The sequence below is a fragment of the Phacochoerus africanus genome, chromosome 3 (assembly GCF_016906955.1).
Source record: "Phacochoerus africanus isolate WHEZ1 chromosome 3, ROS_Pafr_v1, whole genome shotgun sequence".
NCBI classification, from domain to species: Eukaryota; Metazoa; Chordata; class Mammalia; order Artiodactyla; family Suidae; genus Phacochoerus; species Phacochoerus africanus.
Genome location: NC_062546.1, coordinates 110,912,276 through 111,032,896, shown reverse-complemented (window position 1 = coordinate 111,032,896; position 120,621 = coordinate 110,912,276). Strand labels below are relative to the sequence as shown.

At 45.2% G+C, this 120,621-nt stretch overlaps 2 protein-coding genes across 3 annotated transcripts; both read left to right on the top strand.

The window, feature by feature from the left end:
• Positions 1–16,694: 16,694 nt before the first annotated feature.
• On the top strand, positions 16,695–105,407 carry IRF2 (interferon regulatory factor 2). 2 transcript variants are annotated; one of them, XM_047772332.1, is made up of 10 exons: positions 16,695–16,878; positions 36,596–36,755; positions 60,609–60,701; positions 69,281–69,380; positions 70,411–70,587; positions 70,883–70,929; positions 81,940–82,057; positions 94,680–94,844; positions 102,486–102,532; positions 104,072–105,407. In XM_047772332.1, exons 2-10 carry the CDS (start codon positions 36,651–36,653, stop codon positions 104,378–104,380), a joined length of 1,161 nt encoding a protein of 386 aa, XP_047628288.1. In that variant the 5' UTR covers positions 16,695–16,878; positions 36,596–36,650; the 3' UTR covers positions 104,381–105,407. The 2 variants fall into 2 exon arrangements, with proteins under 2 accessions (XP_047628288.1, XP_047628289.1); XM_047772333.1 differs by lacking the exon at positions 36,596–36,755.
• LOC125123111 (collagen alpha-1(I) chain-like) lies at positions 17,275–20,922 on the top strand. The gene has a single exon (XM_047772334.1). It carries the CDS (start codon positions 17,767–17,769, stop codon positions 18,376–18,378), a length of 612 nt encoding a protein of 203 aa, XP_047628290.1. The 5' UTR covers positions 17,275–17,766; the 3' UTR covers positions 18,379–20,922.
• Positions 105,408–120,621: the final 15,214 nt, after the last annotated feature.

Below are 120,621 nucleotides of genomic sequence, written 5' to 3'. Positions count from 1 at the left end.
ATATTTTTTGGTCATTATTTCCTCAAAGATGTTTTTCTGCCTCCCCCCCTTCTCTATTACTTGGATTTCAGTTATAGATACATGTCACATTGCTTTGCATTGTCCCAAATGGTCACTCGTTCTCTATTTTTTCTTTCAGACTTTTTTATTTAATCTTTTTTTTTCTTAGGGTCGCACCCCCAGCATATGGAGGTTCCTAGGCTAGGGGTCGAATCAGAGCTTTAGCTACTAGCCTATGCCACAGCCACAAGGACACCAGATCCAAGCCTCGTCTTCAATCTACACCACATAAACCACAGTTCATGGCAACGCCGGATCCTTAACCCACTGAGTTCGTGGCCAGGGATTGAACCTGCATCCTCATGAATACTAGTCATATTCGTTTCTGCTGAGCCACAACGGGAACTCCTCAGTTGTTTTTTTTGGTTTTGTTTTTTTTTTTTGCTATTTCTTGGGCTGCTCCTGCGGCATATGGAGGTTCCCAGGCTAGGGGTCTAATCGGAGCTGTAGCTGCCGGCCTACGCCAGAGCCACAGCAACGCAGGATCCGAGCCGCGTCTGCAACCTACACCACAGCTCACGGCAATACCAGATCCTTAACCCACTGAGCGAGGCCAGGGATTGAACCCTCAACCTCATGGTTCCTAGTCGGATTCATTAATCACTGAGCCACGATGGGAACACCAATAAACTTTTATTTTAGAAGAGTCTTAGATTGACAGAAAAATTGCAAAGATCATACAGGGAGTTCCTGTAAATTTCTCACCCAGTTTTCCCTCTTGCTCACGTTTACATTGCCATGGTACATTTTTTACTACTAATGAACCAACACTGATAGGTTACCTATTAACTAAAGTCCATACTTCATTCAGACTTTCTCAGTTTTTACCTAATGTCCTTTTTCACATCTAGGGTGTCACATTGCTTATAGTTATCGTGTCTCCTTAGGCTTCTTCCCCAGGTCGTGACAGTTTTTCCTACTTCTTTGTCTTGGATGGTTTTGAGAGTTTTGAGAAGGTATTTTGTGGAATGTCCCTCAGTTTGGGTTGGTCTGATATTTTCCACATGGTGAGAGTGAAAGTATTAGTTTCTTTATTGCTGTGCTAACAAATTACTACAAACTTGGTGGCTTAAATTACAAAACATAAATGCATTACCATTTTCTTGGTCAGAAATCTGACGTGAGTCTCCCTAGGCCAATATCAAAGTGGCAGCAGGGCTGTGTTCCTTTTTGGAAGTTCTGGGAGATTCTGTGTCCTTGCCTTTTGATTCTAGAGGCCATCTACAGTTCCTTGGCTGGTGGCCCTTCATCTAGGAACTGAGCGACTCTCCCTGACCCTTCATTCTCTGACCCTAATTCCATCGTCACATCTCTCTGTCTCTGGGGACAGAGCAGTAAAAGCTCTCCACTTCTAAGGACTCATGTGATTAGATTGGGTTCACCCAGATAATCCAGGACAATCCTCCGCATCGCAAGTCTGTATCCTTTTTTTTTTTTTTTTTAATTGTCTTTTTATAGCTGCACCCACGGCGTATGGAAGTTCTCAGGCTAGAGGGTCTAATTGGAGCTATAGCCTTCAGCCTATACCACAGCCACAACAACATGGGATTCGAACCATGTCTGCAACCTACACCACAGCTCATGGCAATGCTGGATCCTTAACCCACTGAGCGAGGGCCAGGGATCGAACCCGCAACCTCATGGTTCCTAGTTGGATTCCTTTCACCTGCGCCAAGACGGGAACTCCACAAGTCTATATCCTTAATCTTGCCTGCCAAGTCCTTTTCCCATAAGGTAATACATTCTGAGATTTAGAATATGGACATTTTTGAGGCCATTACTCTGTCTTGTACATTGGAGTTAGGGGTTTTTCAGAGGAAGGCCACAGAGTTATTCTCATTACATCATATTAGGGGTTTATGCTCTCAACATGATCATCACTGATGATGTTCACTTTGATTACTCGGCTGAGGGAGAGTTTTGTCAAGTTTCTCCACTTTAAAATTTCCTTAGCCCCCTATTTCCACAGTGTGCTTTTTGGAAAGAATTCACTATGTGCATCTCACCCTTAAGGGATGGGAATTATGCTCTATCTCCTCGAGGGAGTGGAACCTAGATAAAATGATCTGAAATTCTTCTATATGAGTATTTGCATTTATTTGTTTGTTATCGATTTATATATGTGGATTCATAGATATTTGTTTTATAAATATAAATTGGGTTATAATCCAATACTCTTTCTTTTTCTTTTCTTCTTCTTCTTTTTCTTTTTTTGGTTGTTGTTCAAATTGTTTCAGTATAGACCTTTCAGTTGGTTCCCGTGTCCCTTTGACATCCCTCTATTCCCCCCCCCCCCCCCCCCCCCCCCCCCCCCCGCCCCCACCAGCCGAGGATCATCTTTGTGTATTCCTTGCATCAGCCCTAGAGTCTCATATCTCTAAGAAGCTCTGGGTTTTTTTTTTTTTGGAGACTGGACTTGGAAACCAAGATCTGGTTCTGGGTTCATCCAGTTACACTCTCAGATGGTGTACTTTTAGAATTTTCATTGGTTCTTTTTATCTTCCATTTTTTTCTCATTAAGTTCATATTTTCCTTTAAATACATTGTTCACAATGATAAGAGCTTTGAAAAAATTTGTCTGTTAGTTTCATCAGCTCTGGCTTTTTTTTTTTTTTAAACCTCTTCATATTGCTTTTCCCCCCCTTGATTGTGGGTCATATTTTCTTACGTCTTGGCATGTTTAGTAATTTTTTATTAGATTTTAGACATTGTGTATTTTGTGTAGCTGAATGTCTGAACTGTTGTTTGGTTTTTTGTCTTTAATGAGTTTTCGGCTTTGTTCTAAGCAAGACATTTTACTTGCATTTCAGCTTTATCCCTTCGGAATCTGTTTTTAATTTTTATAAGACATATAGAAAGTGGCCTTCACTCCAGGATTTGTTCAGCCCTAACAGAGAGGCATAAATACCTTGGATGATCAGTAAGGCCTCTCCCTTCTGCCTGTTGGGAATTTGATCCATTCCAAGGTCTGTGTAAGCTCTGGGAATATTTTGTTTACCATGCTCCATCATTCTTTATCCAGCCTTTTGGAGTACTTGTTTCCACATTCCTAGTCAGTAGTCAGCAAACACTAGTGGGGACCATCCAAATTTCTGAAGCTTCCTTCATTCTACTCTTCCTTCCTTCCTCCCTTCTTCTTTTTTTTTTTTTTTTAGCTTTTTAGGGCCACAATCACTGCATATGGAAGTTCCCAGGTGAGGAGGCTAATCCGAGCTATAGCTGTCAGCTTACACCACAGCCACGGCAATGCCAGATCTGAGCCTTTGACCTATACCTCGGGTCACGGCAATGCCAGATACTTAACCCACTGAGCATGGCCAGGGATCGAACTCTTGTCTTCATGGGTACTAGTTGGATCTTAACCCACTAAGCCATGATGGGAACTCCTGAAGCTCTTTTTCTATATTACCACCTCTTTTTGAGAACTCTGCCTCCAGCTTCCAGCTGCCTAAGCCTCTCTGATGTCTGATCTTTGTTTCCTCAATTTCTTCCCCGGTTCTATTTGGGTCCCCCTATCCCTGCAACAGCAGTATAGAAATTGTCTCCAACAGAAAGTGCAGGGCTCCTTTTATTTGGTTCCCTTTTCTCGAGGATCATTGAACCATGCTGCCTATTGCTCAATGCCTGAAAAACAGTTGTTTCATTTGTTTTATCCAGTTTTCTAGTTGTTTACTGCAGGTTGTCTAGTCCTTATTACTCTTTTACTTCCAAACTGTCTCTTCATTTCTTAATTGTGAGATGTCTTGATTTAGATCTTCATATCACAGGTGTTCCTGTCATGGCTCCACAGTAATGAATCCATGAGGACAAGGGTTTGATCCCTGGCCTCGCTCAGAGCATTAAGAATCCAGCGTTGCCATGAGCTGTGGTGTAGGTCACAGACATAGCTCGGCCCTGGTGTTACTGTGGCTGTGGCACAAGCCAACAACTGCAGCTCTGTCTCAACCCCTAGCCTGGGAGCTTCCATATGCTGTGGGTTCAGCACTTTAAAAAAAAAAGTATTCACATCATGTCATCATATCTTCATTTACATATTGTGCTAGACATTGTAGTGCCTTTTAAATTTGGAAAATCATGTTTCTCAAAATTTTCTGAGTAATTTTCTTATGCCTCTGCTAATTTCCTGTCTATTATTGTCTCAATTCTTATTTTGTAGAATTTCTTTTTTGTTTTGTTTTGTTTTTTCTAGGGCCCCATCCATGCCATATGGACAGTCCCAGGCTAGGGGTCTAATCAGAGCTGTAGCCGCCAGCCTACACCAGAGCTCACAGCAATGCCAGATCCTTAACCCACTTAGCGAGGCCAGGGATCGAACCTGCAACCTCATGGTTCCTAGTCGGATTCGTTAACCACTGAGCCATGATGGGAACTCCATCAATTCTTATTTTGTAGAATTTCTACTATATATTGGATCTCTTGCATTGAGTATCCATTTTTTCTTATTTTTCCTTTTGTCCATTTCTTTACCATTTTATTATACTTTATATTGAGATTTACTTCACTTTATCTTCCAATTATTCTACAGACTTTTAAAAATTTCTGTCATATTTTTAATTTCTAGAAACTTTTTCTTATTCTCTAATTGTTCCTTTTTATATCATTTTGCTCTTATTTTGTTGATGCACTATCTTCTCCCATATCTTTAATGATATTAAAGTTTTTTGATATTTTCTTTCCTACATCATCTTTGTTTCCTCTGAGTTCTTTATTCTGTTTGTTTTCATCATGGTTATATTGGAGTGTCTCTTAGCCCTTCAGTGTTCTCCGTTAACAGTAAATCACCAAAAAGCTGAGCTGACCAGAAGCTCTGTATACATGTGTTGGTCTTATTCACTGGAGGTCTTCACTGAGGCAAACGGAGGGGGTTGGGGGTGGGGGTGGCAGTTGATGTCTTTACTGAGGCTCTGAAAATATCACTGCAAGTATTTTCTCTGGGGTAGCACCCTCCAATCTCCTCTCTTGGAATTTTACTCTGGGTGATCTGGGTCTGAGCAGTAGAAAGGAAATGGAGAATTCACTCTTCCATACACAGACTCCCTGAATTCTTTTATTTCAGATGGAACTCCACCTCTGCTCACTTCAGTGTCTGGAGGAGAAGAGAAGTCAACATACAGCTTGGGAACTGGATGGGGGTGGAGAACTAGGGGGGTCAATTTAATCTTGCTGCCCCCTGCCCAGTTTCCCCCATTCCTGTGCTGTTCTGGGTTCTGTATGGAAAATTAGCTCATAGATATTCCTCCAACTTTCTTTGCAGACACTAAGGTTTGACTTTCCTTCTCTCTGCTCCGTCTTTGATTTCCTCTTTCCAAATTCTGTCTCCATATATTGTGGGTACAGACATTTGTTAGTTTCCTAATGATGCATATGCATTTTTTTAACCTATTCTCTTTGATGTTTCTTGGTGTATTTTGAGAGAAGATGGTTGAGTGGCTATGTCTTTACTCTTGTCAGTCTGAAACCAGTCCCCCCAAGTTTTAGTAGCAGAAAACATGACTTGCCATGTTATGAATTCTTATAGTTCTTTTTATTTTTGTTTCATTAAAGCCTGAACTTGGAGATGAATTAAATTTTAAACTCATTTGAGCTTTATATTGGCAAATAGGAAGAAATAAACTGTATAGAAAAAGAGTTGTAGGTCATTATCTGGTTTAGGGCCCAGGTGTTTTGCCTACATGACCACAAGCTGAACATCTGGACATTAGATATTTTCTTTAGCTTTCACTGGCTGATTGGTATCATGGAAGAGTCACAGCCATGTAATTAAAGTAACCTGTGAGTGGAATGCTGAGTTAACAAATAACTTGAGGCTACTCTTATTTACATCATGAATGTGGCCATGAGCAGGTCCACTAGATTACATCGGCCTGTCCACTGACATACGCCCTAACCTAAGTGCATCCAAGGACTTGACAGCTGCAGGCACTGGTCTGGTGTCTATAACTTCTCTCTTACATTCCTGTGGAATCAGTTAAAGTATCTCAAGGAAAGAGTTCTCAGCATGTAGTTTTAGTGACTGAAGAGCTGCCTTAGAGATCTTATTAAATGCACATATTTCTTCCACATGTTGGATGTAGGAGTCTTTCTACCACCCCCACCCCTCCATATCCAATTTTTAATTGAAAAAACTAGTTTTGTAACTATACCAATATAATTAATGTGTAATTCAACAAAATCCCTTTGACCTCAACACAGAACTGGCCTGGACTACAGGCCAGATGGGTTTATTAGATGGGTGTTTGTGTGGGACGAGAGGACATTTCAAAGTCCAAAACCTTCTGTGAAGGATGTTATAAAGCCGGTTATTAAGTACACACACACACACACACACACACACACACACACACGAATCTGTTTTTAATTACTCCTTTATTTGTAACCTGTTCTTTCAGGTACAGGTCAAATTCCCTTACCTCCGGGAAGCCTTTCCTTTGGTAAGGAAAGCACGGTCCTTGCTGTGCTCTGTCATGTATTATGCAGATTTGCTTGCTTTTGTGCATGGCTGATGAATGTGTCATGTTGATGTAATGGACACCTATCTTCAGGAGAGGAACAGAGAAAACTACGGTCCTGCTTTTCCTCAGGCCATGAAACTGATGTCACGGATGTCCAAGTAACTTTGAGCCCAAGGACATGCAGCACTTTTTTTTTTTTTTTGGTCTTTTTTAGATCGGCACACCTTGTCAGGTGGAAGGTTCCCAGGCCAGAGGCCAAATCAGAGCTGCACCACAGCCACAGCCATGCCAGATGCAAGCTACACTGCAGCTTACAACAACACCAGATCCTTAACCAAGGATTGAACCCCATCCTCATGGATACTATGTTGGGTTCGTTTCCGCTGAGCCACGACGGGAACTCCATACACAGCATTTCTTGACGTGTCCCCTGGGGCCAGACTCTACCAGCTGCCGGGTGCCCTCCTGTGAGTGCATCCAGCCTGCTGGAGGGCAGCTGAGCGGTTCTTTCAGCTGATGTAGGAGAATTCACCGGGGTGAGACAGAGGACCCCTAACAAGAACAGGGCTCAAGCTGGCATGAGAACAGCAGCCTTTATTCCCACGGTTTTACACTTTAGGAAACTCCTCCTTAACATGTAGGTAGCAGAAAATACACAGAAGTCTACTCAGGGCCTTTCCCACAGGGAGAGCAGGCAGGTCCCACAGGGAAGTGAAACACCAGCCGGTTTAAAAGTGTTTCCATTGTGGGTCTGTGTGGCTGTGGGCTAAAATCCTCTTGCCAGAAGGGCCCCGAAGTGACATAAAAATAGTGGACTGTCAAGAAAAGTTTATTTATAATGAATTATCAAGGGCAGCTCTCTCTCACACACACGTAATACCTAACAAAACAGAAATTAAAAATCAAAGTGGTTTCAATTTTTCTCTTTAATCTGGTCTGTGTTTCCAAATTTTCATTTGGTTTTAAAATTAGCATTCCCCCCATACAAAAATAAAGAAAAAAATTAGCAACCCACCTGTTCTTAAGGTGAACAATATTAACAGCTTTGTATCCATACCTTTATCCTTTTCACCTTTATCCTTTCAAATTCAAAAATTTTGTGGGGGGCAGGGAGGGGTTCACTGTTGTCTTTGCAAAAAGGCGATCAAAATGTGAACATTTCTTAGGAGTTCCCATCGTGGTGCAATGGTTAACGAATCTGACTAGGAACCATGGGGTTGCGAGTTTGATCCCTGGCCTTGCTCAGTGGCTTAAGGATCCGGCATTGCCGTGAGCTGTGGTGTAGTTTGCAGACGAGGCTCGGATCCCACGTTGCTGTGGCTCTGGTGTAGGCCGGTGGCTACAGCTCTGATTAGACCCCTAGCCTGGGAACCCCCATATGCCGCAGGAGTGGCCTTAGAAAAGGCAAAAAAAAAAGTGAACATTTCTTTGCATCTTGATTTCATTATTTATAATATGTCCTGGTCCCCTGTCCAGAACAGCAGACATTCTTAATTTGTTTTTTTTTATTGGTGCATAACATCCCACAGAATGGATCAACCCCAGTTTATTCCATCATTCAGTTAATGACAGACGTTCACATTCTTTCTGATTTTGTCATGACAGATAAGTCGTCCAATCACTGAGGACGGTCTTGCGGAGGTGGGTGGACAGCCCCAGCCCCACACAACCCACTGTGCCCTCATGGTGTCATTTGAAAAACAGCTGTCTAGATTTCCCAATGCAAGTTTCGCACATGTACGAGGTTAGAAAACAGCATATCCAAGGGTCAGCTCACGAGCTCTTATTTTAACCCATAATGAAGGAAAACTGTACACTCGTACATCATAGTTTCTTACTATTTCTGTGGGAAAAGTCTTCTGAATTTCTGAATTGAGTTTCTGCACGCAGAAAACCCTCTTCTGCTCTGTGGGGTGTGTGTGTGTGTGTGTGTGAGAGAGAGAGAGAGGGTGGGGGGGGACCCATCCTTCCCTTCGCTGCCCTCAAATAAGTTGTTTTCTGTCCCTTTTGCTAATCTTGTAGTATGTGGAAGTTGAGCAAGCAAAATAGGAAATACAATGACTAAATGTGAAAGTGCCAGAAAGAAGAAAGGCAATAAAGAAAATAATTTTAAAGTTTGATATTTTTCTTAGAGTCCTTATTCAGGTTTGAGATCTATGAATTTGGATTTGATTGCTAAGAATATAGTAATATTCTTGCATACAAATGAAATGAAACTTTACAAGTAGTAAAGATTCTTTGGTTGTTATAGATTTCTCTTAATTCTTAGTCTTTTTTCAAATAGCATATTTAAAACATGATGTGAATCAAAGCAAAATCTTATTTAAATATTAATAACAGTCATGGGATGTATCACATATTAATAGCCATTGATCTGCGCACATTAATTTATGTTTGTTTTTATACATTCCTTTGGAGAGTCATTAAAAATGAATAGTTTGATAAAATAAAAGACTGGGAGAAACCATATAGCTTTTGTAGAGAAAAATATCTTTTAGATAAAGATTTTAAAATTCTGGAGCTCCCGTTGTGGCACAGTGGAAATGAATCCAACTAGTATCCATGAGGATGTGGGTTCTATGCCTGGCCTCAATCAGTCAGTCAGAGATCTGACACTGCCATGAGCTGTGGTGTAGTTGCAGACACAGCTCGGATCCCACGTTGCTGTGGCTGTGGTGTAGGCCAGCAGCTGTAGTTCCAATTCAACCCGCAGCCTGGGAACATCCATATGCCACAGGTGCAGCCGTAAAAAAACAAAACAAACAAAAAAAGATTTAAAAATTCTTATGAGAATGTAGTGTAAGATATAAGATATATTAACCAGTGCTTTCTTTCTTTTTTTTTTTGTCTTTTTTTGCTATTTCTTGGGCCGCTCCTGCGGCATATGGAGGTTCCCAGGCTAGGGGTCTAATCGGAGCTGTGGAGCTGTAGCTGCCGGCCTACGCCAGAGCCACAGCAACGCGGGATCCGAGCCGCGTCTGCAACCTACACCACAGCTCACGGCAATGCCGGATCATTAACCCACTGAGCAAGGGCAGGGACCGAACCCGCAACCTCATGGTTCCTAGTCGGATTCGTTAACCACTGCGCCACGACGGGAACTCCTTAACCAGTGCTTTCTTTTTTGAAGTCCAGTGGAAGAAACTATCTTAAATTTATGTCATTTATATAAAAATCATAAGCATATCAAGAAATAATTTTCTGAAATCACCAATAAAAATGTACTTAAAATTTTACATTAATTAAAGGAAAAGCTATTCTTAAAATGTTAATTTTTCAATAGGAAAACAAATCACCCATGATTTTATCACTTAAAGACAATCACTATTACTGTTTTGGTGTAGTTCCTTTTCACCATATGTCAACCTTTTTGGGGTCATCTTACTGTACATATAAAACTTTCTTTTCCTTTTACCCTCAATGGCATATACATTTCCTACTATCATACTTAAGTTCATCACAAGCAAAAGTACCAATAAGAGTGCAGATATGGTAAAATATTTGTAAGCCTTGTGACAGATGACAGGGGTTAGGGTAATGTTCCTCCAGTATCTCGATAAGGGGAAAAGCTTGTCCAAAGTGTCATGAAAGCATAATATGAACCACATACTTAGTGAAACAAGTGGTCATGATTCTGTCAGTTCTGCATCCCTGAAAAGATGAAATTTTCTCATCAAGATAGACCATAAAGATGGGAGTTCCCGTTGTGGCTCAGTGGTAATGAAGCTGACTAGTGTCCATGAGGACTCGGGTTCAATCCCTGGCCTTCCTCAGTGGGTTAAGGATCCAGCATTGCTGTGGCTGTGGTGCAGGCCAGCAGCTGTAGCTCTAATTTGACCCCTACCCTGGGAACGTCCATATGTCGCAAATGTGGCCCTAAAAAGCAAAAAAAAAAAAAAAAAAAAGAGAGAGAGAGAGAAAGAAAGAAAAAGAAAAAAAAGGGAAAAAAAAGAAAATCAGAAAGTTAAAGGGAAAGAAACACTTTAACTTAGGAATGCAAAAAGAAATGACAAAAAAGATTAAACTGTTTCAAAACATCTTTCATGTGTTGTGTTTCCTTAACAAATTCATCATGTAATGAATGAACTAAGACGGCAGTGATAGAACAATTACAAGTTCTTCTCAGAAATCCACAAATTAAGAAATCCTTGCCTTTCATTGGTGTTAAGGAGACAATTGGGAAATTTATATCATGGCTTTTTTGGGTTTTTTGGGGGGGTCTTTTTAGGGCCGCACCCACGGCATATGGAAATTCCCAGGCTAGGGGTCAAATCAGAGCTGCAGCTGCTGGCCTACGCCACAACCACAGCAACACCACATCCAAGCCACATCTGCAACCTACACCACGGCTCATGGCAACACCAGATGCTTAACCCACTGATCAAGGCCAGGGATCAAACCCGAATCCTCCTACATACCGGTCGGGTTTGTTAAGTGATGAGCCTCAATGGGAACACCCGCCTGCCTTTTAAAAACCACAGAATCCTTCAAAATCTTCCCATTGATCTTTGAATAAAACCCAAACTCCTTGATTTGGCCTCTGCCCACCTGACCTCTGCCTGTGCCTTCTTCCGCATTCACAACTCTTACATCGTATTCACCTTCTTTTGGTTTCCAGAATGTGCCAGACCCTTTTGCTTCTCGGGGCCTCTGACCCTGCTCTTTCCCCTGCCTGGGGCTTCATCACACAATTTACATCTGTTACGGGTTGAAGTGTGTCCCTCTCAAAATTGATATGTTGAAATTCTAAGCCACAGCACCTCAGATCGTCTTCGCAGGTGTGGTGGATTAATGTGAGATCCTATTAGAGTACGATCGGCTCCTAATCTAATAAGACTAGTGTCCCAATAAAAAGGGGAAATTTGGATCCAGATGCACATCCAGGGAGAACACTACATGAAGATGAAGGCAGAGATGGGGTGATGCTTCTTCAGGCTGAGAAATGCCACAGGTGTGGCCAAAAAAAAAAAAAAAAAAGCACTACTTAATAGTTTGTCACCTTAGAGAAATAAGGAATATTTCAGAGCCATTTGGGATGAAACAGAAATTATAGCCAAAAACAATTTATGAAGTTTTCAAAGTTGAAAGCCTTCCTTTGGACAAAAAAACTCTATTTCTGCCTTATCACCTACCGTGCGCCCGCGTGCACGCGCGCGCGCGCACACATGCACACACACACACACACACACACACATCCTGGTACTTTTAGAGAATATTTCTTCCCTCATTTCCTCAGAAGAACAGGACAAAATTAATATTTATTACTAAGGATTGGGCAATATATTACTTAATTTAAATCCATGATTTTCAGAGAATTGCAACAAAATGAACTTCATTTTGGAGTTTCTAGTAAAATGGAAGAAACCATTACACGAGGTAATAGTCAAAATTTTTCCAACTTGATGCCTACGGTCCTTGAACTTTGATTGATGGCTTTTTCAACATCTTCGTGGTTCTACTGTTTCAACAAAATTCTAATGTGGCTGTATGCGTAGTCAACATGGACTTCACAATCCTATTCTTTGCCAAGCAAAACTATAATCTATGGCTTTGTATTGACCAGCTGCTCTGGCAAGTATGGAACAGTCATTTTGCCTGATTTTATAACCTCTGCTGAATTATAGAAACATAGAAGACATCCTTGGTGGCCAGGAGAGAAGTGGTACCAGTAATACTGTGGAAAAAATTAGGGCATCACCTGATTTAATCACAGGTATAAATACTTTATGCTTTAGTTAGTATGCCGTCACGGTCCACACTCTTAACTTTGATGTACAGTTCTAAAGACTGTGATTATAGATGGAGGTGATGTCCACACATTACTAGGATGATACAGTGGAAATTAACATTACAGTTCTCTAGACTGTATGTCACAGCCACTCCAACTTTCAGCAATCACCTCCCTGATCACCAAGGCAAGACTATTCATCTGCAAAAAAAATTGAGACTCTTTTGAAGGCTCAAATGATGGTTAATATTTTTTAGCAATAAAATATTTTAAATTAAAAAAACCACTTTATTAGACTGTAAGAAGACTTCTTGGAAGGCAGAGATTTTCATTGGTTTTATTCACAAGAAAAATTCTTGGAGAGTTCCCATTGTGGCTTAGCATTTAACGAACCTGACTTGCATCCATGAGGACATGGGTTCTATTCCTGGCCTCGCTCAGTGGATTAAGGATCCAACGTTGCTATGAGCTGTGGTGTAGGTTGCAGAGGCGGCTCAGGTCCCGAGTTGCTGAGGCTGTCTTGCGTAGGCCAGCCACTACAGCTCCGATTAGACCCCTAGCCTGGGAACCTCCATATGCTGCAGGTGCAGCCCTAAAAAAAAAAAAGAAAAAAAATTCTTGGGCATTCAATAAATGCTTCTTGAATGATGATTTTATCAAACTATTCTTATTTATTAGAAAAGTAAATTAAAAAACAATTCAAAAGGGGTTAACCTTGATTGTATCTTTAAATTTCATTTATGGAGAGATCAGTTGCTACATGGACAAATAATCATTGTTCTTTCTTGATTCCCTTGAAAAATGAGTCCTAAAGCATCCAGGTTGATCATCTTTTGGGCTGTTCCATTCCACAGGTGAAACATAAACACACCTCACTCACTCTAGTTTCATTCTACAAGACTGCTAAAACAACGTTTTTTTGCTTTAGACCAAGGTGTTTGGTCAGGTTTTTTATTTTCAGAGACTTTCAAAAAAAGCTTCTATTTTGCTATATGATCCATTTTCCACAGGGATTTATGACTACATGCATCTCGTCAAAAGGCTTAAAAATTTTTCTTGACTGTGTATGACAATGCCATGTGGATTTTTGTGTCATATTTACATCTTTAGTCTGCACTGACATCCAAGGGCATAAGAACAGAGTGAAATTCAGTCTATACTTTATGAGTTTAAGGACCTGGAAATCGGAAACGATAACCCATGCCTCAGGGAGCTGTAAGAGCTCAGGAAAGGTGGGGAGTTGGTGCCCAGTTTCCTGGCTTGCTAGTGAAGTGACAAATACAAGATGACGGGGGGAGTTCCCATTGTGGCTCAGTGGTTAACGAACCCAACTAAGATTCATGAGGATGTGGGTTCGATCCCTGGCCTCACTTGGTGGGTTAAGGATCCGGTGTTGCCGTGAGCTCTGATGTAGGTTGCAGATGTGGCTTGGATCTGATGTTGCTGTGACTGTGGTGTAGGCTGGCGGCTATAGCTCCTATTCAATCCCTAGCCTGGGAACGCCATATGCCACAGGTTATGGCATTAAAAAAAAAAGGAAGAAAAGAAAAAGATGGTAGGGCAAGATGTTAAGAGTTTAGTTTTGGACATAAATAATGTGTCGCACCTGAGGAACATCTAGGTGGTCAGTGCATCCAGAGCTCAGAAGTTACAGATTTTGGAATTATCACTAAATGGTAGTATCTGAAGTTTGGGGTGTGGATGAGAGCACTAAAGAGAAAGGATGCAGAGTGAGAAAATAGGAGGGTTGAGGATAGAATGTCTAGAAACACCATAATTTAGGGGGCTGGCAACAGAAGAGGAGCTAACAAAGAAATAAGAAATAAAACAGAGCAGAAGGATGTCACATAGGCATCAGGCAGCATGACGGGAGTTATTAAATGATACAGAGATGCTGAGCAGAAGAGGACTGGAAATGGCCCTTTAGAAAAATTATTAGAAGGAAATACATAAAAATATCACTAGGTCTATGCCTTAGGTTAGATTGAAGGCGCCATATTTCCTTCTTTCAACTTTTCTGTACATTCTGCATTTTGTACAGTAAATATCGGTTACCTTCATACTGAAAAAAAAGCTCTGATAAAGTCTAAAACATTCTTTGAGAACCAAGGATAAGTTACTCTTAAATCACAAGTAGCTGAGTGCCTCTGTGCTGGGCACCAGTGCCAGGGATAAAACAAAGAACTAGAGGATGGCTCTTTTTGTTTTACAAAAAGGAATAACAGCTGGTTTGACAAGTGGGGGGTGTAGGGCTTGTGGGGCACAGTAACAGGAGAGGAGGCTGGAAAAGAAGGTTAACTTGGAGGATTCCATGTCAAAAGCCTAGTTCTGAAGCCACTGCACTGAATGAAGGCCATGCAAAGGGGATAGGGAAGGGGGGCCAGGTCCAGAGATACTTGAGATTAGCATCAACAAACAGATCAATAGGATATTACTGATTGCATGTGTGGTGGGGACAAGGAAAACATTAAGGATGACCGGGTTTTGAACTTGGCTCCATGGGGGAGGGTGGAGTGACAACTGTCCTACAGAGTTTGGATTTCATTACTCTAATCACCTATAGTGGTCATTGCTTTGTGAAATAAGAAATCGAGTGGCTGTGTCACGTGGTATTCTTTGAGAGGGAATAAGAAATAATGATGTATGGGAGAGCTCTTTCTGAGATCACAGCCACAGAGCAGGTTCCTGAACCCTCAGTGGTCTCCTTACCACATGTGCATATTTAGATAGTTTTCTTTTTCCTGTCCATAGAACTCAATACTTCTGTGACAAAGAGGGGTGTTGGAGTTATTTTTTTATTTTTATTTTTTTGGCCGAGCCTGTGGCCTGTAGAAATTGCTGGGCCAGAGATCCAACCTGCCCCACAGTGGTGATCCAAGCCAGTATAGTAACAATGACAGATCCTTAACCTGCTGCACTATAAAAGAACTCTTGGATGCAAACTATTGCCTTTGGAACGGATAAGCAGTGAGATCCTGCTGTATAGCACTGAGAACTATATTTAGTCACTTGTGATGGAGAGTGAGGGAGGATAATGTGAGAAAAAGAATGTATATATGTATGTGTGACTGGGTCACTTTACAGTAGAAAATTGACAGAACACTGTAAACCAACTATAATGGAAAAATAAACAATTAATTTTAAAAAAAGAACTCTTGGAGTTATGTTTTTAGAACAGTGTTTACATATATGTAGCTGTGACCTCCCAGGAAGGGACTTTATGTGTTGGGGAGAGAAGTGTGGGAGAGAGCCAAGGAAACTGCATGGCAGGAAAGAACCCATACTTTAAAGCAAAGGACCCCAAAGTGGCAGGTCCCCAGTGAATTGTCTTAGTTTGAGCTAACTTACCCTGAAAGTGACAAGTGCTGTGCCTGGATTCTTGCATTCTCTCACTCATCATCATGCCAAGGCACTGAATACTAAGGCCTCGGGTTCAGCCGCTTGATGGAGGATGCCCAGCTAGTAAGTTAAAGAGGCCAAGTTTGAACCTGGCTGCAAGTACTACAGTGTAAAACTTCAATCCTGGACCAGCCACATGAAGACTCTTTCAGGAAAATTAGCTATCACCCTTGCCCATCTCATCCTGCAGTAGGGTCACTTCTATTGCACACTCAGGCTGGGAGTGTGCTGCTGTTGACTTACTAGGGGAAGGCCTTTCTTGTCGCCCCCCAAAAGAGCTCCAGGCGGTGTCCCAGATGACCGGCAGCCGCTCAAAGGGTTACACCGTCAACTACCGATAAGGGTTCAAATAAAGTGCAGGACGTCGCGACACTTGGCCCCTTGGCCCAGTCATTGCACTAATATCTAAGTAATGCTATCTTGTCGGTTAATTGCTCCTTTTGTTCCTTTGAAGTGGGAAGTGTTACAAAGTGAGTTTTTATTCACTCAGAAAACAGGCTCTAGATGTCTCTTACACCTGCCCCACCAACTGGATGGCAAGAGCTTTGCTTCCCCGGCACGCCCTCCTCCTCCTTCCTTCCCACCCTCAGGTTACGTTTAGGATGGAGAGTCAGGTAGGTAGGTACCTGCCTTTCCCTCCAGCCGTTAACAGCTTCTGGCCGGAACCCAAGCTCGCAGCCCGTAACCCCCCGGGTCCCCGCTCGAGTGTGAGCGCGGGAGTGTGAGCGCCAGGAGGTGCGAGCAACAGACTCGCGAGCAGCCGCTTGTTGCTCCTGCTGCCGCGTCGTGGGGAAGTGAAAATGAAATTGACTTTTCCGAGAAATGATGAAAGCCGCGCGGCCGGCCAATGAACGGCGGCGGCGAACTTCCGCACCTCACGGCCGGGCTGCTCGAGCCCTCCCTCCGCCTCCACCTCCCGGTTGCACAAGCTTGAAACAAACACTGGGGAGGAAGGGCGGAGGGAGGAGGGAGGAGGGCGGAGGGGGGAGCGAGGGAGGGAGGGAGGGAGCGAGGCTGGCAGGAGGGCGGGGGGTGGGGGGATTTCCAGCCTCAGCGCTTCGCAGTTTCCTCTCCTTGTTTTGCTTTCGATCTGGACTGTTCTCAGGCAAGCCGGGGAGTAACTTTTAGTTTTGCTCCTGCGATTATTCAACTGACGGGCTTTCATTTCCATTTCACACACCCTAGCAACACTTAAGCCTTGCGGAATTGTATTGGTAGCGTGAAAAAGCACACTGAGAGGTAACATTTTTCAAATAATAGTTGTGACTGTGCGTGTGTGTTTTTCTCGAGGGCATGTTTATGAGGACTGGAGGGGATCTGTGTGTGCGCGCGTCCTGATGGTTTGACACGATGTTTGGCAGACGGAAAATGCTGAGGTTCATAAATATTAATACTGATTTTTGGAGGAACAGTCGGCGCTATTATGGATCATCTGATTTTAGGGAAAGCAGGTTTCTGCTGCTGTTGCTGCTGCTACTGGGGCTTCTGAGGCTGCAAGGAGGAGGAGGAGGTAAAGAGGGAGGAGGAGGAGGAGGAGGTTAGTGGAGGTTTAATTTCACTTTTGGATTTGCAGATGCGGAGAGGTGGCTCCATGGACACAGACCTGCTCTGTGTGATTCTGCACCCCAGGTGTTGGGGGGGTGCAGGACTGCTGGAGTCGGGCCTCCTTTTAAAACAAAATTATCGGGTGCATGTGGGTGCGTGTGTATGTTTACAGACGCCGTAGCCACCAGATCCTAAGGAGAGAAGCGGGTCCTTCTCGGTGCCCGGCGGCAGTGGCTCTCTCCCGGCAGCTTCTGGCATAAATAGACAGGAACCCGCCGACCGCCCGCAGCCTGCGCCCCGCGTCTGGCCGGGAGAGGCACCTCCCGCCGCGGCCAAAGGAAACTTGATGCGGAGCCCGGCGGCGGTCCCAGGGCTCGCCCGCCTGCCGGGCTCGGGGAAGGGTCGCGGGCGTCGGGTGCCAGCGGCCGGGGCCGGCGGGCGGGCTCGGAACCCGGCTGGGCGCCGGGCCTGGCCGGCGCGCCCGGCTTCCTGGGGGCTGGGCCGCTGCCGCCACCGCCCGGGAGGGACGCCGCGTCCTCCTTCCCGCCGGCCAGCGCCCGGGCTGGCCCTGGGGCCTTGTCGATGCACTTGTCCCGGCGCGCCGGGGGCTCAGGCGGCGCGTCCTGGGAGGGCGCCGCGCCCAGGGGTCAGCGGCCCCGGCCGCGGCCTAGCGCCGGGCGCCTCCGGGTCCCCGCGGGCGCCCCCGGGCCGGCCTCGCGCGCTGGGCCTGACCCGCCTCGGCTACGGAGCGGGCGAGGTGGGGGCGGGGAGCCTCCGGGGACCGAGCGGCGCCCTGCTGGCAAGCCCGGGTGCCGGCTCCCCTGGGGGTCCCGGGGCGCGGGCGGCGGCGGGGTGGGGACGCGTGTGCCCGCCCCGCGCCCTCCGATCCCGCTCGGGGCGCCGAGTGGCATTCGCCCGCCGGCCAAACGTGGTTGGTGCAAAGCCGCGGCCGCCACTTCCTTTCCGCCTCGCGGGCCGGGCTCGCCCACCAAGCGATGCCCGCTGTGGCCGATCGTGGCGCCCGCCCGCTCGCGGGGCTACGGCCTGGGACCCGGCCCCGAGAGGGCTCGGGCAGCCTTTCCAAGTTCCAGGGGCTTCAGGATGCAACTCATCCCCTTCCGAGGACGCGCTGGCGTCTGGGTTTGGGCCGCACGTGTGGCTGCGTTGGCCGCCCTCACCCCCTTGCCCCTTTAGAGGGGAAGAAGGGGGCAGGAGGCTGGCAGCCGGAGCCGGGCTCAGAAACGGTCTTCCCAGCGCCGGACGAGGTGCCCGAGTCAGTCGGTGTAGGCAGGACCCCTGGTCATCGGCTGTGAACGTGACCCCTGGGACTGGCAGTCGAGGTTGCCCCATACTTGCGGCTTGGCTTTTAGTAGTTTTCACCCCCTCTGTATAGTGTTTGTAACTTAGGGATATTTTACCCGCTCCCTTCCCCCAGTGTGGGCTACGGGTAGTGCTCCCAGCCCTGGGTTAAGAAAATTCGGAGGTTTCCTAGTTGAGGAAAAGTGCCAGCATTTACCTTCTGCCACTGGCCTCCCTGTTGCTGTGACTAGGTCTGCTTTTGATGAATGGCAAGGGAGGGTGGAGGATAGTTACATTTCCTGTTGTGGATTTTCAGGAATCACCGAGGTTGCTGTCAAGCTTGCATTCACTTATTAGTTTTCAAACCGACTGCAGATAACATTGGAACTTAGCAGCCTGAGCTTTTTTTGGTGTTTAAGGCAGGTGCAGACAGGGGGCTGGTGACAGACTGGAACCAGGTCGATGGTCTTGAAGTTAGGCAGGCGCATGCTCCGCTCCCTTACCAAGACCTGGAGGGTGACCTCTGTTTAATCCCATGCACACACATTCAGGACTTTCTAGTTTTCTCACCCCACCCCCATCATTCCTTTTTTAGAGGGGGGGAAAGGGTAGAAATAGAAACCTAAGAAATCCTGGAAAAACTTGTGTTTTCTAAGGAAACTTCAACAGATGGACGGTTTAGGACTCAACCAGGCATTTTGAAGCGGTAAAGTTGGAAGGAACATCTATCGATTGATGGGGCAGAGTCCAGAATTTCACTGTAATTAGTGAATGATTATAATTTATAACTCAGCTTGTTGTGTAAGAAGTTAGATTTTGGTTTCCTAGATCCAAGAGTTCTTTGCTGTTACAATTTGTAACTGCTTCTTAATATTAAACGTTTACATATTTCATTCTCAATGAGTTGAGTTTTTTTCTTTTGACCTTCAAAAGTTAGAGATAATTCTGCATATTTCAGACCGACTTACCAGTAAAAATGTCATCATAACCAAAAGTAAGGGTTTGTAGTTTAATTGGAAGCCAGTTATGGCAAACAAAAAGTCCTGACAGCTCAGTGAACCATGACCCCACTTTTCTCTTTCTCTGCTTTCCCGAGGACTTTATTAGGCAAATATTCAGTATACCAAAGCTAGCTAAAGATGTTTAAACATAGTAGTGGAAAATTTGAAACTCTGGATGTTTAACATTTGACGTGGGTCGATTTTCTTGTGTTTTCAAGGACACTGTACTTTTATTCTTAGTATTACGGCATATAAGCTTCGTTGTTTTTAGAGCATTTTCACACAATTTCCTTTTGATAGAGAACAGACCACTGAGCTCTAAATGGGGTATCTGGGACATGGTTCCGTTATGTGCTTTATACCAAAAAAAGGCTTAAAGCAAATAAGGGACTTTATTCATTTAATAACTATTCCTAGAACATTCACGGTGCCCCAGACACAGTGCTTGTTCTGTGGATTCAACTGGGAACAGGAAGACAATTTCTTTACCTTCTGGGGAGATTGCATTCTAGCTGATGAGCTGACAATTCCTAACTAAAAATAAATACAATAATTACCTTTTCCAGTGAGTTCTGTGGAAGGTGATAATACTTAACTGTATATCTGATAGGGTTGCAAAGGGAACAAGTGAGATACTGTTATGAAAGAAGGTTGCATAAGTTACAGCAACCTACAAATGTATAAGGTGTTCACTTTCAGAATTCTGTCAGATTATTCTTCATTTTAAAAGCCAGGGAGGGAGTTCCCTTCATGGCTCAGTGGTTAACAAACCCAACTAGGATCCATGAAGACACGGGTTCGATCCCTGGCCTCGCTCAGTGGGTTAAGGATCTGGCGTTGCCGTGAGCTGTGGTGTAGGGGGCAGATGCAGCTCAGATGTGGCACTGCTGTGGCTGTGGTGTAGGCCGGCAGCTAGCTCCAATTGGACCCCTAGCCTGGAAACTTCCATATGCTGCAGCTGTGGCCCTAAAAAAAAAAAAAAAAAAAAAAAAAAGCCAGGAAATCATCACTGTGGCTTAAACATTGACTTTTCAGCAAGAAGGGATTTTACTTGTTCTGGAAGTGTATAGATAATGGTAAGGAATTTAACACAGAATAATTATTTTATGTGAAGCATTAAAGTATTTAACAAATGAAATATGTTATTGCCAGTGAGTTATTTATTTATTTTTTTTTCCTGTCAGGAAAGAAGTTAGATGGTGTCCATGGAGACCAGATGATATGGAAATAAAAATGATTGAACTAATGTATTTTCCCTCTTTATATCAGGAGGAAATCTTCCCAAGCTCACTGTACTTTAGTCTGAATTTTCTTCATCAGTACTGAAAACCCTTCAGTTCATTACATGTTATTACAGAGTATGCCCTTAACTGATTTTAGTTTTTGCTATAATATCTTTAAAGGGAGTCTGTTAACTTGCATTTATTTTTTGAAAGCTCAGTACATAGCCAGCACTATTATATGTGAAAATATATGATGACACATGTGAAAAGGAACATATTGTGTGTGTGTGTGTGTGTGTATATAGATGCGTATATATATGTGTGTATATATATATATACACTTAATAACATAAAATAGTATACAAAAATGACAAATTGTTATGAACTGTCAGTTATTGTTAACAATAAAATCAGTTCTTCTTTTGGTCTTTATGGGACACCTTTCCCACAGGGAGGTAGGAAGTTAGGGCTTTCTGTCCCCATTGGCCCATTTATGCCCTTCTTTTGGTCTGAGTCTGATGAATATTTGGCTGTCATGTCTATCCCCAGGCAGGATCAAACAGTGGTCCTCGTAGTAGGGGTAGCTGGTGGGAATGGGAGTGAAGAGACTTTATTAAATCTTGATTTTTTTTTAAATTTTTCAGCGAAGAATGATGTTATCTATATGATCCAGATTTAAACCCGAAGCCAATATATTATATAGAATACCAAGGGAAATACACAGGCAGAAAATCAAGGCCACCTAAGGCTGGTCTATGACCTGTCCAGAGAACCCACAGTCACCAGTGTTTGACCTTGAAATATCCTTTTGAAATGATTTCCCTTCTCACAAGTTCCATCTTTTGACAGACTGTCTCTGAAACAAATTGTGTTTAGTTAGGAAGACTTCACATGCCCATTTTTATTACTCGGCAACACACCGGACTTGTAGTCAGAGCTCCCGATGGACTTGAGAGAACTAGCGGCATCAAATCCAGCTGGTCTGATTCCAACCTCAAGTAAAGAAACTTGACGTTGTGGACAGCCTGAGCAGCAGTTTCTTGGATAAACTGACAGTCCGCTTAGGCTTTCTGAGGTTCTGAAATTGGCTACCGTCTCCCCACTCCCATCAGTAACTCTTAAGTTCTGCTGGGGATCCAGGAACCCTAGGTTATCAATCATTGCTGTAACCCAGACAATTATTTTGTTAAATGAATGCACACTTTGGGTCCTTATTTCATTTAGCTATTAGATATATGCTGACAGCCAGGCATGTACAAGGCTCTGGGTAGTGGAAGGTACATGAATTCAAGAGTCCAGAGGCCTGGAGTTGACTTTCAGCTCTTTTATTAACTCTCCAGTCATTTCCTCTTTCTGGACCTTAGTTTTCACAGTTGTAAAATGGGGCTGCATCGCTCTGTCATTTCTGAAGGATGGCACTCAGGTGTGTATCAGAATCATGGAGGGCAAGGGGCTTTCAGAAGCCACACAGAACATTCAGATTTGAGGCTGTCTGCAGCTCCATCCTCTCCTTTCTCTCCTGCCCTAAGAACCCCATCCTCACCCCCACCTCCACCCCAAGAGTAAGCCTCTGATGTTCACCAGTGTGTCCTCAGGTGCTGGGCCAGAGCAAAGGTGGAGAACCACCGAATCGAGGATCTCTGTCTAGGGCCAGATCGTTTCATCTCCTCATTGGCTCAGAGGCAACACTGGGCAGGAAAGCAAGCAGATGGAACTTATCATCCACCTTTTAGGCGGTGCTTTGAGTAGGGAATCTGTGGTCCTTCTCTGTTGGCTCTGCTCATGTTGACCTTGCTTGTCATATAAAAATGGGATGAGTGTTTTGGTTGTGATACTTTGAATTTTCCATTCTGAAGAGGCAAGAAGGACTTTGTTTTATGACGATGTCTCTGTCTAGCAAGGCCATAAAGAGTCATGGGTTGTTTTTTTTGTTTGTTTGTTTGTTTTCTGTTTTAGCTTGTATTCCCCTTTATCAATTTAGTATTAAAGTGTCGATATACAAGAAAGAACAAGAGTCAAGCAAAAAAATGTCCCCTTATGTCCTGTGCCCTGTGTGTATGCCTTGTAGTCCCATGATTATGAGAAGGGAGTCTGTGCCCTTTTTTCTGGTGATGAATCCTAAGCATTTTTATCTCAAAGGCAAGACCAGTTTAGTTCAACAGAGTATCTTAATGTAGAGTTTTGTATGATAAAAGCCTGTCCAGTTTTCATTAACCATTTTTTCGAGTTAACTGCTTGCTCTGTCATTGTCATAAATAATTTCTTCTCCGGTGTCCTTAGCAATCTGTTGCTCCTGTGTGAGAGCATTTGATACTCACACACCCTAATGTGATCAAAGGAAAGATGAGCTTCCAATTTAATTTGTTCTTATTGAGCATAAAGATGTCAAGTTTTTGTAGGCACCAAAGAAATACTTTATAGATGAAATGCACTGTCCTGGCCCCATAAGCTTAGAATCCTACAGACTTTTCCATCTCAGGAAGTTGACATTTTGAGTGAGAAGGAACTTCAGACAGTCCACCCCTCCCCACCCCCAGTGGCCGCTCCTGTGGCATATGGAAGTTCCTGGGCCAGGGGTTAATCTGAGTCTCAGCTGCCACCTTTGCTGCTGGTACGGCAATGCCAGATCCTTAACCCTCTGTGCCACAGCTCCACAGACTGTATTGTTTCAAGTGATATCCAACGTGTTATTTTTGAAGAGAGCTTTTTTTGGTTCACCTTACTGGAGAATTATTGAAGACAATGAAAAAATTGCAGTGGTGGACAAGAGCCTCCTGGCCCCTGGAGAGGGTGTCAGTGGGTGTGTGGAGTGTTGGAATAGGAGAGGCGAGGGCATTGGGAGGTGACAATTGGAGGATGAGAAAAGAGACTAAGGTGGAGAGCAGGATAGTGCCTCCTGAATTCTAGTAGGAGAGAGAGAAGAGGGAATCAGGCAGGTAGACTTTTGCCTGCCACCAATGGCATTGAAAACATTTTGGAAATAGAGGGGACAAGTTGGTAGTTAATTGATGGTAACTGCAGGATAAATGGAGGACCTTCCATTTCTGACTTTAAAGTTTGGCTTTTTTTTATCGTGGGGGGGAGGAAACTGCTGGGCATTGGCCAACTTCAGACAAGGAAATAGGAAACTGTGAAGGGTCACAACCAGGATGCCACATTAGTGTTGGAGCTGAAGAGGATGAGGAATCCGTGCCCCCCACTCGAGACTCAGTCTGAATTGCCTTGGCAGCCGTGGGTTCCCTTGAGGAAGAGGCATGTTGATGAAATGGATCAGCAATACTCTGCTAGCTCCTAGGCGCTCCTCCATTCCTTGTGCTGGATTTCCTTGCTGCTGTTTTATTTTTGCCAGATTAAAGGAGGTAACTAGGGAAATAGAGGTAAAGGAGGTAAGGTCAGGAAAACAGAATCGGCTTATACTGTGTTGCCCTAAAGGGCAGGAGGTACAGGTTAAGACTGAGCTATGGATGCCGTCAGTGGTACTGCTTGTCACACTGGGCTTGAAACTAAGTACTTCGTGTAATAGTTGAAGGATTGTACTCTTTTTTTTTTTGCTTTTTTTGCTTTTTAGGGCTGCACCTGTGGCATATGGACGTTTCCAGGCTAGGTGTTGAATTGGAGCTGCATTAGCTGGCCTACACCACAGCCACAGCCACAGGGGATCCAAGCTGTACCTTCGTATCCTGAGCCATACAGCTCATGGCAACACTGGATCCTTAATCCACTAATCGATGCCAGGGATCATACCCACATCCTCATGGATACTAGTTGGGTTCATTACCACTGAGCCACAGTAGGAACTCCCAAGGGATTGTACTTTGAAGTAAACTTTCTGGAATTCAGTTTGGTGGTGTATACTTATGTTGAACTCTCTGTTCCAGTAATTCCACTCCTAGGAACTTACTCATGTGAAGTAACCAGAGATGGGGCAAAGATTTATGTGTAAGGATGTTTGCTGTTAGCTTTTGTTACAGTGAAAACCCGGAAACACTCGAAATACCCAACAATAGGAGCACACTTAAATGAATTACGGCACCTCCACACACTGAGTATAGATAGCTGATAAAATCCATGTTTTTGCATTTAATAATGGGAAGATGTTGGCAGTGTATGTTGAATGGAGAAAAGAGGGTATTCAGTTGTGACTCTAATTTTATTTTTAAAATGTATGTGTTTATTTGTATATGCATCATTTAAAAAAAAAACTGGAAGGAAACATTTGGGTGGTGAGATTATGGATGTTTGCCCCCCCCCCCAACACTTGTATTTTCCAAATTTAATATAACAGCCCAATTACTTTGATAACCAGAAAAATATTCTCGAGACAACTTTAAAGTGATTCTCCTCTGACCTCACCTCTGGTAAATGTAGAATGAGGACCAGGAAATTGGATGTTGCTGAGGAGGATGTTTGTGAACTTGGCCACTCCCGGGCCCTTTCTGCTTTGATGTATGGAGCTCTAGAGTCAGGGCTTTCCCAGCCATTGCTAAGAAGTGCCATTGTCCTGATTCAGCTCTTGCTGCTTGAAGACACTGAGATGGATGGTTCCCTGGTAAGGTTGGGATACACTGTTTTGCCAAGAACTTTGGAGGATCTGAGATGTTACACATTTCACAGATACGTCCATTATGTAAGTGAATCCCATAGAAACACCAGACACCTGTGGTGGCGGGCAAGGGAAGGAAAGAGTTCTTGATTGACCTTTATAACCAGGTCCCAGCCAGAGAGATGTTGCAGTGTTGGTCCTGCATACCTAGACCCTCAGGTGATGCTGTGAAAACTAATGGAATGTGAGTGTGCATTACATTCTAGCTTGTATCAGAGCAGGTACCCCCTCTGCCAAAGGAGAAAGAGGTGGGGGAGGAGGGAAAGGGAAAACAGACACCTTTGCTCCTTTGAGTTGGGATGGAAAGGATCCAAGGTTTTCATCCGAACTTTTGGGAACATAAGGCTTTTACACTTCTAGGGGTCCCTAAGATCTGGGCTTCATGCCTTTTGAAATGACCATGTTTAGAAAGAGAGATCTTCCTAGCATCCTATGAACTTAACCTAGGGACCTGGTCCAAGCTGTAACCATTTGGCTCTCTTGAGGAGATAAGAGAAGTTTGGTTATCCTTCTGGATCAGAGCAGTTTATTTAGATAAATGGCTACAGATGCAATTCTCGTGGTAGGTAAAATATAAAATGTTTCTAGGGGAGGCGAATTCAAACATTGCCTATCCTTGTATCCATGTCATGTGCATTCCTGTAAGTTGGGTGGCCAAGCACAGGAGCACCAAGGAATCTGGGCAAGTGTTATTTTCCCCACACACCAATCTTTACAAGTCCCTGTTGGAGAATGACTTCATGTGACTCAGAATGTGACTTCTGACTTTCCACAACTGCAGAAGCCTCCAAATCCCTAATTTGTGTCTGAAAAAAATGTTTAGAATAGCTTTAATCCCTGTGTAGATTTAGGAGACAGTTTTGGATGTGTTATGAAACTAGGATTGGGCGTAACCATTAGGACTTGAGCGGCAGAATGCCAAAGCTCGGCCAAAAAAAATGTATTGATTAGGACAACACTGTCCAACCCAAGTATAATGTGAGCCACATGTATGGTTTTTAATTTTCCGGTATCTACGTTAGAAAAGTAAAAAGAAGTAGGTGAAGTTAATTTTAACACTTTTAGTTAGCACGGTGTGTCCAAAAGGTTATCAATTCAACATGTAATGAATATAGAAATACTGAGATCATTTATGTTCTTTTTAGCCTTCGGTGTGTCTTTTACACCTACAACACATCTTAATTCAGTCTGGGGATGTTTCAAGTGTGCAGTGGCTGTGTGTGCCTGGTGGTTACTGTTGGATGGTGCAGGATTTGGAAATGAAGCAGGGTGTGAAGAGAAATGCAGTGAAACATTGTATCACAGGGACCAAACCTGAAAGGACCAGAGGAAAGCAGAGTGAGAGTGGTCATTTGGTTATAACTGCACCTCCCTGGGCCTCCTCCCCACAAACCTCATCTGATCTCACCGGACAAAAACACTAAGATGCTCTGAATCTCTTCAGAAGCAACACACTGGATATGCCATTCATTACAAGCCTCTTGAACCTTTTCCATCCTCTTAAACTGTTAAAATCATCGATTCCTTGGTTTTTCCTTGGTTTTTCCCATTTACAGCACCTCGCCCGGGCAAGTCATCTGAGAGCTGGGATCGTGTCGTATTTCCTTGCATTCTCACCAGTGCTTGATACACAGGAAGCACTAGACAAATATTTGTTGATTTGATTTTCAGCCCTAAAGCAAAGGTTAGCTCCAAAGGCTGAATTCCAGCTCGGGACGGGTGGCCCAGATCTCCTTTGTGTTAGAAACGAATGGTATATGTATTGAGCACGTAAACATTGGGATTTGTCACTTTGCATTAGGATTTGTCACTCTATATTAGGAGTTCAACATCCAGAAGGTGAAAAAATTGTTTGGTTTTCTTCTTGGTACCGAGGCTTAACAAAAATCTTATCAGTCTATTCCGTTGACATTTATGTTCCAGTGCTGATAGTAATACCTTCCTGTACATGTAAATAAGCTCTATTTGCTGATAAACCGGAGGTGTACATTCAGGAGCTGCTACTTTCTGAGTGGGTTCGTTATGAACAAAAACTTTGTTATTAACAAACATTCAACCCATAACCTGTGTGCAGGGAAGTTCTTTTGACATCAAGCCCGGTTATCTTCCAGTTGCCTTCATTTGTTCTCTTTGACTGTAATTGTTGGGTAGAAGCAACAGACTTATCCACAGAACCCAGGCAATTTATTTTTCCTGAAGCCTACCTAAGAACTGCTTAGGTAGCTTTTCTCTGCAAGATTAAATACGACCTTCACTGAATCATGTTAGCAGGGCCAGCAGCTAGAAAAATAAAGACTAAACCAAACCTTCAGCAAAGAAATTCCCAGCTGCTCAGTGGGTCAGAGCTTTCCTGATTGCTTTCTTCCAATGAAAACACTGTAGATTAGTTTTAAGTGAATTCGAGTAGGTTTGGGGATTTGCAACTGACAGAAGAACAGGAAAGTATAATCTCACTTTAAAATCGTAATCCTGGAGGTAAATCTTTATTGACGCTTTGGGGGGTGTTGGGATTTGATTCCTATGGGAAACTTAACTCATGGGCATTGTTGGGTTGACCTGGAAAGTTAAGATCCTGAAGGATGAGTGGAGACCCAGAGGCTGGTGCCCCCCAGAGGGTGACTTGGGTGAGTTGGGGGGTTCTAGGTGCAGGTGCTACTGCTCCCCTTTCTTCTCTCCGTTATAGACATAAAGTCCAAAGGCCCCAGGAGGCAATGTGGATGAACTGCTATTTCCACTTTTGGGTGTGGTGTGGTTCTACTGGTGATTCTGGAAGTCAGGGTGAGTTTAAAATATTACAGGAGAGGATATATTTATTTGCCTCTCATATAGGTGCTTTGAATGCATCAAACCTTTTTTTTTTTTTGCTTTTCCTCAAAGTCAGCTTGCCATTTGGGCTGCAGTTTGGGAGATGGGGTAGATATGGGCCCAGAACTGAAACAGTGGACTATTTCAGTCATTCATCCAGTCAGTCGTTTACTTAATAGGTGTGTACTCCGTGCTAACTACCTATCTGGGGAGTACGGAGAAAAAAGGTAGGAAAGTGGTCAGCTTGGGCTTAAGTGAATTCAGTCGAGGGTCTGCCTACCCTATAGTGAGGAGCCGTAGTCTGGGCAACAAGACCTCAGTTCCAGACATGGCCTTAGGTGTCTGTGCATCCCTTTTTAAAATTAATTAATTAATTAATTAATTTTGTCTTTTGTCTCTTAGGGCCACACCCTGCGGCATATGGAGGTTCCCAGGCTAGGGGTCTAATCGGAGCTATAGCTGCCAGCCTACGCTACAGCCACAGGAATAACAGATTCAAACTGCGTCTGCGACCTACAGCACAGCTCACAGAAACACCAGATCCTGAACCCACTGAACGAGGCCAGGGATCGAAACCGAAACCTCATGGTTCCTAGTCAGATTCATTTCCGCTGCACCATGACGGGAACTCCTGTGCATCCCTTTTAGAGTTCTTTCAGGCATCAGTGGGCCACCTGGGGTGGCCCCCAACTCTAGGGGAAGCAGCAGTGCTAACCTGGCACATTTTTTTGGCTAACTGTACACACTTTATTTGAGATTGATTTTTAGTAAATCATATAATGATGAACTAAACCAAACATACTGTTTGTTGTTCTGTCTGTTTGCCAACTCTTGCCCCGCGCAGTGTGGCCTGTAGAATTCCGCCATCCTCTAGCATCAACCGAGTCCAGATAGTTTGATAGTTATCTCCACCCTCTACTTCCCTCTCCCAGGGGGTCGACTCTGGAACTGGCTGCACTGCTGGTAACACAGCTGCCCCTGATCCCTCGAGGGAAGTTGTTCCGGGAGAACCGAGCTCTTCTCATAGGATCCAGGAGAGGCTTTTTCCTCACCTCCTTTTGAGATGATGTCGCCATGGAGGGGAAATTGATCCTTCTTTAATTTTGAAAACCCATCCTTTTCTCTCTGTGCGTGTGCATGGGGGTAGGGGGGAAGGTCAGTAAATACTTCAGGTACCTGGAGGTAAAGAATGACTATTGTTCAAGTAGGCCTGGAGGAAGCAGTGGCCACAGTAGTGAATTAATAAATGCATGTGTAGCCGTTCTTTTTTTTTTTTATTGTGGTAAACATAATGCAGAATTTGCCATTATAATCATCTTTAAGTATATCCAATAGCATTAAGTACCTTACAGTGTTGTGCAACTATCACCCCTATCCCAGTCCAGAACTTTTTTTTTTTTTTTGTCTTTTTGCCTTTTTCTAGGGCCGCTTTCCATGGCATATGGAGGTTCCCAGGCTAGGGGTCGAATCGGAGCTGTAGCCACCGGCCTACGCCAGAGCCACAGCAACAAGGGATCCGAGCGGCGTCTGCGACCTACACCACAGCTCATGGCAATGCCAGATCCTTAACCCACTGAGCAAGGCCAGGGATTGAACCCTCAACCTCACAGCTCCTAGTCGGATTCCCCAACCACTGAGCCACGACGGGAACTCCAGAACTTTTTTTTTAATCACCTCAGACGACAGACTTTGTACCCATTAAACAAGAGCCCTGCCTCCCTCCCCCTGACCTACCACCATTCTACCTTCTGTCTCTGGGTAACTGACTTCTCTAGGAACCTCACCTAAGTGGCATCAGACAATATTTGTCCTTTTGAGCCTGGCTTATTTCACTTAGAATGTTTTCCAGGTTCATCCATGTTGTCACGTGTGTCAGAATGTCCTTCCTGTTTAAGACCAAATAACATTCCCACATTTTGTTTATCCATTCATCTGTCGATGGGCGCTTGGGCTGTCATTACCATTTGGCTATTGTGAATAATGCTGCTGGGAACACTGCTGTAAAATATCTGTTCGAGTCCCTGCTTGCAGGTCTTTCAGTCCAGTGGATCATACAGTAATTCTAGGTTTAACCTTTTGAGGAACCGTTTTCCACAAAGGCTGCACCATTTTATATTCCCATCAGTAATGCGCAAGGGTTGGTTCCAGTTTGTCCATATCCTTGCCAGAATTTCTTTTCTTTTCTTTTCTTTCTTTCTTTCTTTCTTTTTTTTTTGTGAATAATTGTGTGTGGGGTGTGAGGTGGTCTCTCATTGTGGTTTTGACGTGCATTTCTCTAATGGCTGGTAATGTTGAACATCTTTGCATGTGCTTCTTGGCCATGTGTATGTCTTCTTTGGAGAAACGTTTGTTCCAGTATTTTGCCCCATTTCTGAATTGGTTATTTGGATTCTTTGTTGTTGAGTTGGAGGACTGAGTCATTCTTTGTGTGGGTTCCAGAGCAATAGGCTAGTATGGTGTGAAAATGCAGAAGATCCTCTCTCATTGTAGTGTGTGTAGCATGTGGCACAAAACCATTTTTCAAGTTTTGAGATGTCGTAGAGCTGATAACAGTTCCTCTTGCGGAATTAAATTATACTGAATCAAGTATATCAGAGTGGATTGGGAAATGGAGAATCAGATAAAAGAACTTAACCTTCTCATAGAAGGAAACTAGAATGGGATGTTTCCCTAGAGGATATAGTCTGCTCCTTCCTTTTTACAGCCAGAAAAATCAAGTGACCTGCTCAAGATCTTGTGGCTGGATAAGTACTTAGAAAATTTTGTTGAACTCCATAGTAAAGAATTAATTTTTTTCTGTTATATTTTGAACTTTAACGTCTCTGGAGAGAGGAAAAACATAGCAGTGATTGAATATGGTAGTGAATTAATTGTAGCAGCTGCTCATATGGGACCTTTAATAAAAAAGACCCTACGGTTCATCACTTTGGTGGTATTTCAGAATCAAAGTGAATAGCAGCAGCCTCAGAATAACATTTGAGGGCATAAGAATTTAGACATAATACATTCAGTAATAGTTCAATACTACTGCTTGAGTGAATGAAAAAAAATATGGCTCTAGTAACAGATCTGTTAGGGAAAATGAATAAAAGCAATTGTTTATTATGAATTATTGACAGGAGAAACCTTTCGTCTGTCCTTATAAGAGCTGTAGTAGATGAAAAAATTCTGTGAAATATCAACTTTACAGTAGCAAATTTATTGCAGGTTTATGTTTACTGTTTTCAAAGTTTTCACTTCACTCAATTCTTTTGAGAAGTTGGTTTTTATCGGATAATATAGCCTGGCAAGATAATGTATAGATTATAACTAAGAATCAGTTGTAAATAATTGGGAAGAAGATAGATAATGTCTGTGGTTGGACATAAGGCAGAGTGGTAAGAGGAGTTGCAAAAATGTGTATTCCTTTCAGCCTTGGAGCCCAGGCTTTTTAAAAGTCCTTAAAATTAGCCTCAAGAATGATAACAAATCTGACAATGAAGTTAAGTTGAAGACTTATCTGTTTTGCAAGCAAATATTTTAAACACAACTCTCAAAAAGAGTTAATTCCTCTGACAGACATTTCTGGACTGCTGGTGTGACGCCCTGTGTTGTGGAGATGTGAAGTTGACAATTTCATGTTCTCACAGACCTTATCATTTAGTTAGAGAGACAGGCAGGGAAATAACCATCTGTAGGCACAAAAAGAATGAAATATGAGCTTACTAGAAGCTATGGAGAGAAGAGGAAGGGGCTCTTTTTTTTTTTTTGGCCACACCTGTGGCATTTGGAAGCTCCTGGGCCAGGGATCGAATCTGAGCTCCAGCTGTGACCTATGCCACAGCTGTGGCAGCGCCAGATCCTTTTTTTCTTTTCTTTTCTTTTTAGGGCCGCACCTGCAGCATATGGAAGTTCCCAGGCTAGGGGTCGAATCGGAGCTGCAGCTGCTGGCCTACGTCACAGCCACAGCAATGCCACATCGGAGCTGCATCTGCAACCTACATCTGCAGCTTGCGGCAACTTCGGACCCTTAACCCACTGAGCAGTCCAGGGATTGAACCCTAATCCTCATGGAGACTGTGTGGGGTTCTTAACTCGCCACAGCGGGAGCTTCAAGGAGCTCTGTCTTGGACCAGAGCAGCGAGGGTGTGCCTCACCAGAATTTCCCAGCCAGGGGAGGAGGTAGGCAGGGTCGGCGGGTGGCCAATGGGTGAGCAGGGCATCTTTGGTGGAAAGAGCAGCAAGAGCAAAATCATGAAGGATCGGAAATTCCTGACACTCTTGGGTCATTGGAGAGCTCTCTGGTCTGATGGGAGCAGACAGGTCAAGGGAGTGTCAGGGACAGTTCCTGGTGGCCCTGAATGCTTCCTTCAGTGTGCGGGTTCTTGTGTTTACTAGCCAGGAAGGGCTTTCTTCTGAGCATAGAGCAAGCTTTGGTGGGACGTTTATGGAGGATTTGGACCCCCCACACACCCCGCACCGCCCTGGCTTACATTCTAAAATATGCTAGATAATGGCTCTTAGCAGTCGAATGTGGCAGAGCGGTGGCCCTGCCATGCCTAAGAGGAGATAAAAGGTGTAAGAATATGCCTACATTTTAGTCATAGACACATGGGCGTTGCAGGAAGGACCAAACTGCTTTTGATAATAACCAGGCCTGTCTTTGGGCTGCTTTCATATGTTTCTAAGAGGAAGTGATGCACAGATACCAAAATATTTTTTTACACCCTCTTTTGTTTGTTTTGATTTGGTTTATAAAGAGAGAGAAATTACTATGAATAGGGTAAGAGAGGAGGTGATCGAGACGGCTGTCGTTAATATGGCTGAGAAACCTGAGTTGGAGAATCAAGATGATGGCAAGGTGCCCCCAAACAATGCCTTAGCACAGTGGAAATGTTTAGGACCAGGTGTCCCAGCAGCTCCCAGAATGACTGGATGTGGCTGTCATCTCAGCAGTGAGACTGGCCATCCAGGTAGGACACGGGGTATGCTTGGCCATATTATCCGAGTGACACGGTGGAAGACCATGAAGGGCTGACTCATGGAGCCTGAGGCTGAACAATGGGGACTCAGGAAGTTGGGGATGTCGGCTGAACAGTGGGGGCTTCTTCCCATCTGTGTTTCCATAGCATGACCTCGGTGAATATAGTACCACTACCAGTGCTGAGGCCATAACTTGGCTGGCCACTGCCTTATAGCATTTATTGGATATCTCCTAGGCTCTTCACTTAAGTTTGAAGGTCTAGTTCAAAGGCCCTAGATATTTCAATGTGTCATGCTCTGCATTCATTGTTAATGATGACCTTTTTGACCTGATTATAATTTTGGAGTGCTCTTATATGAGGGCTCAGCAAAACGATTCACATATTTTCTGTACCCAGTAGGCAATACATGTTGGATGAATTCCTTTGCGAGGGTTGTCCCAGATCTCCATTTGTTCCTTCCTGTCCAGACACAGACCCCTCTATAAGGACCTTAGAAGAGGTGGGGCTCATGTGCTGTGTTTTCTGGTGGGGAACAAGGACCAGGCAGCGGCCACGTGTGCCTGTGCCCTGGGGTGTGTCAGGGTGTTTCCCAATCAACAGGGCCCTTATTAAGGTGCAAGGACAAAGTCTGTTAACTCACCAGACTTATGTGAGCTTTCCAGCCATTTCTTTACCATATCCGCCCCTGTTTCCTGGGGCACAGCTTCTCTGATTACTCACAGTTCAAATGTGCCATCCCTTCCTCTCTCTTGCCTTTGTTGTTATTCTTCCTTTTGTTTGGAATGTTTTTCCTTCCTTTCTGCCAGAGAATTCCCTGCCTTTCCAGGCCCGCTTCACATGCCCCTTCTTCTTTGAAGCCCCCCAGTGTTTTCTCTCTTCCAGGCTTTGACATAATAAACTCCCCACAAATATGTTCCAAAACCCCTGCCTATATAATAAGCAGGGCCCTGTGATTGTGAAGGTGGAATGACCAGGGTGAGTTTGATGCAGAGAATGAACCAAGAACCAGTTGTGTTGTGTTGAATGAGCTGGTTGAGTTCAGTGATCGTGGGATGTGTTGTAAGGGGAGGTGCCTCCTGGCAAGTTTTATCATCTTTGGTTTGTTTCTCTAGTATCACCTTCAGGACCCTCTGCCTTGTTTTAGAGTTAGTTGCTTATGTTCCTGTCCCCATCACTACAGCGTGGCTTTTTTTTTTTTTTTTTCTTTTTACGGGCATATGGAAGTTCTCAGGCTAGGGATCGAATTAGAGCTGCAGCTGCAGCCACAGCAATAGTGACCCACACTGCAGCTTGTGGCAACACTAATCCCTTAACCTACTGGGGCAAGGCCAGGGATTGAACCCAAATCCTCATGGATACTATGTTGGATGCTTAACATGCTGAGCCACAGTGGGAATTCCAAAAATGGAGCCCTTTTGAGAAGAGAGATCACGTCCTCATCATCTTTTTATCTCCCAAAGAGCTTTTCACAGAACTTGCTTGGCTCCATAAGATTTTTTGAATGAAATGTTAAATAAATGTAACTCAAAGGTTTGTGAACATGCTTAACTTGGTTCACCTGGGAAAGGTCACAAAAAGAGTAAAATTATTCTTTTTTAGGTTGCATGCTTTTTTGTCATCATCCCCCACCCTCCCACTTGTTTATCACTTGTTCATCTTAAGTTTTATCCATCACAACACATGGTTCATAACATCTGCCTTTTCCAGCCTACCCCCTGCTCCCAGAGGGTTCTCCAGGAAGGATTCATCTATTTCCTCATCAATACATAATTATTACATAGTGTCACGTGCAAGGTACTGTACTTGATATCTGGGGAAGTCTAAAGAGCAGTCAGAAGCCATTCTTGCTCACAAGGACTGTTCACAGGTTAGGGTTAGGAAAGCTGTGAGCTTTGCTTGAGTTTAGAAGGTGAAAGGCGTCTGAGGGATAAGAACTCAAAAAGTGAGACATGGGCTGAGTTAACGATGGCTAAGAGTCCAGATTTTATTCAGTGGACCCGTGAAGCCACTGCAGCGTTTTGAGCCTGGTGCTAAGACATTTGGGAAGGTTGATCTGGCCAGCCCCGTGTAAGCTGGAGATAACGCTCATATTCCAGAACTCGGACCCTGGGTGCCCGCCTGCTCCTTGTGAAGAATCTGGCTGTGTCCACCCTGCTCTCAGGTGGGGCACTGGCTCTGCTCTCCAGAATTTCTTTGGGGAAATCTCAGGGGATGCCCAAGCAATCATGCCCCATACTTTTCCTCTTAAGAGAAGCTGCCCTTTATCTATTTCTTCCTCACAGTAGCTCTGCCAAGTTGCTTAAGATCTCTGTTTATAGATGAAGAGACTAAGACTTGGAGAAGTTACAGGTTGTGAGTGGTGACAGTCTAGTCAGGTGTGCTTGACGCGAGACCTCAGCTCTCTCCAGCACCTTCGGCTTCAGCAAAGGGGGATGGAAACCAGTGTGGTCCAGGAAGGGGTTGGCAGAGAGGAGGAAATGGTGACAATGGAGTGGAACAAACCCAATTTCCAGGTGCCATTTGGAACTTGTTTAATGGCAGTGAGTATCTTTTAAAATTATTTGAAGACATTTATGCACCCTGTAGAGGAGAGATGTGTTCTTGATTCAGAGGTCGTGTTGTCTTTAGAGTGAGTAGCGGTTTTGGCTCTTGTTTCCAGTTGGAATTCATTGGTAATCAGGATGGCGTCTTGTAGGAATAGAATCACGAGTGCCTACGGTTATAGTTTGTGTGTTGGATCTCAACTCAATTTGAACATCAAGAGCTGAACGGAATGGCTCTATAATGACGTATATGATAATAAGTAGTATAATAAGTATATAAGAAGAAGAAGAAAGGGGAAGAAGAAGAGGAGGAGGAGAATCTTTACAGAGAGTTTAGTGGCTGAGGGGACAGCTCAAAGGAAATCCCCTCAGGAAAAGCAGCAGCAAGAAGGAAGCTGTCAGGGACCCTGTGGATGTGGAATGAGGGAGGGAGTCGATCATTCTCATGGGGGGGACGGGCAGTTGGGGGGGGGGAGCCAGGCCACGCCCTTCAATGCCAGCCATTTTCAGAGCGAACCATTTTTAGGCTTCTATCTTTGGGGAAGTCATTGGTTTTCAACATCGTTGGCCCCGAATGGAGCTGAAATCAGATGGCAGTAAATAACTTTGTCATTTTATGTAAATAGTTTTTCTTAGAAGGTTCCAGTATGCCGGCCCTTCTAAGAATCCCTGTTACTTGACTTTTCAAACGTAAGTACTGAAGCATGGCCATCTTCTTTCTCCTCACGTCCTCTTGTCTTTCCTGTGGTCCCGGTGGGACAGACATAGCCATGGTCGGTCATAGAGAATCACAAGGCCGTGGCAGGTACACAGTGATTTGGGGGCTGAAAACAACTGAGATAATTCGGATCCTGCCCACCTCCTGCCGTGTTCCTCGTCCCCAGGCTTCCCTGTGTAGTATCTCAGTGATCCACTTTGCTGTCCGCAGTTTTCACAGGCACCATCTTATTTGCCTTTTTCTGTACTTTCTCAGTGTACCTGAGGCCTGAGATGTCTTTTCTGGGCTTTCGTACTGCCGACTTAGCTGAATGGCTCCAGGGATACCCACCTCTTCATGCAAAGATGGACAGTCTGAAATGAACTTCCCACTTAACTCCCCAAAGAAGTCATGTCTTTCAGACTTTACTGCAAAGGCAAGTGCTCAGAGGACACGCTGATTCAGGGAAAAATAGGGTCGCTTCTTTTTCCCATTTTCCATATGGAAAGAAGGTTTGAACGTGCGGTATGAGCCTGAGTCCATATGCTTTGAAATCTGTCCATGGTTCTTGCTTTGCTGAATTGCAGAATCTGATGCTACCTAGGTACCTGGGTCTGGGGCCAAACACACCCAGCGGACCCAGTGTGATTTCACATTTATGAAATGTTTTCTTAAAAGTCAGTCTACCCTTTTTGGTCCTTACTGCCTTCTATGAATTCTTCTAGAAAAAACTGTTTTAAAAAGTGATGGATTTTTAAAAAATGCTTTTAGGTTTTTCATAGTTTAGATGTATCTGGAAAGTAATTTATTTGTGCAACTTCACACAGCGTTCTTATCTTCTTAATTGGTTTTTTACTAGAATATTACATTTATATATGTAACAGATTGAGATCACTGTAGTGTCTTTCAATTTTTAAAAAAGTTTATTTATTTTTGTTAGAAAATATGTTTCATACATGGTTAAATTGCTTAGGAAACATCTGACCCATGGTGGGGGTCAAAAGATATCCTTTAAAAATTTTTGATACCTATGGTTTGGAAAATTTGTGCTTATGACCCAAAGTACATGTGAGATGTACTGTTCTAGACTATGCTAGACATTTTACATGGTTACTTATCTAATCCTTGCAAAGCCTTATAGGAACAGATCGGCTTCATAACTTACCCAAGGCCACACAGCTAATAAGTGATAGAGGTGGGATTTAGAACCAGGCTGTAGAGTTCACGCTGTTGCCTTTTCTGCCCTGTTACTCCCTTGGCAGCCTGCTGGGGGGGGGGGTGCCTCAGGGGTCGCTGACCAGAAGGCATGTCAAATAGAGGTATGATGTTTTGCAAAGTTTTGCTCAGGCATTTCAGGCGCGCGCACACACACACACACACACACACACACACACACACACAGTTTTCATCATTGCAGCCCTGGGGTCATACAGGGTCAAAAGACTTCCTCTTTTAGGAAAAGCCCCAGACAGCTCACTGTCTTTTTGTCCCATCCTTGCTTGGGGGTGGCTTGTATTCTTAGTTGCTCCTCCCTCAGAACAGAGACTGAACAAAACAGAAAGTGTTGGGAAATGCAACCACAGCCTGGCTCTAGGTTTTCTTTCTGTACCTATAGGCCTGGGGGACTTAAAGTCCCTGGACTGTTCCTGACCCGAGGAAGCAACTGTCAGAACTAGCGTGGTGTCTGAGAACAGCTTGGGAAGCACGCCCGTTTCCTATCGGGTCTGTTGGAGGGCCCAAAGGGCACGTGTGGATGGATCCTGTCCACTGGAGCTTGAGGCCTGTTTTGGATGCTGGGGTCAGGGACTAAGCCCCAGCTTCCTCTTCTGAAAATCAGAATAATAATAGTACCTACCTCCTAGGGTTCTTGTGAGGGTTAAAGGAGCTGATGTAGGAAGAGCTTCAGGTTTAATGCCAGGTGCATATCCTAGTCATTGTCATCATCGTCCCACCACCATCTTTTTCCTGGTGAGGAATCAGGAGAGCGGTTTTTTGGAGGCACATTTGACTTTGTGTGTGTGTGTGTGTGTGTGTGTGTGTCTTTTTTATTTTTTAGGGCCACACCTGAGGCATATGGAGGTTCCCAGGCTAGGGATCTAATAGGAGCTACAGCTGCTGGCCTATGCCATAGTCACAGCAATGCCAGATCTGAGCTGCATCTGCAACCTACACCACAGCTCATGGCAGCGCTGTCTCCTTAACCCACTGAGCGAGGCCAGGGATCGAACCTGCATCCTTCTGGATACTAGTCAGATTTGCTTCCCCTGAGCCACGATGAGAACTCCACGTTTGACTTTTGAATGCATGTATTTATAAGCAGTCCAGTTCAATGCATGTAAAGGTAACCGCTGGTGTGAGTGCCTTGGTCCTTTGGGTAGGAAAGTCTCTGGGGCTCCTTCACCTTGACCATCATTAGCCTCACTGTGTTTTCTTTCTTCTCAATGTCAGGAGGAAGTGTGTGTGTGTGCAAGGATCTCTGAGCAGAACCTCTACCCAAGTCCCGTAGAACCAGAACAGTTCAGTGTATATGGTATTATCACACTGCAGCGATGTGTCTCACAGCCCTCTCATTCAGAATTATTTTCAGTGTAAGGGGTGTGCTTTCCAGATAATTCCTTGAGTAAATTTGCACTTGTGCCCCATTGAGGATTAAGTCTTTTTCTTTCATACCATGGTTTCCACAGAGCAGTAGGGCTTGTGTTAGATGGGAGACTAGTTCATGTAACTATCTCAGCAGATGATGCTGTTCTCACTCCCACCGCATAGACTGTATGAACAGACAGCAAATAAATGTGATGTAACTTGATGCTCATTCAAGTATTCTTTGTAATAGATTTATTTATTTTTCTAATTTTTTTGGCCATGCCCATGGCATTCAGAAGTTCCTGGGCCAGGGATTGAACCTGTGCCACAGCTGTAACCAGAGCCACAGCAGTGACAACAGTGGATCCTTAACCTGCTGTGCCAGCAAGGAATTCCTGTGTAATAAATTTACTTTTGAAATCAAATATCTAAAATGTTGGAGGAGAAGGAACGATGTCATTACAAATGTCATTATAAAGGAACTCTATGGAGGGGATGTTTTTAAAGTAACTTTGAATCTTAATTGAAAGCTCTTCTTAATTTATAAATAAATACTTAGATTGGTAAAGTAAAATGTGTATATCCATTGCTAGGTAGGCCTAATGTAAAGGCAATACTAATTTTTAAGCGGCTACTTCAGATATCAAATTTTTAAAAATATTCAACTGGAGTTCCCGTTGTGGCGCAGCGGAAGTGAATCCGACTGGGAAACATGAGGTTTCGGGTTCGATCCCTGGCCTTGTTCAGTGGGTTAGGGATCCAGTGTTGCTGTGAGCTGTGGTGTAGGTCACTAATGCGGCTCAGATCTGCCATTGCTGTGGCCGTGGCGTAGGCTGGTGGCTACAGCTCTGATTGGACCCCTAGCCTGGGAACCTCCATATGCTGCAGATGCTGCCCTAAAAAGACAAAAAAAAAAAAATTCAACAAAGGTATTTCCTCACTTAGTATTTGCATTAAATTTTTCCATTTCAGGACTTAAAATGTGCATGTTATTCACGAACTTACGAAGAGTGCCTGCCAGACTAATTTATGTTAAGTGCAATATAAGGAAGAAGACGCTGATCTTTTTGTATAATATGGGAATAATAATATACTCTAAGGATAGAAATAACTTGAAATTAATTACAGATCCCAAATCCCTTCTTTGCCATCCAAATAGCTCTGAAATCTGAAAGTTTTTATCATGACTCATTTGTCAGTATAGTCTTCCCTGAATTGGCATAAAGCTATTTATAGCTTTTACTAATCCCAACTAGTGTGAATGTTCACGTTTTACTGCAGAAATATTACTTGTTGGATTAAGGGGCTCTGCTCTAGAGATTGCTGGGAGTGTGATACCATATTATCTCTAAAATCCCCAAACTGAATTCTGAAACAGATCTGGTCCAAGGATTTTGAATGAAAGAGCAGTTGTCTCCCATGACCCGAACAGCTCCCTGCCCCCGCCAATCCTGGTTTTTCCAGGGACAGTCTCTCTTCACATCCGTTTAGAGGCAAGATAGACTTATTAATAGGGCCCCAGTCACACTCAAAAGCGTTCCATTTTGGACAGTAATGATGTAGTGACCATAGTGACCATCTCTGCACTCTCGGTAATAGCAGATGCAGTGCTGCTGGGCATCAGTAATTTCCTTGTGAATTTCCATACATACAGCTTTGAAGTTAATAAGATTCCAGATTATATCTTGAAACCCTAAAATAATGCAAAGCAGAGTTTATAAGAATTAATTTTTAAAAATGTATATGCCACCGCTTTCTTAGACGACTTCACCATAGCATTAATATGTAAGCCTTTTTTTTTAAGGGCAAATCATCATTTTTCTCATTGTAATTGTGTACCTGCTTTCTTTTACTAAGCTGCAAGCCCCTCTATGTTCCCCTTTTCTTTATCTTTGATACCTGGCATCCACAGTCAGCTCATCGTTTGTTTACTCAACTTCAGCTTTTACCATACTCTTAGGCCCCAGTAATAAATAGAGTGGTGAGCAGATAGAATTGGTCTTGGTACTCATGGAAATTCTTGTCCAATGAAGCAGACAGATTTGGGGCCTGGCCTGGCCTGGGGAGACTAAGAAGGCTTGCTAAGGACGTGACTTTGAAGCTAAGACCTGAAGATTGTGAGTCAGCCAGTGAGAGGGGGCGCCCTAGAGGCTGAGGGACAGTAGGTACTGAGGCCTTGGGCTGAAGTGCTGGGCCGCAGTGCCAGAGAGCAAGGCCAGCAGAGGAGGGGGTCAGAGGGAAGCTGGAGCCTGTGCATGTGACAGCGGTAGGCTTTAAGTAGATCATGTACATGCTTTTATGAGAGTATTCGGGCTGCAGGGCTGAGGTTGGGAGGTGAGGGGTGGAGGTGGGGACAGCCATTGGAATGGCTGCTTGGTGCAGGCTTTGCTGAAGGAAGGAATTGTTCTTGCCCCACTGGTTTCACTTTCTGTTCTTACAGTGTTATTCTCTTGGGGAACAGTAAATATGTGCTCTGTTTGGTACTTGGAGGCCAAAGCAGTTACTGGAATGACCAGCCAAGTGAGAGCAAGTTAGAACTTAAGGTTATTCAGGCTTCCGTTTTCCCCAAGTTGAGGCAAAGTTGTAAATAAGAAACAAAAAGCAAAACCTTTACTCATGGTGGGCCTTTTTTTGAGCCAAGTGCTGGGAAGGCTAGGGGGTGGATGGGAACTATTGTCATGAAAGAAAATGAAACTATGCTGGGAATGCCAGCTTTGGGGGCTCTGGTGACAACTTGGACTGGCCTGAAATGCCCTGCAGAGCACCCTGCAGCATGGGGTCCCTGAAGGTGGAATATCTAAAACCTGCCATCCTTCGTCCAGGCCAGTGCTTCTGACCTCTTTCCTCCACCACTGACTTAGCCTGTGCGGTGAATCAATGTCACTTGCAAACCACTCTCACGTTTTCAAATCTGAATAACTTGAATTAAATAGTAATTCAGATGTTTGTTGAAATCAGAGCACCTTCTCCAAAATATGCAGGCAGGGTCTTTGGCCATCTCACTTTTATTTTTCTAGACAACCTGCATTTTAAAATGACTTAAAGACCATCTTGCCCCAGAAAAGAAGCTTTGAGTTTCCTTGTTCAGATCATTGTTGCTTGATCGCACAGCCCCTTATGGATAAAGTGATTGATGCGTGTACTTAGTACAGTCGTGGTGCCTGGATTAAGAAAAAACTGCCAGCAATTTAATTTAAGCACCACAGGGGGAATTTGCTAGAGTTTGTTGTATTTGCAGAAATGCTGTCGTTTCCCCCTCTGGACTGTAAATTACTTTCGACCTTGGCTGTTGTCTTGCTTGCCAGCTCTTTTTCTTTGCAACATAATTTCAGACATACAGGAATGTTTCACAAATATTTGCAAAGATTTTTTTTCCTGAACCTCTGGAGAGAAGGTTGCCAGCCTCAAGTCAAACTACTCCTGAATCCTGGAGTGCGTCTGTCCTGCAAACGAGAGGACTGTCCAACATGACTGTTAGAATCAGGCAGGTGACACGAGGACCATCTCACCCACAGACCCTGTTAAGGTTTACTAGTTGTCTCGATAATGTGCTGGTAGCAAAAGACGGCTCAAGCGTCACACCTTTGTCATCTTTCCTTAACTTCCACAAACTTGACCTTTTTGATAGTAACAGATCAGTTATCTTACAGAATGTCCATCAGTTTGACTTTGTTGGCAGTTTCCTCGTGATTCGATTCAGGTTACTCATTTTCTGCAAGAAAATATATTTTCTGCAATGGTCATTTGATCGTTTGAGGAAGGAGGTATCAGTCAGGCTTTTCCATGGTAACGTTACTCTTTTTCTCTTTGTAATAAAAAATGTTTTGTGGGAGGTACTCTGAGGCTGTGTAAGTATCCTTTTCTTCATCAGCCTTTTTGCCCACTGGTTTTAGCATCGTGATATTTCTTGACTGAATAATTGCTACTTGGATAGCTGCCAAATGGAGATCTCCTGGTCCTGTCTCTTTGCACAGTTATTAGTGGGCATGGTACTTTGTGGAAAAGCTTTCTCCTTTCTCTGTTTAGTTCTTTATAGATCCCTATTTTGTTCAGTGGGCTACAACACGATTTTATCATTTCGATGTTCAGATTGTCTCAGATTTGGCCAGTGGGAGCCCCTTTAGGTTGGCTGCTATGTTCTCTCAGTGTGTTTCTAGCGTTCTTTGACCATTTTCTTACTTTCTGGCCCCCTGGATGGTTCAGGCTCATCTTTTCCTTTTCCTGTTCTAGCCCTGGAATCAGCTTGGAATCAGCCATTTCCCCAAGAAGCCCTGGTTCCTTTCAGTAGAGAACAATATTTAGAAACTAAGCTTTGGGCATTACGTGTGCTTATCACCACTGGCCTCTTGCTGCCCCCATCTACCCTCTTGGTGGACAGGGTTAGGGAGTATCTGTACTATTTTTATATATATATACTTTCATGTACTATTTTATATCTATGTTTATTTCTGTATTTATCAAAATAGATGAGAAAACACAAATTCAATCCTATTCTAATCTAATACCCAGGGTTATTCTAGTTTTCTTTCTTGCTGAACTAACTTCCCCAACAGCCAGAAACCTGGCTCCCATTATCCTTAATGCATTAGTTAGTTTACTCCATTGCTTGAACACTTCTGATCTCACGTTCCCGTGGTCGGCCCACCTCACTTTGTGCTGTTGATCTCTGCCCTCTGGACTGGATGGCCGACCTCCTGAAGGAGCCTGTTCTCTCTGCGTGGCTGCTGTCCCCTTCCTGTGTCCATCCTCACTGCCCCCTGTGGGCATCAGTGCTCCACACAGCAGGGCTGCTGGCTCCTCCCACCCTGGTGGGTGGAGGCACCCTCTTTATGCCAGTACCCAGGCTGGAGTGCTTCTGTCCTCACGTCTGCCACATTACATCTGTCAAGGCAGCCCTAAGTACTAACAAGCTGGGTGGCTTAAACAGCACACGATTACTGTTCCACGGTTCTGGAGGCCAGAAGCCCTAAGTCAAGGTGTCAGCAGGATTGGTTCCTCTGGATTTAAGGGAGCATATGCTCCACAGAGAGGGGTCTTGCCTCTTCAGGTGGTTGCTGCCAATCCTTGGCTTTCCTTGACTTGTTCCTTTCAGTGGAGAACAGTATTTAGAAACTAAGCTTTGGGCTAATGTACCAAATGGGTTGGCCTCACCCCAGTCTCTAACCACCCCAGTCTCTGTCTCTGCTCCTGCGACCTCCTCTGTGTATGTGCCTGTGTCCACATTTTCTCTTTTTTTTTTTTTGCTTTTTAGGGCCTTTTTTAGGACATATGGAAGTTCCCAGGCTAAGGGTGCAATCGGAGCTGTAGCTGCTGCCCTCGCCACAGCCACAGCCATGCCAGATCTCAGCAGCATCTGTGACCTACACCACAGCTCATGGCACCACCAGATCCTTAACCCACTGGGTGAGGCCAGGGATCGGACCTGCATCCTCATGGATACTATTCGAATTCTTTACCGCTGAGCCACAAAGGAAACTCCCACATTTCCCTCTTGTCAGCACACCGATCGTGGTGGCTTTAGGGCCTGTGCTTATCCATTGCGACTGCACTGTAACCTGATTACATCTGCAAAGACCCTATTTCCAAACAAGGTCACCTTCACAGCTGCCGGGTGGACATAGATTTGGGGGGGAACACTGTTCGATCCACTGCTCTGCTTTGCTCAGTTTCGCTGAGTGGGTTTGGGGACTAAACCGTTGTTCATAAAGGGAGGGAGGGAGGGAGGAAGGGTAGAAGGAACTCTCTTCATTGTTTTGAGAAGAGTGTTGTCTGGTGCCATTTTCTGATTTTCTTCTTCTTCTTTTTTTTTTTTTTTTTTTTTGCTCTTTGCCTTTTCTAGGGCCGCTTCCACAGCATATGGAGGTTCCCAGGCTAGAGGTCCAATCGGAGCTGTAGCTGCCGGCCTACACCACAGCCACAGCAATGCCAGATCCAAGCCACATCTGCAGCCTCCACCACAGCTCACAGCAACGCCGGATCCTCAACCCACTGAGTGAGGCCAGGGATCAAAGCCGCAACCTCATGGTTCCTAGTTGGATTTGTTAGCCACTGAGCCACGACGGGAACTCCTGATTTTCTAATCTCAAATGAGGGCACCCTGCTGACCTCAGGACTCTTGGAAAACTCAGGACTTGTCGAGGGCACAGGAGGGCACTCATTGTGGTGTTGTGGGACTTTACACGTCCCCATGGGGACTGCACCCCTCGAGACACCCCCTGCTGTAAAGCACTGCAGCCCGCTACCCTAAGTGTTCAGGAACCTTGATACAGTGCTTCCTAGGGTGCTGCCTGGTGTTGGGGTGCCCCCTGCCCCGGTCCCCTAGCTGCCCAGTTCCGAGCACCTGGGAGAAGTGATTGTTGACTGCCATCAGCGCTGTCCAGGAAGGGAGCACTGTCAGCGTTGGGACCCAACTCGGCGAAGCCACCATGGCCCAGCCTTTACTGCCCTGATGGATGAAAAGCACCCTCGCTCCCTGCTTCTTTTCACATGTTGTCTCGTATTATATTCTGAGCTGTCTTAATTTATGTGTGACTTATATAGAATATATAAAAATACATCCCTAGAATATAAAGTTATGTTTATTAACTATATTAACATATATATATTCTGAGCATTTTCCCATGCAAATGAAATGTTCTTCTCTAGTCACAATATTCCGTTATTTGAGTCTACCACATTTTATTTAACCATCTTCTCACTGCCTAGTATTTGGATCAGTTTAAAATTTTCTGCTGTTATAAATAATGCTCCATCAGATGTTCTAGACCATAAATGTGTGCCTGCAGAAATAATATTATATACATATAATGTATATATTATATATATAAAACAATGTATTATTAAATATCCACCATTGATCAGATAATAGGCTGGGCACTAGGCATGTCTGGTTTAATCCTTACTACAAACCCTAAGGAAATAATCCCCATTTTACAGCTGAGAAAACTGGGGCATATGGATCTTGGGTTCTCTTACACTCTGCCTGTGGTTCCTGAAGCTTTGCTCTGGGGAGTGGCCTCAGTTAGGAGCTACTCCCAGATACGGTCGGTCGTGGAGGTGGTGGCAGAGACTAAGGAATTTCCGAGTTTTTAGAGAAATGGCATATTGATATCTCATTTAAGGTCACACCTACCCAATCCTTGTCTCACGTAAGGCGTCGTGATACAGAAGTGGCACCAGCCACAGATTCACCCTTTGCCCAGTTGTGCTGGACACATGAGCCACTGAGACCTTCCCCGGTGCCCACCTTGTCCATGGATGGCTGTGCTGTCCCAGAGTCACGTGCAGCCAGACCTCCAGCAATGGCCTGCATCTTGGCCACCATTCTTCTCGATAAATAAGGACAGTGCTAGGTCTTGTGGAGACCATCAGCACTTATTCAGAAGTTCCAGGTCAATTTAATTATTTGAGGCAATTGTTAATATCTAGGTTTTTTTTTTTTCTTTTTACCTGTGGCACGTGGAAGTTCCCAGGCTAGGGGTCAAATCAGAACTGCAGCTGCCAGCCTACACCACAGCCACAGCAATGCCACATCCTCATGGATACTAGTCGGGTTCTTAACCAGCTGAGACTCAATTGGAACTCCACTATCCAAATATTTCTGAGGCTGTCACACCAGTATGAACCAAATGATACTTGTGGTTACAGTTGAATCTGCATTGGTCAGAGGAAGCTTCTTGGGAAGGGTAGATTTAAAAGGGCCCCTTATTTCCAAGAAGAAATAGGCTAGTGCAGAGTGTGTGGGACAGACAGGTGGCTGAGAGATTGAAGCTGGTTTGAGTGGAATTTGTGGGCCCGGGGTTTTTAGGTCCTGAAACAAAATATGAGGGAGAAGCAAAGGGCCTCAAAGGCAAGGGTTGCTCTTCATCAACACTGGAGGGTGTGCAAATTGACAAATACCCAGAATGCCCGGTAGTTGTCAGTACCTTACAAAGTGTTCATGTGACATTGACACGAAGAGGTTGGAGCACCTCTTCTATGGGGTTTGTTTGCGTTCCTGAAATAGTCCTCCAGGTTAATCAGTAATAAGCAAGGCAGGCAGCACTTTCCTCCTTGCCTGCTTTCCTAAGATCCCTCCAGGACCCAGGTGACCCTGCTCTATGGCAGAGGCAGAAACAAAAATGAAACAACTGGAAAATACACCCAGTGACTCAAGGGGGGGGTGAGGGGGAAAGCCCTTTGCTTCTTTCCTGTTGCTTCTTCAAGCAAGGATGGAGGTGAATGGGTGGAGAGTGGAAAAATATTTTATTTTGGCATATGGGAGTGGGGAAATGCTGTTTTCCTAGTACAAATTGCAAAAATAAAGCTCTGGCTGCACAGGATATGCAGTCCAGCTTGCTGATTTCCACCAGCCAGGAAGGTACTGAAGGGGCAGGAAGTGTGAATTAAAGGGGGTTGGGCTGGGTAACGGGGGTGGGGGGAGGTGAGGGAGTCATGGTGCGGGGGTGGGGGGTGTTGGGGAAGCTGCTTTCTGTTCATCAGACCCAACAAGTGGACCCTGAGCAGTGCTCCGTGGCCAGCACAGGCTCCCAGGGGTGGGTGGGTGGGGTCCTGGATCAGACTCGAGGCACTGGGCCCTCGAGGTCTCTTTATGTGGATCCCAGTTTGGTCTGAGGGTCCACAGGCTAATTGAGAGCCTAAGACTCCTGTCTAATTTCTGAGCTCTAAATGTTCTGTGAGCTTGGGCAAGTCTCTTAACCCGGTGTGCCTCAGTTTCTTCATCTATTAAATGGGGATTTTAGTGGCACCTCCCGTATAGGGTTGTTGTGAATCAAGGGAGCATCTGAGAACTTGCCTGACACTGCTCGTTAGCTGTTGTTAGTGTCACTGTGGTGTGGCGTGGCACACTCTGGGCAGGCCCTGTTTCCCAGCGCTTGCAGGGCTAGACGGGGTATGGATTACTCACACAGAAGGAAGCTCCCCCGCTTACCAGCCGGCCGCTTTCCCAAAGGTGATTGAGCTTGCAGAGTATGAGTCAGGCCTTTCCAAACCCGCCTGATGGAAAACTCAGAATAGAACAGTTTCAGCGTCAGGTGGGTAACCTGCCTTTCCAGGAGCCCCACAGGGGCATCCTATGCATGTTCTTTGTTTTTACCTGACCACTCACTATGATTTAGACAGATCAGAACTGGCCTTGAAACTATGTGTCTGTTGTTGGGGACCAATGGTTCCTCGTTCACACCAGCCACATTTCAGGTGTTCAGCAGCTGTCTGGATGTACGTGTCCAGTATCACTGGATGGGGCTGGTCTGCATTTATTGGCTGCCTGCTGGGTGCAAAGTGCAAGGCTAGGTGGTTTTACATGTTAACATAGGTAGCAACGTTAACAGAGGTTTGTCTCAGTGAAGTAAGGTGCATAAAATGCAACGAAGACTATACATGTTAGAGGCAGTGTGTTTTATGAATTCAAGGGCACTTTTGAAATGGCCAGAGTGAGCTTTGGGAAAGAGGTGCCATTTGAAGAGTCTATAAAGGGGTGCCTGACTATTGCCAGGTAAGACCCTTCTGAGTGCTGGCCTCACGTAGCTAATTGCTCATCCAACATCTCTTGGTATATTCCAAAGATCTCGCAAATTCAGTAGAGTCGAAAGCAATCTCAGTATTCTCCTCTTTTTTTAAAAAAAACTAAAATATAGTTTGATGTACAGTGTTGTGTTAGTTTCAGGTGTACGGCAAAGTGAGTCACCTACACACACACACACATATATTCTTTTAATTGTTTTCCTTTTTAAAAAGTTTTATTGAGTATAGTTGACATATATTCTTTTAAAATTATTTCCCATTATAGGTTATCACAAGATACTGGGAGTTCCCTTTATGGTGCAGCAGAAACGAATCGGATTGGAAACCATGAGGTTGTGGGTTTGACCCCTGGCCTTCCTCAGTGGGTTAAAGATCCGGCGTTGCTTTGAGCTGTGGTGTAGGTTGCAGATGTGGCTCGGATCTGACATTGCTGTGCCTGTGGCGTAGGCCGGCAGCTGTGGCTCCGATTAGACCTCTAGCCTGGAAACCTTCACATGCCTCATGTGCAGCCCTTAAAAAAAAAAAAAAAAAAAAGATATTGAATAGAGTTCCCTGTGCTATAGAGTAAATCCTTGTTTTTGTTTTATATATGGTAGTGTGCCTCTGTTAATCCTATACTTGCAATTTATCTCTCCCCCACTTTCCCTTTGATAACCATATGTTTGTTTTCTCTATGAGCTCATTTCTGTTTTGTAAATAAGTCCATTCATATTACCTTTTTTTTTAGAGATGCACCCACAGCATATGGAGGTGCCCAGGCTAGGGGTGCAATCAGAGCTGTAGCGTCTTCGACCTACACCACTTCTCATGGCAACGCCCAATCCTTAACCCACTGCGCAAGGCCAGGGATCGAACCTCTGTCTCATGGATCCTAGTCAGATTCATTTCCACCAAGCCACGAGGAGAATTCCCTCTTTAGTATTATTTTTTATATTCCACATATAAGTGATGTCATATAATATTTGTCTGTAAACCGTTGCAGCAACGGGAATGGACCTAGAGATCATCATACTGGGTATTTCTTCTCTGAAACTTTTCTATATTCCCTGTGGCAGAGAGTGACATCACCACACCCCTGGTCTGAAGAAGGAAAAAAGGAAGTCACTGATAAGTCTGAAGAGGGAAGGGAGTCAGGCATTCAGAAGGGAGAGTAGTGGTCTCTGTTTTTCTCTCTGCAGTTGGAGGCAAGATCATTTGCCTGGATTGATGTGTGTGGAAGTGACTTGGGGAGTGTGAGGTTGGAAAAATCCAAAAGCGCTCCCGTGGGAAAGGGAATAGGAACTGATGAGGGAGAAGCAAAACCAAACAACAAACGAACAAAACCCATCGCCGCAACAAAAAACCTGCAGAGACTTTTAGAAAGCTCTGGTAATGGTATTTTTGTTATGACTGGGTATTATTCAGCCTAGTCCTGAATTTCTGCCACAGGAACAAAGAAGAAGAGGGAGGAAGTGAGACCCATTTGTGGTGAGGTAGCTGGGCATCTCTTTTTGGGAAAAGAGTGGGGCCAGAGAATAGACATTCTTGGGGTGGGATGGGGGAGCAGGGAAGCAGAGCCTATAGGGTGGGGATGGACCCTTTCTTGGAAGAGTGCACATCTGCATAGATGTGACATGTTGCATATATTTTCAAGTCTTACTCGGCAGATAGAGAACTTCTGTTCTCTTTAGAGAACTGCATTAAGAACTGTTTTCTAGAATGACCGTTGGCTCACCTGCAGTACTGAAAAACAGATATTTTGGTGTCTTTCGAGCACATGGGTCATGGTCATAAGTCAGTTTCTCTGTCAGCTTATGGTTGTGATTCAGAGGCTAAATCACACCGTTTCAGGTACTAGGGTAGTTTGTGGTCAGAGACAGGGAAATTTTTGCAGAGTACCTTCAATAATGTCTTCTAAAAGGGTGTAGAAAACATGCCTAATAAGAAAATTGTGGGTAGATGGTGAATATGCAAAACTATCATTTGGATGATTCTCAGTATGGGAAACTTGTTCTGTGGTATTTAGAATTTTAATTTCCTACGCATTAATATTCCATTCATGATGAAATCTATTCACCATTGGCCTCCCCATTCTCTCATGACACTATTGGAGGTTAGGTCTGGAAGGCCATTGGCTAGTGGTACTAATGGCAATGATACCTACACTTATTTTCATATGAGAGTTTTTCTAGGATAACAGAAAAATACCTGATCCTTTTTTTTTTTTTTTTTTGGTAGTGGCATACAGTGTTTTGATGTGGCATCTCAGTTCCAAAACTAGAGTTTGAACCCAAGCTGCAGGGGTGAAAGCACTGAGTTGTAACCGCTGGACCACCAGGGAACTCCACCAAAAGTTCCTCATTCTTAAGCCCTGGAGGTTTTTTTTTTTCAGCAAGGAAGCAAAGTCTTTATTAAAGGAAAGCGAAGAGCTCCCAGGGTCACTGGGAAGGGGGAGAAGAGCCCCTGCTCTCTATTGTCCTGTAGGGTTTTTATCCCTTAAAGATGGGGGGGGCACCAATATGGGGTCCAGAAAGATGTGGTTTTCTTCCATTGGCCTTGCTCAATTACCTATATCAGCCCTTATCCAATAGGGGTTTTAGGGGTGGAAATGTCCTGTAGCTCTCATGGTTTCTTTGCCCTTTTCTTCCCATAAACTGAGTCACAGCGGATTAGGGATTAATGTCCATCTGGGCGTAGGTACACTCCCCATAGTAAACAAGGCCTGTGGGGATGTTACTCCCTGGAGCCCTTAAGTCACAAATGTTAATAGCCATGTCGAAGGATGCATCGAAGCCCATGTTCCTGCACTGACTACCTGAGTTATTATTCTGCCTCAATCCCCCCTTCTAGAGTTGGAGAAAAGGGGTGGCGAACACTCTGACTTTTTCCCACTGCAAAGGGGCGTCTTTGGGGGAAAGCAGTTAGGTCTCTACTCATGGGATGTTCAGGTGGGCTTTGATACATCACCTTGGGTACCCCTGCTATCACCATTTGAAGGTTGATAGCTTTTAATCGGGATGTAATGATGCAAGAAATACAATTAATTAATTATACGGGGTCCGAATAAAAGGATCAAGATCTCAATGATGACTATGGTGAGGAAATACTTTCACCAAGCGGAGGTCAACCAGTTCCAGAGGGCAGCTCCAAAAGCTGAAGCTGGATCTGACCTCTTATGAATCTGCTGCCGGCGATCTTTAGTTTCTCTCTTTAGTAACTGATGGCTCAGTATCTCATTTGACTTCTAGTAAACCTTGTGAGCGCTGGTGTATTGGATCGGATCCCGGACGAGCCCCCAAAAGATGATGCTGGAAAGATGTTATCGGAATCTGAGTTCTTGTTCATGCAGTCAAAGAATGAACTCTGTGAACACACAGGCAGCAAGCAAGCAAAGTCTTTATTAAAGGAAAGCAAATAGCTCCCAGGGCTGCTGGGAGGCGGGAGAAGAGTGCCCAAGCCCTGGAGATTCTTATCCAGTAGGTCTTGGTTGGGGGTCAGAGTTTTGTTTTTGTTTTTTTTTTTCATTTCCCGGGTAATAACGCATTGCCCAGATAGTTTGGGGATGCTGGTATAGGTAAAAAGAAAGTATAGCAGAGTATAACTATGGGTTATGATATATTGAGCCATTTATAGCAATCCTGCCGCATCATCCAAGGTTGGGTTCTTGAAAAATCCACTTAGTAGGAGAATTCATGGTTGAATTGCTTAAAAGCAGAGAAACACTGGTCTTGAGACTAAAATACTTAATGGATCTATGACATGTATCTTTTTGGTGGTTTGGGGGGTTTTTTGTCTTTTTTTTTTTTAGGGCCAAACCCTTGGCATATATATGGAGGTTCCCAGGCTAGGGATCAAATCAGAGCTGAGCTGCCAGCCTATGCCACAGCCATAGCAATGCCAGATCTGAGCCATGTCTTCCACATATGCTACAGCTCACGGCAACGCTGGATCCTTAACCCACTGAGTGAAGCCAGGAATGGAACCTGCATCCTCATAGATGCTAGTCAGATTCGTTTTTGCTGAGCCACAATGGGAGTATGACATGTATCTTTTTAACATACAGTAAAGTGAAACAGTACATGACATCAGTGATACAGTGGGTAGCATGCAATTGATGTCCGTTGCTTACTAACTCTCCCAAATCTTAGCAAACCTTTAAAATTGGTTTTGCCTTGGGGCAGGTAATATGTATACTGGGAGGCGAACTTTTTTTCTGGGTCAGCCCCTACATCCAAATGTTGAATATCTTCCTGATTTCCTGACTGGTAATTGTTGAGTTCATCCTAGGGTCCCGCCAGAGGAGGTGGAGTGATTTGAATATTGTAGGCAGGAAAGTATGAAGCATAGCCAAATGGGTAGGTCTCAGACCCTCTCCATCATGTTCAGAGTCATGTCATCTTAGCTCTGAACATATTTCCATGCCAAGCACGTGCTGGTAAACTTCTGTCACACATTTGACTTCCGTCTCCCAGGAATCAGTACCATTCTAAGGGTTTGCTGCTTCTTACTCTTCCTGGATCCTTCTCTTCCCTTCTCTACTTTCCATCATTACCTCCACTCCCCCACCACCCACATGCTCACACGCATCTGTATACGCAACTGGGAAGCAGTTCGGCGCAGTGCCAGGCCGTTTATACTTTTTTTGGGCCACTGTACCCATGTAAGATAATATAGAATCATAATAAAAGTTTTGTAAAACAATGCTTCCTCTTACATGGGGAACTCTCATAATTTCTATTCTGTATTCTCATACATTAAAATTAAAGTGCTCGTCTTCATCCTGTAAGGCTGATCTTCATCCAGTAAATTGATTTCCTGACCCTCTAATGGGTTGCTGCCAGATGTTTGAAAAAAAACAACTGGTATAGAGCTTTCTGGCATAGTCTTTGGAGTCAAGAAGATCTGGATTTGAATCCTGGTGTAATCAATTTGAATCCTCGCCTGACTGGACTTGCAGCCTCCTCTCTGCCTAAGTGACTCCTCCCCATTCTCTAAGCTCTTCCTTTACCTTAGAGCTTTCATTTACGAACCCATCTAATAATGATTTATGAAGGAGTTCACCTAGTTGGCAATTAATCATATACTGCCTTCTGATCTCTATTGCAGCCTTTTATGATTATAATTACAGTATTATTAGATAGCTTTGTATGATTTATGCCTCATGCTCCCAGTTAACTTACTAATTCCTTGAGGGTAGTGATCATGTCTTACACATCTTTGAATCCTCCACAGCACTTAGCACTGTTCCTTATAATAATATGTGTTTAATAAATGCTTCTTGGTCACTGGATGCTGGATGGTGCAGACAATGCCTCCATGGGAGAAGAAGGTCCCATTGGTTAGAGCTGAGAGCAGGTTTAATGGATGGAAATAGATTTGAACTGCCTTGTGTTGGACCATTCTGTAGGTTGATCAGAGGGGTGGCACATGGCTCTGTGGGGAGAGCTCTTAGGTGGGGAGGGCTCTTAGGTGACGAGACCCCTCACAGGCACATTTAAAACAAACGACGAAGCTACAGAAGAGGTGGGGCCAAGCACTGCTGCGCTCACCCTCTGCCTCAAAGTTAACCCTGTGCTTAGGAGCTTAGTTCCCATACTTTTGGCCTCCCTTTGCCCCATTATGACCTATCTCCTGTGATGCTATAACTAGGAACTGATGCACTGTTGGGCTACTGGTAGAAATTCTCTATGGTTTCTCTCTGGGTGAAGGTGCCTTTATTTTTCATTTCGTCTTCATTCTTTTTTTTTTTTTTGCCCGTGGCATACAGCAGTGTGATGAGGGATCTCAATTCCCAGACCAGGGATGAACCCGGGCGGCAGCGGTGAAAGCTCTAAGTTCTAACCCCTAGATCACCAGGGACCTCCCTCCTCTTCACTCTTGAAGGAAATTTTCACTGTATATAACGTTTTAAAATAGCAGTTATTTTCTTGGGGTACTTTCAAGGCATCTTTCCGTTGTCTTCTCTTTTCCTGCTTCTGTTGAGTAGTCATTGGAAAATTTGTTTTGTGTTTTTTGAAGGTAATGAGCCTGCTTTTCCCCTGGATGTTTTTAAGGTTTTTCTCTATGTTTTTGGTTTCCCTCCAGTGTACGATACAGTTCGTTTAGGTGTGATTTTATTTATGGTTGTCAGTTTGGGGTCTGTAGTGAATGTTAAATCTGTGTGTTGGTGCCCATGGGAAACCTGCCTTATAGAAAGAAGGCCAGCCTGTCACCTTGAATTTCACTGATGGAGGTTAGAAAACACATGCCATGTAGGCCTGAGTTTGTGGTACAAGGCTCAAGGTAGAATTCCACCTTTCCTTTCTGTCACAGAAGGCTGCACACTCACCCTCTGAGAGTCATGAGAAATCTGTGTCAAACAGCAACCTTTTCCTTCTGGGTCATGTGGCAGGACCTCTGGAGATTCATTACCTGTTCCGTGTGTGGGAGGTGGGGCTGGGCTATGAAATCAAGTAAGAAAGAGGAAGTGCCTGCATGGAAAAGGGTTATTTAGTTTTCATTGTGTTATCGTCGAAGATGTCCTTGTCAAAGAGCCTGAAATAAGTGAAGGCCCCTGTCCTTTTTTGTCTTTTTAGGGCTGTACCTGCGGCATATGGAGGTTCCCAGGCTAGGGGTCTAATCGGAGCTATAGCTGCTGGCCTACGCCACAGCCACAGCAATGCAGGATCTGAGCCGCATCTGCAACCTACACCACAGCTCACGGCAATGCCAGATCCTTGACCCACTGAGTGAGGCCAGGGATTGAACCCAAGTCCTCATGGATACTAGTTCGGTTTGTTAACCACTGAGTCATGACAGGAACTCCAGTGAAGCCCTTTATAATGGAACTTCCCTTGCTCTGATCAGATGCTTGCTATATTTGCTTTTCCTAAGAATCTGCTTATTTTTAATCAGTCCCAATTAAAGATTTAGAACAGTTTTTACGTGGGTGATTTCTATAGTATTTTGGCTTGGTGAGCGATAAACACTGAGGTTTAGCTGAGCCACATCCTTGTTAGGAAGACATAGTGTGTAAATAAGGGATGGACCAACAGGTAGATGATGTAGCAGGGCCTGGCACTCTGAAACTGATGGAGGAGGTCCGGTGCCAGGATGACCAGACTTTGCAGCAAGTCACAGAAGAGCCAGGGGAGTCAGAACTGAAAAATGAAAGGTAGTCTGGAGCCTTGCTCCTCCTCAGAGTGTGGTCCAGGGACCCAAGAGCTTATTAGAAATAGAGAGTCTTGGAGTTTCCATTGTGGCTAAGTGGGTTAAGAACCTGACTAGTGTTCGTGAGGATGAAAGTTTGATCCCTGGCCTTGCTCAGTGGGTTAAGGATCCGGCGTTGCTGTGAGCTGTGGTGTAAGTTGCAGACGCAGCTGGTTTTATGTGTGTTTCTGCTTAAAGATTCCCATGTTTAATCTGTATTGTGATCCAGTAACATTGAACTCACAACCTGATACTTAACTCGGGTCTGAAGGAAGTTATCTCACACACGTTTTTCTCCACAAGGTACATCACAGCCTCCTTGTGCTGAGAAATCTAGATGGTGCTTCAGACAGACCGCTCTTGGGGTCTTTTTAGACGGCAAAACCACCACCCAAAAGCAGGAAAAAGCGAAAAATGTTGCGCAAAATAGACTGTGAAAAGGACGTATCGTATTTATAGAAAGAGCTGAAATAAGAAGGCAGAATATCACCTGTTTGGCCTTTATTTGGGAATGTGTGCATTGTATGACTGAAAGTTTTCACCTCTTTGAGTATGTCTGTGAAGGGCCAGAAACACAGCCTGAGGATTGATTTGGGCATCATAAATGTATTTCCGTGAGTAGGTGAATTTGCAAACATGGAATCTTCAAATAATGAGGGTTGGAGTTGTGCCCGCAGTGGCACAATATTTGCTATATTTGCTCTTCCTAAAAATCTGCTTATCAGTGGCATCTTGGGAGTGCCAGGTCACAGGTTTGATCCCTGGCCCAGCACAATGCGTTAAGGATCCAGCTGTGCCACAGCTGTGGTTTGGGTCACAGCTGTGGCTGGGATCTGACCCCTGGCCTGGGAACTCCATATGCTGAGGGTAAAGCCCTAAAAAAAAGAGACATAAATAAAATAAATCCAGAAACCTTTTTGAAATATTTCAGCTAACCATTTTTTCTCCAGATCAGTTGCTTGTGAAAAACTAGAAGAGGAAATATATTATTATGATGAGGGATCAGAAACAGAGCTGTTTAAATGATCCTCTCTTGTGTCTGTGTTGCTAAGTTTCAGCAAGAGCCAACCGGCTCCTGAGCCACAGCAGTTCTACTTGTCCCCTCATCCCCTCAGAAGAGCTCATCACTTTTTTTTTTTTTGTCTTTTTGCTATTTATTGGGCCGCTCCTGCGGCATATGGAGGTTCCCAGGCTAGGGGTCGAATCGGAGCTGTAGCCACCGGCCTACGCCAGAGCCACAGCAACACAGGATCCGAGCCGCGTCTGCGACCTACACCACAGCTCATGGCAACGCCGGATCGTTAACCCACTGAGCAAGGGCAGGGACCAAACCCGCAACCTCATGGTTCCTAGTCGGATTCGTTAACCGACTGCGCCACGACGGGAACTCCTCATCACTTTGAATTTAGCCCTCCTTCTGCTCCCCACTCTCCTCTCCTTGTTGCCCCCTCCCTGTGTCCTGAGCTCTTCTTAAGAGAGAGGTTGTGACCACATTGGCTGGGCAGAACCCTCCCAGAGGCTGCACACCCAGTGGGAACTAATGTGGACAGCTTTTCTCTATGCTTCCGGAGCTCTCCAGAAGTGCTTTATTTATTTTTTTTTTTTTTTTGCTTTTTAGGGATGCACCCATGGCAGATGGAGGTTCCCAGGCTAGGGGGTCCAATCAGAACTACAGCTGCAGGCCTACTCCACAGCCATAGCAACACCAGATCCAAGCCCCGTCTGTGACCTACACCACAGCTCATGGCAATGCTGGATCCTTAACCCATTGAGCGAGGCCAGGGATCGAACCCGATCCTCATGGATACGAGTCAAGTTCGTTACTTCTGAGCCACAACGGGAACTCCATCTCCAGAGCTCCTTATCATCCTGTGCCCAGGACAATGTGTGGGGTGTGGGAATTGCCATCTTCCATGTCTCCCACCAGATCGGGATTGCCTAGATGGCAGGAACTGTCTTCTCTCTTCCTATTCCTGGAGCATCACTCACTCTCCGTAGATGATCTTTGTTTTTTTTGTTTTGTTTTGTTTTTTTGTCTTTTTGCCATTTCTTGGGCCACTCCCGCAGCATATGGAGGTTCCCAGGCTAGGGGTCTAATCGGAGCTGTAGCTGCCAGCCTACGCCACAACTCGGGATCCGAGCCGCGTCTGCGACCTACACCACAGCTCACGGCAACACCGGATCCTTAACCCACTGAGCAAGGGCAGGGATCAAACCCACAACCTCATGGTTCCTAGTCAGATTTGTTAACCACTGCGCCACGACGGGAACTCCCATAGATGATCTTTGAATGAGTGAATGAAAGAGTGAGTGGAACAGCTGGAGACCCACTAAAAGCACCTATGTTGGGGGCCTCCCTGTGGCTATACTGAAACTGACAGTATTAACGGCCTGAACCTAGCCAGAACACAGATTGGAACTTGAACCCACGTTCCGGGACTTGAACCCAGCCTAAATCCAGATTGGGACTTGAACCCAAGGTTTTAAATGATAATCACTCACCCTGTATCTGGACTCACTGAGGTTCAGGTTCTTCATGTCTCTGTGCAGAAGGAATTCAGCGAGAGACAAGGAGATAGGCAAAAAAATATATTTATTAAGATAGAATGTTTGTGAGAGATGCAAGCGGGCAGGCACGGAAGCTCCACCCAGAGGATCCAGTGGGCTACTGGTTTTGTTATCCAAGGGGAGTGGGGGTTGGAAAAACCCACCTCTTCCTTTCTGGGAGTACCAGCTCCTCCTTGGTATCAGGCGAGGTGTGTATTCAAATCCTCAGATGGGTGGTCCTGAAACCCTTGCCCTTGGTCTGAATATGAATGCAGGGCTAATCCCATCTGCCACCCAAAGATCTGAGGCAATTCTCAAGGCTCCACTTAATGATGCAAACCTGCCTTGTTCTGATGGCTTTTTTGAGCAATTTATTTACTTACAGAGATCTCCCAATGTCCCCCAAGTTTCCCTCTTTAAATATGGTCTTTATTGGGACTTCTACAACTACCTGTGTCTACTCCACCCCCATCAGTACCGTGCCGTTTTGGGGGTCTCTGCGGTTCCTTTCACTCCTAAAGCCACCAGATGAGTGGACTGGGCCAAGCTGCCATGGTAACCCCACCTTGGCTGATCTTCAAAGCTGGCCTGGTTCTTGTCCTGCTCATTTCTGGGGCATGGCGTGTGTAGGTTTTCTGGGTGTATCAAAAGACTTACAAGAGGTGGAGTTTCTACCCTCAGCGAAGTTGCAGTTTGTTTAGGCAGAGAGGGTGGGTGTAGCCGAAAAGTCTACATTTAAGGTAAGACATAGCTAAGAATAAAGACAACATGGGGGTAGGGTATGGGGGAGAAGGGAAGTCCTTTGTGAGCTGGAAGAGAGGGTTACTGAGATGTCGATCATCTGAACACAAAGTCATCTAGATGGAATTTTCAGATCTCATTTTTGGAGGAGAAAACGAGTATAGGAAAGATGAGGCAGCTAAGGGTTGAAAAGAGGATCGGGTCACACTGTCCACGAAGTCCTGCAGAGTGGGGGCTTGAATCGGCATTGTCTTTGCTTTGGAATCCTGCATTGAATTCGATCCTGCATTGAATCCTGCTTGTCCCAGTCCACTCATCTGGTGGCTTTAGGAGTGCAGTAGGCTGAAGAGGAGTGATGGGCAACACCGTGTCAGTGATCCCACTCTGGGTGTATTTAGGTGGTCGAGGGAAAAACTGTCTAGAAATACATCTGGACGGAGTGGAGAAAGGCATGTGGGCTGGGAGAGGAAAGGTGGATAGACCATGAAATGATTTTCAGAGCAGAACTAAGTTAAAGAAAAGGGGAAGATGACCCCAGGTCCGAGGGGGTGGCTAGCAGTGAAGGAAGACCCTTGAGGGAGGACACGGAGTAAGAGATGCCTTCTCGTAAAATCGAAGCTGAGTAATATTCCATTGTGTATATGTACCACATCTTCTTGATCCACTGCTCTGTCGATGGACATTTATGTACGAAATACCAGCATTTTTAGCAACATGGATGGACCTAGAAATTATCATGCTAAGTGAAGTCAGCCGTACAATGAGACACCAACATCAAATGCTTTCACTGACATGTGGAATCTGAAAAAAGGACAGACTGAACTTCTTTGCCGAACAGATGCTGACTCACAGACTTTGAAAAACTTATGGTCTCCAGAGGAGACAGTTTGGGGGGTGGGGGATGTGCTTGGGTTGTGGGATGGAAATCCTGTCAAATTGGATTGTGATGATCATTATACAACTACAGATGTGATAAATTCATTGAGTAATTAAAATGAGTAAATTTGCATTTCCCTAAAAAAATAAAATAAAATAAAATACACACAAACTGGGAAAAAAAAAATCGAAGCTGAAGCCAGAATAAGAGGCTGGTGTGTTCAGCCTCAGGAGAGGATGGCTGGTTGCTGAAAGGCCTCGGAATCAAGTGAATGGCTTCCTTAAGAGCTTTAAAGTGCCAGTGTGGGGGCTTCAAAGCATTTCTATAACCCACGTACCCCAAAGGAATGCGTTGGTTATAATAAGTCTTTTTCCACAACCATCATTTACTCTGTCCACCCTTGGCTCCTGGAAGGATAATAAACAAAGGTATTTGTAAGACACTGGTCCTCTGAGCGCCTGCAACACTGACGTTATCTGCTATAAACACATCGGGTTAGGAGGGGAAAGGCCTAGTGTAGGCAGGGCCACTCAGAGGCATCCAGGCCCACCAGCTGGCTGTGTTCCTGTGTCATGGAACCACCTTGCTGACAGCAGACATGGCCCACACTGTTGCCCCACCGAGGTGGGCCCTGGGGAATGAGTGGCACTCAAGCAGGGGGCTCTATGGCAAAGCCCCTAATACGCTCCTCCAGCCCCCCACCCCCCCCAGCCCCTGTGTACACGTAAATCGTGTAGTTTTGAGGAAGAGAGGAATGGAAGAAGGTCAGGCAGGGGTGTCAGACTTCGCAGTGCAGACGTGAGTCAGTAGCAGAAATGCAGAAATGCCTAATGTTGTTTCTCTTCTGCAAAGGGCACCATGCCGGTGGAAAGGATGCGGATGCGCCCATGGCTGGAGGAACAGATCAACTCAAATACGATACCAGGGCTAAAGTGGCTTAACAAGGTGAGTGCATGTGTGTGTGTGTGAGAGAGAGAGAGAGAAAGAAACCCTTACTAAAGGCAGGTGCGTGTGGATCACTGCACATATAATTGTTGTGTTTGAAATATTATGCTAATTAATTACAAAGCCCAACCAAGCAGAACTAATCATCAAAACATCAAGTTATCATATAAAGAAGACTTATCATCTCAGACTCTAGCCTTGACCCCAAGTTAAGGCTTGGTTATCGTCCATGACTGTTGATGGGAAGCTTCTTGCTGTATTTCTGCTCAGTGATTCTTACCCTCTTCCTTCTCTAAATTCCTTTCTTCATCTAGTTTTATAGGATTTTCTAGATGGCATGGAAACACTAGGGCTTTCCATTGGAAATGAAGCATGCTGATTTTTCCGTGTTCTCTGTGTAAAGAAAACTTTTAAAAGAAACTTTTTGTTTTTTGGTTTTGGGGTTTTTTTGTCTTTCTGCCTTTTCTAGGGCCGCTCCCATGGCACTTGGAGGTTCCCAGGCTAGGGGTCTAATCGGAGTTGTAGCCACTGGCCTACGCCACAGCCACAGCAACGTGGGATCCAAGCCGTGTCTGCGACCTACACCATAGCTCACGGCAACACCTGATCCTTAACCCACTGAGCAAGGCCAGGGATCAAACCCACAACCTCATGGTTCCTAGTCGGATTCGTTAATCATTGCACCATGACAGGAACTCTGAAACTGTTTTTTGTTTTTTTTTTTTCTTGGGCCGCTCCTGCGGCATATGGAGGTTCCCAGGCTAGGGGTCGAATCGCAGCTATAGCCACTGGCCTACACCAGAGCCACAGCAGCGCAGGATCCGAGCCGCGTCTGCGACCTACACCACAGCTCACGGCAACGCCGGATCGTTAACCCACTGAGCAAGGGCAGGGATCGAACCTGCAACCTCATGGTTCCCAGTCAGATTCGTTAACCACTGAGCCACCACAGGAACTCCCTGTTTTTGTTTTTAAAAAGTGTGTTTATTTTTATCATGAAATCCTGTTTGTGTGCTTATGTATCCTGAAAAAGAAGTATTCTGTCATTTATACCCTGCCCCCCGCATATATACATACATCCTTCCTTCCTTTCACTAACCTCAAAACTCTCAATTTAGTTGATCCTGCCTCTTTGTCATGAATCAGGAAGACACTGGATGTGAAAATAAAGAACACCTGGAATTTCCTGCTATGGTGCAGCAGAAATGAACCCGACTAGTGTCCATGAGGATATGGGTTCCATTCCTGGCCTCGCTCAGCGGGTTAAGGATCCGGCATTGCTGTGAGCTGTGGTGTATGTAGGTCGCAGACATAGCTCAGATCCCATGTTGCTGTGGCTGTGGCGTAGGCTGGCAGCTGCAGCTCTGATTCCACCCCTAGACTGGGAACTTCCATATGTCTCGGGTGCAGCCCAAGGAAAAAAAAAAAAAACAACAAAAAAGAACACCTGAACACATTTAGTTATAACCTAGAAAAGTAACACATACATCGTGCTTTCTTTAAGATGGTCTGAGAGGGTTTTCTTTCCCACTACCGGGAATATTGCAGTTCTTCTGAGCAAAGGTCTTTTTCTTCTTCTGTCTCCCCCTCATTTTTAATCTTAAGGACACGATGAATAATTTAGCAGGTCAGCCTTTACTTTTGTATCACATGCCGAGAGCTTAGAGCCAGATTGTGGCTGCTTCTAACAAGTGTACAAAATATTGCAGTGAAATTTTCTTTTTACAAATATCACTCCATTGTTTCATTTTATTTTTCCAGATTCCGCTCAAATCTTATTTCTTTTTTGTTCTTTCCTCCTTCATTTACCTAGTTTTTTTCCATTTATTTCGGATGTAACGGTGTATATGTGAATATATCTATTGTAGGAGTCTGTTTCCAAACACAGTGGGGTAGAAGTAGAGAAAAATACCTTAGGTGATCTCTCATACATCTGAAGGTCTGATGGCAAACAATGTATTTCTCTAGGCTTGCTACATCTGCAGGGTTTCAGGTTTGCATGCTGGGGGGGCTTTGTAATTAGCCTCTTCCAAAGAAGCAAACAAGAAATCAGGCTGCCGCTTGGCAGGTAGGGTTTGAACAGCCATACATGGAGGTGGAAGGAAGGGGCAACACTGAAGAGACACAGGGTCCCCAATAACAAGAAGAGTGATGTTGATAAAGATGGTAATAAACTACCATTTATTTGGTGTCAGATGCTGCTCCACGTGAGATTATGCCCTCACTCCCAGAATACCCAATGTGGGGTAGAGGCTGGTTTAGTTTTTCCAATTGGCAGACAAAGAAACTTGAGTCGCAGATTAAGTAGGATTCTACATTGAAGGACAAGATGACATTGCCTGTATTGATTTGGAGCAGGAAATGAAAGATGTTCCTGATTTCTGAAGAAATGTTAAGTTGCTTTTACTTTTTAAAAAAACGAACACACCCATCCAGGCTGCCTTAAGGCAGTGGTGCACTAACAGTGTCACCATGGCTTCTGCACCAAGTGGGCGCTTGATATGCTGCAGTTCCTTGTTCTCTGCAGTAGGTTGAATTGTGGCCCCTTCAAAAGATACTTCCCCATCCTGACCCCCAGAACCTGTGAGGGTGACCTCATGTGGGAAGAGGGTCTCGGCTGATGTCATTAGCCTAAGGATCTCAAGATGAGAACATCCTGGATTATTCAGCTGGGCAGGTCCAAGGGCAAGGGTCCTTGTAAGACACATAGGAGGAGAAGGCACGCCCACAGAGGAGGACACCGTGGGAAGAAGGAGGCAGAGACTGGAGTGGTACAGCTACCAGCCAAGAACACCTGTAGCCACCAGAAGCTGGAGGAGGCAAGGAGGGATTCTCCTTAGAGCCTTCGAAGGGAGCATAGCCCTGCTGACATCTTGATTTTGGGTTTCTGGCCTCCAGAACTATGCCAGAATCCATTTCTGGGGTGGTCAGCCGCCCGGTGTGTGGCAGTTTGTCATGATGGCTGTAAGACACTTACGTGCTCCCTCAGGGTAGCTTCCTTCCCAGCTGGGCTCTCCATGGAGACACCTTCCCCTCCATCCTTTTGGTTGGAGGGCTAGAAAGTAAATGGATTCCTCTTGGTGCAGTTGAACACTTGGCCCCTCTCAGGTGGCCCTTCCTGCTGAGCTTACTCCCCCGGCCCTTGGCTCTTCTGCCCTCTGCCCTGGGATAAGGGACAGGGACCCCTCCCCTCCTTGTCCTCTGCTGGTGCTGGGCCTGGGTCAGGGTGAGGGAAGGCAAGAGCGCAGTGGCTGCAGTAGATGGCGCCTCTCAGGACGGCGCTGTCACCGGAGTTGGTGGGCTGCCTGAAGGCCCAACGCAGGCGGTGCAGGCAGTGGTCTCCCCCACTGTTGACCTCCCTTGGCCTCAGCACAGTTCCTCTCAGCACCCACAGCTCCCCGGGGTATTTTTTATAGGTTTCTGCTAACTTGGGCTTGTTGGCATTGGTCTCTGTCCACATCACTAGTTAACTTAGTCCCTGCTGTTATTTCCTGCCTGTTCGTAAGCCTGAGTCCCTGCTTCTATTGTGAGTAGTTTGAGGCCGTTCCAAATTCTCTTCTCCCACTGACGCCTGTTGTGACTCCTAGAAAACGGGTGCTGTCCATGGGGCCTTGTCAATGCCTTGTGCCTTAGCTGTGTTCCCAGTGTTAGTCCTTAAGGCGGGTGAGGTGCTCCAGGCTGCACGTCCCCGAGGCGGGCGCCCTGGCTGTCTTGATTGTTGCTGCAAGCTCCGAGCCAGTCCTGCTGCCCAGCCCTCGGGAGGCACTGGGCAATACCATTTTGTGAAGGAATGGATGAATGGTGGGTACCTGCAGGGGAGGAACCTTGGCGACTCTGCTTTTGTCCTGCTAAGATAATTACAATTAAGAAAACTGGCTTGGCAGCTGTCACGTCTCTCTCAAGTGGGCATGCCATCCTACCCAGTGCATTCTTAGTAAGCGACAAATAGGTGTTTAATTAATGCCTTACATTTGTTTCCATCTTCTACTTTTGATACATGAGGAGGTAGGGAGGTAATGAAATGAGGGTCTTCTGGGTTCCTCTGGAGTAACAGTGAGGACATTTGGCGAAGTGGTTTTATAACTAGTTCCTGAAAGGGGCTATGGCTTGGGCCGGTTACTTTTTTTTCCTTTTTATAGGGCCGCACCTGCGGCATATGGAAGTTCCCAGGCTAGGGGCGAATCAGAACTACAGCTGCCGGCCTACGTCACAGCTCACGGCAATGCTGGATCCTTAATCCACAGAGTGGGGCCAGGGATTGAACCCCCATCCTCATGGATACTAGTTAGGTTCTTAACCCGCTGAGCCACAACGGGAACTCCTCTTTATTATGACTGCTTGCAAATATAATTTGCAAATATAATAGTATGCTTCAACAATCTAATGACTAGAAAGAATAGTCTAGCAAATTCCCATCTAGATTTAAAGCTCACATCTAGATCGAACAGTTAATTAACATTAAAAAAAAATCTGTGTGAGCGTGTGTGTGGTAAATCAACTCCCTGACCAGGTACATCTGTAAGACCCAAGGATATTTTCTATTTGTGATACCATTATCAATTGGATAATCCTAAATTAATCATAATTAATCGTAATTTAGAATGTCATTACGGCCCTGTTCAAATGCTGAATGCCGGAGTTCCCATCGTGGCGCAGTGGTTAACGAATCCGACTAGGAACCATGAGGTTGCGGGTTCGGTCCCTGCCCTTGCTCAGTGGGTTAACGATCCGGCGTTGCCGTGAGCTGTGGTGTGGGTTGCAGACGTGGCTCGGATCGCGCGTTGCTGTGGCTCTGGCTTAGGCTGGCGGCTACAGCTCCTATTCGACCCCTAGCCTGGGGACCTCCATATGCTGCAGAAGCGGCCCAAAGAAATAGCAAAAAAAAAAAAAAAAAAAGACAAATGCCGAATGCCTTGACTATTCCCCAGATAATCTTTTGATGGTTGATTTGCTCAATCAGAATCTAAAGAAGCCCCACAGGTTGTGCTTGGTTCCTGGCTGTGAGCAGTACCCTCTCCCTTTTCTCCTCGCCATTGGTTTATGGCAAAGCCCAGTCAGTTCTGGATTTGTCCTGCTGGCTATGGTTTCCCTGGGCCGTTTCTTGAGGAAGGGGGGAGGCAACCACATGCAGCTTCACCGTTTTTCCTGTAGCATCGCTTCCCACCCTGGTTTGTTTCTCACTGGAGGTCAGCCCGGCTCTGGGCACTGAGGCCCCTCCCCAAGCCCAGGAGATCGTCAGGTGGTTCCGACCTTTTCCTTCTCTGCACTTGGAAAGCAGGCTTGTGCTTGTGTAAATATCAGGCCATCTCGGAACAAAGTAAGAAGTCCAAACAAAAACAGCAAATGAAATTGGAACATCTTATAAATAGTGGGGGGAGGGCAAGGGCAGGAGGAGATAAGGGGACCAGTTTCCTGCTTTGGGGGCCACAGTGTGTGTTATCTCAGATGTTCTTCTCAATTCAGGCCATGCTCATCTCTCCTGCCTGCAGGTGGGCAGAAATCTCTGCAAATGTAAACACTAGTGGACGCCACCGCTCTGGGGGGCATTCTGATGGCACATACTGATGTCACAGTCTCCATGGACACAGACAATGCCCTCCTGGTCCCATAGAACCAGAATGTTTACTGGTTACACTCTCTTTCAGGTTTGCTTTTTTTCCTGGCTGTACCCATGGCATATGGAAGTTCCCAGGCCAGGGATCGAATCCAAGCCACAGATGCTGCAACACTGGATCCTTAACCAGTGTGCCACAGCGGGAATTCCCCAGTTTTGCCTCCTTTATTGTTCAACATAGTCTTTTAAAAGAAAAGACATGTTTGTCATATTTATTAGTAGTTTCTTTTTTTTTTCCTGCAATATGAAAAACTAGTTAAAAGTTACCTGTAGTTTTTTTTAATCTACAATTTTAACCATTTAAAAATGTGCAATTTGGTGGCATTAAGTACATTCACACTATTATGCAGCCATCACTACCATCGAATTCTAGAACGTTTTCATCACCCCAAAAGGAAACTTGGTACTGTTATTAAGGAGTCACTCCCCAATTCTCCTTTCCCTAGTTCATGGCAACCAGTGATATGCTTTCTGTCTCTTCGGATTTGCCTTTTCCGGATATTTCATATAAATAGAATGATTCCCTTTATGGCCTTTTGTGGACAGTGTCTTTCGCTTGGCACAGTGTTTTCAAGGTTCATCCCTACTGTAGCCAGTTTCAATACCGTGTTTTTTTTGTAGCTGAATAATATTTCGTTTTATGCATATACAACACGTTCTTATCTCTTCTGTTGGTTGATGGACCTTTTGCCTATTGTGAGTAGTGCTGCTATGAACATTCATGTGTCAATATTTGCATGGAAAGCTGGTTGGAATTCTTTGAATGAAATTACTGGATCATGTGGTAATTTGTGTTAATTTTTTTGAGAAACAGCCAAAGTGATTTCCAGAGTGGTTGTGGTGTTTTACACTCACACTAGCAGTGTGAGGGTTCTAGTTTCTCCACATCCTTGCCAACACTGATTTTTTTCTGTTTTTGTTTTGTTTTGTTTTTAATTCTAGCCATCCTAATGGGTTTAAAATGCTCTCCCATTGCTATTTTGATTTCCATTTGCCTAATGACTAGTGATGAGCACTTTTCATGTGCTTCTTGGCCATTTCTTTATCTTCTTTGGAAAAATATCTGTTCAGGTCCTTTGGCCATTTCAAGAGGATCCTTGGAGGATAATTGCTAGGTTCAGTCATTACTTTGGATTCATGATTTGAGTGTGGTTCCTGGGCGACTAGGTTTGAGGATGTGTGTGTGTGCGCGCGTGTGTGCGAGTGCACATGTGTGCCTCTGAACACGCAAATACTTGAAAAGATTTACTCATCACAATGAATTTTGTATCTTAGGGGATAGATTTCAGATTATGTCACCCCAGATTTCCTTTGACCTAGAAAAAAAGTACAACAGCAAATTCTTTAAGGGTCTCTATCTTTAAGGCATAAACCTTTAGATTCTGATTGTGCACTTCAGGAAAAATTCATTCGCTGAGATAAATTCATTTTCAAAAAGTTTTTCCTTCTTATGTGCATGTCCAAAACTGCACTGAGTGATTTTCCTCTCTGACTTTCATCTATATTAAAAAAAAAAATTCATGCAGCCTTCTTCTGATTAACTGCCCTTTGAAAAATGGTGAACCTGAAACCCTCCTCTTTCTGTGGACGATACAGCCTGAACATGCAGAGATTTATGAAAAACCTCTCGCTTTCAGTTCTTCTTTGTTGACGAAGTTTTAAATACATAAATTTTCCCCTTTAACAGTTCTGGGGAGTCCTCAAATGTTCTGGCATATTTTTAGTTCAGGCTTTATAACTGGCTCTGAGGAGAGGAGCTGAGCCCCTTTTGGGTTGGTGGGGACCCCTTTTCTTTCATTGTGTGACACTAAAGTGGTGGAAAATCCCTACTAAGATTTTCTTTCCTGCTCCAGGGTATTGTGCAGAGATCTCCAGACCTAGAAATGATCAGACCTACCTTGAGAGCTTAAAAAAATTAGTTTCCCTAGGCTTTAATCTCCAGGGAATCCAAGTGAGCAGATTTATTGTAAGACAGGGCATCTTCTAAATCCATTCCCTGAGAGACATTGGGTGGCGTAAGTGACTTGAGTCTGGGATCACATGACCTTGGTTTTGAACTTAGACACTTGGCTAGATAATTTATTTCTGAGAGTGCCTCTGTTTCCTCAACTGGAAAGCGGAAATGATAATATAATCACAGTAGTTTGTTAGGGTGTTGCAGAAACCAAAACCGAGATCATGTAAATGTGCAAAGTGAACCAGGTTTCACATAATTAGTTTTACTACAAGTGTCACTTTGTTCCCAAAGTACTAGTTTCTAGACCTATGTTTGCCAGGGTCAATTTAAGCAATTCTGAGTCCCCTCTTGGGATGTAAGAGGGAGGAGGTTCTTCTATAAGAAGAATTGAATTAAGGGACTTTGCTCCAGAAAAGGAGTATCTTCTTCATGTAATTGGCACATCTTTCTTCGCATGTGTTGCTGTTTCGTGCGGAGTGGTAGACACAGGGGGGTTAGAACAAAATCTATTTCTGTTGGCTGCTTGAGCAGATATTAAGTCTTGACAATGGCCTTGGACACCCCGACTTCCCATTAACAGCAAAATGGTATTATTTTGGAGAGTTGCCTAATTTTTAATTTACCTAAGGCAGCTGGAGTTCCTCTTTATCAAGTGATGGAAATAAGTCTTAAGAGTAATTAAGCATTGGAAGTTTTAGTAAGTGCTCAGTTTCCTGTGGTCCTCTACGGGAAAGGAGGCCCAAGTAACAGAACACATGGGCATATCCCAGATCATCACTGATGACCTTGGTATACATTCCTATTCTACCAGACTCCACATGCCTCTCAGTCTCACCTGGTGGACTGTCAAGGGTTGGGGTCCAGGGGGAAAGTGGGTTTACAGTAGATATTCAGCAAACCCCAGTGGTACTTACTTACTGGAGAATCTTGTTAGCTAGGACCCAAGAACCTTCTGCAGTGGTGGCCTGAAACCCTTGTCTACGTTTCTTAATTACTTTTATTTTTCAGGAAAAGAAGATTTTTCAGATCCCCTGGATGCATGCAGCTAGACATGGGTGGGATGTGGAAAAAGATGCACCACTCTTTAGAAACTGGGCCATCCATACAGGTATCAACCCCGTGTTGTTTGTAGAGGCTGGCACTGTTGCTTTTGCTGTTGTGGTTTTCGTGCCTTTTTAAAAATTGAGCTGTGGGTATTCCCTCATGGTGGGGCAGGTTAAGAATCTGGCGTCGTCACTGCTGTGGCTCTGGTTACAGCTGTGGTGTGGATTCGATTCCTGGCACGGGAACGTCCACGTGCTGTGGGCATGTCCAAAAAAATAAATAAATAAAAATTGACGTATAAATTGTAAGGTATTTAAAGTATATATATTCATGTATGTGTGAGAACATTTAAGTTCTACTGTCTTGGCAAACTTCAATTATACAGTAAGACTGTTAGCATTGTTTATGTTTATTTTTACTACCTATGTAAAATCTCCTGGCTTTTAGAGTCAAGATGTGGCTCCGAAAAACCTGTGACTTGTCCCCAGGCGCATCTGGCACATGTCGCAGGGGTGCAGATCTCATCACTCAGAAGCGATGCTCCTATTCCCTAGACACTTAGTCCTGAGATTTCCCCTTAAATGTGCTATTCAGAAGTTATCCATGTGTGTCCCGGGGAATAGAGAACGACTTGTTCTGGAGCTGGGTTGAATTTATCTCCTCCAGAGGTAGCCGAGATTATATGTACTTACAACAAAATTTAACTAGGAAACTATTTATAGAATGGATTTTACTTCATGATAAAGAGGCCTTCCACTTACCTGTGCTTGTTGGCCTCCTGACCTTTTTGCTGTCTTTTCTCCTTACTTGGATTTTCCCTTTCTCTACCATCATTCTTTTCTCTTAACCGTGTTTGTAGAACCAGGGTGACCAGTGTGTCCCAGTTTGTTCAGAACTGTTGGGTTTTAAAACACAAATTCCCTCATCCCCAGAACCCTCTCGGCCCTAAACAACCCGGGGCAGTTGGTCACTGTAGGTGTGACCTAGAATTGAAAGCGTTCTCTGTACCACCTGCCCAGCTCTCCTATTTCCAGAAATTTTGAGTCTCGATCTAATTCCCCCCACAACCTTAATTCTTTCAATTATTTTATTAGGAAAGCATCAACCGGGAGTAGATAAACCTGATCCAAAAACATGGAAGGCGAATTTTCGATGTGCCATGAACTCCTTGCCTGACATTGAAGAAGTCAAGGATAAAAGCATAAAGAAAGGAAACAATGCCTTCAGGGTATACCGGATGCTGCCCTTATCTGAGCGACCTTCTAAGAAAGGTAGATAAAGATCTTTACTGAGTAAAACAGTGATGGCTTAATATACCTTGTAGTGCTTTTGTGATTCCTTTATTTCCACACCTGTTGCCATTGTGGGTGATAATGCTGTCTTTACCCGGCTGGGGAAAATGACTCTCAGGGCCCCCAAGGGCCATGAAAGAAACATTTGGGATTTTGGACATATGCATATTAAAGCAATGCCTTCATTGAGAGCTTCAGGAAGAACGTAACTTAGGGGAGATGTCTGTGTGTTTGTTCTTCATGAATTAATCCAGAACTATTTTTGTTGTCACAGGAAAGAAACCAAAGACAGAAAAGGAAGACAGAGTGAAGCACATCAAGGTAATGTTTGGTTGTTTAGAGAGGAGGCCAAAGTTGTGATTGTATTAATGATTCATATCCTCTCTCGTAGAAAAGAGCAGTGTGATCTCTGTGAAGTATTTAATCTTCCTTCTTTTGCTGTTGTGTTTTATGGGCTCTACATGCTCCTCTTTGGCATGTACCCACCTGTGGACCCAAGTACACACATCCCCTGCTTCATCTAATTTTCCTGAGAAATTTATGAATGAACCCACAAGTCCACATTGAGCGTAATGACTGAGCAAGCTCCATCTGGTCCCCGTACCGTTGCCAGCTGGTCCCTTAGTTTCAGCTAAGCTTCAGCAGCCAGCTACTACCTGATAATGTTAGGTATATTTTCAGGCCATTAAATATATTTTAAAGTGTATTAAATATTATATATTTATATTACAATGTATTATCATATTATGTACATTATATAATGTCATATATATATATATATATTTTTTTTTGGTCCTTTTGCCTTTTCTAGGGCCGCTCCCGTGGCATATGGAGGTTTCCAGGCTAGGGGTCTAATCGGAGCTGTAGCTGCTGGCCTATGCCGGAGCCACAGCAACACGGGATCCGAGCTGCGTCTGCACCCTACAACACAGCTCACGGCAATGTCAGATCTTTAACCCACTGAGCAAGGCCGGGGACCGAACCCGCAACCTCATGGTTCCTAGTCGGATTCGTTAACCACTGCGCCACGACAGGAACTCCCATATATTATTTTTTTTTTCAGTGAAGGACAATAGCACGTGCCTTTATTTATAATGGCAGGGGGAAAACATGAAAAAAGTTTCACATTAGTATTATTTTTACTAATATATATGCTAATATATATTATATATGTTAACATATATAATATATGCATTATTATAATATGTTCTATATAAATTATATTAGTATATATTAGCATTATACTAGTATATTTTGCAAATATATATAATACATACTAGTATATATACTAATGTATGTTATATATGCTAATATTAATATATATATAACATTAAGGTCTTGAGAACATAGAAAAGAATTAGATAACAATCACTGTGTGGGAGTTCCTGTTGTGGCTCAGTGGTTAACGAATCCAACTAGGAACCATGAGGTTGCGGGTTCCATCCCTGGCCTTGCTCAGTGGGTTAAAGGATCCGGCATTGCCGTGAGCTGTGGTGTAGGCTGCAGACGCAGCTCGGATGCAGCCATGCTGTTGCTGTGGCTGTGGCGTAGGCCGGCAGCTACAGCTCCAATTAGACCCCTAGCCTGGGAACCTCCATATGCTTCGGGAGCGGCCCTAGAAAAGGCAAAAAAAAGACAAAAAAAAAAGAAATCACTGTGTGATCCATGGGTACGTCTTTATTAGAAAAGAAATTAGCCATTCACACTGGAGACTGGAGAAGGAAATTAATCTTGCAATTCTAGAATAAACTTCATAATAAGGATTCTTAAGTTTTCATAGAGTGGGGGAAGAAAAGGAGAGAGAAAATCATTTAGAACATCGTTTCCCTAATTTGCTACTTTCACAGACGTATTCTTGGGGGAGGGGGTTACAATTTATATATTATATATGATAATTCTGTATAACATAGGTGATACATTTCCATGATGGGCCATTAGGTTGGAGAACCAGAGGTCTGTTCAAACCTTTTTTACATGTGGATCTCAGTTTTTTTTTTCTGCTCTGCTGTACAGTCAACTTTCTTAACTTCCAAAGGTTTTCCATAGGAATGTGTTTGTGTGTGTGTGTCCTTGCTAGTGTAGACTCTATCATCTGAAATCTGCTACAGTGTGAAGATCTTTGTGTGTAGTTTGGGTGGGCCCTTGTTCAATAGCCAGAAAACAGTCAAATGTGCAAACTTGAGGATGAGCTTCAGTTGCTAAGCAAAGAGCAAATACTATAGTCCAGAGCCCTTGACCGTCAGAGAGAAGATTGTCTGTTTCTCTGTGCTTATTGATGAAGAAACAGAGGCTCAAGAGTTGAGTGACATGGACCCAAGCGCAGTGGGACCTGTGGCCAAGGTCACAGGATTATTTAGAACTGAACTTAAAGAGATGCCAAGTATTCTGATTTCTACTCTAGAATAACTGTTGGAGGAAAAAACAGATTGTCTAGACAGCACAATATTTAAAAGCAAACCAGTTAGTCAAAATAGCTAAAAAAAAAAGAAAAAAAGAAAAAAAATATCCCCTACAGTGTACTTCAGTATAAAGTGTGACTTGTGAAGGTAGTTAAAGGGAAAACTTAGGTCAATTATTTCAGACCCTTTTACCTCTACAATGGAAAATAAATATTTTAGGTAGAGTGATTTTAACACTGAGACCTCCAGTTTCCATGTTTCATATTTTTAGCTGCTGATTTCTTTTAAATATAGCACAGTATAGGCCTCATTTTGTTTTAACCTTTTATTATGGAAAAATTATATATACACAGGACGGAGGCAAGTGAGTCAAATGTATTTCATAGGCCGTCACCGCGATTTCAGCATTAGTTACCTCACGGCCATTTTGTGTCTTTAGTACCTCCATCCACATCTTTACATCCAATATGAAACTGCCATATTCAGCCTTTTTTTTTTGGCCATGCTCTAGAGGTCAGGGGCCGAATCTGCACCACAGCTGTAACCAGAACTACTGCACTGACAATGCTGGATCCTTAACCCACGAGCCATGAAGGAACTCCAATATTCAACCATTTTTGACTTAGAAACAAATTCATGTGGTTCAGCTCAGTATTTTGAAGCAGATTTCAAACATCCTGTCATTTCTTTCATGACTATTTCAATATATATATCTTTAAAAGATAGACACTCTTTAGAAATAACACAGTGTCATTACTGCATCTGAAAAAATTAACAGTAAATTCCTCCATATCATGAAATATCCAGTCAGTGTTTCAAATTTCCAATTGTCTCATAAGAGTCATACTTTTTATGCCGTCTGGCTACTTGAACTAAGATCCATATAAGAGCTACATGTTTTGATTTTTGGCTGTGTCTCAAGTTTTTTAACCTATAAGTTCCTCTGTATTACTATAGAAATTTTTTTTTCTTTCAATTGGAAAAAACCTACTTATTAGTTGTATCAAGTTTCCCACAGTTTAGAATTTTTTAAGGCCTGTGTTTTGATTATTGTTGTTTAGACGGAAAAGTTTAACTTTTCACAAATGTGTGATTTTTGAAGAAGCTGTTATAAACTTCACCATGACTATCTCATATCTGTTTTCACAGCATCTAGCTCAGTGCCTGGCACAGAACAGATAAAACACATTTGATCACAGAATAGATGATTGAGTATTTATTGACTAAATAGATGCAGAAATAAATATGATATTTCTTTATATTATAGGGGTCAGAATGGGGGATTTAGGATGCAGATTTAGTTTCACAATTCCATTCATGGAGAAATAAATATGGAGTAACAGATGTTCACTTTTCAACCAGCTTTGCTCAAACATATCCGTCCTCAAATAATCAGATGCCAGTGATTACAAGGTGCACCCTTATTTTATGTGTCTATAAGCAGGAAACACTGCTTGCAATGAAATCATGACAGAATTGACGAGAAGGCACATCGCATTTCCGGGGGTGTGGAAATGGGAGGAAATGTGCACCTTAGAATTGTTCTCGTAGGTAAAGGACACGTGTAGTCACATCCCCGTTGGCAGTGTCGGCCAAGTGGTCAGGCTCCACACTGACCCGGAAGGGGGCAAGAGAGATTCCTCTTAGGTGCCACCACGTGGGTCAAGTTCCACCCCAGCAGAGAGCACACTGAGAAATCCTCCTGTGACGAAGATAAAGCAAACACCTGGAACTTGTCCCTCCGAGAGACATTGTTCCTCCAGCAGAAGGCAGGGAATTCATCGGAAATAAGCACCGCCTTATTTTGCTTGTGTCTTTCCTGCAATGAAGCAGCAGTTCATGGATAAGGCCAGCAGTCCCCCCAAGTTCTGTGGCTCATGATGCCAACCAACACCAGAGTGTTCACAGTGTTTTTGTAGAGTAGTTCAAAGTTAATTCTCCAGGAGTTCCCGTCATGGTGCAGTGGAAATGAATCCGACTAGGAACCATGAGGTTGCGGGTTTGATCCCTGGACCTCTCTCAGTGAATTAAGGATCCAGCGTTGCTGTGAGCTGTGGTGTAGGTCACAGATGTGGCTTATATCTGGCATTGCTGTGGCTCTGGTGTAGGCTGGCAACAGTAGCTCCAATTAGATCCCTAGCCTGCGAACCTCCACATGCCGCAGGTGCGGCCCTGAAAAAACAAAAGACCAAAAAAAAGGAAAAGAAGTTAATTCTCCAGATTATCTGGAATTGTGTAAAGGACTTTATACTTCATGAGCTATTAATACATTACTTTTTAAAAAGAATTTTATTGGGAGTTCTTGCTGTGGTGCAACGGGATCAGTAGCATCTGTGGAGTACTGGGACCCATGTTTGATCCCCAGCCTGGTACAGTGGGTTAGGGATACAGCATTATCGCAGCTGTGGTATAGTTGCAGCTGTGGCTCAGATTTGATCTGTGGCCTGGTAACTCCACATGCCGTGGGGTGACCCAAAAAGAAAAAGAAAAAAAAATTTATTGGAGTATTGTTGATTTATAAAATTGTGTGTATTTCGGGTATATAGTGAAGTGATTCAGTTATATATCTACATATCCAGTATTTTTCCAGATTCCATTCCCATATAGGTTATTACAGAATATTGAGTAGCATTCTCTGCGCTATATAGTAGGTCCTTGTGGGTTATCTATTTTATATATAGGAGTGTGTTTAGATTAATCCCAGACCCTTAATTACATTACTTCTTTCTTGGATCTCAACACACCTAAGCTCTGAGTTCACGTGTCCTGTGCATGTATGCAACTAGATAGACTAGGTGGGTTTCTTCCACAGAGAAAATTCCTCTTGTATGTAGTATCTAGGTATGAAACCTTGCTGTTAAATCAAGCTCTTCCCACTGTTCCTTCAGTTCAAGTTGAAGTTTTAACTAGCAAAGGAAGTTTGGAACATGTAGGCCAACTGTCATTCAGGGACTTCATCTCCGTGTTCTTTGTTCCCTCAGCACATAGCTTCCCTGAGTCTGGGAGGCCCAAGGCTCGCTGGCCATGGAGGAGGTGCAGAAATGCTGCCTCCTTACCCCTGATGTTCTCTTTGGGAGTCTATGCTTTGTACTCAGTGAGCCATGTTTTACTTGCGCTGAGCGCCACCAGTGTGGAGGTAACTGGTATGTAAGAAAATGAGAATAAGAAACACAGCGAGATGCAGTACCAGATTCTACATCATCAGAGCATGTTGTGTGTTTCAAAAAAAAAAAGTGTCACAAGGCCAAGGTCAGTGAGGATGGAAGTGGATTAAACAGAGAGGGTGGTAGCTGACTTTTTGGAACACCTACCAAGTTCTCAGCTTGAATTATTATCTCATTCAGTTGTTAAACCTTAATGAAATGAAAACACATGCCTGCAACCCACCTGAAATGTCAACAGATGAAATTAGAGCTGCTCTGGAGGGAGCTGGAGAGGGTCCTTTCCCCACCTGCTTTGGTGCCTTTCTCCACCTCGTGGAGGTCTTGAGGGGACTTCTCAGAGCATAGTCAGAAAACTGATTGGGAGTTCCCGTTGTGACTTGGTGGTAAAGAACCTGAGTAGTATCCATGAGGACTCAGGTTCGATCCCTGGCCTTCCTCAGTGGGTCAAGGATGCAGTGTTGCCATGAGCTGTGGTGTAGGTTGCAGATTTGGCTCAGATCTGGCATTGCTGTGACTGTAGCATAGGTTGGCAGTTGCAGCTCTGATTCGACCCCTAGCCTGGGAACTTCCATCTGCCATAGGTGTGGCCCTAAAAAGCAGAAAGGAAAAAGAAAAACTGGTTGGCTGAATAAGCTCTGAGGATGCTTTTGTGAAAGAAGGCACAGTTGAACTCCTTGGGGAGGATGTGGAGTGTGATGGAATTGATTTTAAGGGAGGTCTTTCTCACGGGTATTGGAAACAATGGGAGAATCTGCAGTAGCAGGTTTAGATGCAGGTGGTGGCACTTGGAATGGAGACGAGGAGACATTTCTCTGGCGAATGCAGGAGGATGCAGAGGACAAAGACAGGAGTGGATCAAAGGGGGGTTTCACTCCTCATGGAGGGGATGTTGGGAGTGGAGCGCGTTTTGTGGAGAAGAGGTGAGCTTAACGTTGAACATAGCAAGTTAGAAAGGACCAAGGGCCCTCTACAGGAAATTCGGGCTAGAAAGTTTGTGCTAGAGCAGGTGCGGAGCTTGGGTGAATGTCAGAGGCCAGGTGTGAGGTTGCTCACTTGAGAATGATGTTGGACGCCACGAGCCCAGGTGCCTTCTCCAAGAGGGAAGCGATACGCGATAAAGACAGCGATTCAGAAGCTGAAGAGAAAATCGGTGGGGGGGAGTCTAAGGGGAAGTCGCAGTGGGAGCAGGGCGGAAGAGGATGCAGATGGTCTAGTTCTAAGGAAGGATGCTGTTTCTAGGACGAGGCAGGAGGCTTCAGCTGGTTTCAGTAGCTCTCCTGTTCTTAGTGGCTTCCTGGCCTTCGTGGTGTGGAGTGTGAAATTCCCTGGGCCACTTTCATGAAGCCCAGCCGTCAGCCTGAGATTTTTGTTGGTAGAGAGACCTAGAGATGCCCTTAAATTTGGCTTTGAGGAGTTCCCGTCGTGGCGCAGTGGTTAACGAATCCGACTAGGAACCATGAGGTTGCGGGTTTGGTCCCTGCCCTTGCTCAGTGGGTTAACGATCCGGCGTTGCCGAGAGCTGTGGTGTAGGTTGCAGACGCGGCTCGGATCCCGAGTTGCTGTGGCTCTGGCGTAGGCCGGTGGCTACAGCTCCGTTTCGACCCCTAGCCTGGGAACCTCCATAAGCCGAGGGAGCGGCCCAAGAAATAGCAACAACAACAACAACAAAAACAACAAAAAAAGACAAAAGACAAAAAAAAAATTGGCTTTGAGGAGATTGCCTTTGCACAGATGAATTAAGGCATTTCTGGGGGTGAGGGATTGGGTTGGGAATGGGAAATGGTCTTATGGCCATTATATTTGGCTTCAAAGGAGGAGACATCCAGATAAGGGACTGTGACGCAGGGATGAGACAGAATGGGTTTGGAGAATAGGGGTAAGTGGCCTTCGATGTCCTCTTACTCAGACCCACCCCCTAGCCCCTCCAGCAAGCACAGCTTTGAGACCAGCCAGATGAATATTATGTGAGAGGCCTAAGGAAGGCTGGCCCTGCCCCTAAACTCTGCCTTCTGCTGATTTGCTTTTGCCTAAAATCCCTTATGCTGTGGAACAAACCTTGGATTTTATAATGAGAAAAAGATTCCTGGGCATAAATATTTGGCAGAGTTAATGCACCACAGAGAGGTCTGAACCCAACCAAGCACAATCTTTTTTGGGGGGTTTCTTTGGGGCGAGGTGATTTACAAGAGAGCCTGTATCTAAAGGAAGAAAGGGAACAGAAAGAGGAGGCTGGTTCAGGGTTAACCAAAGGACGGGTTATGGTATGGCCAGGAAAGGGGGCAGGGCAGGCATGGTCATCCTAGAGAACCAGAAGATGCTGTAGGCAGAGGCCGTTCATGACCTGCGGGGTCTCTTTATTCAGGTTCCATAGAAGAGCGCCCACCCCTTTCTTAATTTAGGTCCCTTGCTTTTTAAAATACGTAATTTAGGGGAGTTTCCTTTGTGGTTCAGAAGAAACAAACCCAACTAGTATGCATAAGGATATGGATTCGATCCTTGGCCTCGCTCAGTGGGTTAAGGAGCTGACATTGCTGTGAGCTGTGGCGTAGGTCACAGACATGGCTCAGGTTTGGCATTGCTGTGACTGTGGTGTAAGCCAGCAGCTGCAGCTCTGATTCAACCCCTAGCCTGGGAACTTCCATGTGCTGCACTTGTGGCCCTAAAAAAGTAAATGAATAAATAAATAAGCAATTCTTTAAAAAAATTTAAAAAATAATAAAATACATAATTTAGGTTTAGCTATTCCTCGTCTAATCCCTTCCAAAATTTTGACCAAGTCTAATGAAGATCCCTGTTGTTCTCTTCCCTGAAGAAAAACATTTCAGGGGGATGCTGGCCACCTTGCACCATACGGTCTGCTCTATTGTCCTTCCAAAGTCATAGTGCCAATGAGAAGGTTTGCACCAAAGACTTTGAAATCAAAACAGGTTGTTTTGTAAGTAGGGATGGGAGAAGGTGAAACAATGTTCAGAGTCTCCATCGGTAGAGTATGCTGGTCCATTACAGAAGTAGTGCAGGACGCAAGGTAGAGGTGTTGGAAATGGTTCTGTCTCAGTCTCCGTTGGAATTAGTACAGGATCCAAAGGTTTATTGAGACAGAAACTCCTGGTACCATGTTGCCTGACCAAAGACTGAATTCAGTGTCTATATGTCCACAGAGTAAAAGTAGTGTGATCTTTGGAAAATTAATTTAGTCTCTGAGCCATAGTTTTCTCAAGTGTAAAGTGATAAAAGTATCACTTGGCACTAATTAAACTGTAGATAATGTGAAACACTTCAGGGTCTCCAATTGAGATATTGGAATAATCGAGGTTTTTAAAGATATATAAGTCTGACTGCCTCATTACTTTTATAAGACACATAGAAGCAGAACGAGTGGAAAATAACCTAACAACAAAAGAGACCCATTAAAATGAGCAGTTCTTTCCATAATTCCTTAAGATGTTCTTAGTACCTTTGGGGGAATTGAGATGAACGTGGAATAAGATGACTGGGATATGCATGGGGAGGGGAGATGGAGAAGAGGCCACTGAGGAAGCCAGGAAGGTGCCATCAGAGAGGTAGAGAATCACATAGATTTTGTGGTCGAGAAGGGAGAGTACGGGAGTTCCTGTTGTGGTTCAGCAGATTAGGAACCTGACTAGTATTTGTGAGGATTCAGGTCCCATCCTTGGCCCCAGTCAGTGAGCCAAGCGTGAGCTGTGGTGTAGGTTGCAGATGAGGCTCGGATCTGGCGTTGCAGTGACTGTGGCGTATGTAGGCCGGCAGCTGCCATCCGATTGGACCTCTAATTTAGGAACTTCCATATGCCGCAGATGCAGCCCTGAAAAAAAAAGAGGTTAAAGTGCGGTAGCTAGTAAAAGGCTTGGACGCCAGGCTCATGTGACTCCAAAGCTAGGCCTGTTCACCACTCCCCCTCCAGGGCTGAGAGTTTGATTCCACAAGTGGAGTGGCAGCCGCCTACAGGCTTCACCACAACACAGCGAGGGGGCAAGGGGGCCACTGGAGGTGTGTGGTCAGGAGCTTGGCTCTAGAGGAGGAGAAAAGGGGTGATTCACAGGCAAGGGAGTTTTTTCCCAGATAGGACTGACTGTTTAGAATTTGTAAAAGAGATGCTATAGGTAAAAGAAGTAGATTTCTGCCCAGTGGGCAGCATCCTGGGCCTTTCCTATGTTCAGCCTTTGGTACATCTGGTCAACCCTGCTATATGTTTTTTTGTTTGTTTGTTTGTTTTTAAGAATTGAACTATACATTGAGTTCATGTGTTTGAAATAATGGTTATCATGATAGGAGTTTGCCAGGTGGGATAGTGGGGGAGGAGGTGAATTCCTCCTCTTTCCCTAGGTGGCTTCACCAAGATTTTAGGGGATTCATCATCAATTCCAAGCACCACCTAAGATGATAAAAACAACCTTCATGCCTTGGAGATGTCTACCTCTCTAGATTTTTTTTTTTTTTCTTTTTACGGCTACACCTGTGGCATATGAAGTTCCCAGGCTAGGGGTCAAGTCAGAGCTGCAGCTGTAGGCCACAGCCACAGCCATGCCAGATCCGAGCCACATCTGCTACCTACACTGCAGCTTTGCAGCAACTCCAGATCCTTCACCCACTGAATGAGGCCAGGGATCTAACCTGCATCCTCACGGACACTGTGTCGGGCTCTTAATCTGCTGAGCCACAGTAGGAATTGAAGACTTTTTTTCCAATGGGCATACCCATGGCATATGAAAGTTCCCTGGCCGGAGATCGAATCTGACCTCTGCAGTCAGATTCTTAACACACCTCGCCATGGCGGGAACTCCCACCACTCTCGATTTTTCAAAGCACAGATATATCTGTCTCACTTGATCTTCTGCTCCCATCTTGCATTCGTCCCACCCTTCCACCCTCCTCTCCAGTTTGGTCTCCCTAGGAGTTGTCCCATGCAGCTTTTTTTGTCTGCTTCTGCTGCTATCATAGTTGCCAGTATGATCTCCTCTTGAGGTGAAGCTCTTATCAAAATGCTGACAGTCAGCAGCATGTATCCCAGCACCGGCTGTCCCCAAGCTGCCAGCAGTCTGAGGTTGGAGGGCTCAGGTGTGCTTGAATGAGGCAGAACCGAGAGCTATGCTTAGGCAGAGGAATTTGTTCTCCCAGTTTCATTAGCATGAAGGTGTAGCCTCTCGGGCTGCCTGGGCCGTCCAGGCACTGGGAAGGCATTCATGGGGAGCTGTGGGTGTGGGTTGCTGCGCCGGACTCCATGGGGTAGAGGAGGCTTTGGCTGTGATTCTAGCCCATATACTTGTACCCCCACCCAGTTAGGATGCTCTTCAGGCCAATGATTGAACAGAGCTTTTTTTCTCTGAAGCTGTAAAAGGAGTGGCAGGATTCCTCTCTTTAGAGAGAAGTCCAGGAACAGCTCATAAGCACGCACACTCCTTCCCTCAGAGAAGGGAGAGCCGGGATCTGGCAGCAAGGTGCTTTTACCTAGACAGTGATGCAACTCCACTCAACTCCACGCTATCGTCTGCAGGTGTAAGCATTTCGGGAGGGCAAGCCGGATGGTCTGGTACCATCTCCTGGAAGGAAAATGAAAGCGAGAGACCCCACAGTGTGACACTCTCTGTGAAACGTGCTTCTCAAGCTCCAGGCTGATTTAAAGCATGTCGGGAATGCCTTCAGGAGATGAACGTGACCTTAGCATGAAAGAAAGTAGACAGAGAGTAGAATTTAAGTTAAGAGAGGGAAAAGAAAGTATTCTCAATTCTTTTTTCTTTTCTTCTTCCTAGCAAGAACCAGTTGAGTCATCTTTGGGGCTTAGTAATGGAGTAAGTGATCTTTCTCCTGAGTACGCGGTCCTGACTTCAGCTATAAAAAATGAAGTGGATAGTACGGTGAACATCATAGGTAAACTGTTTTCACATCTCTTTTTATATATATACATGAGTAGCCTTCTGGGGCTGAGAATTTGTCAAACGGGATCTGAAATAACATAGTTAGCGGGAGGAGGTCCTGGAACCATCTCAAAATGCAAGTTCAGGCCCCAGATTTAAGGGCCTTTGAGGATCAGATAATGGAACTGACAGGGATCCATCTCAAGAAAGTAGGTAGATGGAGTTCCCATCATGGCGCAGTGGTTAACGAATCCGACTAGGAACCACGAGGTTGCGGGTTTGACCCCTGGCCTTGCTCAGTGGGTTAAGGATCCCGCGTTGCTGTAGCTGTGGTGTAGGTCAGCAGCTGGAGCTCCAATTGGACCCCTAGCCTGGGAACCTCCATATGCTGCCGGTGTGGCCTTAGAAAAGGCAAAAAGACAAAAAAAAAAAAAGAAAGTAGGTAGATGACATGGGTTTTCTTCCCCCTCAGTGGCTAATGATTGGCAGTTCCCAATCATTCAAAAATTGGTCTTGTGGGCAAAAGTGTTATTTATTTTACTTGGGAACAAGGCGGGGGGGCCCGGGGGAGGGGGGATTGTCCCTGTGAGTCCCCTTCAGCATCTGCTGGACAAAAGACCTGCCACAGAGGCGGTGCTCATCTTGCAGATGAAGAAGCTGAGGCACAGAGACTCTTGGCTCCCACCCAGAGTTTTGGGTACCTTCTGTATATACCAAACTCAGCACTATGAGCAGGAGATAGATTAGGGGGATGGGCATGGAAGACCCAATTCCTAGCTACATGGAAGGAGACCAACAGTAAACAAGTAAAGCCATAGCTAGTGACAGCATCCCCGTTTGTGGTAACTGCAAAGGAAAAGAATGGAGCGATGAGAGAGAAAAACGGCACCAGGTTTAGATCAGAGGCTTCTGGGAGGAGCCCCGTTTCCCCTGGAGCCAGTGGGTGAGAAACTTCGGGGTGGGCCAGGCAGTAGAACTCCCCACGTGGACCCCAAGACAGGGAAACACTTGGAGGAGTAGAGGGGTGGCCCGTGTGTCTGGGGAGGTGCCTCAGGAGGAAGGAAGGACAGCTCCTGGGGGCCTTTGCAGACCCCTGAGAAGGAGATTGGGTTTTTATCCCCCAACTGCTGGGGGGTATGTTTAAAACAATTTTTTTTTTTAATGGAAGTATAGCAGATAGGAAGGTACACAAATGTTTTACATAAACGTACAAAGTAAACACCACCCCTGGAGGCTTTTAGGCTGGAGGGTGAAGTGCATCTCCGTAAAGTCCCTCTGGGATAGGGCGTGCATGGACGATGGGGACCCTCTGCAAGAGGGGGACCTTGAACGGAACTTGTATTCTCGCTCCAGCGCTGGAATCCAGAACCTCAGGGGTTTTTTGCCCTTTTTTTGTCCTCAGTACCTGTTGGTCCTTTACATTTTGCTCTGTTTTGTAAACAGTTAGGGCTTCTGATGCTGGCAGAACCGGAAGGATCAGTCAGCGAGCGCTCCAAGAGCAAGCCTCACGTCTGAGCACCTTCATCTGTGGGTTCGCAGTTGAGTAACAGACAGATGACAGCCGCCCCTCGTTCCTGGGGTTTGGAATCTGGGAAGTAGAATCGCGTAAGCAGGGTCTCCCTCACACCTTGAGCTCTCTCGCAGAGCTCGGCCTAAAGGAGGGGCAGAGCCTGGTTGATATGCAGCATCTGCTGGACCTCAGGAAGGGGCAGCTTTGCCCTCCTCCAGGGCTCACGGCTGGATGGGGCACTTGGCATAGAGACAGATGGTCCCACAGTCACTTGGGGCTAAGCGAGGTCTTGGAGAGTGAGCATTCTCACTTCCCCTCTGAAGTGAGGCCACTCGTCTGCCTGGGAGCCCAGCTTCAAGGCCAAGAGCTGCTTCACCAGCACCTGGGTTTTTACCATCCCTTTCTCAGCAGGCTGTCCCTGCAAGCCTGCCCACTGAGCCCTTTTAAAAAGGGAAGATATATGCCCATCCTCCAGGCATGCTTTCTTAAGATTCAGCTTATTTGGAGGGAGCTGGTTGGCTTTTGGAGCACCCCTTCATTAAAGAGGTGAATTCAGCCTCAGATAAAATGTGCCACATAAATGTCAGAATTGGACCTTTTTCTTTACCTTTTCTTTTCTTTTCTTTTTCTTTTTTCTTTCTTTCTTTCTTTCTTTCTTTCTTTCTTTCTTTCTTTCTTTCTTTCTTTCTTTCTTTCTTTCTTTCTTTCTTTCTCTCTCTCTCTCTCTCTCTTTCTTTCTTTCTTTCTTTCTTTCTTTCTTTCTTTCTTTCTTTCTTTTTTTAACATTTTGGTCTGGTCTTCAGTATGCAAATATTCTCTCAGGTTGCTGGTTCTTTGCCCTTTGGTATGATTATGTGCTACATAGGGTTGGTGCTAATTTAATGAGTCATTACTCCCCAGGCAAAGAGAGAGGCCAGGTTTGGTGAGAGAATCACCTACTGGATAAAATGAGTCCCTCCTAATAACAAAGTAATAGTGGATGGCAGTAAAATGAGTCTGAATATCTCTTTCAAATTCATGACCCTTATGAAGCTATGTAATGATATGCAAAGTGGATCCTTGCAAGTATTTTAAAGAAATGAGTGTCACTGCAAACAGCACCACCTCAGATTCTAAAGCCTTCCCAAATCTTTTGTCTACACTCTCCCGTGTGACCAATAATTAGCCATCCTAGCCTTTACTAGTCTTGCTTTACCTTTTAAAAAATGTTTTATTTAAAAACGACACTGTTTCCTGCTTTCCATTCATTTGTTTCTAAACTCGGAGTTCCTTCAGGTTTTGAATCCAGGAACAGGGATGAAAGCCTCAAGATGTTTTCATTCTGCTCTCATAAGGATGTGTTTATAAGATTTAAAAATGGGAGCTTGAAATAAGTCCTTCACATGAGACGTTTTTCCTGTTGTTGGTAGGCTCTGTCGCTAGGGAAATAGATTGAAAATCAATACCTTAATCCATTGGAGACCAGCCACTAGTACATTTTTAATTCTGGAGAAGGTGACTATTTGGTAAATGTGTAAAACACAAAATGTACTGTTACCCTGACAGATGAACTCTTGCAGGATTGCTGCTATGTGGTTTTATTCTGGTGGCAAATCATAGCAGAAAAACACATGCGTGTAAACACACACATGCGTGTGCACAGGCAGGCACACACTCACGGCCAGTGGGCAGTATCCAGGTCTTGCCTTCTTGTCCGTGACAGCTGAATGGTCCAGATTCAGTTGGCTGTGCACTCAGTCTGAGTGCGGTGTCTCAAACCAGATCTTTTACTGTTTTCTCTCTCCCGTGTGTTTAAATGCACAGGAGAGCCACCCCTAAAGACCTTTCCTCCTAGCCCTTTAAGGGGAGGGAGAAAAAAAACTCCTGATTTTTATTTTTACTTTTCTTTCACATTGAATTATTTCGTGTGTGTGGCAACTTCTGTTTTTAGGAAGCGGAAGAAGCCAGCAAACATGTTGAATTGTTCTGACAATACCCTGCTGGCATGTTGCCCGGGTCAGCAGTGCTTCTGCTGAGCCGTATTGAAATCACCTCCAGGCCAGTGTGAAAAGTTTGCAGGTGCAGACATTCTGTCTCACTGGCCCAGGCAGGGCCTCATAACCCCATTGTGTTTCTTGATAAAAGGTAACCCCACCCTTCAAGACAGCAAAGATAGCTGTGAAATAAGGGAGGCTGTTCATTGCTTTGAAGTCAATCGAACGGGCCTTAGGCACAGGCACAGGCAGTTAGGAAATAATGTCATTTGGATTTTGTCTTGATTGGGGCTGCCCCCAATGCACCTTCTAGGACATCCTTTTTTATGGTGATTGCTTCCGAATATGACTAACTTTATCTAAAGTAAACCTTGAGTAGCATTTTTTTTTTCTTTTAGCCAGACTTAGAAACTTGAGTATCAACAGGAGCAGAACAACAGCAGCAAAATAAAGGGAAAAGGAGCAGAACAGATTCACAACTTAGAGACCAAACTGAGGGTCCCCCCTCCCTGGGACCTCACAGTTCTAACTCAAGACTGGCAGTCTCTGGCACGTGAATTCATAAGGACTTGAGTGTGGTCACAGGGGACGCTGGACTGTGAAATTGTCTTCATCTTTTCCAGCTCCCGGCTTCCCCTTTCTTTTTGCCATTTCCCCTGGTGCTGAAGATATGAAAAATCTCATCTGCAAAATAAACAGTAGCTTTGGGGTGGCCGTTACACAGAAGGCCCCCTTCTTGAGAAGGATCCAGGAAAGGCTTTCCAAGCTGGTGCTCTGTAGGCTTTGTGCTGTCCCCTTCTCCCCGGGGCTCAGTTGCTCACCTCACAGTAGTAAAGGCCAGCGTCAAAGCATCCAGATCTATCAGGATGCCTAGAAAACGCTCAGCAGTAGGAAAGTCCGTGCGAGATGTGAACCGAGTTATCACAGGAAGTTCCTGTGGTGGCTTAGCGGGTTATCAACCCAGCTAGCATCTATGAGGATGCGGATCCCTGGCCCCACTCAGCGGGTTCAGAATCTGGCATTGCCGGGAGCTGTGATATAGGTTGCAGATGTGACTTGGGTTGCTGTGACTGTGGTGTAGGTTGGCGGCTGCAGTTCCAATTTGACCCCTAGCTCAGGTGCATCCCTCAAAAGCCAAAAAAAAAAAAAGGTAGCATGAGACATCCAGACACAGAGCTGACATCTTGTTTTTCTTCAGTGACCTGGACCTTGAAACAGCCACGGTCACAAAGGTGAGACTGTGTGGGGTGTGCCCTCTGTTCCCACGTGCACTAGGAGCCCTGGGCAGTGGGGTTGAGCTGTTGTTTTTTTCAAACTTAAGGAGTTTTTTATTTACTCAAGAAAGCTGCCAACTTTTTCCCGAGGCTATGTATGTTTTTCTCCTTCCCCCCTCTCTAGCCACCTCCACCTCATTTATAATTAACTATCAAACCCTGTTTTCCCTCTTCGTAGTTCGCAAGTCCATCCCCTTCTTTCTATTTTTGATACAACACACAGTCACCTTCGCTCTTGCCTGAGCTCTTCTTCCACGTTGCCCCTTCTCCCCACAGAGTAATTTCTTTAAAAATGCCGCTCTCACCATGTCCCCATTGCCCCCCAGGACAAAGGCCTCAGTGTCCCCCAGGGTCCTGATTTTGCCTCTTTTATACTTGTTTTTGAACTTGATGACTTTGAACGATTTGACTTCCATGTGCCTATCCAGAGGGGGAAAGCCAGGTTTCGGCTGTGGGTTTTGTTATTGTGGAGTGGATGCTAAGGTTTTATCAGCACAGCCCGGCAAGAAGTGGGTGTTTGGTGGTTCCGTGGGGAAGAGAGGTCTGCCCCAGATGTCTGCTCCCTTGAGACATTGTGATTAACTCCACTGAGTTTTTACTGGGACACATTGTTTCTGCCCTCTATAGCAGCATGGGGATGCTGTTTTCTCCCAGAGTGAAGAGATACACTGCCCCCCTCACATTGGCTCCACCCTGTACCCTGGCGGCCTGTCACCATTGGGGCAGTCTGGCTGTGCAAGGACAGAGCTTTTTCCCTGCCGTTACTACCCCAGAAAGACCATCTCTCCCACCATTGCTCCTGGATGCCTAAACTGTGGCGGATTTTATGTAAAAAAAAAAAAACAAACACAGAAGAGCAGCAGATTAAAAGTTTAAAGACCTGGTTCTGCAGGTTTTTGACTTGCCACGTGATCCTAGGCAAACGTCCTAACCTCTCTGAGATTCAGTTTCCTCATGTTTAAAATGGAAATGATGGAGTTCCCGTTGTGGCTCAGTGGAAGCAAATCTGACTAGCATCCATGAGGATGCAGGTTCGATCCCTGGCCTCGCTCAGTGGGTTAAAGATCTGGCATTGCTGTGAGCTGTGGCATGGGTCACAGATGCTGCTCGAATCTGGTGTTGCTGTGGCTTTGGCAGTGGTGTAGGCCAGCAGCTGTAGCTCTGATTCGACCCCCAGCCTGGGAACCTCCATATACCCCAGATGCCGCCCTAAAAAAAAAGGAAATGATAAAGCTGATCCTGTCCTACCTCCCAGGGTTGTCGTGAGGATCAAATGAGTGTAATGGAAAAATCACTGTGTGGTTATCAGGTGGTACGATAATGTTATGATTATGATATTATCAAAATCATATTAAAATATATTTGAGGAAAAGAAGTAGCCGCCATCTGTGCTACGTCATCAGGGCTGGTATGAACAGCTTAAATTCTCCAACTTTCAGATGAGGTCAAGAAGACATTTCTCTCCAAGGTAGTGTGCGTACGGCCTGCTTTTTTTTTTTTTTTTGTCTTTTTGCCTTTTCTAGGGCCACTTCCGTGGCATATGGAGATTCCCAGGCTAGGGGTCTAATTGGAACTGTAGCCACCGGCCTACACCCAGAGCCACAGCAACACAGGATCTGAGCCTCGTCCACAACCTACACCACAGCTCACGGCAATGCCGGATCCTCAACCCACTGAGCAAGGCCAGGGATCGAACCCGCAACCTCATTCCTAGTCGGATTCATTAACCACTGCGCCATGACGGATACTCTAGGAAGGCCTGCTTTTACATGTCCTGCCAAAAGGCTTTAAACTTGACCCTGCAGCTGCCTGAGTGACCTTGGCAGTTCACTTGACCTCCCCATGTTTCAGCTTTTTCGAGCTGTGAAGTGGTAGCACCAACCCACCTTCAAAGAACTTTCTGGTTCCCCGTAGTCTGCCTTTAAGGGCTTTCCTTCTCTGAGGCATGGAAGCAACTGCCTTCTCACGTGGAGGCCGGCATTAAGTCAACACTTGTTCATAAAGTATGAATGACCTTTTAAGGAATCAAACCGGTTCATCCATAACCAGCCATGAATAATATTGTTGTAAGTCTCAGCAACGAAGTCCAGATAAAATTACATTCCTGCGGGTGACTCTTTTCCTGATGTGCTGACCTTGGTAAGCTGGGGAGGCTTAGTGGATTTCTAGCCCCTCTAACCGTTCGAGAATTTCCTTGGCACCCCGTACAGAACTGTTGAAAGGCAATTTCAGTGTTGGTTATGAGCCCAGTGTCTTATTAAGGTGAGATTTGGAAGTTTTTATCCTAAGAGGTGCTTAGAAAGCCCAGGGTAGCTTAGTTTGAACTTCCCTTTTAGGGAGATGGTACCGGAGACCACTAGGGAGGGAACGCTGAATTTGAATCTCGATTCTGACATTTGCTGGTTGTCTGACCTTGACTTTGTCATTGAACTCTTTGTTAGTTATTTAACTCTCCATGGTCCTTTCCCTCCTGTCTGAAATGGGGGTGATAATTTTAAGGTCCGGCAGGTGACGAGGTCAGCGTAGGAAAGACAAAGTTCAGTGTTCAAGAAAAGTTATGTTTTGCTATGATTGGTCAGTCAGTCTTCTCTACCACTTAGGGGGCTCCCACTTCCAACCTTACTTGCCCTCGCAGATTGCTAAGTCTGCTATTCTTGTAACCTGTCCATCATCAGGAATAAGCGGCACTGTCTGTGTTGTCCCTTGGAGCAAAGTTTGATGCTTTCTGGGAAATCAGTTCACATCGGTCTCTACAGATGGAGGGAGAGGAGAGAGAAGAGAGGGATTGACTGAGTAGGGTTGGTGCATAAAGCACATCCAGAGAGCATCTCTGATATTGGGATTTTCCTGATTTTCTCTTGGTCTTGAGACTTGTGACTTGGGGAGTTTCTGGAGTGCTCTCAATCACATTCATATGGAGAGCAGTGGTCGTCCGTGTCCCAGGCATGAAGCCACCCACTCCTTGGGTGATGTCTGGCCTTAGCGGCAATGTAATTATATTAACCCGTATCCAGATGTGGTCCAGAAAACAAATCCTTGTTTTTCTATCCTGGTCACTGGCATTCAGGACACACTTAAAATTTGAATACAGGTGCTTATCTACTTTTTTGCCTTAAGGGATATATATGAAGTGAAGTACAGTGAAATGAACCCCCTTCCGGCATTCAGGCTGATGAACTTTGACAGACATCCTCAGTGTGTAACCACCACTATATTTAAGACATAGGATGTTTTCCTCACCCCAAACATTTTCTCTCCCTCCCTGCAGCCCCTGGCATCTATGGCCTGCTATGTCTTTAGCATTTCATCTAGGTTTTAAAAAACCCACTTGCCAGGAGTCTTGAAATTTTCTAGGAAACATTCGTCATTACATGGGGTATTTGCAAGTGGGCCTGAACACCTGAAGGCCTCAGGCTCCAGTCTGGGAAACTTGCTCTGTTTATTCATCTCTTTATTCATCAGCTATTCAATGAGCTACTCTATGGCACGAGCCATGAGCAAGAGCTGGGATTCAAGACAAAAAGCTCTAACACAGGTTCTTCTTCTTCTTCTTTTTTTTTTTTCTATTCTAGGGCCGTACCCATGGCATATGGAGGTTCCCAGGCTAGGGGTCTAATCGGAGCTACAGCCACAGCCACAGCAATGCCAGATCTGAGTCGTGTCTGCGACCTACACCACAGCTCAAGGCAACGCCGGGATCCTCAACCCACTGAACGAGGCCAGGGATCGAACCTGCAACCTCATGGTTCCTAGCCGGATTTGTTAACCACTGCGCCACGACGGGAACTCCGAACGCAGGTTCTGAACTCTCATGGGAGCCATACTGTGGCTGGGAAATGACATGTCCAAATACAAAGTTAAATAAGGATACCTAGAATTAACTGGCCATGTGAGGTGGAAAGTCAAGGTCGTGTCTCATTGTCATTTCAGCTGAGCCATGGGGACAGCAAGTGAGACACCTGAAGGAAGGAGGAGGCAGTCTGTTCTGGGGTTCTGGGGTGGTCAGAAAAAGGCTCTCCCAAAGCAGAGACGATCTGACTCCTGCCTGCCAGTCATGCTCCCCTTCCACCCCCTGTGTTATGGCCTCATTGAAGCCTTTGACTTCCTCGAAGTGGAAAGAAATACTCCACTTCCTCAACTTTCATCGTGTGCCCTCCCCCCTACCCCTTCTTTTCCTTTGCACTACTGTCCTCAACTTTTTCTCTCCATTGTTAATGCTGCATCCAGCTACTGGCCTTCTCACAAACCAGATGCTGGACTAGACAATGCTTTCTGTGCTCCACCTAGTACCAGCAATGCCTTATACAAAGAAGATGCTCAAGAAACCTCTGTTGGTGTTCCCGCTGTGGCTCCGTGGTGTCCATAAGGATGCGGGTTCAGTCCCTGGCCTCGCTCAGTGGATTAAGGATCCACAGTTGCTGTGAGCTATCATATATATATAGGTCACAGATGTGGCTCAGATCTGGCGTTGCTGTGGCTGTGGTATAGGCTGGCAGCTGCAGCTCCAATTCCACCCCTAGCGTTTGGAAACTTCCATATACTGCAGGGGTAGCTGTAAAAAGCAAAACAAAAATAACAGGAAGAAAACAAAACAGAAGAAAAAGAGGCAAAAAAAAATCAAACCCTCTGATAATTGAATGACTGAGGTGGGCCTCATGGAGGAGGACACTGAGGGAGAGAATTCCTGGTCAGAACAAAGAGATATAATTAGAGAAATGCTTGAACGGCTGCCATTGTTTATCCTTCCACTTAGCTCACTGCCCCTCCACTTGGAAAGACAGTGCAAGAGAGGAGTGAATTTTGGAGTAGTAGAAGTTAAAGTGGTTTTGATTTCAGTCAGATTGATGTAAGTTCTTACTTGCCTTAGTGTTCAAGGTATTGATGGTACCCACCCCCTTGTCAAACACGTGGGCTGAGCCAGGTATGTGGTTTCTGTCCCCACCCACCAACTGCTTCTTAGGACTTGGGAAAGGATGGGACATAGCTCGTTTTCCTGCCATTTTATTTAACTTGAGAGAAGAGGCAGAAGGAACGGGAGAGAGGTCATTGTCACGCTCAGACCTTGGCCAGGGAACTTCATAATTGATGCTCTCAGGCTTCAGGAACAGAGTCCAAAGGATAAAATAAGAATTTGGGAGTCTGCCTGCCATATTTAGCCTGCCTTCCTTTTCTTTAATTTTAATCCCCTCCTAAATGGCGTCCAGTTATATTGCGTACTGTGGTCTGTGGATTCTTTTGATCACGTCCTCAAATCTGCTTGCCTTTCTATTTCTTTGTTAGAAAAGCCATGAATTCTCACTCCCTTCTAAATCCTTCCCTGAGTAGAAGTCAGGTAACATAGGAGTTCCCTGGTGGCCTTGTGGTTAAGGGTACGGCCTTGTCACTGCTGTGGCTCAGGTTGCTGCTGTAGTGTGGGTTCAAGCTCTGGCCCAGGACCTTGTGCATGCATGCCACGGGTGCAGCCAAAAAAAAAGAAAAATGAAGTAATAGTCTCCCTAAGTTCTGCTAGTCATTTCATCACACTGCCTCACAGCAATGAAAACAGAAACCCGTGTATAAACAGAAATTCTTGAGCAATCAAAATATCTCGAACAGTGAAAACAGGAACTCGCCCAAGGTGCTAAATAACTTCTTGAGGAGACTGGAATGTGGCCTCCTTCCTGCCGAACCAGAACATTTTACAGGTGGCTGAGAGAGTGGCAGGGACTCAGAGCACTGCCTGTATTCCAGGCTGTGTGTCTCTGGATATGGCACCCCACTTCTCTGTGTCAGGTTGTCTTCATTTATAGCAGGATAATGGTGTGTTCATGGGTTGAAATGTTACAATATGGAGTTCCCTTCCTGGCTCGGTGCTTCACAAACCCAACTAGGAACCATGAGGTTGCCGGTTCGATCCCTGGCCTTGCTCAATGGGTTAAGGATCAAGCATTGCCGTGAGGTGTGGTGTAGGTCGCAGATGCGGCTTGGGTCCCACATTGCTGTGGCTGTGGTGTAGGCCGGCAGCTGTAGCTCCAGTTCAACCCCTAGCCTGGGAACTTCCACATGCTGTGGGTGCGGCCCTAAAAAGCGGGGAAAAAAAAGAGAAAAAGAAAAAGAAACATTGCAGTAACTTACACAGGCAAGAGTAAGTTTGACTACTTAACATAGTAACATTGACTATGAAGGCAGAGTGCTTTGACAGAGGCCCTTGGGAAAACATCACTGTTCCCCTATGTTCATTGGTGCCAGTTTTCAGGGATATTCTATCTAGTCAATTGCCAATAGAAGTAGAAAGTTAGCTCCGTTTGAAAGTAGGGCAGGGCATGGGGTCATTCAAAGTAAAACCACAGTGAGGTAGCATTCCACATCGATTAGAATGCCTAAAGTCAAAAAATAGTAACGACACCAAAAGCTGGCGAAAATGTGCATAAATTAGATCATCCATACATGGGTGGTGGGACCATAAAATGGTATAGCCACTCTGGACACGAGTTTGGCAATTTCTTGTAAAACTAAATATATAATAACCATGTGATCTAGCCTTTGCACTCTTGGGCATTTGCCCCAGAGAAATGGAAATATATGTTCATATAAAACCTGTTCACAAATGTTCATAGCAGCCTTATTTGTAATAGCCAGAGAATGGAAACAACCCAGAAGTAGTTGATTCAAAACAGGCTGTGGTACATCCATGCCACGGAATATTTACTCAACAGTGTAAAGGGGTCGACCATTGATTGATGCACACAACAACTTGGATGAATCTCTAGGGAGTAAGGCTCAGTGAATACAGCCCGTCTCCGAATGTGAATCCATTTATGAAGCATCCTTGAAATGACAAAAATTATACAAATGGGAAGCAGATGAGTGGATGTCAGGAGTTCAAGACAAGGGGAGGAGACCGAGGGAAGGTGGGTACGGTTTATAGGAGATGCTTGTGATGATGGGACTGTTGAGTGTCTTGGCTGTGGTGGTGGGAACATGAAACCACATATGTGATAAAATTGTGAAGAAGTAGGTACACACACACACACACACACACACACACGAGTATAAGTGAAATGGAGTGAATCTGAACAAGCTGGGTAGATTATCAGTGTCCCTATCCTGATGTTTACCATAGTTTGGCCAGATGTTACCGATGGAGGGCGAATGGGTAGAGGGCACGCCGGATCCCTGTATTACTTCTTACAACTGCATGTGAATCTACAATGATTTCAAACTGAAGAATTTCGTTTTTTAAAAAGTTGGGGTTAGAGTTCAGAGCCAGGGTGTTCGGAATTCATCTTATCAGTGTTTTAAAGAGTTGATGTTACTAAGGTGTGTTAGAATTGGGAAACCATTCTTTTCCGCTGTTCTGATATTGCATCCGTGCCTGTAGAGTAGGAAGGGTGCTTAGGGGTATGCATAGAGCACCCCACAGCTAGAAATGACACAATGGGGTGGATTTGGGAGGTCCTAATCAAAGTTCGATGATGTCTCTTTCAACCCCAAGACCCAGAAAATAGCACAGTACCTTTATTTAGAACAAGAAGAGAGACTAGAAGGGAACAGGTTCAAAGCACTTTTATCTCGCTGGCCCTGGAGCTAAGTCTGCATACAGCCTCTGGTCCTGCATTCTTGGCTGTGGCCAGGTTAAGTTTGGGACGTGGCCACATGTAAGCACCATTGCCAGGCACACTGGAAATAGCCCTGAGGCTATTGGCAAGCTGCTTCTCTGGGGACATTAAACCAAAGCGAAGGCTTGTTCTTCTTTCATGGCAGACGATGTTTGGTGATCAGAACTCTGACTCCTTGTTCTTGGTCTCTTTCTGGGGGAAGGTTGTCTTCCTTGAGAGTGTGTGCTGGGCTGGTGAGGACAGGTGACACTGGTGCATGATCACTGTCTTTTCTTTGAAGTTGTAGGACAGTCACATCTGGACAGCACCATTGAGGATCAAGAGATTGTCACTAACCCACCAGACATCTGCCAAGTCGTGGAGGTGACCACCGAGAGCGATGAGCAGCCGGTCAGCATGAGTGAGCTCTACCCCCTGCAGATCTCCCCCGTGTCTTCCTACGCAGGTAAGGGGGTGGGACGGGAGCTCTGGGACCCAGGAAGATGCAAGGGAGGGCGGGCCCTTTAGTCTAAAGTCACCCATTTCCCCAGCACACCAGAGAACCTCTCCTCTGTCCTAAGGCTTATTCTGGCTGGAATTTTTCTTTTGTGCGTGTGTGTCTTTGGGGGGCCACACCCACAGCACATGGAAGATCCAGGCTAGGGGTCGAATCGGAGCTGCAGCTGCTGGCCTACCTCACAGTCACAGCAATGCCAGATCCTTAACCCACTGAGCGAAGCCAGGGATCCAACCTTCCTCCTCATGGATACTAGTTGGGTTTGTTACTGCTGAGCCACAACGGGAACTCCTGGCTAGAATTGTTCTTGCTATAATGTTCTCAATCAACATCTTCCTGGGTTTTTACTCTCAGATGGAAGACATGGTCACCCGTAACATGTTCATGCATAACTAACAGTAAGATTTCTTTGGGGAAGTAGTTCGTCTGAGTCTTATTTTATTTGCAGAAGTTATCAGAAATTCCAGAGGGTGTTGTTCATGGAATCTGAGTTTGACCAAGCTGGATAGGGCCTTAGGGACCACCTCTTCCGAGTCCTTCATCAGAAGTGAAGAGACTTGCTCCCAGCCACACAGCCAGTAAGTGTTTGGGTCAGGACTCGAACTACACCTTCAGACCCCAAGTTCCATTCTGTTGTTCGGCCAAGTTTACTGGGCATTTCCACATGTTTCCTGCTTCTTTTTCGATATAATGATTTAGTACCACTTCTAATGGGGCCAGACGACTGAGCCCATTTCTGTTCCCCCAGGGAATTCAACTCTGTAGAATTGCAGACTTGGCCCCAGCGGTCACAGGATTAGGGCCAGATTCAATTGGCTCTTCCATCCTTACAGGCTAAAGTGATGGCTTCTTTTTCCCACCAGCATCATATCTTCTTCTCCAAGCTTTCTGATGATCTCCACTGAACTTTGTGGGACTCAATTGTAATTATGAAATACACATTCTGAGTCAGCGCTGTTGCTTGCAGATATTAAAAATAAAAAGCAGAGGCCCTCTCCTGAGTAACTACAGTCAGTTCTAATAGGCGGTTTGGGAGTTCTTTCCAGCGTCCTTTCTGTGCTGCCAAATAGCGCGTCCTTCAGTTGGGCAGCCACCCCGGTGACAGGCACAGAGTCAGCATTAGAATTAGGTTGAGTCAAGTGACGAGTTTTTTTTGAGTTATCAGCCCCTAAGTTAACCTCCTATTTCCTGAACTCTTTCTTTAAAAAAAAAAAAAAAATTTACTTTTTAAAATTGTGTTAAAATGCCGATAACCTACCATTTACCATTTTAGCCATTTTTAAGGGTACCTTTTTGCGGCATTACGGGCCTTAACCTAGTCTCGAAACCATCACCACCATCCACTTCCAGCAAGCTGTCATCTTGCAAAACTTAAAAGCAAAACTGAAACTCTGTGTCTGTTAAATAATAACTCCGCCTCCGCCTCCCCCCAGCCCCTCGGCAACCACCCTTGTACTTTCTGTCCCTATGAACCTGGCTGCTCTAAGTACCTCATAGGAGCCGATTCATCCAGTGTGTGTTCGTTGGTGACTGGCACTTTTCTCTTCACAGAGGTCCTCAAGGTCCTAGCCTTCCTTTGTGTTGGGAACTTAAAAGCAAAACGTGAGCCAGCCTTGGCCATGAGAAGCCCATAATCTGTCAGACAGGATAAGCTTGTCATCAGTCGTGGATTCGTCAGGCATATTTTGAACTCCTGCATGTGCCCGTTCCTCTTTGGTCTCTGCCAGTCCCCGTAATAATAACTGCTATTTGCCGTGTGTTTGCTGTGCCCTGTGAGCTGTGCTGAGTGCTTGGAATCGATTGGCTTATTGAACTAGCATGAGAATAACCCTGTCTGCTTGGGTCCTGTCATTATTCTCTCTTTAAAAATTAGGAATTCAGAGCTTCTGTTGTGGCTCAGTGAGTTAAGAAGCCGACTAATATCCATGAGGATGCGGGTTCGACCCCTGGCCTCGCTCAGTGGGTTAAGGATCGGGCGTTGCTGTGGCTGTGATGTAGGCTGGCAGCTGCAGCTCCAATTCGACCCCTAGCCTGGGAACTTCCATATGTGGAGAGTGTGGCCCGAAAAAAATTAGGAATCCAAGGCCGGTGGGGTGAAGCCGAGTGTCCAGGACGGGACCACCTACAGCACAGTTAGACCCTCACAGAGCTGATGCCGAGTTCTTAGCTTCCCAGTGTGGGGCTGCCCTACAAAGCCATGTGGGGCCCGGCCATTCACAGCTGCCCGACCCAGAATCTCAAGGGCCAACCGAAGGAGGCAGAGCAGAATGTTTATGCCCTAATTTTACCGTGGAGATAACTGAAACTTGAAACGTGAAGCTCCTTTGCTTATGTTTCCCTGACTGTGGCTGAAAATGTATGACTTTGTTCTATATTATGCTACGGCAGGCATTTATTACCTCCCATGTGTTTTGGGCTTTTTTTTTTTTTTTTTTTTTTTTTAAGGGGTTGGAGCTTTAGCTTTTCTGTTTATCTGTTGAGTAAGACTTTTCTGATGTCTTCTTGGGGACTCTGGAAAAGCCTCTACTTGCTCTTCTGCCAGTAGTGGCATTTTGCTCTAGCAGAAGAATCCCCAGAACAGCTGATTCATGCAGAGAGAAACGAAAATTTCATTACCCTTTTCAGGACATTTGCAAGATTTGAAAGGCAGGATTTTAGTGCCAGGCTGGCGGGGTTGTGGGGAGACAGCAGGGGTGCGGTGGTATTGGTTGGAGCCTGGTGTTTCAGCCTGGCCTTTAGTTCTTTCTGTTGTTTTCATTGTCTGAATTCTCCAGAACCCTTTGGAGGGGGGCTTATTGGATGGAGCCCAGATAAGCCATCACTGTTACTTTTCTGGAACCTACAGGCACAAAAGAGATGTGTCTTAGAGCTCCCATCATGGCTCAGCGGTAACCAGTCCAGCTAGTATCCATGAGGATGAGGGTTCGATCCCTGGCCTCGCTCAGTGGGTTAAGGATCCGGCCTTGCTGTGACCTGTGGTGTAAGCCTCAGATGTGGCTCAGATCTAGTGTTGCTGTGGCTATGGCCAGGAGCTACAGCTCCAATTTGACCCCTAGCCCGGGAACTTCCATATACCACAGGTGTGGCCCGAAAAAAGCTAAGCGAATAAGAAACATATCTGTTACTGACCATGGGCAACTAAAATTTTCCAGTCGGGGATCTCACAGCTTGCTACTAGGAAAGGCAGCTTTTTGGGTCATATTCTCTTTCAAGTTTGATGTTCCCCAAGAGAATAGGCTGTATGCCTGTCTTTCATGACAGGGTTCCTTTGTTTGGACTATTCAACTGAATTTCAGCCTCCTCCAACCACTTTCATTCCCTTGTTTAGGAAACTGGAGGCGTTGTTGGCTATTTTTTTCTCCCTACTGAGCATTGAAATATAATCCCAGTAGTGTTACAAAAACCACACTCATTGTTGCCGGTCTGTCTTCTCCATGGTCTAAATATTACAGCGAGCAAGAAAAGGGACAGCTTCTTTTAGTGAATGGACTTGCATTGGATTATTTTTAAGACAATATCGAATTCTAATTGGATTCATAAACTTTTATCCTGGGGAGGGATGTCCCAAAGCCCAACCATGGGACACTCTAGAGAGAGTCATTTTACCGTTAAAGATCTTCCACAAAGTGGCCTCTTGCCCCATGTTTGGCACCAGGATTTTATTAGGTTGTTGGTGGTTTTATAAAAAGAAAGCCATGGTCGTCTTTTGGGGAAGGTCGGATGAGAGGATGGAGAAGAAAGCCTAAGACAGAGGACTGATTGGTGATAGCCAAGAAAAGGGACATTTCCTACCGACCAGCAAGCAGCAGAAAGATTTTGGGTCCTTCCAGAAACCATAGCAAGGTTGCGTTTTGTCAAGTGGGGCAAAAATAAAAGTGCTTTAAGATTAAGAGGATTCTTGCTGGAGTTCCCGTCGTGGCTCAGCAGTTAGCGAACCCAACTAACATCCATGAGGACTCAGGTTCAATCCCTGGCCTCACTCAGTGGGTTAACGATCCAGCATTGCTGTGAGCTGTGGTGTAGGTCGCAGACGCAGCTCGGATCCCACTTTGCTGTGGCTCTGGCGTAGGCCAGTGGCTTCAGCTCTGATTGGACCCCTAACCTACTCGAACCTCCATATGCTCCAGGTGCAGCCCTAAAAAGACAAAAAGATAAATAAATAAATAAAGTAAACCAAACCTCGGCTCTGGAAGAAGCATCTTTGCCATCATTTGATCCAACATCCCCTTCTCTTTCACCCCACTTGCTTTTGGGGAAACTGAGACCAGAAGGTTGAAACCTAAACTCAGGTACCTGTTATCACTCTGGAAACACTTGCAACTTATTCAGACCCTGCTCGGGAAGCAACTCCCTTTTTTTTTTTTTTTTCTTATTCCAAATGCAAAATCCAGTCCACACTAATCAAAAGGAAAAACAGAAACAACTCATGCTGCTGTGTCAACAGTGACCGTGATCTGGAAGCGGCAGCTGCCATGAACTCATTTGTCCTATAAGGGATCTCAATTCAAGTTCCCTGGTGGCGGTTAAGGATAAGCGGTGTTGTCACTGCTATGGCTTGAGTTCGATTCCTGGCCCAGGAACTTCTGCATGTCTTGGGTGTGGCCAAAAAAAAAAAAAAAAAGTGATCCTGAAAATGACCATGGTAAAAAGAAAACAGGAAACTGGGCACAAGTGCCCCGACAAAGCACTTTGAACCAGTGATTCAGGGGAGGCCGTGAGCATCGCTCTTATTCTAGAGAGAAGGATTTGAGGTCCTTAGGCTGGATCAGTTTGCTAATATGAAGAGTTATCAAAAGTCCTTTAGAAGCAGTTGATCTTCCTTTAGAAACGATGCAAACATTCTCGTCAGCCAAAAACAGGAGTTCAGAGCATGCGTGTTTTCTCTCTCTGACTATCACCCAGAAGTTCAAAACCAGGTCCTTACGGGCAATTAACATTCTGATCACGTTCAAGGTCCAGGCAAGGTCTTACCAAGGAGTCTTCCCCAGGGTCTGCCTTCCAACCTCTCCTGCAACCGTAACTTGGGCTGCAGTAGAATCCCAGAACCTTGGTCTCACCTGCTCATTTTCCCTATTTCCAGCCTCCAGAGCAAGCCTAGTGGCACCGTGTTTTTATTTTCAGCGGAGGGGAACAGAAAACAGTGGTATTGATGGAGGGTGATTAGGAGAGGAGGGGCCTAGACAGACAGGAAAGGAAGAGAAACCTTGGCCTCTGAGCACAAAAAGAGCTCCAACCATGAAAATGGAAAGGGGATCTTGAAGTTTCATCAGAAGCATGAGCTGCGGGACAGCTTCAGAGCCCAGGGCCCTGGAAGCCAAAGGCTGCTTTGTTTTCCCTCCTCTGTGCTGACTCAGTCCAGACTTTGGCTGATTTCTCAACATCTCCGTTCCGCATTTTCCTTAGGAGTGGCTGCGCTGATTCCTGCCCCCTCGGGGGCCTGAGCTAGTGCGAAGGTTAGGCAAGGAGGGGCATTTCCCCTTGCTGTTATTTTTAATTCGGTTTTACGTGGAAACATGTCTGGTGCTGGGTGTTGCTGCTTTGCCTTCATAATCAGGGTCATTGTCAGCCAAGGTGGGAGCCCCCGAGGATGCTTCTGGAGGTCAGCTCAGCCCGAGGAGTGGCCAGCCCGTCTTCCCCATGCTGGTGGTCCGCCCTCGGCAGTCCCTCTTGCCTGGGTGAAGTCACCAGAGGAAGTGGCTGAAAGTGTACACAGAGGCTCCAGGGTGGGCCCACGCCATCACTTTTGGTTTCTTTGCTTGAGGAATGAATCTGTTACTCTGTCCGTTTGTCCTTAGCCTTCACTTCTCAGGGAGCCTGGTCTGTGGCTGGTGCTCCAGGCGGCCAGAGGGCTCCATCTGAGCTGGAAGCCATCTGGTCACAGCTGTGCCACCGGCAAGATATGGTTTGGGGGATGAAGGAGGTAGAAACACCAGCTCCTCTGCACAGCAGGGGGACGGTAGGAGCTGCTCCCCAACTTGGGACCCTCGAGCAACCAAACAAAACAGAGGTGCCAGCCCATGGCCCACACACCCCATAAAAGTGCAGTATTACTGTTTCCCTTCAGGCCTCGCGTGTAAAATGAATGACCCCAACTCAGGCATCTCTAAGGGTCTGTGTATTTTGGAAATTCTACCCACTGTGCTTTCATTTCTCCCATGAATACTGTAAATCCGCACACCATCAATTTTTTATTTAATACAATTAATTTTTTTTCCCTTAAAAAAATCGAAGAATTTTCTTTGCTTAAAAAAAAAAACTCACAGTCTTTGTCCAGGTGATGTGGAACCACTTGCTATGAACCATGATCCTGTTACCCTAGCTTGTCCAGCAGATCTGGTGTTGAGTAAGGCTGGTGCGCTTAGGACAAATGCGTGGTAACGTGTGCTAGGTGAGAGCTGTGCCAGGCCTTGTGCTAGGCCTCTCTCCACACACTCTCTGGCTCACTTGTCACAGAATCCTCTTTGGAAGGTGTTTCTACTCCTATTTTACAGATGAGGGAAACTGTGGCTCCATGAAGTTAAGTAACTTGCTCCATATCTCTCACAGCTGGCAGGCTGAATCAGGATAGTCACCAAATTAGACCATAAACCACAGGCTTAGTGACTTAAAACAACACACATTTATTATCCTCCAGTTTCTAGGGGTCAGGGGAAAGGGCATGGCTTTGCTGGGTCCTCTGCTCAGGGCAGCAGTCAAGGTCTGGTCCGTGGCTGCTGTCTCAGCTGAGGATGTTATCGGGGAGGGTGTGCTCCCAGGCTCACATGATTTGGGGCAGAACGTAGTTACCGGCAGGGTGTCAAGCTGAGGGCTTCAGTTTGCTGCTGGCTATTGGCTAGAAGCAGCCTGTGGTCGTTTGTCCTGGGAGCCTTTCCGCCATGGCCACCTACTTCCGCAAAGCCAGCAAGGGGACTAGCCTCTTTGTCAGACTGGGTTCAGTTATATGTAAAGTAACCACATGCATCCCATCACCTTTTCCGTGTTCTGTTGGTACAAAGCAAGTCACAAGCCCCACCCACACCCCAGAAGGTAAACCCGGTGGGTGGGGCTCACAGAGCCACCCTGGAATCTGCCCACCCACAGTAACCCAGCAGGAGGATGCCACTTTATAAATCCAGATGTCCCAGGACTGGAGCAGCAGAGAGGGAAAGGAGGGGCCTGAGCAGAGCGTGGCTCATCTGCAAAGACCGGGCTGGGACTGAAACGAGCTACCTGGGATAGGAGAGTGGTGTGGGGCGGTAAGGACCGGCCAGCCTAGGGCCTGGGGGGCGGAGGCAGATTCACCACAGGGCCCAAACCCCATCCTGGGGAGCAGAGGCCATGACTGCCTGTAGCCTGGCCCAGAGCAGATGAGCTACCCCTCAACCCTCAAACTTTTCTCCAAAGGCCCAAAAGTTAGAGACAGAAAATGCTGTCCCGGCATCTCCTAGGCGCCAGCATTTGCCCTGACAAAGCGGACAGAGGTTAAGGGTATAGTGACCCATTTCTCTGTCCATGAAAGAAGTGCTGATCTAGTTTTTCAAATGCTGCCTGAGCCTCGAGACGGTGTGGAGGGCAGGAATGATGGCCCTGTGTGTTTTTCTCTCTGAACAGAAAGCGAAACTACCGATAGTGTGCCCAGTGATGAAGAGAGCTCAGAGGTAAGTACGGCGACCACACTGACTCCAGCAGATGCTGGGGGGAGGGGGTGCCTGGGGGGGAGTCAGGGGGGCTTCTCAACCAGCACTTTGGGTTCCTAGCTGCTAGTTAGGTTTTTTTCTTTTCAATCAAGAGTTTCCCTTTGGGATTTTTTTTTTTTTTTTTTTGGTGGTGGTGGTGGTAAAATATAACATAAGATTTACAGTGCTTTTGGATTTCAAATTATGAAATGAAACTCAGGGGACTGCATGGGAGCGAAAATGTTACCATGCGAAAGGAGGCTGGAGGATGGCAGGAAAAGGCCAGGAAATGTTGATAATCTTACCACCATAAACATCCTGAGGCACAAGCAGAAATAGAAGGTCCAAGTGGCCAAAGCTCACATCAGGCAGTGCTAAGCAAAAGTAGCACCCCCCACCCCCACATACCTGGAGTCCCCGCCCCCTGCGATCCTGCCCAGAAGCCAGGTGTGTGTTGGTCTGGATTCTGAGTCTCCTCTTCTGATCTCCCTCCTCTCAGCTGGGAAAAGGGCAGGAAATGGCTGTAATGGTGATGGAAAGCATTCCTGCAAAGCCTGCTCTGTGTCTGCCTGTGAGGAATGGAGGGGAGAGAGAGAGGTTGAGTAGTGGTTGTTTGGATTAGTGATTTCCCGATGTACTAAATACTTTCAAGTATAGGCCAGGAATTCTGAAAAGACAGTAGTTGCAGGAACCTATGTATATCCGGACCCTGTTTCTTCAAGGTCAGTATTACAGCTCCTTCTCTGAACAAAGCCACCCTCGAGGCCAGCTACTTGCCTGCATGCTGAAGCCCTAAGCTCCAAGCCATTTGAAAGCAATCTGGGGGCATTCCCTCCCTCTGAAAACCTTGACTCCAAGGTCGGAGGCCAGCTGTGAGGAGCCATCCCCCCTGACACACACCAGCAGTCCTGGCTCTGAGCTCCCTAATGATCAGGCTGAGCAGCTAGAGTAGAGGGAACCAGAAACCCAAGTTGCTGCCTTGTTTCCTGCCCTCATAGAACAGTCTTGGCTAGGTTTCTGGGAGGTGGCAGATGGCCTTGATAAAAAGGGAAGAGGCCATGGCCGGGGGTGTACAGAGCTGGGGGAGGGTTTCAGTCCAGGGACCTGGAGACAGTTTCTAAGCTGTTTCTTTGGTCCACGCCCCTTGAGAAATTCAGGCACCGACACCTGGGAAACATGGTGCTTCTTTTTCTCTTTTTCTTTGTTGTCTTTTTTAGGGCTGCCCTTGCGGCATGTGGAGGTTCCCAGGCTAGGGGTCGAATTGGAGCCACAGCCACCAGCCTACACCACAGCCACAGCAACGAAAGATCCAAGCTGCACCTTCGACCTGGACCACAGCTCACGGCAACGCCAGATCTTTAACTCACTGATCGAGGCCAGGGATCGAACCTGCGTCCTCATGGGTTCTAGTCAGATTCATTTCCGTTGAGCCGCAGTGGGAACACCCATGGTACATTTTTTTAAAAAGCCATACAGAGAAGGCCAAGCAAATAGACGTATCTTGATTCTTGTCCTTGGAAGGGCCGACCTCACTGGCGGAAGAGGAACATTGAAGGCAAGCAGTACCTCAGCAACATGGGGACGAGGACCGCCTACCTGCTGCCCAGCATGGCAACCTTCGTCACTTCCAACAAGCCCGACCTCCAGGTCACTGTCAAAGAGGAGAGCTGTCCGGTGCCTTACAACAGCTCCTGGCCCCCATTCCCAGACCTCCCCCTCACAGCCCCCGGGACCCCGGCGCCCAGCAGCAGTCGGCCGGACCGGGAGACCCGGGCCAGTGTCATCAAGAAGACATCCGACGTCACCCAGGCCCGCGTCAAGAGCTGTTAAGCCTTTGACTTCCCTTGGTGGTTGTTGGGATTTCTTGGCTTTGTTTTATTGTTTGTTTGTATTTTATTTTTCTCTCTGACATCTGTTTTAGACAAATCTTAAGGGAAAAAGCCTTGACATTAGAACATTGATTGCTGTGTCCAACTCCAGTACTGGAGCTTCTTTTGAACTCAGGACTCCAGCCCCTTGGTAGACGCGTGATCTCTAGAGCCTGCTGGATCTCCCAGGGCTGCTCCCTCAAGTTCAAGAACGTCATAGGACCAACACCCACACGGGCAGTGAGGTGCTGCATTGCCTGCGGTCAAGGCCAGCGTGGTGGCGTGGATGCCTCAGAATGGATGAGAAAATGTGAACTAGCTAGAATTTTTTATTCTTGTGAATATGTACATAGGGCAGTACTAGCGACGTTGCAGTCTGCTTCTGCACCTTATCTTAAAGCACTTACAGACAGACCTTCTTGTGATCTTGCTCTGTTTCACAGCACCGTCAACACCCCCTTTCCCTGCCCTCCTCCCCTCCCCTCCCATTTCCTTCCTCCTTTTTCTCCCTTCAAAGGCTGTGTCCCACATCCCTGAGGAGGAGGAGAAGAAAATGAACTTCTCCGCAGATGTCCCATTTTCAGACTGCTTTAAAAAAAAAAAAGAAAAAAGAAAATCTTTCTAATCTGCTATGCTTGAATGCCACGCGGTACAAAGAAAAACTATCATGGAGAGATTATTCAAATTCCCAGATTTGAAGACGAAAATACTCTAATTCTAACCAGAGCAAGCTTTTTTATTTTTTATACAGGGGAATATTTTATTCAAGGTAAAATTCTAAAGAAGATATAATTGTTTTTTATCTTTTCTACAGCAAATTTATAATTTTAAGATTCCTTTTCTTGTTTATCGGCAATTGTTATTACATCCTTGTGGCACATTTTTTTTTTAATTTTGTAAAGTTGAAAAAGCTTTTATGAGCTCATGTAGCAATCAAATTATCCTGTGGACTGATAATAAATGAATATGATATATAGTTAAATTTTTAATGGGCATCTTGCCTGGCTTTGTCTGTGGGTACCTGAGCATATCATGGGATAGGACTGGCAGAGTGCCCTTTCTTGTGACCAGAACTTTCCCCCTTTCAAGCCTAGAGGTACTTGTTGGGGGCTCTCCCCCTGAACTGACACTGTGCTGAATGTGCACGATGAATTCACTTCTTCACTCATCGAGTTGTGCTCAGGGTGGGGATTTCTCTCCAGTTCACAGGAGGAAATGGAGACCTAAAAGGAAGATGCCTTGACTTAAGGTCACATAGGTAGTAAGAGTCAAGGACACAAGTTAAGCCCAAGACTGCTGTGACAATGGAGGGAGTCTTTTTTTTTTTTTTTTTCGTCTTTTTAGGGCTGAATCTTCTGCGTATGGAGGTTCCCAGGCTAAGGGTCGAATCGGAGCTGTAACTGCCAGCCTACACCACAGCCACAGCAATACCAGATCTGAGCCGTGTCTGCAACCTACACCACAGCTCACGGCAACGGCAGATCCTTAATTCACTGAGCGAGGCCAGTGATCGAACCCGTGTCCTCCTGGATGCCAGTCAGATTCGTTTCCGCTGAGCCACAAGGGCAACTCCAAGAGGGAGTCTTTTTACCCCTTTTCCACTGCTCTCTCCTGTCAGCAAATTCCATCCACATCTGTGTTTTTCTTGTTCTTAAACATCTGACTAAAATTCGATGTTTATGTCAGGTGCCAGTCTCATGGATAAGGCATTTTCAATAACAGGAAATATTTGTTGTATTCCTCCTCTCAATCAATCTTCTTTCTAAGACCCGGGCCCTCAGCCCTAGCCTAGCCCTCAGAACTTCAGGAATGTCTTTTTGAGCAAGAAACATCCAGAACCCCAGGCCCCGTCACCCCTCAGCATTTCAAGGTGTGTCCCTGACCTTGAGACAGTCCTTGGACTCACCCCTCCTGCATCCTCAATGTTTGCAAAGTCAGACTACTACCTCTGGGGGGTTGTGGAGGAAATGGCCAGGTTAATATTTGCAGAGGTTGCTTCAATGAAAGGACAAAGGGCTATTTTCAGGCCTCTCCCTGTGCGTAGTTGCAGATATAATTAGTGGCCATAAAATTCTCCAGCCCTGAACAAAAATTAAGCTAAGTGTTTTCCTGGCCAGGGTGCTATAGTTGTGCCAATGCTCCCGGGAGGAGCGCCTTGTTGATTGCATTTCCCTCGCCTTCTCTGGGACGGAAGGCACTGTGCTCTCAGCACTGTGCTCTCTGCTAGGCTTCTCCCTGGGCCTCAATCAGCAGGTCTAGTTCTTTGCAATTTGCCCCTAAGGCCTTCTACTTAGTCATCCCATTTTAGGACAAATTAAAAAACCATAACATGAGTTCTGTTGCAGCTCAGGGGTAAAGAAGCTGACTAGTATCACACTGATACTCGCTCAGTGGCGTGAGCTGTGGTGTAGGTCACAGACAAGGCTTGGATCTGGTGTTGCTCTGGCTGTGGTATAGGCCAGCAGCTGCAGATCTGATTCGACCCCTAGCCTGAGAATATCCATGTGCTGTGGGTATGGCCCTAAAAAGCCCAACCCCCCCAAAAAAAACAACAACAAAAGGGAGTTCCCGTCGTGGCGCAGTGGTTAACGAATCCGACAAGGAACCAAGAGGTTTCGGGTTCAGTCCCTGCCCTTGCTCAGTGGGTTAACGATCCGGCGTTGCCGTGAGCTGTGGTGTAGGTTGCAGACGTGGCTCGGATCCTGCGTTGCTGTGGCTCTGGTGTAGGCCGGTGGCTACAGCTCCGATTCGACCCCTAGCCTGGGAACCTCCATATGCCACGGGAGCGGCCCAAGAAATAGCAAAACAAAAAAAAAAAACAAAAAACAAACAAACAAAAAAACCTCCAGGGAATTGCCACTGTGGTTCAGCAGGTTATGAACCCGACTAGTATCCATGAGGATGCAGGTTCGATCCCTGGCCTCTTTGAGCAGGTTAAGGATCCAGTGTTGCCAGGAGTTGCAGTGTAGTTCAAAGACTCGGTTTGGATCCAGCATTGCTATGGCTGTGGTGTAGGCTGACAGCTGCAGCTCCAGTTCAGCTGTAGCCTGGGAACTTTCATATGCTGTGGGTACAGCTCGATTTAGAAAAAGGAAAAAAAAAAAAAAAGGAGTTCCCGTTGAGGCGCAGGGGAAACGAATCTGACTAGGAACCATGAGGTTGCAGGTTCAATCCCTGGCCTCGATCAGTGGGTTAAGGATCCGGCATTGCCATGAGCTGTGGTGTAGTTCACAGACGTGGCTCAGATCCGGCGCTGCTGTTGCTCTGGCGTAGGCCGGTGGTTATAGCACCGATTGGACCCCTAGCCTGGGAACCTCCACATGCCGAGGGTACAGCCCTAAAAAGAAAAAAAAAAAAAGAGACTGACAACAGAAGGTGGCTCTCAGTCACATGGCCTGGAGGTCAAATGGTTAAGGGCAGCTCCCTTAATCCTTTAAGGGGCCCTCAGCTCACGTCCTGCCCCTCTCAGCAACTCTGCAGGGCCCAGACGCCACTCCACCTGCTTCCGACCAGACATACAGAATCTCATCAGGTTCGAGAAGATGGAGGGTTGGAAATGCAGAGCTGAGGCACTAAAGGCCATCATCCACTGCCGAGAAGACCACGAGAAACAATCCTGTTCGAATTATTTGAGAAAGGCTCTATGGTTCTCAGTGCTACTTGCTAGAGTGTAGGAAAATAACTAGTTAGCCCAAGCCTAGGGTTGGCATGAGTAAGAACAAATGGGATGGGGCATCTCAGGGACTCCGGCCTCAGACTTCGTCAGGCAGAGGAAGTGCTGGGGACACGTGCTTCACTGGGTAGGCATCTATGTGAACTGCTGGCTTCTCTGACGGCATCAGGTTGTGTGTGTGTGTGTGTGTGTGTGTGTCTGATGGCATCAGGGGGGTGTGTGTGTGTGTGTGTCTGACGGCATCAGGTGTGTGTGTGTGTGTGTCTGACGGCATCAGGTGTGTGTGTGTGTGTCTGACGGCATCAGGGGTGTGTGTGTGTGTGTGTCTGACGGCATCAGGTGTGTGTGTGTGTGTGTGTGTGTGTGTGTCCAGCAGGTTCAGTGTCTTATTCTCTGCAGCCAGCACCCAGGTCACCCCCTTGATAACCAGGAGCGTGTACAGCTGTGAACTGTGAATCCAGTGACAAGAACTCCCGCCCGTCTGAAGGCTGAGAAAACCCAGCCCATCCCAACCGCACAGGGCTTCCGGAACACTGTTTGCAAGTCTCTAAATAAATCCATGCTCAGCCATAGCATGTTTTCCATGTTTTGATGAAGTAACTGCCAAAGGAGGTGTTTAGTCTATTTAAATGTATTTATAGAGAAGAAGAAATATACATGGAAAAGAAATAGACGCAGATCCACTGGGACATCAAAACCCCAAAATAAGAGCCTTTTTTTTTTCTTCCCTCCTCCCAAATCTAAAGTGTTCTAAACTATCAGGTAACCACTGCTAAGGTAAAAATTTTAGGAATGAGAAAGATGAGTGATTGGGTTTCAGGATTCTGAGTTTTCAAATTTGTACCTTTGGAAGTATTTTGCATGTGAATGAAAAAAAACAAACAAACGATGTTAAGCCCCAAATGGCCTCCCGCCCTCATGGAACATTAGACATTCCATTTGCTTGAGGCCATTCTTTGAACGTTGAATTCATTAGGTTTTAAAAGCCCCCTGTTATTCTAGATGTGGACAAACAGACCCAGATAAAAGGTGAAAATAAGAGTCCTGCTATTCTGCCAAATTTCTACTGAGGAGAGACAAAAGAAGCTCGCCAGGGAGAGTTGCCAGCAGGGAGCAGGGATGGGTCCTGGCATGCAGGGTCACATACCCAGTGTGTCGGTACCCGATTTGGTTTGGAAGGAGAACTGAGGCAGAGCCTGGTTTTTTCCCCCGGTGGTATTCTGCCACCTCCTCTTGAAGCGCTGTCCCCTGGCTCACCCAGGGCCAGGACGATCAGAGCCAGGGGAACCTGAACCTGACCAGCCAAGGGGGCTGGGAACCAGTTCTCCATCCCCTCCCACTGGCGATCCCAGTCAGTGGGTCTAGAAGCTCCCAAGGAGGTTGTGTCTCAGTCCCGTCGGCATCCAGTGTGTGGAAATGAGGCAGTCACCCCCAGGAGCTGCTCCTCCTCCTCTGGGATTCCCATACCAGTGTCCAAAGATCAGGGTGGGTCCCTGGGCCTCACCCCTTAGGAGTGTGGCGGGCCCACAGACCTGGAGAGCAGCACCCAGGTTGTGCAAAGCCAAAAGTCAGGAGACACGAGGACAGGGTGAGTGAGACGTTTCCTCCTGAGGCCCCGCCCGACCAGCCCTCTGGACCCCAACGCCATGCCCTGCCTTGGCTGGGACAGCACCAACCCTGCTGTGCGGACAGATGAGGGTTTTGCCGAGGTTTCCTTCTGTGGCAACACTGACAACAGGTGCAGGGGCTTTGCTGCCGAAAATAGTGCCTAAAAGGAAGGAAGTGGCCAGGCCTAATAGCCGGTGTGAGCAAAAAATGTGAAGTCTGTCCAAGAACTTGAGTCATACCGTGGAAGGATTGAGTTCACACAGTCGGAAAAGAACGTTTTCAGGAGCCCTTTAGCCAGTTTCTTGAGAGGAAGAGCAGCCTGCGTGCTTCTGTTCCTCTAAGCCAGCTGCCCTTGGGAGACTTGGTCAGTTTTTCTGTATCTGTTTCAAAACGTGTTCAGACAGAGATTGCCGGCTCGGAGGAATGCATTGTGTTGGGGTTGTGCAACTCTAGCTCGGTTAACCCCTCACACACATGGCCGGGGCCAGCGCTGCCATCACACACAACCGTTGATTTTAGGAACACAACTGTTTTTGCAGGTGCAAAACAAATCCCACAGTGGTAGCATCTCTAAGCTTTGGGTTTGGTTGAGAAGCATGTTTTATTACCTAAATATCCAAATATTCGACCACATGAATCATCAGGGAAAGAGAGGCTCTGAGACGAACCATCCACTGGAAACATGGATGATACATCTGAGAATCCTTATATTCTCCAAATTCTCTCTCCTGCACCAGATCAAGGCATTTTTCAGATCCACAAAGTATTTTTTTTTACTTTATTTATTTATTTGTTTTATGGCTGCACCTAAGGCATACGGAAGGTCCCAGGTCAGGGATTGAATCCAAGCTGCAGCTGTGACCAGCTGCAACAACACCAGGTCCTTTAACCCACTGCACTGGGCCAGGATCAAACCTGCACATCCACAGCGACCTAAGCTGCTGCAGTCAGATTCTTAAACTCCTGCGCCACAGATGCACAAAATATGCTCGAACACACTGTCTGAAATTTCAGGATAATTTTAGCAGCTAGAGGGAGTGAGTTTCTTATGGTTCGTGATGGCTAAACCATTATTCACCTAGATTAATATCGATAAATATTCTTAATAGAATTCACTCTTCTGTCTCCCAAGGAGATTATAAACAGACTCCTCTTGCCTTCCCCAAAGAATCTGGCACTCAATCTTTTCTCGGGGAAGCTCTTGTATCATGTTTTTAGATTTAATTATGAAATATGATATTAATTATATTTCACACTCTGAGCTGTAGCATATTCAATGTATAACCAAATAGGCACATTAGGAAAAATGGAGAATGCACCCATGGCCACTGTGCAGATTTCACCCTGATGACCTCAGGGATCATTTGCAAGACAGTTGTGACATGGGAAGGAAACCAAGGCCTGGTGTAAAAGACTAGTGTCTGCAAATTTTCATTTGCAAGATTCATTTAAAATAAATGTAATTCCAGGAGTTCCCGTCGTGGCTCAGTGGTTAACAAATCCGACTAGGAACCATGAGGTTTCGGGATTGATCCCTGGCCTTGCTCAGGGGGTTAAGGATCCAGCGTTGCTGTGAGCTGTGGTGTAGGTTGCAGATGCGGCTCGAATCCCGTGTTGCTGTGGCTCTGGTGTAGGCCAGGGTCTACAGCTCCGATTCGTTCCCTAGCCTGGGAACCTCCATATGCTACAGGAGCGGCCCAAGAAATGGCAGAAAGACAAAAAAAAATGTAATTCCAAATGCCTTTCTTTAGAGCCTCATCAATTTAACTAGGGTAACCAATCTTCTTGATTGGCCCAGGACAGATGGGTTGCCCAGGATGTGGGACTTTGGTGCTAAAACTGGGAAAATCTCAGGCAAACCAGGAGTTGGTCACCCTAAACTTAATGCCAAGATCCAAAGAAATGCATATCATTTTGTGTTCTTTGAGGATTTTCTAAACCCAGGTGAAAGCTTCATGAGAAGGCATTATTGAGGATATATTGTTTATTGTATTACTAATACGTTAAATTAGTAGTAGTGTTAAGAAAAATACATTCATTCATTCAACACTCCTTATTGAGGAGTATTTGCCAAGAGTGTTCTAAGTGTTAGAGGGCTGTACAGAAGTGAACAAAACAAAGTCTTTGTTCAGATAGAGATTAAATTCCAGTTGGGGTGGACAGCCAACCAATAAATAATGTCTGAGAGACAATAAATACTATGGAGAAGGATAAAGCCGGATAAGGGAGACAGGGAGTGATGGAGATATTCAGACTCGAATTTTAGAGCTTAAAGGATCCACTGCAGGGTTGACAGTTGCAAAGCCCAGCAGTTAGGGGGAAGGATGGAGAACAGTGGGTATCAGTAGGGTTCAGTTGCAGGAAACAGAAACCACTCAGGCTATTTTCAGCAGAGAAGCATTGACTAAGGAGGAGCAGGTGTTTGTGTTGTTGGAAAGACTGGAGGGGCCGACCCCAGGGCTGCCTCCACCTCTGCAACCAGGGACCAGGAAGGTCAGAGATCAGGTACTGGAAGGATGAATTGATTGTGAGAACGTGCTGCTCTAGCTGAGATCCTAGAGCCAGGAAGTCCCTGTCATCCCCACCCTATCTCTTGACACTCTTTAAATTAGTAACTGAGCCTTGCGATGCAGCTTCAGAAAGTCCTAGGAGGGAGTTCCCATTGTGGCGCAGTGGTTAACAAATCCGACTAGCAACCATGAGGTTGTGGGTTCGATCCCTGCCCTTGCTCAGTGGGTTAAGGATCCGGCGTTGCCGTGAGCTGTGGTGTAGGTTGCAGACACAGCTCAGATCCCGAGTTGCTGTGGCCCTGGTGTAGGCTGGCAGCTACAGCTCCGATTCAACCCCTAGCCTGGGAACCTCCATATGCCGCCGGAGCGGCCCAAGAAATGGCAAAAAGACAAAAAAAAAAAAAAAAAAGAAAAGAAAGTCCTAGGGTCTCACCATCATGCTTGCCAGTGGTTTTGGCCAAATCCATGGGAAGGTTGCTTCTGCTTCAGTCCTGACTCCCAATCTCACACAAGCGTGGAGAGCTAGTCAAACCTAATTCAGAGCTGGAAGCTCAGCAGCAAGGAAGACTAGGAAATACGGCTCTAGATTTGCAGCTTCAGCATGAGAGGAGGGCAGATGAGAAGGAGATGCCGCAGGGGACTGAGCGACCACTTAGGACATGCGTGCATCTCGAGGATCCACTCTGCCAATAACACCAAAGGAAGTAAGAATGCCAAAATAAGAGTACCTAGAGAAGGGGCTCTTCATCTTCTGTCCTCCAACAGATATGGGAAGGCAACATGGTGTAGTGGGAAGAGATGAGGTTTTTTTGTTTGTTTTGTTTTAGGGCCGCACCTGTGGCACGTGAAGGTTCCCGAACCAGAGCCATAGCTGCTGGCCTCCCCCACAGCCACAGCAATGTCAGATCCAATGTCTGTGACCTACACCACAACTCACGGCAATGCTGGATCCTTAACCCACTGAGCCGGGCCAGGGATTGAACCCGTGTCCTCATGGATCCTAGTCAGGTTCATGACTGCTGAACCGCAACAGGAACGCTGAGATGAGATTTTTGAAATCAGGGGAACCTGGGTTCAGTTCTCACTTCCTGATGACTTTTGGGACATCTCTTTATAAGAAGTGGTTTTCTTTGTATGTAAAGTAGGGTATTAACATTTTATCTGCAAAGATGTTGTAAGAAAGAAGATGATGCTGTTAAAGTATGGGGCACATTGTATACCCTCAGTTTTATCAACCATATAATCTGTATATAAAAGAGCTGGGATCCACAGCATGGAGCGCTGATTCCAAATTACCCATCCTCTCCCAGACTTACATTAAGTCAAGAATTTATCACAGGGGATCCCAGAGCTCAAACCAGTGACCCCAATTTCTACATAGCTAAAATTAATGGATCTTTTCCCCTCCTAGATCCTGGGCCATCCTTTACTGGGCAAGGCTAATTTTATTATTGAAAGGGTTTAGAAGGAGCTAGGAAAATATTCCTTCCTAACAGAAGGTGAAGGGGATCAGAATCTGCTGGCAGTTACTTTTATTTTTAACAACATGGTCTCAAACACAGTTTTGAAATGCCTTATGAAACTACCAGGTAGAACTTAATTAATTTTTGATTATTGAGGTAGCCTAATTTGCTTCATTCTGGGTCAGCAGTATAATTTTCAGCATAGACCAGGTGGCACAGTGATTCCTACCAGATTCACGGGATGCATGACGTTTTGACTCAGCATTTTTTTTTTTGGCTTTTTTTTAGGGCCACACTTGCAGCGTATGGAGGTTCCCAGGCTAGGGGTCTGATTGGAGCTACAGCTGCCAGTTTATGCCACAGCCACAGCAACGCCAGATCTGAGCTGTGTCTTTGGCCTACACTGCAGCTCCCAGCAACACCAGATCCTCAACCCACTGAACAAGGCCAGGGATGGAACCCGAAATCTAGTGGTTTCGTTTCTGCTGCACCACAACAGGAACTCCTGACTCAGCAATTTTGAAATTAAGGTGCATTTCCATATACTTATCAATCTGACAAGCAAACTTTTAAACTTTTGTGTTTCTTGATATAGCCCTACCTTATCCTGGAATGTTATCTTAGTCATGAATGGGATGAGGAAGCCTGTGTGGCAGGTGCTTTGATAGAGGCTAGACGTAGACCAGGTATAAGGGCAGGAGAATTCCTTTCCAGGGTATCTGTTTGCCTAAACTGATTAACCTTGGGGTTGAGAAGCCTCCTGGGAAAAGAGCTAGAAATATTTATCAGAGACTAGCTTCTGGGAAGACAGTCGAGCCAGAGGATGTGAACAGCTAGAGCCAGTAAGATGCTGAAGGTGGTAGGTGCTGTTTTCAGCGACCACCTGGATAATCCAGGATGATCTTATCTCAAAATTCTTAGCTTAATTACATCTGTCAGGAGCCTTTTCCCAAGTAAGGTGACATGCATATATGTTCTAGGGGTTTGAAAGGGGCCTATCTTGTAGGGGCCACTCTTCAATCCACTCACTACAGGACTTCTGAGCCAAAAGGTCAGATTACCTTTAAGGGTAAAACCATTAAACTGGCATCAGGCGTCTCATGAAGATCTTATAAAGCCAGTCAATTATGGGGCAGCATTCCTAAGAGATTTAAGAGCAAAGAACGTGAGTGAAAAGATTTTCAATGCAGTCAAGCTGTCCTTCAAGTATCAAGGTTAAAGGAAACAGTTTCAACATGCAGAGAATACCGCACACATCTGGGATAGGATTCTGTTGCAGGATGAGCTTTGTCTAACTGAGATAACTGCAAAAACTTTAGCAAGAGAACTGATGGTGAAATGCATTTTTTTTTTTGGTCTTTTTAAGGTTGCACCGCAGCATATGGAGGTTCCCAGGCTAGGGGTCCAATCAGAGCTGTAGCTGCTGTCCTATGCCACAGCCACAGCAACGCCAGATCCAAGCCATATCTTCAACCTACACCACAAGCCGGATCCTTAACCCACTGAGTGAGGTCAGGGATCGAACCTTCGTCCTAATTGATACTAGTCAGAAACGTTTCCACTGAGCCAGCACGGGACCTCCTGAAATGTATTTTATGATGCAATTTTATTGCAATGTATTTTACATTCTATTAATTATTATATTATTATTTATATTATAATATATTTAACTGTACAGCAAAGATTAAAACCAGGGCAGGGCATGGATTGAAGGTTAGTATCTATATATTACGTGTTCTGGAAAAGTAAAAATCACACAACCAAAAAAAGAGAGGGGAAGGGAGAGAAATAGAAAGATAGGGTAGTAAGATTGACAGTCATATAAATAATAAATGGAGAAGAATACAAACAGACAGTGCCCTCTCTCTCAGTAGGAAAAAATAAGATTGAAGTCACTATGAGTAGAATAATTACCAGTGAAACAAACATTCACACATTCTGAAATGAAAAAAAAAAAGAAAAAGAAAAAGAAAACAAAAGAAATAGCAAAGAAATACCCAAATAAAGAAGGAAATACAGTAAATAAAACATGTAGTGACTTTAACATAAAATCATATGATAGCCTTGAGACTAAACATGGGCCATATCAATAAATGGAACAGACTTTACTGTTTTTTTCACTTCTTTTGTTATAGTAACAAATGAGCCATTTATCAAATTAGGTTACACAGCAACATTTTATTTAATAGACACCTCTCAATCACTGTGATTCAAAAGACCAAAAGTAAAGAAATGGGCAAAGTTATGCCAGAAAAATGAAAAACAGTAATAAAGAAGGGTGGTGATTCTTATATCAGATGAAGTGAATTCAGGTCAAAAGTTTTTTTTTTGTTTTTTGTTTTTTGTCCTTCTGCCATTTCTTGGGCCGCTCCCGTGGCATGTGGAGGTTCCCAGGCTAGGGGTTGAATCGGAGCTGTAGCCGCCAGCCTACGCCAGGGCCACAGCAACGGGGGATCTGAGCTGCGTCTGCGACCTACACCACAGTTCACGGCAACACCGGATCCCTAACCCACTGAGCAAGGCCAGGGATCTAATCCGCATCCTCATGGACACTAGTCGGGTTTGTTACCACTGAGCCATGACAGGAACCTCATGGTTCCTAGTCAGATTCGTTAACCATTGAGCCATGATGGGAACTCCCAGGTCAAAAGTTTTAAATGAAACAAAAAAGTATGCTGGAAATCACCATTCACAATGAAGATAAATTATAAACATCTATGCATGAAATAATACAGCAACCACCCATACAGAGCAGAAATTACACGAAAAATGGAAACACATTAGTATTAGGAGACTTCAACACACCACACTAATGGAAAGAAAATAAATATATAACAGATTTAAACAATTTAATAAATAATAAGGTAGAACTATGCACAGATACTCAAATACAGTGCCTGAATAATAAAGATTATATTGTCTTTTCAAATGCAGTGAACATGGATCACTTTGAAAAATTGATCATGTATTCATTTTATGTTTTCATTAAATTAACCCTCTGAGTGAGGGGATCACTGTGCCTCCACAGTTGACTCTTTCTTCCAGAGCTTTGTGTAAATTCCTTCCAGACACCTGCATCTTGGCCTGGTTGGACTTTGCCCTCCTGTGTAAATTCTTGTCACGTATTTCCAGATCGGGGGATTTACTTTTTCTTTAAAAGCTACAGATTTTTTCAGAAGCAGTAAAGCAAAGCCCTTAACTGCTAAACGGGGAAGGGAGGGGCTTTGCTGTATGAGTACCACCATTAAACGTTTGTTTGCTTTATAACTTTATAAAAAGAAAGAATCGAAGAACACTTGAAGCAAAAATAACCACACACATGAACACGCAAAACGACAAAACACTTATAAAGGAATTATTCCTAATTTCTTATGTCAGATGTGAGTCAGTGTTTCACAACAGCCATGGGTTCACACTAATTCAAGGGAGGTTCGAGGCCCTGGAAGAAGGAGGCTTCATAGCTTAGCAGAGCCATGAAAAGACACACCTGCTTATGAACCCTCAGGAAATGAAGTCTGATCTAGAAGAAATTAACCTAATGGTAGTTCAGGCAGGAAGCTTAAAATAAGCATAACTATTGTCTTCCTCTTCCTTTTTAGATTGGTTGTCCCTCTAAGCTGTGATTTGAACTCTATCGTCTCCAGGGTTGAAGCTGGAAGGGGAGTTAGAATGACCAAAAGGGTAGAGTTTCTGAAAATTTTTAGTGGGTGGCCATAGCTCTGGCCCTGCAGAACCTGCAAGGCCATGTAATTGTTGAAAGCTGCCCTATTTTCTTTTTCTTCTCTTTTCTTTCTTTCTTTCTTTTTTTTTTTTTTTTGTATTTTTAGGGCTGCACCCATGGCACATGGGGATTCCCAGGTTAGGCGTCGAATCAGAGCAGTAGCCACCAGCCTATGCCACAGATGTAGTAATGCCAGATCCGAGCTGCGTCTGTGACCTACACCACAGCCACAGCAATGGTGGATCCTTAACCCACTGAGTGAGGTCAGGGATTGAACCTGCGTCCTCATGGATACTAGTCAGATTCGTTTCCACAGAGCCACAATGGGAACTCCTGCCCTATTTTCTTTAGTATAACACTCTACTTCTGCATGTGTTAAAACATTTATGAAATTGGGATCTGTCAAAAATATTTATAAGCTGCTGGGCAGAGGAGTGAGGTGCCAACATGGTTGGCACTGCTTATAGCCACACAAGTTTCGCCAGCAGAGAAGCTCTCTTCATCCCCTTTGCCCCTTCTGTTTTGTGTTTTGCATTGGTGGCACCACATGCTGTTAACTTAGATTTATGTCCCTAAGTGTCACTGAAAATGTCTTCACAAAGATTATGCTGCTTTACTGTATTACAACAGAAGTCCCCTTGTATGCACATGCCAAGCATGACCAGTTTCCCCAACACACAGAGTAAATTACAAAAATTTTCAAAGCTGGGGAAAAATTGGTGTGACCATTTCATACATCATAAAAAACAATAACCCCCCCAAAAAAAACGAAACTTATTTTGTCTCCAAAATTTTTCAAAAGTCTCTAGTGATTTTCTTTCTTTCTTTCTTTCTTTTTTGTCTTTTTTTGCTATTTCTTGGGCCGCTCCCACGGCATATGGAAGTTCCCAGGCTAGGGGTCAAATTGGAGCTGTAGCCACCGGCCTATGCCAGAGCCACAGCAACGCGGGATCCGAGCCGCATCTGCAACCTACACCACAGCTCATGGCAACGCCGGATCGCTAACCCACTGAGCAAGGGCAGGGACCGAACCCGCAACCTCATGGTTCCTAGTCAGATTCATTAACCACTGCACCACGACGGGAACTCCCCTCTAGTGATTTTCAATAGAAGCTGGTTAACATTTATCTTTACAAAAGGCAAAACAAAATTATAAGTTTAACCAAAGAGGAAATGCCAACAAACCCCTAAAGTTCTCTGTGATGACTTTAAATTACTTTGTCAATTTTTTTTTTTTTTTGCCTTTTAGGGCCACAACCATGGCATATGGAGGTTCCCAGGCTAGGGGTCCAATCAGCAGCAACAGCTGCTGGCCTACGCCACAGCTACAGCTCATGGCAACACCGGATCCTTAACCCATTGAGCGAGGCCAGGGGTCAAACCCACAACCTCCTAGTCGGATTCGTCTCTGCTGTGCCACGACGGCAACTCCATACATTGTCAGTCTTAAGCCTGCTAAAAAGGTCAAGCTCTTGGGCATGAGTGAAAAGCAGCATGTCCCCATAAGACTGAATAACTGTTTGAGAGCCCAAAATGACTTGGAAAAATATTTAGCCTCTGATTATGACATAAGCTACAGTTAAACTCTGGTAATAAAAGCAGCATGTAATTGTGAAGGGTGGAAAGTGTGTGTCTAAAACCTTTTTTTTTTCTTTCTTTTGCATGTGGATATTCAGTTGTTTCCGTACTGTTTGTTAGCAAATCTAATCTTTTCTCTGTTGTGTTTCCTTTGCCCCTTTGTCAAAGATCAGTTAGGATAATCACTGTTTTGATTATCCTATTGTAGTTAGACTTGCAGCCAGGTAGTGTCAGTCTTCCAACTTGGATCTTCTTCTTTGATATTGTGTTGACTATTCTGGACATTTTGCCTCTCCATATAAACTTCAGAATCAGTTTATCAATAGTCATGAAATAGCATGCTGAGATTTTTATTGGGATTTCATTGAATCTACAGATAACGTTAGGAAAAACTGACATGATGACAATATTGAGTCTTCCTATCCGTGAACATGAAATAGCCCTCCCTTTATTTAGTTCTTCTCTGATATCTTTCAGAGATATGCAGTTTTGTAGTTTTATCTGTCTAGATCTTTGCATATTTTATTAGATTTATACCTAGGTGTTTTATTTGGGGGAATGCTAATGTAAATGGTACTGTGTTTTTAATTTCAAATTTCACTGTTCAGTGCTGGTGTATGGGCAAGCTATGGCAGCATATAATTGCATAGGTAAATGAATACTAATGTTATTTAAGAACATGCACAGTAGGAGTTCCTGTCATGGTGCAGTGGAAACAAATCTGACTAGGAACCATGAGATTGCAGGTTCGATCCCTGGCCTTGCTCAGTGGGTTAAGGATCCAGCATTGCTGTGAGCTTTGGTGTAGGTCGCAGATGTGGCTGGGATCTGGCATTGCTGTGGCTGTGGTGTAGGCTGGCAGATGTAGCTCCAATTAGACCCCTAGCCTGGGAACCCCCATATGCCACGGGTGCGGCCCTAAAAAGCAACAAACAAACAAAATGTTGCAGAAACTGTGGCAGCCGAGAGACAAGCAGCACTCAGAGATGTGAAATAGCCAGGTTTATTCAGCACCTGTTCTGGGTTGCTTTCATACAATACAGACTTCCAGGTCTTGTTTTTTCCTCATAAGCAGCCCCCCTCCCTTCCCTGAGCAGACAGTGTTCCTGCCTAAGAAGCTGAGTAAACAAGATTACAAAAACTAAACCGATAAGCAATGCTTGAAGCACTGCTAGCAGAGCTGCTAGCAAAGACATAAGGCATGTAGTTGTACAAGATTACAAGGGTATGGGGAGAGCAAAGCTGCTGTCAGGCACATAGCTGCCTCCTCAGCTGGGGGCGGCGGTGTGTGTGTGTGTGGCGGTGCTAGGGTGTTTCTCTAGGTAAAATTCTTACTTCAAAACAAGCAAAGAATATGCACAGTAAATTCGGTCTCTTCCTCCTCCCTCCTTTCTTTCTTTCTAATTTCTCTTATTTCTTCCCTCACTGAAATTCTTCTATTCCTTGATAGAGCATCTTAAAATCAATGGCATCTTAGAATTAGGGAAATACAGGGTGTTTCTCAGGCTGCTTGAGTGAGCCATTAAGGGATGAAGGGATAGGGATGATTTCAAACAAGTGAGATTATTGGGGTTGTTTTAGAGAAGATGCTGAAAAAATGGCATCACCATAGAGAGTCAAGGGCAAATAAATATAAACAAAGTCTGGGTT

Excerpts from the sequence above, each read along its gene's own strand:
- LOC125123111 (XM_047772334.1), top strand. The coding sequence starts at position 17,767 with ATGCACTTGTCCCGGCGCGCCGGGGGCTCAGGCGGCGCGTCCTGGGAG.
- IRF2 (XM_047772332.1), top strand. The coding sequence starts at position 36,651 with ATGGCTCCAGGGATACCCACCTCTTCATGCAAAGATGGACAGTCTGAA. Across the intron at positions 60,702-69,280 it reads GGCTAAAGTGGCTTAACAAG|GAAAAGAAGATTTTTCAGAT; the intron begins GTGAGTGCATGT and ends TTTATTTTTCAG. Across the intron at positions 70,588-70,882 it reads TGAGCGACCTTCTAAGAAAG|GAAAGAAACCAAAGACAGAA; the intron begins GTAGATAAAGAT and ends TTGTTGTCACAG.